Source organism: Ceratotherium simum, chromosome 2, assembly GCF_057802395.1.
Source record: "Ceratotherium simum simum isolate JZ-2026a chromosome 2, ASM5780239v1, whole genome shotgun sequence".
NCBI classification, from domain to species: domain Eukaryota; kingdom Metazoa; phylum Chordata; class Mammalia; order Perissodactyla; family Rhinocerotidae; genus Ceratotherium; species Ceratotherium simum.
The window spans coordinates 13,353,227-13,497,405 of NC_141901.1; positions in this window are offsets into that span (position 1 = coordinate 13,353,227).

Consider the following 144,179-nt stretch of genomic DNA (forward strand, 5'->3'; position numbering starts at 1 on the left):
CTTACAAGCATGTGCTGATCAGCACTCAGCTGGAGAACTCAAGGGGGACTCTCTGTAGATCTCCAAAGCTCTCTATATAGCTCTCTCCTCAGAGCACTCTGCCCTGCAAACTCTAGCCACATTGGCCTCCTCAGACTCCCAGCTCTGTCCCCTCATATCTGGGAGTCCACCAAGATTTTCCTGCTTTTCCCCTCCCTATGCCATGGCCTGGAAGATCTTTCTTGGTAGTATGTTGGGATAATCATAGGACTCACATCATTTGTTTTCTCTCTCTCAGGGACCACTGTCCTTTTTCTTTGCTGTCTAACATCTTACAAATCATTGTTTCACACAAGTTGTCCAACTGTTTAGTTGTTTCATGAGAATGGGTAGATCCAGCCTCTTTTATTCCATCTTGGCCAGAAGCAGAAGTCATCCACCTTAATTTGAACTGCTGTAAAACCTTCACTTGGATGAGCATCCCTCTAAGTATTCAATGACTATTTGTCATAGACCACCCATTTGCCTTCCAATACAACAACTTCAAGTCATTCTCAACAATCTTCCTTATTATATAAATACATATTATATATATTTACACTTACTGTTTCATTAAGTGTTTTGTTTCTTCAGTGAACAGTATCACTGAAATATCATGAATGCTTACTACTTTTTTTTTTCTATCCTGGTTTCCGCTATTTGTAAATCACATTTTTAGAGAAGTCTAAGTAAAGGCAAGCTCATCAGTGTTGGCTTAGTTTCAGTTTCAAGAGCCCAGAAACAAAGCTTCAGTCATTTTGATGGCCTCATTCTGAGTCTGTTTTACATGTTTCATATTTACTCATTTGGTGATGACTTCCAAGGATAGGGAAAGATTTCTTCTTGGGGGAAAAAAAAATCGGCCTTTGTGCATAAGACAGAAATTCCTTCTCCCAATTGTTCACTGTTTCCAAAGTATAAACTGGCCCTGATTTGCCAACAATGCCACAACCAAATTTTAATGATTTGTGCAAAATTGGTTATTTCTTTAGCTCCCTTCCATTTATTACATATTCTCCTACTGCATCTAATATTTAATGGTTGAATTTAACACACACACACACACATCTATCTAGTCCTCTGTTTATGCCAATATAGACTAGTTCTCAATCCATTTTTTCAGGTACTATAAGAAACTAAAAAAAAAAAAAAACCCTAATGCTACAAGATAAATAAATGATACCAGAACTGAGGTCCTAGGAGAACCCATTCAACTGAAAGTCTGTTAATAGACAGTAAAGCACCCTGTGTCCTAGGGAAGAAAGGTGCTATAAAAATCCATAATATTGTTGCCACAGTTAGACCACTTCTACAGTACACAATAGAGCCAGAGACATTTCCTTTAATCTAGTTCCTGTGATTTTACCATGTCCCCTTGATTTTACATCAGGTGACAGAACAAAAAGTTTTCTGTCTCAACTCCTGTCTTCCCAGTGGGCCTGTCCTCCACGCTGACATGCGACTGTTTTCTGTTCTCCCAGCAGCGGGGCAGCATTCAAACACTATGGATGAGGCCCACGCTGGCAGCCTGTCAGGAGACCGAGGGCCCCGCCTCATCATCCAGGAACAGAGGCAACCACGCTTCTGGCTTGTTCTGAGGCTCAACACGCACTCCCTGTGCGTTGTCAGGGCAATTAGGATCTGTCAGACCCTTTCTGAGCTCAGCTGCCCGGAGACACAGAGGGTCACCCTAGTCCACGGAGGGCCCATTTCTCCCAGTCCCTCTCCCTCTCGAGCCTCCCAGATAAGCGAATGAGGAATTATTAGATCTCACATTTTCTCAAGAGCTGTTTTCTGCCTGCCACATTGGATCCCCACAAACTAACACAGCTAATCTCACAAGGCAGGCCTTCCAGACAATGTTTTCAGGGGCAAGTGACCAATGCAGTCTCCTTCCTATCCCTGGAAAAGTGCACAGGGTTGGAGAAACGCCAAGGACCTTCGGGAATGAAACAACTTTATTTGGTTCTTCTTTAAATTAATAACAAGTTTCCTCCACCGAAAAAAACCTACCTTATACTTGAGTAATTCCTTATATTCACTTATTTAACAAATATGTATCAGGCCCCCGTTCTGTGCCAGGCCCAGTGTTAGAAGCTGGACATGTGGAAGTGAGCAAGGCAGACATGGCCCCAGCCTTCACAGGGCTCATGGTTTGTTGAAGAATTCAGATAGTGAAAAGCACTTGCAAGAGTGAAGGAGGAGCACATGACAGGAGAAGCACAGGATGCAAACACACACAGGAGGGGCACTGTGCCCAGGCTTTGAAAGTTCAGGGAAGACATCCCTGTGGAAGTCATGCCTAAGTTGAAACCTGTAAGGGAAGGGAAAATAAAGGCTAAGGGAAGTGGAGAGGGAGAGCCAGGGGGAGAAGAGTGCTCCAGGCAGAGAGACCATCAGGAAATAAGAGAAAGCTCTGTAAGAGGTTTCTCAAGACTGGAGTCCAGAGTGGGCTTTGAGTGAGAGGCAGGATATAAGGAGAGGGGAGGCCTGGAGCGTCAGCAGGAGCCCAATCCAAGGCTTAGGATTTTAAAATCCAAAGAGTTTGGATCTTACCCTGGTGACAGCAGGGTACCACTGACAGGTTTTAAGTAGGACCCATCAGGATGAGAGTCACATTTTAGGATGATCACTCAGGTTGGGAGAGCAGGTGGTACAGGGAGCAAAGTTGGAGATAAGGAAAAGAATTAGGAAACTCTATTGCCTAGGCAAAAAATGACTCTGATCTGAATCAAGTTAGTGGCAGTAGAGTTTCGGAAAAGCAGATAAATTTTAGAAATATATATGAGGTAGACTCAACATGAGTAAATGAGCGACTGAGGGGAGGTGCAGGAGGGAGAGGCGGGAGGTAAGTGAGGTGCTTTCACTAAGGGGATGGTGGTACCCTTTGATAAGACAGGAAACCAGCGGAGACAGAGGTCCATAGCGGGTACTAAGTTTTTCTATCCTCAACTTGGTTAAGGTGCCTGTGGGAAGTGAGAGAGGTGGGGAGGTCAGACGACCTCCCAGCACCCCTGCACCCATCCTCACCCATGAGGGAGTGGGTGCTAAGAAGAGTATTATAAAACAGAAGCTGAAGCATGACATGAAGGGGGATTTTCCTCAAGGACTCACAGGAAGTTCACGGTTGGGTCCCCAATTTCTGGTCCAAAGCTCCAACCCTCTGATCTGGCATCCTTTATAAAAGGATCTCTGATTTTACATTAAATGCCAGGTAGTGGTTTGGAGTAGGTCCAGAGGCCCCAGAGCTAGAGATATATTTCAAATAAGTCAAATAGATCAATAAGTTATGTGGAAGTACAGAGGCTACTGAGGCCAGCTTATTACCTTCAGGCTTGATATGTGCCAACTACTCCCCTTGCTTAGGATGCTGGGGGCAGGTGAAGGCTGATCCCACAGCCCTGGAGGCTGCATTCGGCCCACCTGCCACTTCCCTCTGTCATTTGCTCCTTCTGCTAAGGGTACAGAGCATCCTGGTCCTCTGGATGCCTCATCCTCTTCTGACCCCTCTCCCGTTTCTTTTGCCACCTGTGTGTCACACAAATTAGAAGAGATCCACTTTCTCAACAACCTGAAAATGTGCTACGCCTCCTTCAAGCCCCCAGTCCTGGCTGAGGGCTGCAAACAGGTTCTTTAGGACACTACGACCACCCTCTGTCCTCTAAACCTGCAAATGGATTGGGCTGTGATTCTGCTAGGGAACTCTCGGTCCACACAGGCACATCACACTGTAGAATCAGTGGTTTTTCCCATAGAGCTAGAAATGTAAATAGAAAAATGACTGTGCCAGTGAAATGCTCCACAGGGCCCCTAAGGACCTAATTATGAACAGACATTAAATATTTAATCTCATCTTTAACCCTCGAGGCAGAGGCCCAGAGTGGGCCTGACACTCCACTAGCAAACTCCACAAGGTTTTCCCACCTTCATTTCTCTGCCACAGATAGTTTAGCCTCACTATCAAAATGCACCCCCTTTTCTCCCACTTATGAAAATAGACTTGGTCCTACCCACACCCACAACTTCCTTTGGCTTCTCTTTCTTCCCAGTGAATCTTTCTTTCTCAGTTTAAAAATCAGTGCTTTTATGTTAGCCACTATTTTTATTAAACAATAATAACAAAGATAATGACAACCGCTAACATCTACTGGATACCTACCATGTAGCCGCCCTGGTGAACGCTTCAGGAGCCTTATGCATGTAAGCTCATGTAATCCTCATAAGACCCTGTGAGGTAAGTTTTATTATGCCTACTTCATAGACAGGAAACTGAGGCTCAGAAAGAACAATTGGTATATTGTGTGTAATTGGCAAAGCTGGGATTCAAACCTAGGTCTCTGACTTCAAAGTCCACACTCATTTACTATATAATAAAACAAAAACAACACCAACAAAAAAATTTTAATAAAAATTCACTCTAGGGGCCAGCCCGGTGGCGTAGCAGTTAACTGCGTGTGCCCCGCTTCAGCTGCCCGAGGTTCGCAGGTTCGGATCCCAGGCACGCAGCGATGCACAGCTTGTCAGGCCACGCTGTGGCAGTGTCCCACATAAAATAGAGGAGGATGGGCACGGATGTTAGCCCAGGGCCAATCTTCCTCAACAAAAAGAGGAGCATTGGCATTGGATGTTAGCTCTAGGCTAATCTTCCTCACACACACACATACACACACGAAATTCACTCTAGAACCCAACGAAATCCTGATATCCCTATTAAACATCAGTGATCCTGGTGTAACTTCAGTTCTCCCTAAGATCACATGGGGAGATGTGCATGACAAGGCAAACTAGGCCATTTCCCAAAGTACAGAGAAGAGGAGGAAAATATATTGAGTACCTTATAGGTACTGGACCTTTAAGCATTTTACCCTATTGAGTCTTCACAGCCACCATTCAGGGGAGGTACCATTACATCAATTTTTCCAATGAGGAATTTCAGATAACTTGTACCCATTGTCACAGCTCGAGCTGTAGCACAGAGTTGACCTGTATCATTGACTACCAAGCCCAAGCATTTTCTTTCCTCTAATTCTAAATATCGCCACACACAGAAAACAGAGCTATTTCCCTCTTCATTAATGTTTATAAAACGCTTGACATGAACTTACCAGGCAACGCCTTCTGTCCCTCTGACTTGGTGCCACCAAAACCTCGACTCCTGACTCTGTCCCTCATTTCCATCTATTCCAAGAGACACACGTGTCATGCGGGCCTGGAGCTATGTCCGTCCAAAAGGAAAGGTAATTCTCAGAGTGTCACTTCCAACATGGCCCAGGAAACACTATGCTATCATACCAGCCCTCCTCAGATAACAACTATAAACTCTAGACAAATAATGAGTGTGTTATAAAAGAAACAAATAAGGTGTGTGTGTATAGGGAATAACAAGGCAGACCTTGGTATTCAGTGAAGGCTCTTCTGAGAGGAGCGAGTTTGTATTAGATGTGAGGATGAACAGAAGTTTACTGTAGTGCTCTGGGCACAGGCATAGAGAAAGGCATGTGCAAAGGCTCAGAAGCAGGAAAAACTTGGCACACAAGAATCTGAAAGGATGTCAGTGTAGTGTGAGCATGAGTGAAGGGAGGCTGTGGCTGGAGATGAGATTGCAGAGGTAAACAAGACTGCCATGGTAAATATTTGAGTAAGAAGCCATTAAAGTAGTATAATTCAATTTACATTCGAATGGATTACTCTGGCCATATTTGGAGAATGGATTGGAAGGGGGTAAGATTGAAGCAGATCACTTAATAAGCAATTACCCAAATGAGAAATATCGGTAGTAAGAACAAGGGTAGTTGGGGAAGAATTTGAGAAAAGCAGATGGATTCAAGGAGTTAGAATGAGTATATTCAATGAGAGAAGAGACCATGTGTGTTTTGCTTAGCAGTGTATCTTCAGTTCCTAGCACAGTGTCTGGCATGAAAATATTAATACAGTCAATCCTCTTTATTCACAGAGTCCACATTTGCCAATTCACCTACTCACTAAACTTTATTTGTAACTCCAAAATCAATACTTACGGCACTTCTGCCATCATTCGTGGATATGTACATGTGCAGACAGGTGAAAATTTTGAGTTGCCTAACACACATGTTCCTAGCTGAGGTCCAGTAAAGCATGTTCTGCCTTCTTATTTCAGCTCTCATATCATAAATGTGTCCTTTTCACTGGCTATTCAGTGCCCTTTTTTTTTTTTTTTTGCATTTTTGTGCTTTTTGATGGGTTTTTCCATGTTTAAAATGACCCCCAAGCTTAGTGTTGTCTAGTGTTCTTAAGCACAAGGCTGCGATGTGCCTTACAAAAAAGTTAGTGTGTTAGATAAACTTAGTTCAGGTATGAGTAATACTACTGTTGGCTGTGAGTTCAATGTTAATGAATCAACTATATATTAAAGAAGGTATCTTTAAACAGAAACACACACAAAATGTATTAAGCAGTTGGCAAAAATGTTGTGACCAGAGGCTCACAGGAACCTAACCCTGTATTTTCCCTAAGAGCAATGGTGCAGTATTTGCTAAATCAACGTTCTTGGTAACTTCATAGCACACAAACACTGCATATAAGGAGAATCAATTATAACTACTAATTAAACAAATAAATGTGATAGAGATGACAAAACTTGTTCACAAATTGAGGGCTTTAGGCTTGAACAATTGCATTAACGGCAGCATCATTTATGGAGATAGGATATTCTGGAAAAGGAACAGGTTTGGGAGGAAAACAAAAAATTCCATTTTTACATGTTTCTTTTGAGATACCTATGAGACATCCAAGTAGAGATGTCAAGTAGCCACGTGGATATATGAGTCTGAATCTCAGAGGAGATTTCTGGACTGGAGACATAAATTTGTGAGGCATCAGTATAGAGGTGGCATTTAAAGCTGCAGGGAGAGAGGAGATCGCATAGGAAATAAGTGTAGGGAGAGACAAGAAGAGGGACCAGAACCAAGCCCTGGAGCAGACCCACACTCAGAGAGCCCGGACTGAAGGGAGGAACCAGAGGGGAAAGGACAGCCAGGAAGTGCGTGGCATCACAGAGGCCAGGAGCGGATTACGCTGAGAAGAGCACAGCCAGCCCTGGAGATTGTGGCTGGGAGACCAATGAAGGTGAAAACAGAAAAGTCACCCTTGGACAGTGCAATGAAGAAGTTGTCAGTGACCGTGAGCCACCTTCAGGGCAAAGGAGCGGGCCGAAGAATGAACAGAAAAGGTGAGAAAATAAAAACATAACTTGACAACTTTGAAAAGAAATTTGATTTTGAAGGGTAGCAGAGAATTGAGGTATTGGCTGGAGCAAAGAAGGGGTTATGGGAGGGTTTTTTTTTGTGTGTGTGTGTGAGGAATATCAGCCCTGAGCTAGCATCTGCCAATCCTCCTCTTTTTGCTGAGGAAGACTGGCCCTGGGCTAACATCCATGCCCATCTTCCTCCACTTTACATGGGACGCTGCCACAGCATGGCTTGCCAAGCAGTGCGTCAGTGCACGCCTGGGATCTGAACCGGGGAACCCCGGGCCGCCGCAGCGGAGCTCATGCACTTAACCGCTTGGGCCACTGGGCCGGCCCAGAGAGGGTTTTATTTTGATTTGATTTTAATTTGGAAAATACTACAACATGTGTGCAAACTGTTAGGAATGATGCCGTAAGGAAGAAATTGATGATGCTGATGAGAGGAGAAAACTGAAGCCCTGATGGAGGTAAGAAAGAATGGGACCTAGGGCACATTTGGAGGAACTAGTCTTTGTTAAGAGGAGTGATTACCACCCTTGCTGTGTGTGTGTGTGTGCACGTGAACACACACCCCTCTATCTCTGCAACTGACATCGTAAGTCAGTGTAAGACTCTCCATGTATTCCTATCATCTTACTGATTTTCACCAAAGTGCCAACAGGTACAGATATTTGGCTTCTAGTATTCCTAAGTTTGCATCCTTCCTTTTCCCCATGTTTCAACCTTCAGACCTTTCCACTTGATTTTCTATGAAGTTACCCTTCTGGGGTTCTTATAAGTCTCTTTCTGATTCTCAGTTCTTTCTAGAGACTTTTCTTCTGTTCTCTTCTCCCAGCTTCTAAAGATTTGAGTCATGTCTTCTTTCCACCAGAGGAACTGCCTGAAGGCTGAGAACTATCCTGGGACAGCTCTCTCTCTCCTGCTGCACTGCCACTTAACCAGCAAAATCCCTGATCATCCATCCAGTGCCCACAGGAAGCACAGACTCAGCTTATAGTGGGGCTCTGGTTTCCCTAGAAACTTCATTTCTGGTGGCTCTATGCTCATCTATTTTCATCAGTGTTCAGAATTCATTTGAGGCACGACTGTGCTAATAATTTTTTCGTTTTACATCCCCTAGGACATCCATCTCTCTCTCTCAATCTACTATAGCACATGGACCTACTATGTGTTCTGCTAGCCACTTTAAACACATTATTCTTCTTAACTCCCTGTGAGGTAGGTATCATCATTCCCATTTTATGGGTTAGGAAACTGAGACTCAGGAGTCACACAGCTATAACTCAGGGAGTCAGGATTTGAACTCACGTCAAACTCTAAAGCCTAAAACCTTCCCACCTTTGCCAGGCTGTGAAGTGCATGTGCTCTCCTGGCACATCTTTTCAGCCACCATGTTATTCCATGTATGTTCCAGCTCCGTAAATCTGCAGAGATTACCATGAAGAAAAATACCAATTCAAATCAACTCCTGTCCCAGTAACTGACTGCCTAGAGCCCCTGGAAGGCCATGGTTATGCTTCCTCTTTGTGAGAAACCACTACACTCTGCGATTTTAACCACCCTGTTCACCCTAAGTAATAGAAATAAGATGAGCGTGGAATTATCTTGACTCCCTGGCAAATTCTTTGGCACACCGTGAAAAATGACATTGTAGAAGAGGCCCAGTCTATGTAAAAGTGAGTGATAAATAATGAACTTCAGAACAAGGAAGCAATGACACAACAATGATTGAAAGGGGGCCATCATGGTTCAGAAACACCCTGTTTATGTGTGCATGCTGCTAGTGGGGAGGGATGCCCTCTTGCTTCAGGTGCTGCAGAGAGACCTGTAGTATCCAAGCCACACCAAGAGAAGAAAGACAGCTTTATGCAAAAGAGAAGCAGAGGAGAGCTCTATTGTAAGAAACAGATCCTGAGAGTGAATTGGGGGTGCTCAAGAAGCCTCCCAACTTGCTGGCGGCCAGTGTGAGCCTAGAATTGGGGCCAGGCTGAAGCAGCGGCAGAGGGAAGGATGAGGCCCCAGGCAGAGAAGCTGTGGACAGACTTAGCAAACCTCAGAGAGCCAGGAGAGGACGTTACCGGCTTTCTCTGCAACAAGATAAAGGAAGTACAGAGGCGGACTAAGAAGTGATTGATAACAGTCAAAGATTAGAGCAGGTACCGATCTTATTCCACTGGATATCCTTTTCTCAACCAGGAGTACAGAGTTAGGTTGTTACAGTACAATTTACACTTTATTCTATTTTAATAAGGAGGGCTCTGATTTTTTTTTTTAAAGCAGATATGACATGATTATGTGCTAATCTCTGCCCAATTAATAGTGTTACTCAGACTGTCTCCAAAGTGCATCAAACCTAGTTAAAAAGGAAGAATTAAGTCAAATCCACTTTTGGAATCGGGGGCATATCTGGGGACACCTGATTTCACAACCTCTTTGTGACATTCAAACCACCTTGTGTGCACAGCACAGGCCTAAGACAATGACAGCCAGATTTTCACATCTAGCTCCTCACAGACCCTTCAGCCTCCACAGAGGCAAGAGAGGATTTGGTGGTGAGGTATGTCTAATTAATGGCAAAAATGGAGGAGTAAAAACCCACACCACAACCCAAACGCTTCATCGCCCTTTCACACAAGTTTTCTGCACAAAGAGTTCTGTAATGTGCAGCTGCACAAGACAAGAGGGGGTGAGGACAGTGGAGCACTCACAAAGCCATGGCGCGTGTGTGAACATCGCACACACGTGTGTGACAGACACAGTATACACGCACACGCGTGCACATAGCATTCAGGGCACGCCTATGCTAATGTAAGATTTGGTGAAGAAGAGAACAAATCTAACCTCAGGAAGTGAAAAGTTTAAAATTAAGGTTCTCCATACAATTGTTACCTGAAGTCACCTGCTCCACAGCAAGATCATTAGCATAACTATTGCTGTTAATATTAATAACAAAAAAACTGGTATTTGCGTAACACTTTACATAAATTATCTCATTGGGCTTTGAAAGATATTTTGTTAAGATTTCCAACAAATAGCCAAGCTACAGGGAACAAAAAGAAAAAAACCTTTGTATCCCTGGCTCCCAGGCTGTCACCAAAGACCCTTTTTATTCTTTTCCCTATAAGGTTCCTTACTTTTAATATGTTTTTGTCTAATTGACAACCTTTATTAAAGACTATTCCATTTCTCTATCTTTATTCATTATAGAACAATCAGCATGCAATAATCCACATTACCTCACTGAGCTAATATAATTCCATGAACTGGGTGTCTGAGTTACACTCTGATGCCTTATTGTCACTAAATCAACATTAGTTCAGCTTTTTGAGGTACTGAAGATAACTTTCAGGTCCCCACTACCCCCTTAAAGGACTTCTAGGGGTCTTAAGGCCTGAGGCAGGGAAGCATTGATTGAAATCTCAGACAATATTTTCCTCTTCCCCATTCTTTTTAAACTAAATATGTGCTAATAGAGGGGTTTAAAATTTTTAAAAGAAAACTAGAAAGTCTCTTAAATCGGACATCACAAAGCAATTATTTGGGGATGCACACACACACACACACACACACAAGAAGGAAGGCAAAGAACTAACCACTGCCAATGGTACTGTCTCACCAAAAACATGTTCTGGCCTGGCAAAGCCGTTCCTAGCACTATCCAGCAGTGCTGGGCTCTTATGCCAATTTCCCTAACTTCCTATTCTGGCTGTCACTTCTTGTTAAATGCATGGGAAAGTTTCTAAACTTCTCGGGCTCTCAGTTTCTTCATCTGTAACATGGGTTCATAATAGGCTCACTTTTTAGGGCTATGTGGGGCTTCTATGAGTAAATACATATAAAGAGCTTAAACATGGTGTCTGGCAAGGAGGCAATACCTTCTAGCTATTACTACCATAAGGACACAATTTCAGGACCTATGGCTGGTTCCCAAGCTTTTTCAGGGCCGTGAAAAGGAAATCTAGTCATTCATGAAATCTGTTTTTGTTGAACCTCTTGGTCCCAATGTTGCTAGAATAACTTCACCTCTCTGCTGTGATCAAACCTGAAGCAGCAGGCCTAGAGTTAGGGATGAAGGCTGTGGAGGCAGAATTGCCTGTTTGAAGAACTTCCCTAGCTCTTACCAGCTGGGAACAGCTGGATATAACCTGGAATATATTAGCCAAACTCTCTAAGCCTCAGTTTCCCCATCTGTAAAACAGAGAGCATAACTCTCCTGAGGCATTAGAGATTTAATGAGATAATGTATATGAAGTGCTGAAGCACTTTACATAGTAAATCCCCTCCTCCTCAAAAAAATTAGCTACCATGATTGCTATCTATTAACACATGAAAGTATATTTCTGAATCTAGTCCCTGGTGCAAAACAGAAGACTTTTGAAATCCAAATACATTCTCGTTTACTAAGGTAAAGCACTCAGATAAACTGATAATTAGTCTTGGATATGGAAAGCTAAAAAGAAATATTACTAGTTAATCTGTTCATTTTTCTCTTCCCCTTGCACACATTAACTGTGGCTTGAACTATGTCAATATACATCAATTGGTTCAACAGCTTTAACTGACCTACTTAGTTATTTCGCTGGTTGAATCAGTTAAAGGACTAATTAGTAGTCAATTAGTAGCTAGACAAGTCAAAAGCACCAAACTAGTTTTTCCCTAATGGTTCTGTTGTATCACAGGTCCTGCTGGAGACCTATGGAGAGAAGAAATTCTTTGCAAAGATGACCACCCACTTCCTTGCTTCTAAGACCACTCAGATGACCCCCAAGTCCAGCCCATCTCCAGATCCCCTTCCTCACTGATGGTACCTTTTACCAACTTATCTCTTCAAATCAAATCTGACTCGGAAGGAAGAGACTTTCGTTTCTTCTTGACTCTAACCTAAAGCCTTTACAGACTTGCTCCACATTTCTATGGAGAAAACCAAACCCTACCTAAATAATAAAAAGTGGAAAAGTTTCCCCAGGCAGACTGTCTCTTCCTCACCTTGATTAGCCGAGCAAAATGTAGACATAAAATGCAATTGCTTTTTTTTCCCAGATGCTAAAAACGTCAGCCTTGATTTACCCTAACACTCTGACTGACTCACGGCAGACATAAATCCTTCATGCCCAACGCAATCATTTTTTGACCTGCTCAGCGGTGGAGAGAGGCAGGGCTTCACGTTTATCTTTCTGGTGCCAGCACCTCGATCCCAATAACTTTTCCTTCATCTGCCCTGTGAGGAGCAGGGGCTAGAGGAAAAAGGCAGAGAAACCTGTGTTTATTATATCTTTTCTGAAACATCAGGCAAGAAGGGTTATTCCTTTAATTTATCAAAAAGAGAAAGGAAGAGGAAAATAAGTATTTTTATAGGTCAATTTCCTCTCCCCCGACCCACAACCTCACCTCATCGATGCTTAGGAAGATGCAGGAATGCCTTCCACTTGGAAAGCAACTGTCTTTCTGCTGCAGGAAAAAACCTGATTCCTTTCTGCCAGATAACTTTCCCAGGGCGGCACATGTGATATTCCAGGGAGATAGCAGAGTCATGACAATTGCCATTGTGTGTGGTTTGCCCCAACACGGCCAGGTGGCCTGGTGGTTTGGAAGCACGGCTCCAGAAACTTGGTGTGTGATGCACAATCCATTAAGCAAATGAGCACTGACTGGTTAATGGGGAAGACATGGGGTCTGACCTCACATCTGCCCCTTACTATGAGTGACTTTGGACCAATCATTTCTTTCTTCATAATTAGGTCCCGGAATCCTTAAAATGGACCCATATATGCCTATCCCTCACCTCTTCCTCCACAGGTATCTTGTTGTATTCTGAAATGCTTTCAGCTCTCCGGAAGCAAGAAAAAATGTAAATTGATCCCACTGTTCTCTCTGCTCTCTACGGCTGAGTCAGAATAATGATGCCCACTGCTCCCATAAGAGATGGTCTCTCCTCTTCCAAATTCACAAAGTGTACCATCTTTGCAAGTCACTCTGCCTCCCATGTAGCAGTGTGGCATTCTCTCTCCAGCCTCTCAGACATACCCCTCCCCAAGGCCATGATGGCCAAGAGTCCCTTCCCAATGTTTCCATTTGTCCTTTGATTCCTGTCCCATGCCAATGAGGTTTTCTTTATCATCTTCCCTTTTAGTTGATTTCTAGACTGGGAGTTTCTTAATGGCAGAAACTGTATTCCCATGCCTGGCATATAGTAGGTGTCCGACAATGAGTTAATGAAATGGGCTCTTGTCTTCCTGTAGCCCCAGTCTTCCAGCCCTTGGCCCAAAATCCTCCCATCAGAAAGACCCTCCTAACTCTTTCCAGATCCAAATGCTTGAGGATTCTTCTCCTGCACACATATGCCTGCATATCCCGATTTTTCTTTTTGTCTCTTTCTCTCTCAACCTACAGAGGTGAGTGTGAAATTAATTCCAGGGCCACTGGAGGAGGGCAAAGGCACACCTCTCCCATATTTCCATGACCTCCCTCAGCAGGCCACCTCCTCCAGCTGCCCGAGCCCCCTGCCTACCTCTACCTCCCCACAGGTACTTGAGAAGGACTGTGCCTGTTTACAGTCTCTTGGCTCTCTGGAACTTGGGGTGGTCTCAGAGTTGAGAGGGCAAGACACTCTGAAGTTCCAAGTGCAGAACTGCCTCCAAGCCCACTGTCAAGTGGGCCTCCAACTTGGCCTTCCAGGGAAGGTGAAGCTTCAAGAAAGTTGTACCTCTTCATAGCATCAGGAATAAGGACGATTAAGTACTCAGGCACCACAATAGGCATTTGTATGAGTTCTTATTTATCCCCAAACCAGCGAGACACTAGCGATAAGCTTTTCCTAACACTGTGAAAGGTGAAGTTGAGGGTCAGCAACTTCAACCATAGCTCTCTGGTTGGGATGGTCCTAGAAACCCTTTACTTAACTCCACAGCTTTCTCCTGGCTCCAGCTGGTCACGAGGGAAGCCAAGTCACCAAAGCCCCTTTCACTCATGCCCAAGTGGACCAAGAAAACCCAGGCCTCGTGTAGAGAGGAAGGGAACCCTTTAGAGCAGCTATCTAAGCTCTAGCTCAAAATATACTGCCATCCAAGCTCCGTTCTGCAAATCCAAGAGGAAAGGGAGAAAAGTTAACACCAACACTTAAGATGTTATGGAAACTGTGTGACATGCTCTGCAAGCCAGCCCCTGGCCTTGGAATCCATACATTATTTAATGGGAAAGAAGACATACCCTAAATGAGCCTGAACAATTGTTTAAGGAGGGCAGAGGGTGGAAGGGGAAGGATTGTGTGTGTATTTTTTTTTCTAATTTCTCAGACCATGCCCGTTAGTTTTGTTTCTTATTTAGGATATGGCATTAATCATGCTAATATTTTACAGCCGGGCTTCACTCTTTAGTCATTACTTTAATCAAAGCCATCAGCGAACGAAGGAACACGTTACCAGGTGGGAATAACTGCTACCACTCGCTGTTAATTACTTTGCATTTTACAGCAATCAGCAGCAGGGGCTGAGATCATAATAAATTCATGACTTATGGGCCCATAAAATCATTACCATAGGAAAATATGTTTTATCAGGGATTCGATGGGCCGCTGCTCAGAGAGAGATTTCTTGAAGGAAATGACACCCATGAAATTAAACTGATCCTTGCAGTCAGCAGAAATGCAAATGCACAGAGAACAAAATTTTACTGTGGGAGAAAGGAGCTGGCAGGACCCGGGACTGGGTGCAGGTTGAGTGCAGATGGGCGTGGCCAAGAGGTGCTGCCTGGAAGAGGATGCACGACCAAAAGGCTCCTGGGCAGGAAAAGCCCTCAGAGCAGGGAAGGAAAGACCTTCCGTGAACCCGGGCTGGTCCAGAGGTCTGGGCGAGCAGTCCTTTTACTGTCATAGGCTCCACCCTCTCCCATCCTTCTTTATTTCAGCCAACCTTTTCTCATTGTCTTGGGTACTGAGATGTAGGTGGTCTCAGGGGCCACGAGGATGACGACGTTAAAGGCACAAGGACAAGTCAGCAAATCATCCCGGAGTCAGAGAAGGGAGGGAAACTCACTCCTGTGTCTTCCTTTCCTCCCCATCCCCCACCCCTACCCGATCCTCAGGCAACTCACCTATGCTGTTGGATGGACAGCAGCACTCCTTAGCTAAGGCAACCCTGCCCCCCGGCTCCTAACCCCCACTGCCACCCCACACACCTCCAGCCTAGCTGTGTGGGTGTTTGTGTTCTTAAAGGCCATCTCTGGCTTGTGGGAAATGCTCTCCAAGGAGGATAATTAAACCCCCAGTGTTTGTTTTATTTATTTATTCGGGGTTTTTTTGAGGAAGATCGGCCCTGAGCTAACATCTGCCAATCCTCTTTTTCCTGAGGAAGCCTGGCCCTGGGCTAACATCCATGCCCATCTTTCCTCTACTTTATATGGGACGCCACCACAGCATGGCTTGACAAGTGGTGCGTTGGTGCACGCCCGGGATCCGGGCCAGCGACCCCGGGGCCGCCGCAGCAGAGCGCGCACACTTAACCACTTGCACCACCGGGCCGGCCCAGTGTTTGTTTTATTTGAAGGGTTCTCTATCTTCAAACTTCTCCCAAGATGCATTCATGGCATTTGTTTGGAAGTAACTGTTTCCCTTTTCCTTGGCTTCTTCCAATTATGCTACACAAACACAGGCCTTTATTTATTGTTATTTAAGCATGAAATTATAACAGATCGTTTAAATGCTAAGACACTAAAATTAAGTCCTTTTATCAAGGCACACCAGGTCCAGATCTAGTAGCTCATTAATTTTTGTAACTCTGACAAGATGAAATTCAAACAAAATCCAAGAGCTTCCAATGGAAGGTTTATTCATTCTTCCCAGGATGATCGCCACCCTTGTTCATCATTATCATTACTGTTCACATCTTTAAAGGGCTAGGAGGGGGTTGCCTTCTCAACTGGGGTGAACAGCACAGCTGAATGGGATCAGTGTCACCAGAAAGATGACAAGGAGCCAAACGTGAGTTTGAATCCCACTCTTACCACTTACTAGTTGTGGGGTCTTAGGGAATTTATTTAACTTCCTAGACCTCAGTTATCAATTCTGTAAAACAGGAGAAATTATACCTACTTTTAAGTAAAGAGTAATTATGGAAATGAAATGAGCTTACTGTGTACGTGTAGCACAAAATAAAACAGAAGGCATGTCTTCTGGCAAAGTTGATCCACTTCTTGGAAACTCTCCACCACCCTACCCCAAGGTCAGTCAAGGTAAAACCACCAGCTCCCTGAAGGAAATCAGGATGCTGAGGAGCTGGCTGGGACAAGCTGGCCCAGGGGAACCTTGCACAGCAGCAGCCTGTTACATGGAATGATGAATGAATGGTGTGGGGCATTTGGCCACATTCCCACCTGTTACCGTGACTTTCAGGAATATGCACTGCACTCCTCAGTCCTTGGGAGATTCTTAGCCTCATAAGAGAGAGATCTGCTTCAGGAGCAAGAGGCAGGGACAGAAGGCATCAGCCTCACTGGGACAGATGGAGAAGCCCTGAGAAGCTGGGCCTGGGATCCAGGCTGGGTTGTCTGCTTTTCCTCATTATGGTCTCCTCCTCCTGCATTTACCTTTTGAAACTATTGGTAATAAAGAGAAAGATGGAGGCCTCTTATCATTTGCCCCAGCTTCGCCCCTGCCAACCAAGGGATGGCCTCAGGCATCCCCCCACTCACCTACCCCCTCCCCAGAGGCAGTGCTGGAGCCTGCTCTCCTTAAGTTGTTAACTGCCTTCACTACCAATAAAAGCAAAGCTGGACCTGTGTCCCCTGCTAGTTCCTTCCCCTAGGCCCTAACCCGGTCCACTACCTTAGCACTAGGGAAAGAGAAACAGATGAGGACTTGTGGACAAAATTAATTATTTCTAAGCAAGAAACCAAAACATGCAATCACCCACTAGCATTTCATCTCTCAGGAGATCAGAGTTTCAACATGATTTTGGATCACAAATGAGTCCGATGGATGCTGACCTTTTAGCCATATGTGTGTCCTTGATAAGTTGTATAAGTGAGCCACTTAACAGTGAGCTGAAATAAAATAAGGGAGGATTCAAAAGTGTACGGAGTTCTCCTCTCATTTAAGTTGTCTGAACTTAAACACGGAGCAGTTGTGGTCCAGCAGAAAGAAGAAAAGTACCCGAGACAGCAGAGACAAGATCCAAATCCTAGCTCTGACACATAGTTAGCTCACGTTGGCTGAGTTAACTCTCTGATGCTCAGTGTCCCCATCTGAATTACTGGGATTCTGCATCTACCTTTAAGGGTTGCTGTAAAGGATTAAATGGTTAATGTTTACAAACATCTATAACAGGATAAATATTCACAAATGCTCACGGTTATTACTAAATTAGCACCTTGTTACTGAAAAAGCTCCAAGGAGCTATTATAACGAGTACAAGTGAGGATTCTAACCTGTGTTAGAAACCCCCAAACAGTTTGTGCTATAAAACCCAATATGTGGTACCAGAATGCCTATATCATTCAGGATCCTTTGGCTATAAGCAGAAGAAACTTATTCTAGACAACTTCCATAGAAGACGTATTTATTAAAATAGATAACATACTTGACTTTAAATCTCGACTACCATTAGATGCCATTATGAGGGATTTTAAAAGAGGATTTTACCTTACCATTGTTGAGTGAGCAAAGGAAGACCCAATGGCTAAGGGAAAGAGGAATTAAAGTTCAATGTCTCTCTGTGTCGTCTATGTCTTCACATTTATGCTTTAAACATGTCAAGTCATCTGGACTACCACAAAAATGTTTATCCGTCATACTTAAAGAACAGCATTAAGGTATTGTTCTTCAGATGTCATGCACATGTGCCATTTTCTATTTTTTATGTGCTATAACACCTTATAGGTGTTCAATAAATATACTGATTGATACTGATTGTTTTAACAGAAACACTTTCAGTTATTGACATTAGTTTTGGGATAATAGTAGAGAAACTTTTCCTTGAAAGGGGAAAGGGAAATAATGTTATCAGACACCTATTTTGTATCTTGTATTGTGCTAGGTATTGACACATACTTATCACCACTGATCCTAACAACAACCCAGAAGATAGCGGGGTGAAGATACTCAAGGACATAAGAGCATGCCAATGTTTTTGTGTTATTAGAAGGAAGAGAGAGAGACAGAGATAGATAAAAAGAAAGAGAGTGAAGAAAGGAAAGAAGGGAGGGAGGGAGGAAGGAAAACAGACTTTAAAAATCAATAGGGATAAATAAATATAAGTTTGGGTCTTAAGAGCAACTAACGCAAAATCAAAATTAGAAGCATATCAACAAACCCAAAGAAAAGCGGGAATGAAGAAAAAAGAAACAAAAATAAAGTATAGTAAATGGAAAAAAAATAAGATGATAGAAAAAAGTTCTAAGATAGTAGCAATTAGAATAAACATAAATTAAACCCATTAATTAAAATATAGAACCTCTCTTATTTTTTTAATCCAGCAATATATTGAGTGCAAGATACAGACTTAAAAACACAGAGTTAGGTTAGAAATAAAAGGATGGGTAAGACGTATTAGTAAAATATGAACCAAAAGACAGCTTAGTAGTGATCTTAATATCTGGACAAGATAGAATTTAAAGCTAAAAAATTTGAAAGTAACAAAGAACATCACCTATTCATAAAAGGGGTAAGAAATAAAGAGAAGGTATAGCCAACACAAACATAGATGTATCTAATACAGCTTCAAATACATAAAGCAACAGTTGTCTAAACTACAGGAAGAACATTTATCAACAATTATAGTTGTGGTGGATTTATTAGAAACAATATATAAAACAGAAGAAAATATCAGAGATATCAAAAACCTAAATAACATAAATTCTAGCAAGTATATAAACAATATATATGGGAACTCTGCCCTAATAAATAGAAAATACGTTTCTTATCACACCCCAGTTCCAACAATAGACAACATATTAGACCTTTAAAAGCAATTTCAATAAATTACTAAAGAACAATATCAAACTATGTTCTTCAACAATAATGAAATAGAATTAGGATAACTTAAATAACATATTTGGAAATGAAATCACATTTTATTAAACAGTTCTTGGGTTAAACAGGAAATGATAAAGGAAATTTAGAAACATTCAGGACTGAATGAAATTAAAACACCACCTGTCAAAATCTGTGGGACGTTAGTAAGGCTGTGCTGAGAGAAAAATTTACAGTTTTAAATAAATAATCAGGAAACAAGTTAGAAATAAATTAGCTAAGTGTGCAACTAAATAAGTTGGAAAAAGAGCCTTAGAGCAAACCCAAAGAAATGAAAAGTAAGGAAATAATAGCAGTAAGGACAAAGATCAATGAAATGGAGGACACACACAACAGCAGCAGCAGATTAACAAATTCAAAAGACATTGTGCTTGTTTTCTAATAAAAATAAAATATAAATATCCCTGGCAAGACTGATCAAGAAAAAAAGAGAAAAGCTGCATGTCCTCACCATGAAAGGATGGAAGGACAGAAGGAATTAAGAAAAGAAACAGCTGTAAGTGAATATATTTGAAAACACTGATAAAATGAAGACAATTTTTTTTTCCTGAGGACGATTCCCCCTGAGCTGACATCTGTGCCAATCTTCCTCTATTTTGCATGTGGGTTGCCACCACAGCATGGCCGCCGATGAGTGGTGTAGGTCCACACCTGGGAACCAAACCCAGGCCACCAAAGCAGAGTGCGCCGAACTTAACCACTAGGCCATAGGGCCGGCCCCAAGAGGAACAATTTTTAAATGCCAAAATTATAACAACAAGATTTGGGGAGCTTAAAGAGACTAACAAATATTTAAAAGAGCTAGAAGGGAAATTCAATGACTTTCCTGTCCCAAAACTAGCCAAGTGGTTCATGGGAGAGTTCTACAGAACTCTCAAGGAATGATGAATTCCAACTTTAAACACTGTTTCTAAAAAAGAGAAAAAGAGAGAAACCCACCTAGTTCATCTTATGAGAAAAATATAATCTTGATTCTGAAACCAGATAAACATAAATATAAGAAGGGAAAATTCTAGAGTCATTTCACTTATAAATTTAGACGCAAAGATACTAACAATAGTAGCTAGCAGAATCAACAATGTGTGTGTGTGTGTGTGTGTGCATGTATCAAGCTCAAGCCAAGTTATCCAGAAATGCATCAAAAATCTAACATGATTTACCACATTCAGAATGAAGAAAAATTATATAATTATATATAAATTATTTAAATTTTATCAATAAACTATATAATAATATCAATTGATGCAGAAAGAGCAGCTGATAAAGTCTGACACCTATGATGATGCATTCTATCATCACTACTATTTTACAAGGAAAGTGAAAGAAAATAAAAGGTATAAGGATTGGAAAGCAAGCATTTAAATTGTCTTCTACGTAGATGCGATAACCTACCTAGAAAACCCAACACAATTAACAGCTATCAGGTACAAGATCAACCTACAAAAATCAAAATAATTTCTCTAATTATTTCTCTAATAATAAAACCCAACTAGAAAATTTCATTTCAAAAAGAGGAAAATACCAATCACAACATCAACAAACAACTACAAAAATATCTACAATTTTTTTTTTTAGGAAGATTGGCCCTGCGCTAACATCTGTTGCCAATCTTCCTCTTTTTTCTTTCTTTTTCTCCCCAAAGCCCCAATACATAGTTGTGTATCATAGTTGTAGAGTTGTAGCTCTTCTATATAGGATGCCACCTCAGCATGGCCTGGTGAGCAGTGAGTAGGTCCGCGCCCAGGATCCGAACCAGTAAACCAAGGCCACCAAAGCAGAACACACAAACTTCACCGTTACGCCACCGGGCCAGCCCTAAAATATCTAGAATTTAACCTCAACAAAAGTACCCAAGACCTCTATTAAAAAAAATGTAAAACTCCAATAAAGGACAAAAAAGAAGATAACATGCATGTATAAATACATGAAGAGATTCCATGCTTTTTCTAAAGATGACAATTATCTCTGAATTAATACACAAATTAGAGCAACTGAATTAAAATCTTAAATTTATGCAAAACAATAAACATACTCTAACATCTATGGAAAAATATCTCTACCAATAGATAAGTCATCATTAAAAGAGATGATAAATAGGAGGGACTTGCCCTGCAAAATACTGTTATAAGATGATAGTTTAAAAAAATACCCTATGGGGGCTGGCCCAGTGGCGTAGTGGTTAAGTTCGCGTGCTCTGCTTCAGTGTCCAGGGTTTGCGGGTTCAGATGCTGGCACAGACCTACACACTGCTCATCAAGCCACGCTGTGGCGGCGTCCCACATACAAAATAGAGGAAGACTGGCACAGATGTTAGCTCAGGGATGTCCTCAAGAAAAAAGAGGAAGATTGGCAACAGATGTTAGCTCAGGGCCAATCTTCCTCACCAAAAAAAAAGGGAAAAAAATAACCCTATGTACAATATGGTGTCTCTAGTTAATAATACTGTATTGAATATTTGAAAGTTGCTAAAAGAGAAAATCTTAAAAGTTAAAAGAAAATACCCCGTGGTATTAACAGAAAAACAGGTAAACAGACCAAAGGAACTGAAGAGAAAACTCAGAGATCTATGACATTATAGGAATATAATAGACAGTAAAGAAGTACTATAAATCCATGAAGAAAGAGAATTATTCAGTCATTTGGCAGAAATTGATTCACTAGAGAAAAATATAATTGAATTCCTAATTAATACCACATAGAAGAAATATAGAATATTTTTATGATATAAGAGTGTAGGATTTCTAAATAAAATTTCTAAGTGTAAATGCTAAAACAATAATTCAATGAATTTTATGGCAAAAAAATTATTTCTGTACATTGAATGACACCACAGACAAAGTTAGTTAGAAGACAGATATTTTCAATGTTTAAAACTGTAAGAAATTAATATCTAGAATCTAGAAGAGCTGTAAATTAACATCAAGAAGAAAGCATCTCCATTAGAAAAGTGGGCAACTAATATAAACAGACAATTCATAAAAGAGGAAATTCAAAACCTTAGAAGCATATCAAGAGATGCTCAAACTCATCAGTAGTCAGAAAAATGTAAATTAAAACAACATTGAGATTTCACTCTATACCAATTAGACTAGCAAAAATTAGAAAACTGTTATTACGCCAAGCATTGGGGCAGGGAATATAGGTACACTGGAATTCCCTTGCATTGCTGATGGGAATATAGAGGAAGGCCGTTTTCAGGGGAAACAGTCTTGTCCTATTTACACAAACTAAATGCACATAGCTTATGACCCAGCAAGTCTGTTCCTAGATTATATATCTAAAAGAAAGTTTCACACAGGTTTAAAAGGGGATGTGTTCAATATGTTCACTGTAAGGATTATTTGTAGTTTATGCAAATGGGAGCTCCTGGAGTGGTGCAAGCGACAACCTAGTGGGCTGCACACGGCGGCCTGAACTTGGCCGTTCATCACTGAGAGAGTGAGTAAATAAAATGTGGAGGACGCGCACTAGGTAGTACCATGCAGCACAGATGTAACAGATACACGTAACATACCAACACGAAGAAACCTTAAAGCATCGCTCTTAGTGGGAAAATCAGAAATATGACGAGAGACATAATATACACGTCTTTCAAAAATTAAAACTACACGCACACAAAACAAAAATAAACATTTTATAAGAATACATATAAACAAAATGATATACATTTAAAAAGTAGATGATTGCCTATGGGAAGGAGGGGAATGGAGGCTGGACAACGGGGATAAAATTAAAAAATAAAATAAAATATAAAATAAGAGTGCCCTTCTGAGATGCATGGTAATAATATTCATAAACCAAGGAGTATGATTAGTTCAACACTCTCTTCTTGAAGCGAGAGGGAGGGGGGAGGAAGGGGGGAGGGGGGAGGGAGGGAGGGACGAAGGGAAAGGTTCTAAGAAGTTGATATTGGAAATGGTCTTCCTCACTATTGTGTCAGTCATTTAGACCAGGAGTTGGCAAACTTTTCTGTAAAGGGCTTGATAGTAAATATTTTAGTCTCTGAAACAATAGTTTCTGTTGCAAATACTTAGCTCTGCAATTGTAGCAAGAAAGAAGCCATCAATAGTACGTAAAGAACAAGCATGGCTGTGTTCCAATAGTACTTTATTTACCAAAACAGGTGGTGGAACAGATTTGGCCCACAGTCTGTAGTTTGCTGACCACTGATTTAGACCCCCAAGATTACATCAAGTGAGTACATTAAGAGACTCTTTGTTATGCAGACTGTGTTTACAGAGCCAAAAATCTGGTTACGTGGCTTGAAAAATTCCACTGTACATTGTGAGCAACAGAATGGAATAAAGAACCAAAACTGTCTCAAACAACCCTTGGGTTTACAGTATCTCAGACTGCAGTCAAGAAGAGGAGATAGAGTTGAAAAGATCTCCACATAGGCTCATTCTTATTTAAATTCCACTAGCCTTTTAAATTGCTCCTTCCACGGGAGCTACCAAATCCACAAGAGAGGCAGAAGCCACTCAGGGTCCTTGAGTCCTGTTACTAGAAGTTTTATATAACCAGAAAATGACAGCTACCAGGAGTCCTTATTACAGTGCTACAATCCTATAAATATCTTTTTCTTCTTCTGGGAGTGTGTCTGACCAAAATATATGAAGCAATGTGACAGGCTAGTAAAAGAGAATAGGGGTTTAAATGTCAGCTGAAACAATGTTCATTTCCTTTAAAAAAAAAAAAAAAATCATTTGCACAGCTCTTCAAGCTGCCAAAGTGAACCTCTTGCAGTTTGAAGTTCATCCAGAAAATCCTTTTGCAAAATATTTGCTGAAACACTGTAATGTAGGAATTGTAAGGGATTAAGGCTTGTTCAGTTTCTCCGCCCCCATACCTATCTTCCCTCCTCTAAGCTGACTTCTGCAGCCCAGAAGCTTAAATACACGTGCCTGAGACTCAGATTCCAAAGTCAACACATCTCTCTCCCACTCCTACCAAAAACTAAAATGTCACTGAAATATCTCACTTATAACTGAAATCTGCTTAAGTAGACCAATGGTCTTTCATGCAATTCTCTTAGCCCCCAAACACCTCTAATAGAGCCTTTTGTCCTTCACTTGTTCTAGTATCAGCAAGATCCTTGCACTGTAGTGTTTCAAACACAGTGTGGGCCCCTGCCCTAAATCACCACCCAGCTCAGCCTCTGCAGCTCATAGACGAAACAGCTGAGTGGCAATGACTCCACGTGCAGTGGTTCAAAGAGGAGACAAATGAGTGTGGGCTGCAGTGGTCTAGGGAGATTCATGGAGAGGGCCCACCTCTGGCAGGGCAGAACGTCCCGGAACAAAGACGTCAAAGGATGAGGAGATGCCTGGCAGGGAGAAATGGCACATGGCTTTAACTACAATAAGTTAGAAGGTGCATAAGCACCCTTGTTTAGGTGGCAGAATTTTAAAAGGCTTAAGGATTTTTCACTGGCTGCTTGCTAACTTTTGTTTTTACCCATTTTTCGCAATAGAAATCCCTTGTCACAAGTATAGATGTTGCAATCATATTATTTACTAGTCAGATATTTTTAAGGTAAAAAGGATCTCAGCTTTCTTAAATTGCCATTTCATCAAGTTTTATGGCTTCACCTCAGCCCTTGGATTCACACTGACCCTTATCCTATATGGAACATACCTGGGTCTTAAAATGTACACACCAAATTTTCTCTACATTGAACCTCATCCCTTTGGCCTCTGCCACATTGCTTTTCAAAACCTTTTTTCAAATAACTATGATGTATAATGGAGGCTGTATTCAAATACGCCCAGTGTTGAGTTGGATAGTGAATCTACAAACCCAAGTTTTTCCATCTCTGCAAGTAGTCTTGAACGTTGCCTTGCTATAACAAGTGTCATTCATACGCACACGAACGTGTGTGGCATGAATATATGTGTAACAATATGTGGAATAAGATTCTGCCTTCCTTAACCATTGCCTCCGCCACCTGTATGCCTCTGCCACCTCCCAACTGTCTATGAAAGCAGAAGACTAGAGGAAGTGTGAGAGGAGAGGGAGAGAGAACCACTGGGAGGCATGAGATGGAGACTGACATGGTGGTCATGAGTGCTGTCAGTGGAGTGTTTCTGATTCTTCTCCCTTTTGGGCACAGAGTTGTATGTCCCAACCCTTTTGTTAAGACAGGACCACATGACTAGCTGTAGATCGTGTGTCACTTCTAGGCCAGAGTGGCAAATTGCCCATGTGAGACCTTCCAGAGCTCTTTTTCTTCCCTCTGACACAGTGGCCAGCACCGCTCAAATGGCAGCTTCTAAACCATCAATGATGAACAGAGCCTCCCAACCAACTAGTGATGGACAATTAACTTAAACTAGAATTTTTTCTTTGCTGTGTTATCTTCTGAGACTTAGGGGAGTTTGTTACCCCAACAGAACTTGGCACATCTTGATTAAAAGAGGGAATACATGGTTTTTCCCTTCCCTCCAACTTAGGTTCTTATCATCTTCCAATCCAAACGAGGGAGCTCAAAGAGAAGTATTTTGAGAGACTGAGGACACCAGCAGAAAGGGAGAATGGTCTCTCTTCCCCTAATGAATATCTGCTTAGGTAACAGATTTGATGCCTATTTGAGCAAGTGAAAAATGGATGAGAGGAAGACAGCAAGGCAGAGAGAGGAGTAGAAATTCAGTTGACTAAACATCCACTGTCATAACAACAACAACAATTCATGTGGGCCAAAAGGAAAAACCTTCCGAGTTACCCAGCCTAATTCTACCCAAGTGCAGATGATCAAGACCACTGCACAAGCAAATGTTCACCTGGGCAATGTGATGCCAGACTTCCCTGTGTGCAGGATCTCTCAGTTTCTATAAATGATCCTTCAGGGCCCTCTCCTCCACTGCCACCATACACACCTCATTTGGCTGAGCAGGATGGTAAGTAACAGTTGAATATGAGATACGCGTCCATTTGTTAATCTCAGCCCCTCTTCCCAACATGCTGGAGGGTAAAAGGAATGCCAAAGAGGGCCCTACCTCTTCCTCCTGGTGGATCCATCCACCATGGTCAGTCCAGGATAAAGGACTGGGAAATTAAATAAGACTGTACTGGACTTTTAACAACTGTTGAAAGTGATCAAAACACTGCGGAAAGGCATCCATGATAACCACTCTAAGAAAAGAAAGAAAAAATATGGTCGAAAGCAGTGATCAGAGAAAGGAATATTGTTTCATGCTTGTACTGAACTGAGTTTGAAATGTTCACTAAAATAATTATGTATTAGCTAAAAATAATGATTAATTTTTTCTAAAGCACTCTGGAACTCACATGGCCAAATGACTATTGTATTCAAAGTGACCTCTCCAAGGCTACAACTCTTCATCCAGTAAGGCGGCCATTGCTCAAAACATTTTTGAAACTGCCTTCAGAGGCAGTTTATAAGCCACAGAATAAAATGTCTCTTTATAGCCACAGCTCAGCCTTTCTTGGATTACTTCTTTATTTGCCCTCTTGCCCTCTCTTCTGACTTTATTCAACCTAACTCCACACTCTTCCCTCTGATTCTATCAAATAAGGCAAGTGAATTCCATGCTTGCTCTAGAAGGGTCCTCTCTGTGAGTTGAGGGATATAGAGGGTTGGGAAGACGAAGCAAGGAAGCAAGGGAGTTTTATGAGGAGAGGCCCGCTTGGACACTGCCTACTGAAAAGCAGTAAACTGTTAACAAGGGCATTGCTGGCTGACCATCATAAATGTGATCCCCAAAAGTTTAATCTCTCTGATTTTAAAAAAGCATTCTGGGCTATAAAACAAGTCTCCATAAGTTTAAAAGGCAACAAATCATATAAAGTACGTTCTCCAACAACAATGGAATTAAATTACAAATCAATAACAGAAAGATATATGGAAAATATCCCCCAAATATTTGGATACTAAATAACACGGTTCTAAATAACCCATGGGTCAAATAAGAAGTCAAAAGGGAAATTAGAATTTTGAAGTAAATAAAAAGGAAAACACAACATACCAGAATTGGTGGGACACTGCTAGCATAGTACTTAAGGGGATACTTATAGCACTAAATACCTAAATTAGAAAAGAAAAAAAGTCACCAATATATGACCTCAGTTTCAAATTTAATAAACTAGAAAGAGAAGAGTAAGTTAAGCCCAAAGTAAGCAGAAGAAAGGAAATAATAAAGGTCAAAATGGGAATCAATGAAACAGAAATCAGGAAAACAATGGAAAAAAGCAATGAAACCAAAATCTGGTTCTTTGAAAAAAAAAAATCAATAAAATTAATAAACATCTAGCAACACTGGTCAGGAAACAATAAAGAGACAGAAAACACTAATTACCAATAGTGGGTATGAGAGGCAACATCATTACAGATTATACAGATAGTAAAAAGATAAAAATATTATGAACAACTTTATGCCTATAAATTCAACAACTTAGATGAAATGGACAAATATCTTGAAAGACACAAAACTGTCAATCTCACTCAAGAATAAATATGTAGCCTGAATAGACCTATTTCTACTACAGAAATCAAATTTGTAATTTAAAAACCTTATCACAAAGAAAACTCCAGGCCCAGATGGCTCCACTGGTGACTTCTAACAAACAATGAAGAAAGAAAGAACACCAATTCTAAACCAAATTTCTCCAAAAAATTGCACAGGAGGAAATACTTCTCAGCTCAGGCTATGAGGCCAATGTTATCCTGATATCTAAAACAGACAAAGCATTACTAGAAAAGAATTACAGACCAACATCCCTCATGAACACAGATGCTAAATTTCTAAACAAAATTTTAACAAATCAACAATATATAGAAAGGATAATACATCATAACCAAGTAGAATTTATCCCTGGCATGCAATGTTGATTTAATATTCAAAAATCAATGGATGCAATTCACCATATTAACAAGCTAAAACAGAAAAACCATGTGATCATCATCAACATAAGGGAAACAACAGGGAAAGAAGACTGAAGGATCAATCCTAGGATTTTGGCCTGAAAAATGTGTCAAATGTCACAGAAAATTCCAGTAGGACAATGCCAGCCATTTACGTTGATATTCAGGAGATTATTTGTAGACTTTTTCATAACATTTCAGTAGAAAGATGGTGATAACAGGGTTAATGAGTCAAGGGGCAGGAGGTAAAGATCACCCATGAATAAGATATCACCGTTATTTCTATGCAATCCCCCAGCTCAACCACAGCCCTTGATGGGAAAAGAGGAATATTTCTCCCCACTTCCTATCTAGATATAAACTGCAACAGATAATATTCTGAGTTGTTAGCCAATATAAATTCAGTCTTGGTCCTACATAAACCACAACTATACTTATAAGTGCTCACTGAGAAATATGCTGAAGAAATTCTTAGCCACAAATTATCTTTCAGAACATAGGGATTAGGGGAAAAGAAAATGTGGTGGTAAAACACTGGATGCTTTAGGCCTAACTGACAAATTTAGAAACAAACAAATTACCAGGAATAGATAGCATCCACTCAAGGGTCTGAAGGAACTCAAGGATGAAATTGTGAAGCTGTTGGCCAAACTGTAACGTCGCAGTTACAAATGGCCACATGCCACCAGAATGGCAGATTGCCAGAGTGACTTCTCTCCACGACAAGGGCTACAGAGGAGACCTGAGAACCACAGACACATAGGTCTTACTTCCAACTCCAGCATGGCATGAAAAACTATAATGAAGTGGACACCTACTGCACACTTAAGAAGTCTAACGCCTCCTGTAGGGTGTGTCCCTCACTCTCTGAGGGGAAGCAGGCTGGTCCAGTGGAACAAGCAACAGGTGGAAATTGGCAGAGCCACTCTGATGTCTGTTCTGCCCCTATTGAGATTGTGATCACTCTGCATCTCATTCTTATCTGCAAAATGGGAATAATATCTACTCTATCTACTTCATCAAATTGTTGGGAGGTTGAGAGGAGTAACAGATTACCAGGCTAAGAAAAATAAGCCTAAACAAATCTGTGGTATTCGTGTATTAAGAAGAGTAATAATAATTCTTTTTTTTTTTTTTTTTTTTTTTTTTTAAAGATTTTATTTATTCAGTTCTTCCCCCCAAAGCCCCAGTAGATAGTTGTACGTCATAGGTTCACATCCTTCTAGTTGCTGTACGTGGGACTCAGCCTCGCGTTGGACGGAGAAGTGGTGCCTCGGGGCGCTCCCGGGATCCGAACCCGGGCCGCCAGCATCAGAGCGCGCGCACTTAACCGCTAAGCCACGGGGCCGGCCAGTAATAATAATTCTGTTCTACTAAATGCCTGTAGGAAAGAGGGTGAATCTCCAGTGACTGCTCTTCCTTTACAACCTTGCCAGCCACCTACTTTTGTCTCTCTCTCCTCCCTTGATTTTCATTACTTTGAATTTATCACCTTCCACCCTAGGCTACTATTTTCATTGCCTCTTCGACACCTGTATGTCTTTCCTGAGCCTCAATCCTGAACTCATCAGTTTTGTTCCCAATACTGTGTCTCCATTCATGTTCCCTGTTTCTGCTAACGGCACAGCAATGACCCAGGTTCAAAGCCTCAAGCCAGGCTTCGAGACCTTCTTTTCTCTTCCACTAAACTCACAAAAGTGCACCTACATGTGCATACACATTAAAAGTGTTGCTAATTCTTGTCAATTCTCTATCATGATGCCTCTGGAATCCATGACAGATGCATGGATTTTATTTCACCACAGCACCGACCTAAGGCAGCTCCTCTTATCTCAATCATGCTCTGAATATTTATTGAGAGTCTTCTATGTGCCAGGTGTCGTGAAAGATGCTGAGAATGTGATGGTGAATGACATGAATCTTGCTCAAGAGTTTCTCAGAGTCAAGTGCTGTTGGTGGAAGCTTTCTATAAAGAAGAGGTCACATTATATAGCAAGTTTAACGATAGAGGTAATAAGAGGGTATTGCTAGAAGAGGGTATTGATAATGATAGAGGGTTCTATGAGAGATGAGGCATCTAATCCAACATAAGGTGGTCAGGGGAGGTCTCCTGGGGAAGGAGATTCCTGAGCTAAATCTTCAAAGTGGAGGCCACAGGGCCACTGGCATGTAGAGGACAGAGGAAAGTGTACAGGAAGGAAAGAACTCCAGTCAGAAGCTGCAAAAAATGGTCAAGAAATTATAAGCATCTCAGGATGGTTGGAACATGATTTGTGAAGGAAGTGGCAAGACAGAAATCTCAAGAGGGAGGCGGTAGCCCAATGTTTGGGGTCTTATAAACCATGTTATAGCACTTCCACTATAGGACGAAGGGGCAGTGGAAACATGTGAGCGGTTTTATGTTTGGAGGTAACATAGATTGTTTTTTTAGCGAAATTATCCTGTCAAAGCCCAGCTTCACATCTCAGAGGCTGGTACCCAGCCTCAAATGCTCAGAGCATGTCACCCACCCAGCTTTGTATGTCTCTGCACCCAGAGCATACAAGCCCGCAGAATGCCTCTCCACACTACTACCACCTAGAGACCAGGCCTCCCTTTCAGGCTGCAGATGAGTTCTGCGGGGCCAAGCAGCACCTCACCCCCAGAAGACTGTCAGGAACTCTCGCCTTGGCAAATGTGCAGCCACATGACTCTGCATTCCTAAATTGAGGCCCTTCTAGTGGTTTATCCTCTTCTTTTCCCTTATTCCCAAATAGCTTGGTGTCACTTCTCCCCTGATCCAACTTCTGGCACTCACATTTCTGCTAAATCCTTGCCCTTTGCTCTCTGGAATCTCCATTCCTTATCTAACAAATTCCCTTACACTCTTAACTTCTCCACTCAATGTCCCTTTACTCCCTTATCTTGACATGCTTGTCCCCTGAGAACCCTACTTCCCCTGTAGCCATCTCAAGTGGAAGCTTCTCATTCATCCAACATGCCATGTCATTCAGGACTGGCAGTTAGGTCTTACCCGCAGCTCCCAGACCATTACTCCACCCTCTTACATAAAGAAACCCAGCTCCTTTCCCTGTGGCACACTGAGCCATCCTCAGCTCTGTCACCCACTGCCCTCACAGACATTGTTCTTCACTTACTGAAATCTTCAAGATCTCCACCAAGTCCTGCCACCAGCCTGATTGGTCCCCAACATCCTGACTCCTGAGTTCTTTGACTTTCTAACCTCCAAAGAACTTCTCTACCCAGGTTCTTGTCCTCACCAGAAACTCTTCTACCTCCAAAGAGTGTCCTCTACAATCAAACAACATTCCATCCTTCCATTTCTTCACTCAATTACTCCCATCATCACAGTTCTTCCCTCTCACTGGGACTTCTAGTCCACTGATCTCTCTAATATCTCAACCTCTCTACTCCACATGCATCTTATACTCCATGATCCGTTACTTGAATCACTCTTTTGCTGATATGCTATATTGAGTCTTTATAGAACCAACTCAATTAGCAATTCTATTTTCAGAAACCTATGCCCTGTGCTAAATGGGGTATCCCTGTATCATCAAAAGACTCCTAACCAGTCTCTTCATACTCTAAGCTTCTTTCCACTCGAAAACATCTAGTGCATCACTTCCTAATTCATTTTCCTAAAGCTGAGCTCTGATCACCCTACTACTCTGCTCACAAATCTTCACATGATGCCCACTGTCTATCAAAGTAACTTTACCCATCTGAGATTTACATTCCAGAACCTCCCCAACCCAACCCACCTCTCTGACCTTATCTTACTCTGCTCCTGTCCCTTTTCAGTATCCTCTAGCCACCCTTATCTCACTTCCCACCCATGTCTCCAACACCCCATACTTTTCTCTTCTTCCAAAGGTAGGTAGGTAGATATATATCTTGAATTATGATTGTAAAGCTAGCTCAGTGCCATGCCTCCCCAAAGTCTTCCCACATTTTTCTGGAAGGTACTACTACAAAGTACCTTCACCACATGTTGCAGCCAGCACTTTGTCTCCTCTCCTGCTCCAGTCCTGTCAGCAATGTTGGCCACGATGCACCATGTTCTGACACCTCCCCCCAGTGACAGAGCCATTTCCAGCACGTAGTCCCAACCCCAAGTCTCCCTCAGCTTGTACCACACCGAGCTGCGGTCAAGCCACTGAAGACGGGAGACTTCTCTCACCATACCCCAGGGGACCATGATCCAAATTTGTAGTCCCAAAAGAGAGCTTCTGGGTATCCCCAACGTCTCACAGAGGGTTTGTATGAAATCCATGTTTGAGTTTCTGCTTGCAATCTTTCTCTTCCTAAGAATCAGATATAAGGCCATGGAGACTGGCTGGCAGAGAAATTTCTCTGAGAAAAACCAAGTGTTTTTCTCTGAATTCCTTTCCACTCCCCCACTCCCTATCTCTGCCATCCATATCTCCCCTGGAGCTGCATCACAGACCCAATCAATAAAGGGTTTGTTTTTTTTTCCCCACAGTGAAGCTTTCTGTGCAGATTGGTAGAAAACACTAGTCAGTAATCCAAAGGCCACGCTTCATCACTGGTGACCTTGAGAGAGCCACTTGGCTTTTCTGAGTGGCACACCTCATCTATAGCAGAGCTGCTGTGAGAACCATCCAAGATGATGCAGCTAAAATAATGCTGTAAACGGTCAAATGTTACACACATGCAGCTTCTCGAAGGCAGAGATCTTGGTATGTGACCTACAGCAAATTAATTAACCTTCCAAATTTCAGTTTCTCAATCTATAAAATGGGCTAATAAGGATCCTCTCATAGGGCCACTTTGAGAATGAAGTGTTGTTTGGAAGATGACTAACAGTGTACTTGTAACCAGAAGGCAACCATGAACCTCGATGTTTCTGTGATGGTGATGGTAGTGGTGGAATTCCATGGTAGAAGATAATGATGAGTTCCCTATTTTGACACGTAAAGGTATTAACCTGCTCATATAAAAGTCCAGCTGGATTTTCACTGATTTGTTGATCTTCCCCAAAGAAACAGAATACCAATTAGCACCAGAAATCTTCCAAAGGGAGATTCCTTGTTGCTTATAAAACATTTGAAGATTTTCTAGTAAAGGAATTTTAAAATTCTTCTATATTATCCAACATCCATAAGACATAATTATATGTATTGGCATATATAATTTGAATGTTTCAAAATCTATTTAAGATATTACAAAAATTCAATTGCTATAAAAAATATATTTGCAATCTTGGCATATTATACAGACATATTTTATAACATCAGCTTAATTGTTCAGGGCCAAGTTTAACTCCTTTTTTTGGTATATTTTTGCACAAGATTTAATTTGGGGCTAAACAGTCCAATATAAGCAGAGGAGAAAAGGCATCACGTGGTAATTTCACATTTTCAGCACATTGTGTCTGGCCATACATTTTTAATATCATAAAATTGGCTTGTTCTGTAATATTTTGATTGGAGATTTATGCATGCTGTTCCCACATTCTTTAAACAGATGTGCAGTAAATGTGATGAAAAAAACACATCTCTTCCTCCTGAAACTAGGACACTTGCTCATTTAAATAATATAGAACAACAATAGTCACTGTGGATGTTTTAGACACACAGGATGTTCTACAAAGTAAAAGGCCTCAAAACGTGCGATCACGGTTTTATTCCCAATTCACTACAGATCTTCAAAACTTCCAGTTGATGTACTGTTATATTTCCCCTAGTGGTCACTCCTACCCATATTGTCTCGAGTTCAGTAGCAACACAAAACACTATGAAGCAAGAAGATTGGCCTTTTTAGGCAGAAACTGCAGTCCAAGATGGGGGTTAAATGGACTCTGTGTCAAGGGCCTAATCACAGCCATTTCTGCTGCACAGAAAAGTGGAGCGAGCCCAGGCTTTGGTATTAGACATCCTGGCTTCCAATCCCAGGCCTAGAACTTACTACCTGTGGAACTCCGATCCTCTTCTGTTTCCTTGTCCATAAAATGGGGATAATAAGGCCTACTTTGTATGGAGGTTGTAAGAGCTTAATGAAATTGGCCATAATGCCTGGAACAGTGCGTGGCACACAATATATTCTCTATAATTATATTCAGTATAATTTACATTCTATTATTATAACCATTACCTTGCTAACAGGTATTCTTAGTCTAAATGAGCTCCAGGAGATAGGGTGAAAGGATCTTTATAAAGCCACACCAGCTCCTAGAAAAATAACTACCACCACAACAACCCAATGCCCATTCCTAATGGTAACAGATCTTATATGCAGAATAACAATACATTAAAAGCTTTCCCAAATCCACCTTCTTCAAGCAGGTTTCTTGAAAGTTATGGTTATAAGTGGCCTTTGCACACCATTTTGAGCAACTTTCCCAATTCCAGAAACCATTCACTCTAAAATACCTGAAAGAATTTGCACATTCTGTGTGATGTTTTTATTCAATGCTCCATCTGTATTAATCCACAAGTAATCCCAAACCTCATTTAAATTAGTTGTTTTCAACTCCTCCCCAAATGAAGCTTTTACTAAATTATTTTTACCAGTATCCAAAGGAACTGATTTGAGTTCTTCCTCCTCTGGTGAAGCTGCTAATGAACACAGACAGTCAAATATCAAAACACCAAAGGGAAACCAGGAGCTTTGGATTATCTGCTAAGGATAAATAATTAAACATAAACTATATTTTAATTTCGTACATTACTTGACCTTGGCAAACTTTAGATTTGGAGTCACTCTGTCAGTCAAACCCTCCTTTATCTGACATCCCCCTCCAGCTACCACCCCACTTCTCTGCCCCTCTACAGCCAGAACTTCTCTCAAGAGTTGTCTTGCTTCTTCATTTTCACTTTCTCCTTCCTTTTCTCTCAAACCCACTTCAGTCGAACCCACTTCAGTCAGCTTGCCCTGCAAACACTTCACTGAAACTGCTTTCGTTCAGGTCACAAAGGACTTCCATGATGACAAATTCAGTACTTACTGTTTTTCTTTTCATTTAGAATTTCATAGGCAATATTTAGACCATACAAAAAGTATAAATAATTCAGTGGTTATCTGTATACCCCACCAAGCTTAAAAAGCAAAATGTCACCAATATTTGTTACTGTCTCCCGTGTATCCCTCCTGAATCACTTTCTCTTCCCTCCACTCTTAAAGTAACTAGTATCCTGAATTTAGTATTTTTCATTTCCATGTATTTCTTTATGCTTTTACTCTGTAAGTTCCTCTAAACAATATATTTGTTTTGCATGCTTTAAACTTTAAATGGTATTCAACTACACATACCCTTCTTCAACTTTTTCACTCACTACCATGTTTGCGGGATTCATCCATGTGACTCTAGCTCATTCGCTTTTTCAGCTGAATAGAATCCCACTGCGCAAACACATCACGATGTATTACCCATTCTCCTGTTGACAGATATTTGAGAATGCTTCCAATATTTTGCTAAAAATAAACAGTGCTTCTATACACATTCTTGTATGTGTCTTGTATTGCTTCAAATAGTCAATTCTCAATGCTCACCTTACTTGGCCTCCTGCAGACATCTGACACAGGCAATCACGCCCTCCTTAAAATGGACTTTTAACTTGACTTCAAGGATACCACATTCTTCTTATCTTCTTCCAACATCACTGCCACTTCTCAGTCTCCTTTACTGGCTCCTCCTCTTCCCAACCTCTAAATATTGAGGTGCCCCTGGACTGAGGCTTTTCTGCTCCTCTTTTCCCTACCTATTTTCACTCCCTAGATTATCTCATCCACTCCTGTGGGCTTTAAATCACATTTTTTGTTGATGATTCCAAACTATATGTCTCTGGCTCTGTCCTCGAACTTCAGGCTTCTCTATCCAACTTCCTATTCAATGTTTGCACCGGGAAATCTAAATTTAACATAACCAAAATTGACTGAGTTCCACAGTTGATCTCCTCAAAGCTTTTTCCTCTCTATATCCTCTCCATTTCATTCAGTCAAATCATTCAATCCAGGAAAAAAACAAAAACCTTCCTCTTTTTATCCTGTAAACACTTCAAACACTTCAAATCCATCCAAAAATCTTATGGGATCTACCTTCAAAATATATCTCAAAATAAACCACATCTCATCACCTCTACCTCTACCAAGCCACCATGCCCTCTCACCCAAACTAGGTAACAGCTTCCTAACTGGTCTTCCTACTTTCACTTTTGTCCCCCGGCAAGCTACAAAGCAGCCAGAGAGATCTTCCAGAAAAGTCAGTCATGTAAATCCCATCATGTCTTTCCTCTGCTCAGAACTCCCCAGTGGCTGCCCATCTTACTCACAACACAATCTCAAGTCCCTGTCACGGCCTGCGAAGCTCCAGATGATCTAGCGCCCAATTCCTCAGCTTCCTAATCTCCAACTACTTCCTCTGCTCACCGTGCCCCTGTCACACTGGCCTCTTTGCTGTTCCTCCAGCACACTTAATACTCGATGCCTCAGGTCCTTTGCACTTGTTATTCCTTCTGCCTGGTTGCTCTTCCTCCCCTCAGATTTGCATGGCTTGGTTTCTCACGTCATTCAGATCTTTGCCCAAAGGTCTCCTTCCCTAACCATCTTATCAAATATTTCTCCCCCATTACTCCCTAATTCCCTTACCCTCATCTCTCTGTTTGGGTTATGGTCTAGATTCCTTTGGAATTCTAGGTGCTCTGACTTGCATTTCAAGTGTTTGGGAATCAAGGTCAAAGCAGAATTTTTCAGTACTTTTGTTAGACATTCGCATTACTCTGATTCTTCTCATGGGTAAAAAGAAATGGCTGACAGGAGCTTGAAGGAATGTTGTAAGGGATACATTTTTATTCTGTTTTCAGGTCAGAAAACTGTCACCCTACCCAAGATTCCCTACAATATTGATGTAGACAAAAATTCCCAAGTCCTTCAGCTGAAACCTGCCTCACACTTTCATGGAATCACCATGGAGATCTGGTGACACAGACTTCTCTTATGGGAGCTGCAGAAATAAATTAATTCATTTAAGTACTGAACAACCATAGGGCACAGAGCACCTCTCGCACCTCCGCGAGAACGCAAAAGTGTAAGGCAGGGTCTCTACGCATCCTGTGTCCCAGAGGCTCACCATGAGGTAATGATGTACTGTGACATCTGAGAAGTGATATACCAAGTGCAAATAACAAGAGATGTGCTGCAGAAGTTCAGAGACAGGAGATCAGCAAATAACAGCAAGCATTTGTTGAGCAATTAGAGTGTACCATGCTCAGAGCTAAATAATTCACAGACATTATTTTAGTTAACCTTAGAAATAATTCTTGAAAGTAGACATTACTATTATTCTCACTGTGCAGATAGAAAAATCGAGGTCCAAGGTCACACCACTAGAAGCAAAGGACGTGGGTTTGTTTCACGGCAAAGTCTGAGTTATTTTCCCCTATTCCTGCTCTGAGAGGCTAAGTGCAACGTCACCTACTAGCAGTTCAACCTATGAGCCCTCAGGGTCTACCTCAGTCACAGCAGACCTCGCAAGATAAAAGAATTAGGATGCATTTTATTCATAAACATTTACTTAGTGCCAGCTTTGTGCAAGAAACTGGGGAAATAAACGAGTCACAACAGAATTGAGAGCCCAGAAATAAACCCACAAACCCACACATATATGGACAACTAATCTTCGACAAAGGAGCCAAGAACATACAATGGAGAAAGGAAAGTCTCTTCAATAAATGGCTTTGGGAAAACTGGATAGCCACGTGCAAAAGAATGAAAGTAGACCATTATCTTCCACCATACACAAAAATTAACTCAAAATGGATTAATCACTTGAATGTAAGGCCTGAAACCATAAAACTCCTAGAAGAAAATACAGACAGTACACTCTTTGACATCGGTCTTAGTAGTATCTTTTCAAGTATGTCTACTCAGGCATGGGAAACAAAAGAAAAAATAAACAAATGAGACTACATCAGACTAAAAATCTTCTGCAAGGCAAAGGAAACCATGAACACAACAAAAAGACAACCCACCAACTGGGAGAAAATATTTGTAAATCATATATCCAACAAGGGGTTAATTTCCAAAATATATAAAGAACTCATACAACTCAACAAAAAAACAAACAACCTGATCAAAAAATGGGCAGAGGATATGAATAGACATTTTTCCAAAGAAGATACACATATGGCCAACAGGCACATGAAAAGATGTTCAACATCACTAATCATCAGGGAAATGCAAATCAAAACTACAATGAGATATCACTTTACACCATCAAAACGGCTATAATTAACAAGACAAAAAATAAGAAAAGTTAGAGAGGATGTGGTAGGAAGGCAAACTGGTACAGCCATTACGGAAAACAGTGTGGAAATTTCCCAAAAAATTAAAAATAGAAATACCATACAATCCAGCTATCCCCCTCTGGGTATTCATCTGAAGAACACGAAATCAATAATTCAAAGAGATTTATGCATCCCTATGTTCAGTACAGCATTATTCACAATAGCCAAGATGTGGAAGCAACTCAAGTGCCCATCAATGGATGAATGGATAAAGAAGATGTGGCATATATATACACAAAGGAATACTACTCAGCCATAAAAAAGTGCCATTTGCAACAACATGGATGGACCTTAAGGGTATGATGCTAAGCAAAATAAGCCAGATGGAGAAACATAAACATCGTATGATTTTACTCATATGTGGAAGATAAACAAACACATGGATAAGGAGAATAGATTAGTGGTTACCAGAGGAGAAGGGGGTGTGGGGGAAGGGCAAAAGGGGTAAAGGGGCACATATGTATGGTGACAGATAAAAACTAGACTATTGGGGGTGAGCACAATGCAGTCTATACAGAAAGTGATATATAATAATGTACACTGAAATTACACAATGTTATAAGCCAATATGACCTCAATAATTATATATTTAAAAATTATATATAAAAATATATATATATATATATTAAAAAAAATGACCAAGTCACAGTCACCATCCTTACAGAGATCATAGTTGAGTCAGGAAACAGACATCATTAAAGGTTGGGTTGTGGGGTTAGATCACCCAGGTTGAAATCCTGGCTCTTGCACTTACTTACAGAGTGGCTCAGGCAAGTCTCCTCACCTCTGCATGATTCAGTTTCCTGGTCTGTAAACTGTTACCTTGCTTGTGCATTCATTTAGCAAATCATTTTTGAGTACATGTTACTTGTTCTAGGTGCTAGGGATACAGAACTGAACGAGACCAACACAGTCCCAGCCTTCGTGGATCTTGAAGTCTAGTATAAGATCAGAGTCTACCTACAGGGTTTTATTGTTTTGTTCTGTTTTGTTTTTTGGTGAGGGAGACTAGCCCTGAGCTAACACCTGCTGCCAATCCTCTTCTTTTTGCTGAGAAGATTGGCCCTGGGCTAACATCCGTGCCCATCTTCCTCTACTTTTTTTTTTTTTTTTAATACATGGGATGCCTGCCACAGCACGGCTCGACAAGCGGTGACTAAGTCTGTGCCCGGGACCCAAACCTGCGATCTGGGGTGCTGAAGCAGAGCACAGGAACTTAACCACTACACCACCAGGGTGGCCCCCGTAGGTTTTTATAAACATAAAAGGGGATAGTAAGCTCTTAATATATGTTAGCTATTAACACATTTTCAACGTATTCATTTATTCAACAAATGTTTATAGAGTGCCTCTAATGTGCCAGGCACTGGTTTAGGTGCTGACGATATAACAGTGACCAAAACAGATGATGTCCCTGCCCCATGGAGCTTGCATTCTAGACGGAGGAGACAGAACATCAATAGATAAATGCATGATGCAATGTCAGGTAAGAACCATGAAGAAATATAAAGCAGGGTAAGGGACTAGAGGGTGACGAGGCCAGGGGAATAATTTGAGAGAAGAAATAGGTCAGGGAAGGCCTCTCTGAGGAGGTGTCATTTGAACACAGACATCTGGGAAACGGAGACAGACATGCAAACATCTGGGAAGAGAGCGTTCCTCTAAGAGCTCTCTGAGAGCAGAGAGAAGAGCCCTGATGCACGAGTGTGCCATCCATGTTCAAAGAACAGCAAGGAGGTCAGAGTGGCTGGAGCACAGGGACAGAGGAGAAGAGAGATAGCCAGAGGCTGTTCATTCATGTAGGGCCAGGTGGGAACACGATTAGGATTCAGTGACATGACTTCACGGTTAATGTTGTGTGTCAACTTGGAGGGTGTTCTTGGATGAAATTAACATCTAAATCGGTAAACTCTGAGTAAGCAGACTACCCTTCATAATGTGGGTGGGCCTCATCCAATCTGTTACAGGCCTGAATAGAACAAAAGGACCAGCCTCTCTGAGCAAGAAGGAATTCTCTAGCAGACTGCCGTCAGACTTCATCTGCACTGTTGGCTCTCCTGGGGCTCCAGGCTGCAGACCTTTGGCCTGGAACTGCACCATCAGCTCTCCTGGGTCTCCAGGCTGCAGATTTTGGACTTGCCGGCCTCTATAATCACATGAACCAGCCCCTTATAATAAATCTCCTTCTATATACAGACACATCCTATTGGTTCTGTTTCTCTAGAGAACACTAACACACATGGGAAGCACTGAAGGTTCTGAACAGAGGAGTGACGCAATTTAATTCATGTTTTATAAAGATCAGTCTAGCCCCTATGTGGAAAGGACACTTTAGGGAGGCAAACATAGAGGCAAGGAGACCGGGTCAAAGGTCTCAGTAATCATGATGAGAAATGACAGCAGTCTGCACTGGGGTCGCAGAGGTGGAAGTAGTGGGAAGCAGTCGAATTTGAGATATATTTTGAAGGCAGTGCTGACAAGATTTGATGATGGATTAATTATTACAATTATTGTAGAAATTATGACAGAATGTGGTAAGAGTCATAATTAAGGGACACATAGGTCATGCAGGATCAGAGATTAAGGAGAAATCAGTTCCTCCAGGAAGCTGAGGGTTCCCAGTCAGAAGAGCCCTGAGACACGTTATAGCGACTTTGGGGTTGAGCTTTGAGGAACAAGTCCCATGTATGAGGTAGGGCAAAGAGACATTCCAGTAGGTGGACAAGAACACACAGGGTGCACCCAGGGAGGGTCCAAGTAGCCTAGTGAGGCCTGAGCAGAAGATCTGATAGAGAAACACCTGGAAAAGAGTTTGAAAAGGAGATTGGAAAGGTAGGCGGGGGTGTCAGCAGGTACTTTATCCTACTCTAGTCGGATGACAGTACATGAGATGACACATTGAAGGGGCTCGTAATGGACTTCTGGGGCCTCCCAGGCCAATGGAGGAGCCTGAACAGGCATCTCCAACCCCAGCTGAAAGTAGCCAGTGACCCTGAACGGCTCACATTGTCTAGGTCCTGGAAGCAAGACCAGCACTTTCAGAATCAAATCCCATGGATGCAGACTTCGATTCATCATCTAATGCCAAAGAAAAAGTTGTTTCATTCTAAGATGAGAAAAGCAGTTGGGCTATTCATTCCTGAAGCTTAAATTTGCCCTCACCGCCCGCTAAACACATTTTTTAGAATCTGGCAGTGATCTCTGTCAATTACGCATCTCTGGCCACAGAGAAGTGATATTGATTTATTTCACTTTTACGGCTAGAGGTATTTATTCCTATTTGCACCCTCCCTTCTTTACCCCAGTTTTTAAAATATCTATGGTGGTGGTAGATTCTGGAGCTGGTGATTCATGGTTTGGGGACATCTGAAGGAAAAAATGCTGCAGGTTAGATGGCTTTCATCACGACTTCTTTTTGGAGATGGACCAAGCTGCATTCTTTCCTGGCATGGCTAGACAAAGTTGAAAAGTCCTCGATATCAATGCATAAAGAAGGGTCCACGGTTTCTAGCCAGTTATCTCATTCCTTTAGACCCCACTATGTGCCAAGTGCTGTGCTCAGAGCTGAAGATACGGAGACGGAGGCAGGCAGGGCCTCTGCCCACAAAGAGTTTACAGTGGGAGTCAGATGTGCCAATAAAACAAACCATTACAACAGAAGATGGGTATTGCTTTAACGGACATGGGAACGCTGTTAAGGTCAGTGGGATCACTGAGCAAGCACACAGGTCATTCCAGGGAGATCAAGGAAGGGCTCACCAGGAGGTGACTTGCAGCTGAGAAGTGAGAGATGCAGCCACGAGGCAGACAGGGGAAGGGCTTTCTGCCCAGAGGCAACAGCAGCAGAGCAAAGCACACTTCTCATGCAGTCTAATAAGAAAATTCCAGCGGTCTGTCTGCTTAGTACAACTTTACCAAGGACAAAAGTTCAGCAGCTCATTTCACATTAAAAAGACATTAGCACATCGGTTTTGTAAAGAAATACACGGCGAGCACTTTATATTTCCAGTTTTAATCAAAGTGTCTCCATAATTGTCTTTATTTCTGCAAGTGCTGAATTTGTGGTCAACCCTCCTTCCATGATGCTTTCACTGGGATCAGAAATGACTTTAAGGGCCCCAGCAGAGTGGGGCAGGTCTAGGGGAGCCATTGGCTTCTCCATTGATAGACAAGGCCATAGGCAGGATAGAAGGTAAAAGAGAGGATGAAAAGCAGCAGAACAGGAGAAAGATGAATAGAAAGGAAGATAGGCCAAGAAAAGAGAGAATCAAACTTCATTGGCCGGCAGGGGAAAGGTCCCATTAACAATTGCCTCAGAGGTTACTGCCCAGACACAGGACCTAAATCTACTCTGATGTGGCTCACCCACAGCAGCCTCAGGGGGTCCACCTCATCAAGCCAGCCTCAGGAGTCCTCCAGGTTGAGGCAAGGGGAGGGTACTGGCCTGAGGGAGATGCCTACTGCGGCCTCAGGGCTCTTCTATCCAGAGGCATTGGGCCTCCAGCCTAAGAGCTTCTCAAAGGCCTATAGAAATGTCTTAGACCTAAAAAACAAAACAAAAGGAAGTGACTCCAAATACAAAAAGAAAGTATAAAACAAATTATTAAGTGTTTAATTGAATGTCTACAAGATGTAATATTATGTCAACTTCATTAATTGTTCAATTTAGTATTCATCAAAAAAAGTCATTATATTAGAAAATCAGTTAAGATTTTCTCATCTCATGAGAATTTTTGAATATGGATGTAATTTCCAAAAATCACCCATCATAAATCATCTTAAAACCAAAATTAGAAAATAACTTTAGGTCCGGCTCCATGGCTTAGCAGTTAAGTGCGCGCGCTCCACTACCGGTGGCCCGGGTTCGAATCCCGGGTGCGCACCGATGCACCGCTTCTCCGGCCATGCTGAGGCCGCGTCCCACATACCGCAACTAGAAGGATGTGCAACTATGACATACAACTATCTACTGGGGCTTTGGGGAAAAAAAAAGAGGGGGATTGGCAATGGATGTTAGCTCAGAGCCGGTCTTCCTCAGCAAAAAAAAAAAAAGAGGAGGATTAGCATGGATGTTAGCTCAGAGCCGGTCTTCCTCAGCAAAAAAAAAAAAAAAGAGGAGGATTAGCATGGATGTTAGCTCAGGGCTGATCCTCCCCACAAAAAGAAAATAACTTTAAATTTTACAGCAAAAAAAAATGGATAAATTTACTGGGGAGTATGATGGCATTTCACATCATATTATATCCTTAGGATGTTTGATAAGATCTAGGATAAGGCCTCAAACATAAGAGGGCCTAGGGCCTACAAATTCTTAGACGAGCCCTGGCTATCTTCCAGGGTCTTTCTTGATTATTTTCTGGGGCTTCTTGACCAGCCTCTTTCACCAAGACAACAAAAGCTATCTTGAAGCACTTCTGAGTGATTCAGAATATTCTCTGGTAATAAATAATACTCATTTGGAGCTATGTTTGATTACATTGTCAGTGTAAGCTCAGGTTCTTGGCATGTTTTCTGGGATTCCCAATAAGCACAGAATGCCTTTGCAAGACATCAATTTTCCTGAGGGTGGAATACACTTGACAAGTAAATAACTTGATGGATGCCTATCACAGTGCTTAGCACATAGTGAGTGCTTAATACATACATAATGGACAAAAGCTCCTTTTATAATTGTACAATACTTTACAGGTCCCCACCTCTAACACAGCTTGTGTCATATAGCACTGCAGTTTTTTTCTTTTTGCATGATTGTCTCCTCCACTTAATTGTGAAATCCAGGAGGATAGGAACCATATTTCATTCACCATTGGATATCTAGTTCCCAAACCTGTACATCCTGGGTATCAAAAAGTATCTGTTGAGTGAAGGAGAGGACAAAAGGATAGAGAGAGAGAGAGAGAGAAATGGATAGAGAGCTGTAAAAGATTAATGCAAGGTTTTCTCCTAATGAGTCAGCCCATGCTAATTCCAGTTCTAATAATAATTTTAGCTGCCAGTTTTTGAATAGTTACCATGTGTCACTGCACACTACATGCTTTTCAATATGGCCTCATTTAACCCTCACACAGCTAAGAAGCTAGTAGTAAGATCATGAAACTGAGATTCAGAGAGATTAAGAAAGGTGCCCAAGGTCCTACACCTAAGAAGTGAAGATGGCATTTGAACTGGTTATAGTGACCTCCTCCCAAAAAGCAAGCTTTCTTCTACTCTATTCTGTACGATTGCCTTGCTCTTTGCAGGACGCTTGAGATCCCATGGATATGCCCACCCAGAACTAACGTACACTGAACAGCTCCCCCAACCAACCTGTCCTGATGACTTCCTGGGCCTGGATTCCGACCACACCCTTCAGTAGGAGACAACTAACTGCCCACTCACCATGTGGTGAGCACAGAAGCGGGTAAAGAGCAAGGCAGAAACAAGAGTCAGCACAGAGATGCTCTGAATCCCTGCCGGGGCCACATGCTGTAATGGAGAGCACACAGGCTGAGGAGCCGGGAAGCTGAGATTCTGAGCTCTGCCACTAAGTGGCTGTGCGACTGCAGTCAAGTCTCTTAGTTTCCCTGGATCGTTCCCACGGCCTCTTGCAGGACTAATCTCCTCTCCGTCTAAATGCCCAATCTCACCTCCCCTTCTTTGCATCGCAGGGGATGCGCCTTTTCTCAACCTGGCGATCATCTTATTTCTTGCAGCAGAGGATGAATTACCTCAGGAATTGCAGCCTTAACCAGTGTAACTGCCAAAATGGCTGTTATTCTTCCAACCGCCTGCAAGCCCAGCTACCCGCCCGCCTCAGCTAATAGCAAGCAGGTTAGGTTCCTTCATAGGTTAATTATACATTGTGTGGACAGCATTTCCTTTCATCCATTCTAAATTTGCTCCCTTTTAATTTTGTCAAGTGCTGCCTCTTTCTCCGATTAGGGGAAAGGGCAAGAGGGAGCCTGCAATTGGCTTGCTGCTCCCCATTCATTACATTCACCACCTCAGAGAGTGCACACCCCTTTCCTCTGCTCCTTTCAGAACCAAATATTTCATCTTTCCTGGTGTGAAAGTCACCCCTTCCCCCATATCCATCTGCTCTGCCCTTCCAGGGACCTTGTCTATTTCTGCTGTGTCCTGTCGGGGATTAGGTGAGCCGCAAAGTGAATGAGGTAGTCAAGGGGAGCACAGAGCGCGGATTTACCAGATGGAATAACAGTTCTCCCCCAATGGTGCTCCAGGTCTTTCTTAATACCCACTACTGTCGTGCTCACCTTTTGAGCTGCCCCTTCCCTTTAGAAAGGAAATCCAGTAGCATATCCAAGATAACTAGTGGATCCTCCTTACCCAAAGAGATGCTAGTAATTTAAGACTCAAACACAGCAGTTTAAATTTTTCTCTCCAGTGACACCCAGGACTTTGGTCACTTTGCCCTGTTAATACATAACGTCATCTTTCAAGAAAGAGGAAGAAGTTTCTTCCTTCAGATGAAACAGCATACTTCTCTCAGGCCCAGAGAACCAGGCACAGAGTTCTGTATTTTGACCTGGAAGTGGCATTCAAGGCCATCTAATTGGACCCCCTCCTTTAGGGCTAGCAAGCCCGAAAAGGTTAGTGGATCATCCCAAGTCTCACATTCTCCATTTTATCATTTAACAAAAATTTCTTGAGCACTTATAATAAGCAGACACTGTGATAGGCATTGAAAATACAGGGATGAATAAAACAGATCTACTCATAAGAGCTAACAGTTTCTGAGCACTTGCCAGGCATTCTACTAATCACTTCCTATGTTATCTCATGCCATCCTCTCAGTAACTCTCTGAGGAGAACACTGTTATCATGCTCATTTTTCACTTTAGGAAACTGAGGCTTAGAAAGGTTACAAGCCTTGTCCTAGGTTCCACAGCCAGTAAGCTGTGCAGCCAGGAGCCAAACCCAGAAGGTGTGACATCACATTGGAGCTCCAATCACTCCCTCTCCTGGTTCTGCCTCCACAGGACTCAGCCTGGCGACCTGGGAGCGCACTGAAGCCTTCCTCGAAGGCCGAGCTGAGGAGCTCTCCTCTTGCTGCAGGATGTCGGTTACTTCTCCCAACTCTTATCACTCTACCACGTGTCAATCCATCAACGGCTTGTGGCTGTGCCTAAGTCCCACGTTAACATCTGAGCCCTGGGTTACACCCATGCAGAGGTTCTCAGGCTTCATAAGTGATGCCAATACGTTTGATATTCAAGACTGTAGGTTCAAAGACCCCACGTGAACCCGATTCTCATGTCATTCCCAAATCAGAAGCCAGAACCCAGAGCGAGGGAGTGTCTGGGACATTCTGAAAGAAGGTGCTCACCAGCCCCGCTCCTGGAAGGAGCTTCTGCTGGGCTACTTGAGACACCTGAGCAAAGAGCAATGTTGGTATGGGCATGTGTGGGTTCCAGATGAGGATGAGAGTAGCTAACATCCAGTGAGAACTCACTGCGAACCAGGTACTGTGCCAGGCACTTCACACACATTACCTAATTTAAGACCCACTTCTACCCTCTGAAGTAGGTATTATTACCTTCTTTAACAGAGAAAACTGGAACACAGAAAAGTTAATTAACTTGCCCAAGGTTGCACAGCCAGGTAGGATTCAAACCTGGGCTGCCTGATTGCAAGTGAAAGAGAGCAAGTCTCAATGATACCTCAAGAAAAAAAACTCATAGATACCGTGGAGGTCAGCGGCCCATCAACACAGGCTCCCGGCCTGCCTACAAAGAACCAGCATACGGATTCTCTCTCCCTGAGCCCAGACGAGCCATGTGCCTGGAATCCAGGAGCAGGAAGAGGAGCCTCTGCCCTCCCCGGCAGCGCTGCCTGCCTAATGCTGCGGCTGTTTATTACTGACTCCTCCTGATCTAATGGGAGTTGAAATTTCCATTAATTAAGAATATAAATAAATAAATGGGTAGGAAAGAAAGCGAGATGGTGGCATGGTGCCCAGAAGGCTCTGCTGAAAGCAGCCAGTTCATGCTTCATTAGCATCCCTGCTCCCTCTCCAAACCTGCCAGCACAGCCTTTCTTCTGAGACACACTCAGGGAACTCCAGTCTGGAGGGGATGCTTTGGTTTCAGCCTACTGATGCTTCTGTGCATTTCTGATTGGCCTTTCATGGTCTTTAAAGGGCCAGCTTGCCCCAAATCCAGGGAACCTCCTCAGCCCCTCACTCACCTTCCCACAGTGCCTTCAAAAAGAAAGAAATCCTTTCTGCAGGTCCCCCAACAGGAGCCTTTATGAGGTCACACTGCAATGATGTATGACAGTGACTTAGCCGGTTGTGAGCTTTTTATCGGTTAAATTTTCCCCTCAGCTAGGTCTTTATGTCCCTCAGGTCAAATCTCACCTCTACAACTTGGGCTGAGATGCTGTTGCCAGAAGCGAGCATTTTATACGCAGGCTGCTGTTGTAGACCAGAAGCAAGTGGTGGAAGGAGAAATGAAGAAGGCGGGGCACTGGCGGGAAGTCCACTCCACCAGCCAGTACACGTGGCTTACCTACCGCACTGGGCTTTCGGTCAGATACAAACGTGGTGAGAGCAAGTCCTCTGCTCCCCATGTGCAACCATTTCGAGGAGAAGATACAATACAATAGCAGGCAGCATTTAATAAGGACAGAACTGCATGCTGTAGACTTCGTACAATGGAGTTCATGAGAAAGAGACGATGGGGGTGGGACAGGTAGGTAGGAGTTCCAGAATTCTATATGGTAGGGGCACGGAGGGAGGAACTAGGCTGTTTCAAAGCTGCACTGCCAGCACAAGCACACTGCTTTACTTTGCTGCAGCTTAGATGGAGTCAACGGAGATGAGGGTGCTGCTGACATCTCCCAACCAGCTGTCCTTTGGTGCTATTACTCACATTGAGGGTTATACGATCCCGGAAGTTGAGGCTTGCGCTTGGCCAAGGGTGGTAGACATTCCTTTCTGCTTCCTCATGAAGAAACAGGATTAGCAGCTAAAATGAGGGAGTAGAGCTGAATCAATGGAGAACTGTTTTAGAAGCAGAGGCAGAGAACTCAGCCACGTGCAAAAGAATGAAGCTGGACCATTATCTTACACCATACACAAAAATTAACTAAAATGAACAGGCAACCTACCAAATGGGAAAAAATATTCGCAAATCATATATCTGATAAGAGGTTAATATCCAAAATATACAAAGAACTCATAGAACTCAATAGCAAAAAAACAATCCAATTAAAAAAGGGGCAGAGGATCTGAATAGACATTTTTCCAAAGAAGACATACAGATTGGCCAAGAGGTACACGAAAAGATGCTCAACAGCACTAATCATTAAGGAAATCCAAATCAAAACCACAATGAGATATCACCTCACACCTTTCAGAGTGGCTCTTATCAAAAAGACAAGTAATAACAAATGCTGGTAAGGACGTGGAGAAAAGAGAACCCTTGTGCACTGCTGGTGGGAATGTAAACTGGTGCAGCCACTATGGTAAACAGTATGGAGGTTCCTCAAAAAATTAAAAATAGAACCACCATATGATCAAGCAATTCCACTTCTAGGTATTTATCTGAAGAAAATGAAAACACTGACTCAAAAAGATATCTGCACCCCCGTGTTCACTGCAGCATTATCTACAGTAGCCAAGACATGGAAACAGCCCAAATGTCCATCAACCAACGAATGGATAAATAAATGTGGTATAATAGGATACAGCTATCCCACTATTGGGTACTTATCCAAAGAACATGAAATCAACAATTCAAAGAGATTTATGCATCCCTATGTTCATTGCAGCATTATTCACAACAGCCACGATGGAGGAACAACCCAAGTGCCCAACAACAGATGAATGGATAAAGAAGATGTAGTATATATATACACAATGGAATACTACTCAGCCATAAAAAAGACAAAATCATGCCAATTGCAACAACACGGATGGACCTTGAGGGTATTATGCTAAGTGAATTAAGTCAGACAGAGAAGGACAAATACCATATGATTTCAATCATATGTGTAAAATAAACACATAGATAAGGAGAACAGATTAGTGGTTACCAGAGAGGAAGGGGATGAGGGGAGGGCAAAAGGGGTCAAGAGGCACACATGTATGCTGACGAATAAAAACTAGGTAGACTATTTGTGGTGAACAGGATGCAGTCTACAAAAAAACTGAAATAATGTACACCTGAAATTTACACAATGTTATAAGCCAATATGACCTCAATAAAATAAAAAAGAAATGTGGTACATATACACAACAGAATATTATTCAGCCACAAAAAAGAATGAAATCTTGCCATTTGCTACAACATGGATGGAACCTTGAAGGCATTAAGCTAAGTGAAATAAAGTCAGACAGAGAAAGACAAATACTTTTAATCTCACTTATATGTGGAATCTAACAAAAACAAGCTCATAGATACAGACAACAGATTGGTGGTTGCCAGAGGTGGGGGCTGGGGGGTGAAAATGGGTTAAGGGGTTCAAAGGGCATAAACATCCAGTTATAAAATAAATAAGTCATATGGATGTAATGCACAGCATGGTAAATATAGTTAATAATATACTGTACTGCATATTTTAAAGTTGCTAAGAGAATAAATCTTCAAAGTTCTCATCACAAGAAAAACAACTTGTTACTATGTATGGTGACAGATGTTAACCAGACTAATTGGGATGATCATTTCACAATATATACAAATGTTGAATCATTATGTCGTACACCTGAAACAAATATAATGTTATATGTCAATTATACCTCAGTAAAAAAAAAAGAATTTGATTTAGGGAAGTTGTCAAAACATCAAAACGTTTGAACGTTTGACTAAATAGGATCACAGATCATTATAAAATAATAATTATTTATTTAACCAAAGTGACAATAGAAGATTTCAAAGGTAAATACAGAAGGTTACATAGTTGTGAACAAAACTTAGCTCTTTTAATATTGAGAAGGCTGGGTTTTCTTAAGTAATCAAAGACCTGATAAAGAACCTTTCTGGGACCCCAGAACCTTTCTAAGAACTATACCTTTTTTTTTTTTTTAAATAATAAAATCTGTCTGGATCGGAGAGCTGCTCACAATGGAGTGGAGCTCAGATCAGAGAGTGACTTACCAGGGTCCCTCAGGTAGTGGAGCACTGAATTCAGAGGGCACAGGGAACGCCTCGCCTGTGCATCTTGTCCTGCAGACCATTAGCAGGCAACTTCAGATCCCATTCCTCATCAACGAAAACTGTTAGAAAATGATTAAAGAAAACAATTTAGGTGATACAAACAAACTTTAACACTTCATGAAGTGGGCAGTCTCCTTTAAGAGACATGCAAAATGGGGGGGAAAGCAAGAAGCTTTAGTAGGATAAATAACGAGGAACAGGAAGAAACAAACAGAAAATACCCGCTTGGCTGGAGCCACATAGTCAACCTCGGGTGGGGTGAGAGGCGCAGAGCTGGCTTGGTGTTTGGGGGGTGGCTGACTGCGTATACTGCGTTTCTGGTCAAGCGGAGCGTTTACAGGGACACGAAAGTTATCTAAATTTCAGTTTGCTGAGGGGGCACCCTGGCAGGAGTGGCTCCATCTTGGACCTAGAAATTTATTTCAACAGACCCTATTCCTAGCCCTGCCTCCCACACTTTGCTTAACTTCCCTATTTCTTTTCTAAAAAGCAAGAATGAGGCAGCGGCCCCGCGGTCCAGCAGATCTGTCTCTTGCTTCAACTGTTGGACAGACCAGACCCCGGGACTCCCCCTCTTCCCGCCTCTGACCACCCTCTAACCTCCTTTCCAGTCCACTGCAACCTCTGGGACCATCTTCTAGGCCATCCTCTGCCTCTGGGACCAGCCAACACCAGTTTTTGTGGCCAGCTCCTTATTGCCGACCAACCAGGAGCTCCCAGGTTCCTCTGAATTATTCCACCCAGGTGGAGGCCGCCGTCAACCGCCTCCTACACTTACCTCTCTGGGCTTCTATTTCGCCTCGACGACGTGGCTCCGGAGGGCGAGAGCCACTTCTTCCGGGAGTTGGCCGAGGAGAAGTGTGGCTGCGCCCAGCGGCTCTTGAAGATGCAAAACCAGCGCCGCGGACGCGCGCTCTTCCGGGCCGTGCAGAAGCCCTGGACGCCACGGAAGCCCCGGGGCTCTGCAGAAGCACCTGAACCAGGCCCTTTGGGAGCTGCGTGCCCTGGCTTCTGCCCGCGCAGACGCCCATCTCTGTGACTTCCTGGAGAGCCACTTCCTAGAGGCGGGGGTGAAATTCATCAAAAAGATGGCGACCACCTGACTAACCAACGCAGGCTGCGCCAGTATCTCTTCGAAGGCTCGCCCTCAAGCACGACTAGGAGCCTCCGGAGCCCAGCGGCCTTTGAGGGGCATCCCCCCGGCCTCAGGGCTTCTGCCTGAGCCTCTCCCTGCAGCCACGAGGCAGCTTTTTAACCCCCTGGAGCCCTCGCCCAAGCTGTGGACCAAATGGAAACAATAAAGCTTTTTGCAGCCAAAAAAAGATAAGGATAACATTCCCCGCAACCCGCCTGCTTCACGGGTTAGCCTCATCCAAAGAGCTCCACGGTATGGCTATTATAAATATTGTTGTCCTATTTTAGGTTCTTTGAGGTTAGGGTTAAACTTCAGTCGTTAATTTAGTAGTTTCGGGGTGTTGGGTGGGAATAAGGACAGGGTCACATTTTAAGACATTAGAAAGAGCTCATCCAGCATTTCTAGTTTTCTTCCAAATTAAAGTGCAAATCATGTCCTCTTTCATTCCTTCTCCCTCTCAGTCCCTGCCTGGTCTCAAAGTTTGAGAGAATAAGCCCACCCAGCTTGATTGTTTAAATGAGAAAGGAGCTGCTGTTCTTAGCCCAGGAGATTCACTTGTGTTGCTCTAACAACCTGCCTTTCTATCCTTCCCCGAGAGCCGGTCTCTCTCTAATGCAGTGGTTCTCCGCAGTTACATATTAGAATCACCTGGGGGTGCTCTTTAAAAAAAATACCAACACCTGGGCCCTACCGCTAGCGATTCTAGCTCAATTGCTCTGGAGAGTGGTTCTAATAATCAGCCAGGTTGAGGACAGCTGCTCTAATGTATGAAGTAAATTCATCACCCATTTCCCTCCCCTCAACAAACAGTGGGCTTCTCGCCCACTCTGCTGGGGTGAGAGTCCAGTTCTGCTCATGATTTGCTGGCTTTAGACTGGTTGGTTTTGTTGGTTAGGTTTAGGGGTGGTTTTTAATAAATTAGAGAATTAAGATCTTTCAGAGAGATGTCAGGATATTACATGAACCAACTCAGCCCTCCTTTGACAAAAATGAAAGAGGGCAAAAATATTTTTAAAATATTAACTGAAATCTAAGATTCTGCGAGAGCCAAAATTAGTGTAACACTATGACAGATGTTAGGGTCATTTAGTCCAGTATTTCCCAACTACAATACAGGCTGCATCAGAATCACCTGTGCCCTGCTCGATGCACCCCCCCCCCCCCACACCATGTTAAAAATCCAGATTGCCGGGTCCCATCCCCAGAAATTCTGATTCAGTAAGTCTGAACTAGGAAGCAGGAATCTGAAGGTAAAACAAGTTCCGCAGGATATTCTGATTCACAGCCAATTTGGGGAACCACTTATTTTGACAATTTCTCTCTCACGAGAATAGATTTGAATGCCTTAGTTTCTATTGTAGTGTTCTTCAACCATCCTCTTTTATGATGGTGCCCAAACTTTGAACTGTGTTGATGCCCCTTCCCCAGCATGCCTCCTAAAAGTGTTTATAGCATGTCCTTTTTACAGTTAGAATTTATGTTGAAGATTCTGAGAAAAAGTTTTGGGCTAAGGTTAGACCTGATTTAGGATCACAGAACTCCCATTGGAAATAACACCAGACAGGTGTACTGAGAACGCACTTGAAGCAGGAATCAAGTGGAAGTGGGAAAAAAGACTTGAATAAGAACTTGGCACTCTCCCTACTCAATGGCCATGAAAGTGTCCCCTTACTAGGTGCTGGTGGGATTCTATCCCTTCTCCCCAACCCCTGTGTGAACTCTTCAATGCAAAGAGAATGAAAGAGGAGCCTTGAAAGAGAAAACTAGGGAAAGGCTAAGTGGAAGAGAGTATAGGAAGGAATGGAAAATAATACTGTAAGGAACAGTATTAAGAAGCTCCCAAGGAGAGTTTGACACTGGAAGAGAAAAAAATCAAAGAGAAAGTAGAATAGGCCACATGCCCCAACCCCTAGCACTCTAACTGCAAATCTTCAGAGTGTCCATGGATCACTCCCATCTCTGAAGAAGCAAAAACCTGATGCAGCTGGGAAAGTCATTTTTCCTCAGAGCAGTGTCTATCAGACAGATGTGAAATGGGGCTCCCGCACCTTTGCCACAGGACTTCTTTGCCCACTCATAATGTCCCTCTATTGCTTCTTGCCTGCAGAAATCTTGAAGGTAGGGAAGAGTGGAGGGGAGCCAGCCCACGAGTTACACAAACGTGGGTTGAGGTTGGGATCCAGGGAGACAGTGTTTTTGGCGTTGGTCATCAAATCCCTTTGATTTTCTCTTTCTGCAACATCACTGAGCACTTGTGAGATGTTGTGCATTTACACACTCATTATCTCATTTCATCCGTGACACAGCCCTAAGAAGCAGGATTAACATTTACATTTTACAGATAAGGAAACCGAAGCTTAAAGAAGAGGCATGACTAATCCAAGGAGGTAGAGCCAAGATCGAACCCAGGTCCTCCTTCACACAGAATAGTCCTCTTTCCACTGTACCCCAGCTGCCTTTGGACCTAAGCTTCAGGTTTTGGTCCATTAGAACGAGGTCATTTTTTTCCTATTAACGTCTGCATTTGGAATATGAAAAAGCCACTCACATTAGGCAAGTTACTAGAAGCTGTAATAGATTTAGGAGAGAAATGCATCAGAGGACATCCCTGTGTTACTTTCTGGTCTCTTTCTTAAATTTTCCTCACTCTGGTGGTGTCCACACAATAGCCCCTTACTGTCTCCTTTCATTCAGAATAATTCTCCAGCAATCTTCCTGTCCTGATGGATTATGTCCAGGGTTATCTGTAAATGTAAGAATAATTATTATAGCCATCATTTATTTTTAGTGCTTATCATGTCAAGAAACTGAACTAAGCACTTCATAGGCATTATCTCATTTAATCCTTATGATAAACTCTTGAGACCAGTTCAGTTAGTATCTCTATTTTACACATAAGGAAACCAAGGCATAGAATTCATGTAACTTACCCAAGATCTCACAGACATTTAATGATTACTCCAGAGATTCAGACATGTATCAAACTTTAGAACACAGATGTCTAAATCAACCTAAGTGAGTCAAGAGAATCTTGAAGCTCTTGGGCCAGACCATTCAGAAGTGGCATATAGCCCACAGCAGAGTTCCACAAAGAAGAATGAACATGAGATTAAAGTGTTAACTAATTTGAATCCTGGAATTTGTATGGAACCACAAAAGACCCCCAAATAGCCAAAGCAATCTTGAGAAGAACAAAGCTGAAGGCATCATGCTCCCTGATTTCAAACTATGTTGCAAAGCATAGTAATCAAAACAATATGGTATTGGCACAAAAACAGATGTATAGATCAATGGAATAGAATAGGGAGCCTAGAAATAAACCCATGCATAAATGGTCAATTAATTTACAACAAAGGAGCCAAAAATACACAATGAGGAAAGGACAATCTCTTCAATAAATGTTGGGAAAAGTGGACAGCTACAAGCAAAAGAATGAAACTGGATCACTATGTTACACCATACACAAAAAGTAACTCAAAATGGATTAAAGACTTGAATGTAAGACCAGAAACTATAAAACTGCTAGAAGAAAACATAGGCAGTAAGCTCCTTGACATCAGTCTTGGTGATGATTTTTTTGGATTTGACAACAAAAGCAAAAATAAGCAAGTGGGACTACATCAAACTAAAAAGCTTCTGCACAGGAAAGGAAACCATCAACAAAATGAGAAGGCAACCTCCTGAATGGGAGAAAGTATTTGCAAATCATATATCTGATAAGAGGTTAATATCCAAAATATATAAAGAACTCATACAACTCAATAGCAAAAAAAAAAAATAAAATAATAAAATCCAATTGAAAAAGGGGCAGAGGATCTGAATAGACATTTTTCCAAAGAAAACATACAGTTGGGCAAAAGGTACATGAAAAAGTGCTCAACGTCACTAATCATCAGGGAAATGCAAATCAAAACCACAATGAGATATTATCTCATACCTGTTAGAATGGCTATTATCAAAAAGACAGGAAATAACAAGTGCTGGTGAGGATGTGGAAAAATGGGAACACTTGTGCACTTTTGGTGGGAATATAAATTGGTGCAGCCACTATGGAAAACAGTATGAAGGGTCTTCAAAAAACTAAAAAGAGAACCACCATATGATCCAGCAATCCCACTTCTGGGTATTTATCCAGAGAAAACAAAAACACTAACTTGAAAAGCTGTGTGCACCCCCATGTTCATTGCAGCATTATTTACAATAGCCAAGATATGAAAACAACCTATGTGTCCATCAATGGATGAATGGATAAAGCAAATTTATATATATATATATATACACACACACACACAATGGAATATTATTCAGCCACACAAAAAAGGAAATCCTGCCATTTGTGTCAAACGGATGTACCTTGAGGGCATTATGTTAAATGAAATAAGTCAGATGTAGAAAGACAAATACCATATGATGTCACTTATAAGTGGAACCAAAAAAAAAAAACTGTGGGGCTGGCCTGGTGGCGTAGCAGTTAAGTATGTGCACTCCACTTTGGTGGCCAAGGGTTCACAGGTTTGTATCTCAGGCACACACCAATGCACTGCTTGTCAAGCCATGCTGTGGTGGCATCCCATATAAAGTAGAGGAAGATGAGCATGGATGTTAGCCCAGGGCCAATCTTTCTCAGCAAAAAAGAGGAGGATTGGCATCAGATGTTAGCTCAGGACTGATTTTCCTCACACACCAAAAAAAGAGCTCATAAATACAGAGAACAGATTGGTGGTTGCCAGAGGAGGGGGGTAGGGGCTGGGCAAAATGGGTGAAGGGAGTCAAAAGGTACAAGCTTCCAGTTATAAAATAAGTCCTGGGGATGTAATGTACAGCATGGTGACCATAGTTAATAATACTGTATATTGGAAAGTTGCTAAGAGAGTAAAAGTTCTCATCACAAGAAAAAAATGTAACTGTGTGGTGTTGATGTTAACTAGGCTTATTGTGGTGACAAAAAAAAACTAATTTGAAAATAGATCTGGTTCTTAGATTTGATGTGAGAAGGAGAGGATATTGGAAGCTCTTCTGAAAAATTAACTTGGGAGAAGAGGAAACAATGACAGACTATTAGGGGAAAACCAGTCACTCCTGGGCAAGAATGCACAAGGAATTTACACTTAGTAGCATACTCTCTGCTCTGCATACTTACGAATGAAAGATAAAATATGACAATAGAAAGTAAAAAAAGGTAGAGGCAAGCTCAATAACAAGATAAAGGTTTGTGTGAACCAGAAACAGAAAAGAAATGCAAAATGGTGAGGGGAGCTGAAGCTGAAGGGTGCTGGATTCTGAGTCTGAATACGAAGAATTGTGGTCAGGAAGTTGGCCATCTAGAGAGAGGAATAGAAAAGTGCTTATTGCTTCAGGCCAGGAGATGGGTGGGGAGACTCCCTGTCCCACAGCTTCCCATGGCCAGAGCTTTTAGCAAGCTGTAGGCCTAGAGTGGCTAGAAGACACAGACACATCCTCTCCCCCAGAAATTGAACTCAGTAGCTCATGACGTGGTGAATGGATCTGTGCCATCACCAATGTCCCTTTAGAACAAATGGTTCTAACCTGGGATGCCAGAAGCAAGGTAGAATAAATGACAGAACCATTGGACAGGTAAGATGAGTAAAGGGGGGGAGGAGGAGAAAGAGAGAGAGAGAAAAACATGAAACTGCCAATTTTTAGCCAGAAAACTAAAATTTCAAAACACATGAAGAAATATAATGCTAAGAAAACAGTTAACCGATTCACCCATTGGAACATAAATTCATGCCAAATTAATTTTATGAAACAGTCTGACAAAGACTTTAAAGGAGCTATGTTTAGAAAACTCAGAGTAATAAAGTCACAACTTCCACTTAAAAAGAACAAGTAATTGTGAGACTACAGAAACCAAATGGAAATGAAATGGTCCCAACTAGCTTGACTAGCTGTACATTTCACAATGTATATATATATATATATCAAATCACCACATACACCTTAAATATATGCAATTTTTATTTGTCAATTATACCTCAATAAAGCTGAAAAAAATCTTATTAATCAGAGATGTCATTGAATTTAAATCTCAAATAATGGGATTAACTCTAGAATGGATATTCAAAGAGGTAATTTGTATATTGAAATATTTTTGTACAGAGAAATTCACTCAAAGTATCACAGAGAAAACAAAAATATAAATGAAAAAGCAGTTAAGAAACATAAAGACTGGAAGGAGAGATTTTCAATGGTATTCCAGAAGAGCTAAGAACTAAGAATTTTCCAAAATTAATAATGTCATCAAATCAAACTGCCATCTGACTACCATGCAAGAAAAATAAAGATAAATTCACATCTGACACTACTAAACCTGCAGATCAGGGAGAAAATAGAAAAATACTTCAGAGCTACCAGAAAGAAAAGCCAGATTGCCAACAAAGGAATGACATTTAGAATGACAGCAGACTTCTCACCAGCAACAAAGCCTATAGATGACAATGGAGTTACATCTTTGAAATGCTGAGGAAAAATAAATGTCAGCCTAGAATTATAGACCCAGTTAAAATACTGTTCAAGAGTAGGGACAAAATAAAGTTAGTTTTCCATTACAAAAAGACAAAGAATGTATTATCCATATATCCTCACTAAAAGATGCACAAAAGGATGTACTTCAGCAAAAAGAAAATACAGAGGGAAAATGTGGAACACAAGAAATAAATGAGAACAGAAAATAATTTAAGTCAATAAATTTAACTATTGGCTGTAAAAATTGATACCATTGTTATATGTTTTTAAAAAACAGGTTAAACTTTAGACAACAATAACAAGGTAGGATGCAAGAGTTATATTCAATAGAGAAGTGTGCTAGGTCCATATTCTGTTCACAAGAAGGATAAACGTACTTAAATTGCAATTATTTATAAATATTTATAGTGAAGTGTGTATTTTTTAAAGAGTAGACAACCTACTAGTAAGAGAATAGTACTACAGTGTTTATCTTCCAAACCAATAGAGGAAATATAAGAGGTTGATGGTGGGAATATAGAAAATTTTTCGATCCATAGAAGGCAAGAAGGGAAAAAGCAAAAGAAGCAAGGGAAAAAGATAACACAAAATAAAAACATCAAAATAAGTCCAAATATATCACTGTGTGTATATACCAGATTAAATTTTCAATAAGACATCAGAGAATATCATGTTGGAATTTTTTTAAATACAACTATTATTGCTTAAAACAGACATACCTAAAGCAAAACATCCAAAAAATTAAAAATAAAGGCTACACCACTTAGGAGAGCAATTCATCAATATCTAGTAAAATTCAAGATGGCCAAAATTTTCATTTCCTGGTAATATATCACAGAACAATGTTTTTCAAACTGAATTCTGTGACCCATTCCTGGGTCATGGAATCAATTAGGGAGTCACAACCAGCATTTTTTAAATTAAAAAAAAAAATAGAATAAGAAAAGGAATAAATAGAATAGGATAGGATAGGACATGACAGAATAGATATCAAAGTATGAATCAGAGTGCTTCATGGATATAAGGAGTATTGTCTCATGGAACTTTTATTTGTGGTGTGTGTGTGCTTGCGTATGCAAACATGCAGGTACCAAGTTGCCATGTAAAATGCATCTCTTCCTTTCTTTAAGTTTGAGAAACCCTAACCTAGAGAAATACTTTCAAGTGTGCACAAGAATACATCTACAGGGATGTTCACTTCAGTATTATTTGTAACCAGAAAAAAATGGCAATATCTTGAAAGGTCATCAGCAAGAGATTGAATAAATTAATTCAGGTAAATATGCATACAACAAAGAAAATAAACTAAACCTCCGTATTTCAACATGGATAAGGCTCAAAAACAAAATATTCTGTGAATAAAAGCAAGCTGCAGAAAGATATACTACATGCTAAAACTTACACAAAGTTTGAAAGCAAGCAAAACTTTGTATTGTTAGAAATATAGTCATGCATTGCTTAACGACGGGGATTTGTTTTGAGAAATGCGTCGTTAGGCAATTTCATCATTGTGGGAACATATACCTAGGGTGTACTTACACAAACCTAGATGGTGTAGCCTAAGACACACCTAGGCTATATGGTACTAATCTTATGGGACCACTGTCATCTATGCAGTGCCTCATTGACCAAAACATCGTTATGTGGCACATAACTGTACACACATACATTATGTAGAGTAATGGTATAAAAACCTGTAAGGGATGATAAATGCTGAATTCAGGAGGGTAGTTAACTCTTGGGAATGGGGTGGGGGCAGGTGATGGGGTCAGGGAGGGCTACATAAAAGGCTTCAATTAATCCATAATGTCTTAACAAAAAATATGGAAGTAAATATAAGGGAAATGTTAAGATTTGATTAGTGTGGGAGGATATGCGAGTGTTAATAATTTACTCCTTATACTTTTCTATATATTTGAAAAATATTATGACCAAAAGTTATAAAACTTACAAAATCTGTGATTTTTAGTCCCTTGATTAATCACAGGGTCTGGCATGAGCTTCCACTTTCCCCAGACTTCACATTTGGCTTGTCAACATTCCAAATACAGACCTACTATCTTACTCTTAAACAAGCAGACATAGCGAACCTTTCCATGGTCACATGAGGCAAAAGAAAGTTCCCTAACTTGAGTCGTGAACCTCACAAATTTATTTTTACTTGGGACAGAGCAGAGTTAGAACTCAGCTCTGTGTATAACAAAAGGCCACCACATTAACCCTGAGTGCAATAGGGGCTCCATTGTGCTTCTGATGAGCAGAAGATGAATGTATCACTTTACTCTACATAATGAACATTTCAATCTTCTAATAAACACCCTAATAAAGAAAAATAGAGACTTGACTCACTTTTAGTGTCACAACTGACATGTCGCAAGGTCTTAATTGGGCTGAAAACAGCTTCCAATAATAATACCCTCCTTAATTGATTCATTAAAGGGGCCCCTACTGAGACAAAAGTGCTAGTTCCAGGAAAAGGAATGAAATAGAGCCCCGATTTCCCAATGAGTGGCTATGATCCCTCTACCATCAACTCCCTGGGCCACTGAAGAGGATGTTAAGAGTGTCCAATACCTAGAATTGTTCTTCTAGTCCTAAAGTGGGCGCAGAACTGAAGCACGATCTCCACACACTCACTGCTCCCCTAATGCAGTAACAAGAGAGAGAGACAGAATCTCAAGGAATTGTTTCTTAATACGAGATGAATCTGCAAAGAAACAACGAGGCGAGTGGATGCATTGACAGCAAGAGATTAAAGCTTTTTACAAGATTGAACAAAAATTACCACATCCAGCATGGTTGGGAAGGGAGAGGAGGGGCAGGTGCAGCAGAGGGAAGACTTATGAGGAGCAAAGGAAAATCATCTGCAGGAAAGGGTGGTTTTGAGCACATTATGTAGATAATACAGTGTAGCAGTTAGAAGGTTGGGATTTGAAGTCAGGTAGACCTGGAAGTCTGTCCTGCTCTTCCCCTTAACAGCTCTGTCACCTTAAGCAGGTGAACCCATCCAAATCTCAATTTCCTCAGCTCCTAAATAGGAATGATAGACTAATAATCTACCACAGCAGCCAGAGTAAGTCAGGTCGTATCATTCTTTTGCTCAAAACCCTCCGATGGCTCCTCATTACACTCCCGTACTATCTGTCCCCTTCATTGCCTCTCTGATGTCATCTCCTACTCCGTTCCCCCAATCACTCCACACTGCACCACCCCCTGCTGTTCCTCGAAAGTACCCAACATGCTCTCACTTCCAGCCTTTGCTGGTGCCCCCTCCTCCAGCTCTCTGTACCGCTCACTCGTTCGCCTCTGTCAAGTCTTTGATCCAATGTCACCTCCTCCATGACCAAGCTATTTAAAATAGCAAAATGTCCCTCTGCTTACTCCGAATACCTCTCTCCCTGCTCTACTTTTTCTTTTTCCATAGCACTATCACCTTCTAGCATCCCATATAACTCATGTATTATGTCTATTGTTTATTATCCCTGCTGTTTTATTCACTGATCTATCCCAAATGTATAGAACAATGAAGAGCATATAGCAAGTGCTTAATTTTTGTTACATGAAAACCTCATAAGCTTGTTCTGATAACTAAATTAGATAGTGAATGCAAAGCACCTAGCTCAAGGCAGGCATACAGAAGCATTCCATAAATATTATCTGTTGTTATCATAGTGGGTACCATTATTGTGATTATTATTATTTTCCATCCAACATAAGGATATTATTAACTAATCAGGTCATGGTTCTTCCAGCCATTGGCTCTTGGAGATGGAAGACCTAGATTTAATTAACTAGAGTTTTCTGATACTATAGGACATCTCATTATGTATAGATACCACTGGCCAATGCTTAAAGGTGCCGAGTCACCTGCAGATCCCACCCTCGCACCATCTACTCTGCCAGCACAGGGCTGGGGCAGCTGCTAGGTGAAGAACATATATCTAGGTATATCTAGGAACTGTTGCTCTCTCTTGTCTCTTTAGGACTGTACTGCATGAAAATACCAACTCCACAGCACCTTCATTACAGCAAGAGTCTAGAAAGGATTTTATTTTACATTTAACAAAGGGTAAGGAAGGGAACAGGGAAAGGGGTTGTCTGAATTGATTGCTGGAGTTCCCAGAATTTAAGCTTCCACCACACTCTCTGAGACATTTGTGTTTCTGTCCAGGAAAAGAAGAAAACAGCAACCATCTGCCCACCTCATAACCTCCCAGGCACTCATGAGATGCTTTCTTTTTTGTCAGACACTTAGGAGCTCCTGTGATAAAGCACTGTCCTGGGTAAATAATGAATGGAACAGACCCATTAGCTCCAAGTTCAACTGCATTTTGTTTCCTGAACACGAAGGAAGACAAGAGCAGCCAAGGCAATGAGCCGTTCGGCACTCAGAGCCAGAGCTCGCTCTCCACTTCTCAGCTGATAAACCACGTGAAGAGCACATGGCAGCCAAGACACCGAATGCAGGTTTCTGTGTGTTTTCTTTCCCACAGTGCCCAGCTCCCTGTGCAAGGGCACATGAGTTGGTGTGTGTAAGAGCACTGATAGAGCCATCAACCTGGCCGTGTACAGGGACTTCAGGAGGCAGGAGAGGGCAGTGGTTCAAAATCACAAGCACCTGAGCAAGAAAGCACTGTGTTCAAATCCTGAATCTACCAGTTAGCCTCTGTGTGATCTCAGGCCAGTTACTTTATCTCTCTGAGCCTCAATTTCCACATCTGTAAAATGTGATGATGATAACACCCAGCTTACAAAGGTTATGGAGGATTAAATGAAATCAATTAGCACCGAGTCTGAGTCTTATTACAAATGGGTTTTAGGTACCATTTACAAAGTATTCTTAAGATAAAAGAAATTATAAAATGTCCAAAAATAAATACAGAATGCTTCAGGAGGTTAGAGGCTTGTCATGATGGGCTGTAGTCTAATCATAGACGCTAAGTACAGGCAAGGATATGCAAATCACTAAAGGGAAGTTTTCAGGGTCAAATGTCTTTATGGTACTTCAATATAAAGCAACACACTGGAATGCCCAAGCCTTGAGCTGTCCGTGAAAAATAGCCCGTATAGCTTCCAGGATGCTGAGTTTAATTCAGAAACCATTTGATAAATGTTTACTCTCTTTTGTAGAGGAGATCTAAGAAAGGAGAGAAGTCACCTATAGTGTAGTTGAAAAAAAATTCAGCATTGAAGCTGGTTCACAGTAAGTGCTCAATAAATATTACTCTTTTTTTGGAGAGTGGAGGGTCTAAAGAGAACAAAAAGCTTGAATGCCATTGTATTCAATCATCCATTCATTCAACAAATATTTATTGAATAGCTACTAATTCATTCCACAAATATTTATTAAATGCTTACTGGTTCCAGGCCCTGATCTAGCCGCTGCTGATACAGCAGTGAGAAAGCAGACAAGATCCTTGTCCGCACAGAGCATATGGTCTAATGGATAATAAGGGCCAACATGTAACAGGCACTTATTATGTGCCAGGCAACGTTCTAAGTACTTTACCTGTATTAACTTACTTAATGCTTACAACCACCCTATGAAGTACATTTAGTACATGTGACAGAAGAAGCAACTGAGGCACAAATTAGTTAAGTAAATTGCCCAAGGTCATAAGGCCACTAAGCATCAAAGCCAGGGTTTGAACCCAATTAGACTGACTCCAGAGTCCATTTTCTTAAGCATTACATGTAATGCCTTCTTGCAGCTACCAGATAGTGAGATCTTTGTAGGTAGAAGACACATCTCATTCCTTTTTGTATCCCCAGCTCAGCACCTGGCTTGCGAGAATGCTCGTGAGTGCTTATTGCAGGAACGAAGGAGGGATTTTCTTTGAGGCACTAGAGCCACTCTTTTTGCCAGTCTCAAGACACCTCTCTATAAACCCTGAACATACAATGAAAATATACTATTCCTCCCATGCATGGAGAATATTATTGATCTTCTGTCCATAGGCTATTAAATATAAGACTATTTTCCCAGAAATGGTGATGAATTTTCCTTGAACCACCTACATGCATTTGAGAGGGATCTGGCAGGGATTGAACTACATTTTGAAAGTCCAGAATATGTGCTACTGAGGGGACAAAATACACAACACTTCCGCTATTTTATTTTGGAAACCAATGAAACACCCCAACCACACTCAACATATCTCATTCAAGGCCTGAGTTCTCCCACTTAAACACCTCTAACTCTTCACTATTCTCAGAACTATTTATGGACAAACTAGTTGAAGTCTAAATGGGCCACAAGTGAAGAAGATGACAGAGGCAACCACTACATTGAGGGAGATGGAGGCAGAAGAAAGAGGAGCTCCCCTGGGGACTAGTACTGACAGTTTGGTAGAGCTAGCTAATCTACACTGGATATGGCCAGTACTTGATCAGTAGTAATTATAATAATTATTATTATATTAATTGTATTTTATACATTATATTAAATATGTTTACATTTTATATCAATTATATTACGAATATTATTGTTACAAGTGCCATTTATTCAGAAAGTCTACTAGGTTCTGATTTTTTTTCCACATTATCTCATTTAATCCCTTCAACAACCGTGAATAGTAGTACTGCAATCTCTATTTGTTAAGGAACAAACAGAATTCCTTTAACAAAGACAACTGAAAATGCACTGGCTTAAACAAGCTAGTTTTTCCCCTATTGTGTAACAATCTAGAAGAAGTATTATGTCCGGTCTAAGCTGCTGCAACAAAGACACAAAAAATATGACTTAAACAAGATCAAAGTTTCTCTTCCAGATAATAGTATGATTGGGAAGGCATTCTGCCATCACCAACATGTGGCTTCCATTTTGGGGATCAAAGCGACTCTTCAACTCCTAACAACACGTCCCAGCCAGCAGGAGATAGACAGGAGCAATGGGAGAGCATTCCCATTTCTTTGAAGGATACAATCCAGAAGTGGCACACATCACCTGCACTCCATTGGTCAGAACTTGGTCCTAGAGTTGTTGTGGGGAATAAATTGAAAAAGCAGGTGCCTTGAGTAAAGCATTTGATAAATGTCCATTTCTTTTCTTCTCTATTTGACATCAATATCTTGAAGGTGAATCCTAGTGTGATCATTTGAATTATTACTCAGCAAAAAATTCATTCCTTCCCCTTCCCAGTGTGCAGAGTATACTTCCCTATTCCACTGATGTTAGGCTCAGTCATGTATTTGCTTTGTCCAATGGAAGGTTAATGGAAATGATGCAAGCAGAAGCTTTAAATGTGTTGTGTGGTTCAACTGGGCTAGTGCTCCAGGGATACACTATAAGAAGAGCAGTTACAAGTAGCTGCTGCCCCTTTTCAGCCTGGGCTGAAAGGAAACACATATGGAGAAGACCTGAGCCCAAAACATCACCTGGAGCCACCCCAGTCAACGTGCAACCTAAAACAAGTCCACTTGCTGACCTTGGCCTAGACCAGTTGAATAACAATCAACCCACAGATCTGTGAATGTGCGCATAAGCACTTATTATTGTAAGTCATGAGTTTTGGGGTTAGTTTATTATGCAGCATTATTGCAGCAATAGCTGGCCAACACAGAAGTTGGTATCAGAAGTGGAGTACTGCCATAATAAAAATCTAAAATATATGACTGTGGTTTGGTGATTAGGCAGCAGACGATGAGGAAACTGTTATGGAAAGCTGGAAACATGCCATCCCATATAATTTAGTGATGAAGCACTTGGCAAAACTCATCTGTGATAACTTGGAACAGGAATGTGCCTAATGAACTTGAAGCATTGGGCAAGAAAGTGTCAAGGCAGAATGTTGATAGTGTAATTTGGTTGTTACTAGCTGGATAAAGTATTACAAGACAAAGTTGAGTTTATAAAGGAATTGATCAGTTTGCCAGCAGAACTAAGAGAGAATATATAGAAAGCCCAGAAATTCCAGGGATCACAGGTTTGAAAAGTGAAACTGTTTTTCACCTTACCATCTTATCATCCTCAGGACAAAGACTAAATGTGGTTGTCACCTCCTTTGTTACAACTTTTGAAAGGACTGAAGTGGTACCTATCAGTTCTTTTCAGCTGAACAAAGTGCTCTTAGAAAGATAGAAGACATGAGCTGACAGAGGCCTAATAAACCCAAGGTAGCCAAAATTAAGTCTCAAGAGAGAGACATGTCTCAAAAGGAATCACGGAAGTAACTAATATGGAGTTGACTGAAATCAAACATACAAAATTCACCAAACTTTTGAGACATCTGTATTGGCAAAATGCCATCAACCTGAGACTGTTTGAGATGTAAAAAGATCTCTGGTCCCCAAATATCTATAAGTAGACTGAAAAAATTGCTGATCCGGAAAAAAAAGGCTTATTCTCTAAAGTTCTTCAGAAGTGACCATGCATGGTGACTGATGGATAAGGAGGGACCTCATGAAAGTTGGAGCCAAAAGACATGGAGAACGATGGGCCGGTGAGTCACTTCCAGGGAGCAGAACTAGGGCCTAATCTGGGAGTCAGTGAGCTATGGCCCACAGGCCAAACCCTGCCTGCCGCCTAATTTAGTAAATAACGTTTTATTGGAACTCAACCACACCCATATTTTACATATTTTCTATGCTACTTTTGCTACAACACAAAGTTGAGAAGCTGCAGCAGATGCCATATGGCCTGCAAAGCCTAAAATATTTACTATCTGGCCCTTTAGAATCGCCAACCTCCAGCCTAGTAAAAGAACACTCTATACCTACACAACAAGGAAATCTGGCTACACTTGTGCAGCAGGATTTCAGAATTGCTGTGGATCAGTGACTGCAGTGTGCCTACCATTCCTCCCTTTTTCAAATGGGAATATTCATTGCAGTTATTGTGCCTGTGTTAACATGGCATGTTGGGTGGTTGGAAAGCAAATAACCTGTCTCTTTATTTTATAAGTGTCTCAGTCAATAGGAGCCATATCAAGATTTGGTATAATTTCAAGATCTTAGACATCAAGCCCGATATAGATTGGATGAGACATTTAAGGGCATTGGGATGGGAGTAAGTATATTTTGCATGCAGAAGAACGATGACTAAGAGGCCAGATTGCAATGGCTTGTATTATTATTCACTCCCCTTCCCCACCCACCGTGGGTAGTATATCCTTCCTCTCTGCATGGGCTTGGCCATGTGACTTGCTTTGGCCAATGGAATGTCACCAGGCATGGTGGGAACAGGGACTTTAAATATGCTTATGTGGTTCATCATCGACCTTGTATTCCAGTGATCTGCCATGAGAAGAGCATCTACTTCTATCTGATCCTCAGAATAAACAAAGGGAACAGGTGTAAACCCAAGACACAGGCTTAAGCCAAATTCAGCCAATCTGAAGCCTGAAGCAGAGCGGCCCAGGCGAGGCCAGGCTAGATCAGCTAACTGCAATCGATCTGCAAACCTGTAAGTGATAGCATAAATACTTGTGAGCTGCTGAATTTTGAGGTGGTTTATTACACAGCATTATTGTAGCAATTGCTGATGGATAGACAGGGCTCCCACCAAATGATGAGGTGGCTGAAATCTAGTAAATTGTACTTTAGTTCTGAAATCAAAAGACCTCAGTTCAAATCCCAGCTCTGCCACTTATCTGCTATTTAATTGGAGGAAGTCACTATACCTTTCTGAGTCTCAGGGGTTTTTTTAATTATAAAATGAGGATAATAACCTAAATCATAGGGTTGTTATAAGATTAAATAAGATGGTATACTTAAATGTGTTTTTTAAATACAATAAAGTGTACAAATACAAGATATTTTCATTTTAACTTCAGTTCATATAGACAGCCCTGATTTTTTTAATCAGTAGTGGAGAAGGAGTTATGCCATTTCTACCCTCTGACCTCAAAAGGTGGCCGTGCTAAGTCTGGAAAGATAAATGTCTGTAAGCTGTTAGCTTGTGGTGTTTTAATAATTCTTTCTTGATTTTCTTTATCTGATTTTCTGCTGTGTCTCTAATGAACATATATGATTTTATAATTAAAAACCAAAACAATATAAAGATTATTCTTTTAAAAATTGATTAAGCTACCCATGCCTACACTTCTGAACACTTTCCCTTTCCCCACCCTTCCCACATGAGGAACATTCAGCTCCACTTAAAGCAGCAACGTAAGGACTAAACTAAAAAGAAAGTTCTCTGAGCCCACATTCTTCCCTTACTGCAAAATGAGAAATTAGAATATTCCCCTTCCTGAAAAATCACTGAAAAGCCCAACCAATCATCTGGATTCCCAGAGGAGAAGGAGCCGCCATCAGAAATGAAAGCCCAGGGGCCAACCCCGTGGCTTAGCGGTTAAGTGCGCGTGCTCCACTACTGGCGGCCCGGGTTCGGATCCCGGGCACACACTGGCGCACCACTTGTCCAGCCATGCTGAGGCGGCGTCCCACATACAGCAACTAGAAGGATGTGCAACTATGACATATAACTATCTACTGGGGCTTTGGGGAGGAAAAGGAGGAGGATTGGCAATAGATGTTAGCTCAGGGCCGGTCTTCCTCAGCAAAAAAAAGAGAAGGATTGGCATGGATGTTAGCTCAGGGCTGATCTTCCTCACCAAAAAAAAAAAAAAAGAAAAACAGAAATGAAAGCCCATGTTAGAACTGTGTCCACCAAGTTGTAATCTGTGGGCTCCACTGCACCACACAACCAGAGTTGTGTCTGGGGCGCTGCAGCCCCCTTATTTTGTGCTCATATCAAAAATGTTTTTCTTTCTCCAAAATGCCAAGGAGAAGAGCGTGGGTTTCCTAGAAATGGCTCTAAATTGTCTCACTGCACTCAAGAGAACGGAGCAGTGAGGGCACAGACACTGTCCACCGGGAGAGGGGGAAAAGGTCAGATCAATAACCCTGGCGATATCCATTTGTTCCACAAATACAACCAACACAGGTTTCTGGGGAGGATTATTTGAGAAATAAATCTACCCACACAGTTTCTCTGAATTCTGCAGCCAAAGTAACAGAACCCACTAGAAATCAGATCACACCTCCCAGCTTGCTTTCTAACAGAGCAGCCAAGCTGGGCAATAACACCACAAAGTGGAATCATTGATCAGATTAGCATAGAACAGCCGTGGGCGTTGGGTGCAGGACACAAGAGCTTTGATGGAAAGCAGTGAATGGCCCCCGGGGGGGAAGTCAGACACCTGCGAGCAAAGTCCTCCCTACAGCAGAGCAATTAAGGCGACCACCGCAGGACTAACTTCTGAGGGATGCCATCCCGCTGTGGGCACCTATGGGCACAGAACTGGAGAAAGCAGCAGAGGAAGGAGAAGCAGAGATGGTAGTGCTGCTAGCTAGTTCTCATGATGACCGCTAGACTAATGATTGAAGATAGAGACCTCAGATTACTCACTCCCCCTACAAATATTTGTTGCCCACCTACTACATGCTCGCATCATGCTAGATGCTGGGAATTCAAAGATAAACAAGACACATTCCATATTCCTGCTCTTAAAGTTTGTATGCCCCGTTGTGCCTCACACAAAACAGAGGCTCAATAAGTGGTCATTGAATGTTACCTGGTCATTCAGCTTTATGTGGCCTCTTTTCTCTGCCCTCCATTACACTTTTTTTTAATCCTTGTTTAATAAGCACTTATAGTGCTCTGACTTTTAGTTACTGGTGCACATTTTATTTCCCCTGTGATATAACGGGATTGCTGAATATAGGATCTGTGTATTCTTGTTATTGCATCTGCTCAATAAATATTTATTGAACGAATGACTGTAATCATAACTAGTGTGTCACCACTCACTACCATCATCAGAATAGGATGGAAGGCCTAGGGCTCGCAACTGTGGGAGAAAGCACACCAGGTTAGGAGTCAGGAGAAGCTACTGTCATCAACTGGCTGAGTGACTGTGGACAGCTGCCTGAGTATCTTGTGCTCAGCTGTGAGAGGAAGGAATGGGTAGATGACCTCTAAGGTACCCCCCCATTCATCATCTTAATCACAGATTGCAGGTGACATTCCCTGAGCACTTGGCATGTTTCAGGCTCTGTCTTAAGAACTTTGCCTGTATCACATGTATTATCTCAGGTGACTCGCAGAATAACCCTTTGAGGTCCTGTGATTATCCCTATCTTATATAAAGAAAGGAGTCCTACAGAGGCTAAGTAGCTCTCCCAATGCCACACAATGGTGGACCGGGGATTGGAAACCAAGTCTGACCTAGTTGGACACCCACACTCTCAACCACTAAGCCATGCCGATCCCTCTTCCACAACCACACCTCATGCTGTTGGGTGCCTTTCAGGGCTGTCACTTCTCCTCCTGAACACCTTCTTTTTCCGTCATACCCAAATTTTTAGAAAATTGCTAGAACTGACTTTGGCAGAGACAGCCACCACAGGCAGGCTTGACACACCTCACACTGGTGGGCAGTGAGTTTCCTCATGGTTCCTGAGGCTCTGGAGCACTGGTCAAATTGCAAGGAATCCTAAAACAGGCAGAGAAACTCAGCAAGGAGTTACAGGGGGTGCCAGCCACGGCCAAGGGCAAGGCAGTTCGAGCTATGTTTGAGAAACCCTCTGAGAAGGCAAGAAAAGGAAAACATAAATATTATTTTGTTCAAGGAGCTTTGGGAAACTATAAAGACTTTGACCATATTCCAAATCCATCTGACAGATGATGCTTCTATTCCTTCTCCCCATATTTAAAGCACAGAGAAGGAGGAAGTTTACTCTCCAACAGACAACACTGCCATGGGGCTCTAACCATTTTCAGGAGAATGTGGTCCCTCACATACGGGCCTCCACATACCCAAAGCATGAGAGAGATCAGTGGCACTGATCAAAGACTTTGGTACAGAATAAAAAAAAGATTTTTGAAAAGGAACATACGTTTTAGAAGGAGACAGAAAAAATCAAATAAAGCTCTAAACCTCTTTTAAAGTTGTACCCAAATTTTTAAAAAATGATAAATAACAACAATGAAATCAAGTACTGAATGATAAATGCATGGCCCCCAAAAGTTATAGATCGTATACATGTGCTACCTGAAGGAGAAAGGAGAGGAAATACAGCTCATGTTTAGAAAGCAAAAGATGGTGAGGAATTTGGCAGGAGGAGAGTCGGATTAATTAACTGCATGCAAGTAGAGGGCCTCTCTTCTCAACCAAACAGCCTTAAACCTAATGCAGGAAAAGAATATAAAAACGGGATTTGGAAGAAAGTGAATGGGTTTTTAATTGTTTCAAAGAAAAATTTATAAGTGGAAATCCATGGGTTCTTTGTTGTGAAAGAGAGAGAGAGAGATTCTCTTGGTGACAGAAAAATAGAAACCCGTGGCACTAGGTGGCTGCTATTCTCACAGCTAGAGGAAGTCCCGTTACATTTCATAACAAATGAGCACAGTGAGCCTTCCTGTTAGTGTGGGGCAGACGATCTTCCAGATATGCCTAAATCCAGACCACACAAAAGGAGCCAGGGCATAGAAAGGCAGTTTGCTCTGAGGCAAAATGACATTTTTCATGCTTAAATTACCAATTCCCTCCTCCACCATCCCCCTTTGAAATGCTGAATTGTTAGAGCAGTGGGCACTATAGAAACATAGGCAGGTAGAGATTTAGATTTGTTGCCAGAGAGCAAAGCGAGGCTGCATTCCCCTGCCTTTCTGGAGCTCTGCTGCCGGCTCCCACCCCGCTTAGCTCTGCTGCCACCTCTCTCCTGCTCTCCGCCACCTCCTCCTCTGAGTTGGGCTCCCAGCACACTCGGCCAGTCCACCTCCATCCTGAGTTGAATTGAAACATCATCTGTTGACACAGCCTCATGCCCTCCCTAAACCTCGTCAACAAGTCCATTTCAGCTCTGCCCAGCGAAGCTAAGTGCTCCCCTCAGGCCCCGACACCTATGACACGTCCAGGAGTGGATGAAGATAGCCAGACATATTGCGAGGCCATTTTGAATTATTTCCTTGGCTGCTTCTAAAAACAACTACTTCCTATGTCCCCATCTCTGAAGATCATAATCCACCCACACCTCCAAAATTTGAATGAAATTTATTAGAAATATTAAAATTTAAAATTCTACACACAGTGTGTGAGGGAGGAGGCAGGGTCCCCGGGGGGCCTTCTACGTTTCCCTCAGTCCTCACAATTACACCTCGTTGTTTTTAAAAATCTGTGATGAGATTTAATAGATAAACAGAAACCAAGGTGGGAGGTGAGGAGAGCAGAAGAGAGAACGGGAAGAAGAAAGGGACGGAGGGAAGGAGAGTGGGAGGAAGAGGGGACAGGAAGGCAGGTACCCTAAGGGCTAGATATAATTTCCCAACTTGACGCTCAACAGCCTCACTTTGAGCACAGTAACATTGCCACCTAGAGGCTTAAAAGTGCCTCCCTGTACTTGTACACCAGTGTGCAAGGTTTATTTATTTGTATAAGTAAACTTGTTAAGGAGCTTTGAAAAGGGGGAGGTAGATGATAGCAAGGTGGGGTGGGGTGGGGGGGTACTGTCAAAACTTCAACATCTAACCATTTCAAAGTAGCTAATATTTATTAGGCACCTACTATGTGCCAGGGACTAAGCAGAGTACTGAGAATACAAACACAGATAAAACATTCCTCTGCTCAAGGATCTCAGTCTAAGGAGGAGACAGACACACATGTAAATAATGTGATAATGATGATAATGTACAAAAGCATTGTGCTCACAGTTTAGGTGAGATTAATTCTGACTAGAGTTGTTGAGGGAGAAGCATCATCTGGAAAGAATTCAGGGGAGAGATGCAGTTGAGCTGCGTCACAGAAAATCTGGACAGGTGAGCAGAACTCCAGGTCAAGGTAACCACCCAACTAGGCACAGAGAAAGGACACCAAGAATGCTCAGTATGAGTGGATGACGAGGAATGTGGACGTTACCTGAAGATGTGTGGAGAGACGATAAAGGCCAGGAAGATGAGTTGAGCCAAATTGTAAATGGCTTTGAATGCTAGGCTGAAGAATGTGCACTTTTTAAGTTGAACAAGGACACGGTTTGTAACTGCTTTGTTCACGGTGGAATGCCTAGCACCTAGAAGAGTGTTTGGCACTTAGCACTTGCTCACTTAGCATCTGAGGAATGAAGGACCACAACAGAAAGCCAATGAAGATTTCAGAGAAAGAGAATAATTGAGTAAGATCCATATTTCTGGAAAATGTAACAAGACAATCTGTAGGAATGGAAGAGGAGTAGAGAGGCTCCGTGAGACATCTGCTGCCAGAGTTCAGCTCGGGTGAGTATGTGCGTGTCTGTGTGTGTACGGGGTACGTGTGTGCCAGGAGCCCTCCCGGAGCTCTGGGTCTGACCTAAGCCACAGCAGTGGGAATGGAAAGGCTGGAACGGCCAGGAGCAATTTTGTCAAAGTAGAATCTAAAGGTCTTCAACACCAACACCTGGTGTCTGTGCTGAGCCTGAGTCATGGCACTGTCCGAGATAGGGAATGCAAAAGGAGAAGGGGGAGAAGAGAATGAGTTTAGTTAGAGAGATGGAGCATTTCAGCTTCTGGGAGTGTAAGCAAGCAGAGAAGCCCAGCAGGCAGTGACAGGTACAGTGTGGAGCTGCGAGCGGGCTCTTGGCACACACATACCCCGTACACACACAAGCACGCACATGCTCACCTGAGCTGAATGCTTCTGCCATTGTTTTTCATCCTGGTGTTAGAGATTTGGTGAACCTGTAACAACCTTGAGACTAAACTACAGTCTGTGCTTTGGTAGAACCAGAGGCTAGAGGGAGCATCCTCAGTTTCCACAACTGGAAAATGGGTTTGTTTCAAGGATTGAATGAGCTAACCCATGTAAAGTGCTTAGCCCAGTGTCTGCATGAGATAAATACACTATAAGTGTTAGTTTACAATCTAATCTCTCATTATGATGTGGGAGGAAGACTATAGGATTAAAGTGCAAAGGCCAGCTTATCCACTTATCATCGGCATGACCTTGAACAGGAAACCTGACCTTTCTGAATCTCGGTTTGCTTATCTAGTAAATGGGAAGAGTATTATTTGCTGCACCTGCCTCACAAGATAAAATGAGATAAGGCACATCAAACAGTTTGTAAAATGAAGTCAGTTTATAAATATTATGTATGATTTATCAAATGGAAGATTGAGGTAGAAAAATCTCTGAATTCCTTCAAGATACTATGGTTCCAGGTAAGCATATATCTTTTTAACACCCTTTGCCTCTAAGAAAGAGATTCTTCTCTGCCCTCATTTAGCAAGAAATTCCTCACTTGCCACCTTTCTTACGTCCCAGACATGCTTTCATCACCGCACATTTCCTTGATCCCATCTTCAATTGAGATTTATAAAGAAATCTTTGAAACTCCCCAGCTGGTAGAACCACTAGGGAATCAAAGCCCATTTGTTCTCTCTTCTACATATTCCCCACACGGTGGACCAATCGAACTCACGCTGGTAATCTGAATTGATAGGAAATGGGGTATTATTTAAAGGAGACAAAGATAATCATAGTGGAAGAATAGGAACAAATAAGATTATTCAACTTCTGACCCAGAAAAGGTCTTCTGTTGGCTCTTTGCCCTGTTGATTCCCTCTAGAACGTACCTGTAACGAGAGAACAGGAATCTGGACAGCTGCTGGTTTTAGCCTGTGGCCATCAACCCACCTCTGCATCTGTGTTTGAGCGATCGGAGAATCATAGAATCATTGGGCTGGAACTTAGGGAAATGAAATATATGACATTCTTCGACGCAATTTATAGCACAACACAGGAAGTGACCAGCAATCATTTAGCTTCAACTTAATCGCGTTCAGGGCCAGGAACTCACTACCCTGTAAAAGGCTCATCCCACCAATGGGTGGAATGAATCAATCTTTAGAAAGCCCTTCTCTATTGTAAGTTGAAGCCAACCTCCCTGGCACCGCCGCTCATCGCTCTCAGAGCTGCCCTCTGGTGTTCACACAGAATGAACCTCCTTTTCCCCTCAGCCTTCTCTTCTGTCAGCTGAGTAACCCTCATTCCCTCAAGATGTCCTCATATGATGTATTTTCCTGCCTCAACTCATTTCTAAATAAAAAACACATCTACAAAAAAGATTTGAGATCTCATTGTCATCCAGCAAACCCCAGGTGGCCATTGTGGATTAACTCCCTAAAGTATCAAAACTGTACTTGATGATTACCAAGCAGCTGCCTCCATGGAAAGGCAGCATCTCTCTGGGTTATCATCTGAGTTAGAACAGGCTTGGGGCTGTTTGGTGAACTATTTCATACACAGACCCTCCAAAGCAGACAACCATGACCACAATTTATAGAGGAAGATATGAGATATTTTCAACCTACCTCAAACCAAATGTAACAGCAACTCCCCCTCCCTTTCCCAATTCTGCTTGTGGCACTGCTATGCTCTCACTCAGCCTGGTGCTGGAGATGTGGACCCAACTTTGAAGGCTCCTTCTCCATTTCTTACCTGTCTAGTAAGTTGCCCACCTCCATCACTTCTCCACCGTTACACCATCTCCTGCCTTCACTGCTCTTTATTCTGACTGCTGCCATGTACCTCTGCTCAAGTCTTTCCTGTGTTCAGAAACATATAATGGTTTCCAAGTTGCCTGATTAAAAAAATATAAAATCTTGAACATAGCACTCAGTGTTCTCCAAAATCTAGCCATATCCAATCTTTCGAGCCTAGTCTCCCAGGACTCTTGGTATTGGTCAGGGTTCCACCAGGAAACAGATGGCACACACATAGGGGTCAGCTGCAAAGAATTCACTATTTATAGGGTTGTGAGTAGGGTTTAGGGAACCAGCAAGGGAAGGTGAATCCCACAGGAACCAGCAAGCAATGAGAAGCCATAACCGCCCGTTGGCCTGAAGGAGCAACAGTGAGGAAGAATGTTACCAGATCCCTGTAAGAGCTACAGCTGAAGGAAGATGAGCCTGTGACAGAAATGCAGCTGGAGGACTGGAGCTCTGCCAGAACCCCAGCCAACCTGGGAGGAGGCAAGGGAATAACTAACTCAGCCTCTCCTTCCTCCCATCCTCTGATGACTTTGCCATGCCTTCTGTTGGTCAATTTCAACAGGAAAACTCAGGGCAAGGGAGCCCATGTTATTGAACCATAGAAGCCAGCCTCCTGGGCACAGAGCAGGGAAAGAAAAGCAAAGAATAGATATCAGGAAAATAACCCCTATACTCCCTCACTAGCATCCTATCTTCAGGCAAATGCATGAGCTCACCATTTCCTAATTCATACACAATTTCTTGATCTTATGCCTTTGTTCACACCACCTCCTCTCTTTACGACACCCTTCCCCTGCAGGGGAGAGGCCCTCAGGGTCGTTTGAGAGTCACTGAAGGTTATACGTTAATGTAAGAGATTCTTGCTGCATGCCTGGTACACAGAGACATATCTGGTGGAATGAAAGATAGAGGAGGAGAGCAGCTTCTGCAGGCAAAGCCCCAAGGGTGGGGCTCATCAACTAGGAGGGATGCTCCAAGGAATCCCTACAGGCTCTCAATATACTCTGTTCATTAAAAAGGAGAAGACTCTGGAAATGAAAATGTGGACCCGGGTGTAATGACATCTGTCATCGGCAGCCGGGAGGCAAAGCCTGTCTCTCGCAGCACCTCTCACACCTCGGGTCAGGGGCTCATGGCAAGACCACTAGGGAAAGGAGCTTCAGATCCTGGGTCCTCTTGGGCTAAGCCCGCTGCCCAGCTGCTGGGCTCCTGGGTCCTCCGAATTGATAGGTGGAACAGTAAAGCTGGCTCCACACTTAACAATTCTGTTCAGAGTAAAGGTTTTCCTCCCTGCACATTTTTTGCCTTTGTCAAGGAAAAGAAAAGAAGAATCAACCTAAAGTGAAGTCTTTGTAGCTGGATGTTTGTAGGCAGCTGATGCAGCCGGGAGCACACACAGCGTGTTTGTCTGAAACCTGCTCCTGCGGCACAAAGGCAGGAGGCCTCTGCCTCCACCACATCAGGGCCACCCTGGGGTCTGGGGCTTGGCCTCCAGCCTTCAGGGGGCCAGAGAAGCCACATTTCCTTCCAAGGAGGATAAGTGGGGCAAGGTAGGGGGCATCCAGGCATTCTAGATGGATCTAGAAAGCTGGCAAGTGCTCCTGCTATCATGCAGAACACTTTCAGAGAAAAATTGGAACGGCTCAGGAGGAAGCTTCTCATTTATGTGTTCAGTGAACATTTGCTCTTAGCCTGGCAAAGCAGTAAAGAGCATGGACTCTGAAACCAGACTGAATGGGTTCAAATCCTGTCTACACCATTAACTAGATATGTGACCTTAGGGAATTTGGGTACTCTCTCTGTGCCCCTCTGCTGAGAAGCCTAAATCAATCCATGTTAAGTGATTAACACACCCTCTGGTGTATAGTAATAGCTTTTAAAAAAAAGATCTCTATTTTCAGATGAGGATACTGGGGTGAAAGTTGGTTACATAACTGGCCCAAGAACGTTCAGCCGGTAGCTGAATTGAAGAGTAGCAATAAACAAGTAAGCCAAAAGGTAAATTCATAAAGACAGCTGGTAAGAAATACTATGAAGAAAATGGAAAGCATACAGTGACAGAGCACAGCGGAGGGCCCACTAGAAAGGGTGGCCATCCCAAGCTGAGACTTGAAGCAAGAGAAGCAATCAGTGATGCCACGAGCAAAGGCAGAGAATTCCAGGAGATACTGAAGTGGAAAAGAGATCGGAAACTGAAAGAAGGCTAGAGTGGCTGGAATGAAGTGACTAAGAAAAAAAGGGAAGGAGGATGAGTCTGGAATGGAAGCCAGGATCCAGATCGTGGCAAGACCTCAAAGGTCATTACAAAAACCTCAGATCCAAATGCAACAGGAAGCTGCCAAAAGGTCTTAAAAGGAAAGGTAACCTGATTGGAATGTTTCCATGGTGTGAGCCTTGAATGAAAGCATGGGGACTCTCAGAAGGCAACTGTAATAGTGTTTTGTGATTTGGACCAGGAACATGTCAAGCTTATTATGGACAAGGGATGTGCCTTGTGACCTTTATAAAATAAAGGCATCATTCACATCTCCAGCCCGGACTTTATACAGATAAAACTTTTTTGTGTTTTTCCATCATTACCATCACCATCACTGCCCTTGCCATCACTATCAAATCATAGGCAAAGGTCAAAGTGGCCCTGGGCTAGTCACCACTCCATTCAGACTCCCAGGCAGGGGGTCTGCCTTCTGGGATCACAGCCGACAGCACAGGGCCCCAGCCACAATGCACACACAAACACCTAATGAGCCCAGAAACAGAGCATGTATCAACAGCCCCAAGCACAGACAGAAGGACGAAGACTTAGAACAATCATGGGAATTGCCTGTTAGATACAACTAACTATTTATCAAACTCCTTTGGCCTGTATTGGCAGCAAGGGCCATGAGCACCCACTACCCCATTTGCTCCAGTCTGAATGCTTGATACATTACTATATACTATTAGGACATTTATCCATTCATTCATACACCAAAAATGATTGAATACACCAGCTATATCCCCTGTACTGGGTGTTGGGGAAATAGTAAGACAAACAAAATACCATCTTTGCCCTCAAGGAGCTCAAGGCTTCTTACTTTATAGACAAGTAAAAGGACAATTATAATGCAATATGGTCGGAGCCAGGACAAAGGGGAGAACAAGGAGCCATGAAAGCACTTAAGATGGGCATTTATCCCAGGGGCAGGGGCAGACTCTAGGGAGGGAAGGCAGGGAAGACAAAAGAGGGGTGGGGCAGCATGTACAAGATTGACAGCACTTCTGGGACACTCGGGGAACTGGAGCACTTAGTGTGGTTCAAGCTCAATGTCAAGGAGGTGACAAGGGGACACGAGGCAGGGCCCACATCAGGAAGAGCCTTTAGGTTATGCTAAGAAATTAGGACTTTTTCCAAATGCTGTGTGAAGCCGTTAAAGATTTTGAGGGTATATAAGACGGTCAGATTTCACTTTAGAAGAGCATTCTGCATGCAGCGTGAAGAGCAACGTAGAGGGGGAAGAACTGCAACAGGAAAACCAGGGGCAAGTCTCTTGTAGTCATTCTATAGTTAGGAGGGTGTGAGCTAGGCAGGAGCAAAGGGAGTGGAGAAAAGAGGGGCCGATCAATAAGATAACAGCAGGGTAGGATGAACAGGAGATTGTGACTAATTGGATTTGGTCGGAAGACAGAAAAAGAAGGGTTAAAGTTTTCTCCCTTGATGGGAAGTGAGGCCATGCATGAAAGGCCCTGTATGCCAGCCCAGGGTGTCTGGGCTTGAGCTGGTTGGGGGGGAGGGAGAGGGTGGACTAAATGTTTCTGAGCAGAGGAGTGATATATCATGGCTACTACTTAATATAATTAATATGCCAAGAATGTGTAAAACAGGTTGGAGGAGAGACATCGGAGGGGAGAAGATAAGTAAGAGCTCTCCCATGATGGTCTACTAAGTGGGGAGAATTAAGGGCCTGAACATGGACATGAAAAGCTGCGCATGGAAGCCAAGTGCAAGCAAATTTCTTGAAGGGAATGAGATCAAGAGCAAGGGACGAGGCAGGAGACTTGACAAGGAGATAGGGCCCTTCAATGTCTGAGATGGGGCAAAGCAGGGAGAGGTAGAGACCAGGGCAGAGCAAAGCTGGTGAATCCATACCTGCCCCAAGCTTCTCAGTGGCATCAACAGCCATGAAGAACCAGCTAAGTGTGAGCGGCATACAGTAAAAATTATGTTGAAGGCAAATATTTAAAGACATATAAAAATGTTCAGAATTTCTTAAGTAAAAAAGCAAGTTACAAAATGACGTAGGTATTACAATCCTGTTCGTGAGAAACATATGTGTGTGGACTGCAAAGCCCCAAGCCAGAATGTTAACAGCAGCCATCTCTCAGAAGGGGAGTTCTAGGTGATTTTTATTATATTCTAGATGCTTTTTTGTATTTTCTACATTGAACAAGCATGACTTTTGTAATCAAAAACCCAGCAGAGTTTAAAATATATTTGTTAAGCTTATATAGCATGGCTGTCTCCCAGAACTGAAGAGACGGACCTGTTTGTTAACTTCTTTTTTCCAGTACATCTATGGTTCTTGAGACTCAGAGTAACTTAAATGCTTCTGATGGGAAAAGCTGTGGGTCCATTTATACTATACATGGTCCCCCCATCACCTCACTGCTCACCAGAGGGTCTTCTCCAACCCTTTTGCCAATTTACAGGGCACTGGCTTCAGGTCCCCCTCCCAGGAACTCCAGGCTGGAGCAGCCACACCCAGCAGGCTCTTTCCCCCCCAGCTCAGCCACATCTCCCTTCGTTCCTCCCAAAAGGCAGGACCATTCTTCTTTTCCTCTCCCCCAAGGCTCAAACCCAAAAGCTCCAGTTCCAATGACCAACTTGCCCCTCTCATCTTCCTGCTCCCAAATTTTCTCTTTCTCAAATTATTAAAAATGTTATTCAATCCCAAACCCTTGTGGGAGCCAAAATAAAAGGCCTCAAATTTCTTTAAAGGGGAGGGGAGGGCTGAGAGAAAATGAGCATGCCAATCAGAACCTTGCAGGTTCTATATCCCCACCAAGGCCAACTGTGTTCACAGAAGCTTCTGAAATATTCCCTATAACTATAGCGCCTTGGACCCCAGTCACAAGTAGTTGTTTGCAGAGGATTTCCAAAGAAATGAAGGCTCTGGCCTTTTCAGCAGGATAAATTCTACCTGTTGGTGGTGGAGGATAGTGACGTAGAAACAAACAGGCGTGAAAAGAGGGAATCCCCAGAAGTTCCCCTGCTCTGCAAAGGATTTCCCCAGGAGTGGGGGTACCTGGAACTTCTCCACATCCCTATGAAAGGCAGACAGTGGCAATAATGCTGCTGGTCCCTTTTCTCCTCCAGACAACCTGAGGTCATTTCAGAGGGGATGTTATGTCTTCTTACACTACCCACTCCTCAAGAGCAGGGACACTTTGTGTCCTGTGTCTCACCCACAGCCCAGCCCTGAATTTTCTGAGTTAATGAAATAAGACACAGAGAAGTTAAACAAGGTGCCCGAGTTATTTGTTTATTTTTCTTATTTTACATATTCTTTATTTTACTTATTATTAGATATTTATAATATTTGTGAAGTACCTCAGGCCCCGGGGATTCAGTCCAGGAGCTGTTCTGGGTGCTGGGGAAACAGAGCCTTCAAGGGGCTTATCATCCAGTTATGACAGAGCTGGGACTTGAACCCAGGACCTCTGACGCTGGACTAGTACGCTTTCTCCTCTAGCACATCACATTTCCTGATCTCCTTACTTATGAAAAAAATCATTTCAATTTTTCCAAAAATTTTCAAACATCTTATAAAAAATCTTTAATTATAAAAACAATTATTTCTAACTCCAAGCATACAGCATGAAAAGAGTATCCCTAAATTCTGGGGGAGCATTACCTGGAGCTCTAAAAACAAATAAGCTACTCTTTTGTTACATCAGAGAAATCTTAAAATACTAGTAATAATGCCTTAGGTTTATAATAATAGCTTTCTTATTATATCATGAAATGCTCAAAGGTTTCTACCAAAGGTATCCCATTTCTTCTCACAGTATTGCTAAGACTTTTAACAAAGATTCTATGAGAAAAAAAGAGATATAGAATTTGAAATCATATGATTAATGAAACTATCAGACTACATACCAATTGTCTGAATCCTACCTATGCATAGTTATTTGGTTCCATGCATCTGAAGAGGAACCTCCTAAAAGTATTTACAGAATCATAGAAAGTTAGTGCCAAAAGGGACCGTAGATATCACGTAGAACAGCCCCATGCTTTTACAGATGGGAAAACTGAGGACATTCAGCCAAGTCGCCATCCCCAGTTCCCAAGGGGCTTCTCAATATCACATCCACCATTAAAATGCAGCCCATGCTTGGCTGCTGGAAGTCAGGTCGCAGGAGAAAGACTTTGGGTCATAAAAGACAAGGATGTGTTGAAGGTCTATGATAAACTGGGCAGAAGGAATTAAGATGTGGAGTAGGCCCAAAGGGCACAGTGATTTGGGGACTGTCTTCTGCTGACACTTCCAACATCAAAAACCAGCAGAAGGAGATCCACGTGACAGGGTCAACAGGCTGCTGGGCTCCCCTCCCGGGCCGTGGCTGAATGCAGGCCAGATAACAAGCAGCAGGGAAGTCCCAAGGACCTTGGACAGAGGAAAGCTTGCCCTCGCTGAGGAGGAGAGTGTGGTGTAGCTAGAAAGGGAACAAGATTTTAAAACATAACAAGAAGGAAGGGAAATGTCTGACATGTTTGGTTTCCAGCTTTGTGTTTTTCCAGTTCAAGTCAGCCCAGGGCCACCACTTTGCACAAGTGGTGTGCATCCGAGACTCCTTTCACATATGCAACATGGTGGCCCTAACCGTGTCCAAGGGCACGGTGACCTTAGAGAGGATCCTCTCTGTCTCCAATGTGAAATGGGGGGCCCCTAGTGGAGGGTCTGTAAAGGGGGCACAAGCAGGGAGGGCAGAGAGCCAGAAGGGCCAGATCCACTGGCTAGGGGAACAGCAGGTCTCTGTGGCCACAGGCCCACTGGGGCTCAGAAAATTGACTCTCATTTATCCATAGAAACAGCAAGAAAGGTAGCCCAGCTAATTTAAATCTGTGGCTATAATCAAAAAACCCCATTTTAGCTAAAAGTCAGCCTCCCCATCCACCAAATCTTTTAAAAAGAGCTACTAATAAGGAGCAAAACTGAGTGGCTTAACTTTTATTTCCCTTTACATTTCCTTTCTGGTCGAGGTGTTAATGAGGACGGAAAGGCCCAAAGTGCACAGAGAGAGGAGATGAAAATGGTCTGGAAAATAGGAACTGTGGAGTCAACCTTCAAATAAGGGAGGGCTGATTCTAACATTAGTAGGCGACAGGCATTTGCAGACAGTTCAAAGAGCTTCCTTCTAGATGAACATGAAGATTGTAATGCAAATGAGGGGAAACGTTAGGTAATGAACGAGACCTAGTCTGGGAGTCAGGGGACCCCGGTTGTGGTCCTGATTCCATGACTTCTCTGCCCCTCAGTTGCTTCAATTATAAAACAGTAAGCGTGGACATAGTGATTTAAAGTTCTAAAATCTGGGATAGAAATTCTCCAAAATATATAATATTGAGTTCTCTATATAGAATGGTGGGATAATCATACCTACTTTTCAGGGTCTTGTGAAGATTAAATGAGAAAATGAGAACAGATCACGTAAATTTATGATGTGTTAGGTAATACAATCACTTAATATGCATTAAGTCATTTATTTCTATCAATAACCCTGGCAGATAGGAATTAATATGATCCCCATTTCACAGATAAGTGTGTTTAGGCTTGGAGAAGTTAGTGGACACATCTAAAGTCACACATGCACCAACTGACAGAACTGGGACTTCAAACAGTTCCGTTTGAGTTCAAAGCCCATATTAGTAACCTCTATGTAACACAGCCACTCCAATAATGTGTGCACAAGCTCCTGGAAGGTAATAGATTATCAATAAATATCAATAATGCCCAGACTATCACCCAGTATGATGAAGTATTTTAATATATGTTTATTAAATGGATGAATAAATGAGCAAATAAACTATATGTCATAGAAGGCTGTTACACTGAGATCCCAGACGTCTAGTGGTCACCGAATCCCTGGTACAGTAAATCCAATTCGTGGGAGACTCTAGGGCAGTTGCTTTTTCAAAGATTTGGGAGCCAGAGTCGAGGAAGCTATGTATATCCAAGGACTGAAGAGTCTCAATAAGGCACAGCACCCACATTATAGCACAAAAGTACCTAAAATATACTTGGGGACAAAGATTCTAGCTTTAGTCGAATAATAAGAATAAACAGATCAGGAAAGAAAGTGTTGTATTTAATGACATTTTCCTGCTCAGCTAATTCAAGAGAGAGAGAGGAAGGAAGGAGGGAGGGAAGAAAGGAAGGAAGGGAGGGAGGGAAGGAGGAAGGAATTGGAATTCTGATGAATGTTCATGTAATCATGCGCCACCTAACGACATTTCAATCAACGACGGACCACATATATGACAGTGGTCCCATAAGATTAGTACCATGTAGCCTAGGTGTGTAGTAGGCTATACCATCTAGGTTTGCATAAGTATACTCTATGATGTTCACACAACAGTGAAATCACCTAACAATGCATTTCTCAGGCCGAATCCCCGTCGTTAAGTGATGCATGTAGTGCCTTCCTAAAGTTTTTTTTTTTTTTTTGAGGAAGATTAGCTCTGCGCTAACATCCAACGGCAATCCTCCTCTTTTTTGCTGAGGAAGACTGGCCCTGGGCTAACATCCGTGCCCATCTTCCTCTGCTTTATATGGGACTCCGCCACAGCATGGCTTAACAAGTGGTGGGTAGGTCTGCACCCAAGATCCGAACCTGCGAACCCTGGGCCGCCGAAGCGGAGTGCGTGAACTTAACTGCTGTGCCACCCAGCCAGCCCCCTTCCTAAAGTTCTTTTGAATTTACATGACCCTACACAAGAAAGCCTCTTCAGTACAGGGGTGACATTTAATGATGAGCTGTTTGTTACTCATCCTCCAGAGCAGACAGAAACTAGGCCCCTTCCAGAGCTATGGTTATAAACTTCACCCCTCACTCCCACCCCCTAGCAATCCCAGGCTCCATGGTTAATGAGCAGGATAAGGGGTTGTCTAAAAGAAAAGGTGGGGAGGGCTGGCCCGGTGACGCAAACGGTTAAGTGCACATGCATGTGGCGGCCCAGGGTTCGCAGGTTTGGATCCTGGACGCGCACCGATGGACCACTTGGTAAGCCGTGCTGTGGCTGCATCCCATATAAAGTAGAGGAAGATGGGCACGGATGTTAGCTCAGGGCCACTCTTCCTCGGGCCACTCTTCCTCAAGAATAAAAGGGGAGGATTGGCATCGGATGTTAGCTCAGGACTAGTCCTCCTCACAAAAAAAAACGAAAGAAAAGAAAAGTGGGCTTCTCGGAAGCAGGCATCTGTGCAAGTAGCAAGCCCTACCTTTCCCTCCTTCCTATTCAAACCAGCCTCATCTCTCCCTGTCCTCTCCAACAGCTGTTGCTGAAGACCTGGGTTACTGGGTGCTAAATGGCCCTGTCTCAGCTCTCAGAACTCCCACAACTACTCACCGTGTCCAATTCCAAGAAGCGAATTCCCTCTACTTCACCAACACAACCAGCAAATGGTTTGAAAAACAAGGAAGAGGAGAAAATAACATTAGAAGTAAATCAATCACTGGAGCATGAAAGGAACCTTCTCAAAACACACAGACACAAGGGCACAGGGAGGCAAGGGAATGAAGAAGAACAACGTGTGCTGTCCTCCAAGGCACAGAAGAAGAAACAAAACGTGTGTCGGAGCCCAAGGAATGCGTTGTTCCAAATTGTTAATCAATGTTAGATATCAACACCAGCAACTGCTAATAATGAAGGAAGGATCACCTCTCCTCAGCTGTAATTATTTCTGACACAGGTCTCCAGGAGGAGTGTCAAGACTCAGGTTAGCAGCTCAGTGTGATAATAACCCAAGATTACCAGAAATTCACAACGTCTGAAGAAAAGGAGGGCTTGGAGGAAGGGAAGTGGCAATTAGAAATACTTGTCATGGTAATTGCATTGTGAATAGCAGGTATCCACTTTTCAGCAGCCAGTGTAGGTTTTCTTCTGCCTGACTTTAGAAAAACATCTTCCACGCAAGTAGAGCAGTGGAGGAATACGTCAAATTTTCAGAAATAACACAGTGTGAAAAAAGTATTATTTCTGTCCAAATAATGGTGTGCTGGATAATAAAAATTCTTGAAATCCATAAGGCTGAGAACAGTGTTACTTTGCCAGCCAGTGAAGCTGCCTTAAGCCAACCAGGAGCCTGGACCAGGAGAACGTGAGAGGACCATTCTCATCTTGGTCCGATGAGACACCTCCTGGGACTGCCCAGGAATACCTGGATGGGGGATGGGGGTGGGCAAGACTTAAAAGAGACTGAGATCTTGCAAATGTAGGTGAAGCTAAAGTCTTACACATGCTAATTAACATTCTTAGACCAGAAAAAAATTAAAATTATTGTTGAAACAATTTTAGTCATACCCTTCATGTGCAAAATTATCAAAAGCACATAGAACCTTTTCTGGCATAAAGTAGATACTCAATAAATGTTATTATGTTTGAGGTTGAAGAGGGATCATGGACTATGAGACCAGGTCTGACACGCAGCCAGTACACAGAACAGCAGTACCAAGAGCTATGGCTGACATCTGCTCTGAATGGCGCCTGTGCTATTCTGTTTATTGTTTTGAGTATTGCCCCTGGATGAGACACTAAAAAGTCGAAGATGACACCATTCTCTCCTCTGGTGATTGTCACAGCAGTTCCCGGCTGGTTCAAAAGCCCGCAAGTTCAGCTCCCTTCCCAGAAAGAGGACTGGAAGCTGTTTCCTCGCTGTTCTTCCTGTCCCCGCCCTCCACCTTACCTCCCCATGTACACCACACAGGAACCAGGTAAGTTCTTGACAGTCCTCTCTCATGGAAGGACCCAACATCTGCGACCTGGGAATAGCGCAGCTCATCTTCTGTAGCGTTTTCTAAGTTTTGCCCTTAACATGGGTGCTGGCCCGTCTGACAGTTGTTTTGTGAAGAGCAGGGAAGGATGTTTTACGGCTCAGCTTCTGGGAAGCACAGATGTTGCAGGCTGTGTCGTGGTGAGGTGGTAAAGGCTGCGAGGAAGGTGGGAGAGCATTAATTATCTTCCCGCAGCTGTTCATTAGCCTGCAGACATCTCGCCTTGCCATCTTCAGGACTGACAGCCGCATGGTTCCAAAGCAAAGCAAACTAGGAAATTAGAGGAGGAAGGGAAGAACTATCTGAAGGTTAGCAACTGCAAAGCAACTGGAAAAACTGGAAAGCAACATGCAGAACAGCTTGAGATGCCCTATGTCGGCTTCCTGGAGCCCCAGGTGATCACAGGGTACTCTGGGAGGTGGCCTAGGGCTCAGCCCCAGTCAGCACAGCAGCGAACCCCAACACAGGCTGCAGTGAAGCTCCTTCTCCAGATGCTGGAAGACCTACCATACAGGTAGATGGGAACAGGATGCAAGGGCAAAGCCTTCTCTTTTTTAAATTTTAGCTTTCAAGTGTCAAAGAAAGATGCTGATTCAACAGCCCTAAAAACTCAAACACTGAACCAATTCAGTCAGATTCGAAGCACAATTCCCATGAAAGATCTGAAGAGAAGCATTTCAGACCTCAGTATATTTAACCTCTGAGATCTCCCTTAAGCTCCATTTCATTTTACTCCACACAGGGAAGATGCCAACGATAGCCTCAAACATTGTTAGAGCAATATTCAAACCAGCACCCATGCACTGTAGCCTGCCCATCCTGTCACCAAGCGCCTGGTTCTAAGATAGCACAATTATGTCAATACCTTCCTTCTGCACAGATGGTGTTCCCTTTGGTACAAGGCCTCTTCCCAGAGCAAGTGCCTCTCTTGCTTCAAAAATGACTTCAAACACCCATCCCTTCACAAAAACTTGAAGACAGGGTGGAAAGACAAATACCTCTTCTTGCCTAACTCTGTGCCATATACCCTTGTTCCTCATGTGACCCACTTGAAAAGGAACCAAAAGAATAATCTGGCATGTGGTGCAGATTAAGAGTCTCCATTGATCAAGCCAGGTGACCCCAAAGTGGAGCATGTAAAATGCTCCCTGCCCAAGGTTTGCAGGCAACTACAGCGAGAAGGGGTCTCAGTCAAAAGATGTGGGTGAATGAAGCCCTTCCCTAGCATTTCTGCAGGTGGGATGTGGTTCCCAGCACTGGAGATTGTCCGCCCTGGTCACATGTGTTGGAGCTCCCCTGTGAGTAAACAGGCAGGGCTCTGTCCTGCCCCTGCCTCCTCCCCTTCCTGCAAGCCCATCATGCTACCGTCCTCTCACTGAGACTGTCACATCACGGACAGCCACGTGGGTTTTACTTGCCACATCCTGCCCTCTGAATCTGAGTCAAGGACAGTATTTCACAGGTCTTTCTTTAATGACCTTGTTTGTGGTCTTGGTCTAAGTGTCACCACATGCCCTGAGATGACACAAAACATAACAGAACCCAGGACGAGGGGAAGTCCCAGATGCCATCTTGTCGGTCCCACCACCCCAGACCAGGCCTAAGTCATTTAAGTGAACTGATTTTCATTTTTACACACTTCTAGGCAAACAGACTCACTCTTTTCTCTGTCATCAAGTCATCATTTGGCCTTCTCTAAAAAAGTTCTCCCTCGTGTCTAGCCTGAACTCCGTTGACGTTCTGAGCCATTTCTCCCAGCTGTGCACATTCCCTGTCTCTACTAAGATCCAATGACCAAAGGCACATGTAGGCAATATGAGTTAAAGGCTGCTCTCCAACAAATAAATATCATAAAGGACAAGGGATTAAAAGGCTACCTACATCCCAGGGCCAGTCATTCGGCCACTTTTCTGGTCCAAAGTCCCTAATCAAACAGAGAAGATCTGGGCTCTTTCAAAAGAGAGCATTGATTCCTCTTTTTCCTCTCCTTCGCCCTCTACGTGGTAACACAGAGCTATCCATTTTTAAGTGGTTTTCTTCTTTCTCACTAGTACCACTTTGGGCATTTTGCTATTTTTATGTTATTTCTATGGGTGTGATCCTTTTGTGATGATTATCTGTGATTAATCCTCTCAGCTAGGAGAAAATCAGTGTAACGGCTTGTACCACCTCTAACCAGAGTTGATGTCTGCATAGCTTTTTTGTGTTAAGCAGCTTTGCAAGTTCACTGTAACTGACAAGAGAAAAAGAGGATATGCAATTAAAAAGGTGTTTATTATTTATTTTTTAATTTATAATTTATAGAAATTATGTATATAGTAGACAGATAATAAGGCAAGCTTTCGGCGGGATTTAATGAAGGCAGGTGGCACATTGGCAGGGCCCTAGTGCCCTCCAGCGAAGGGCTGTGCAAGCTCACCGCCCTGGGTTTAAGCTGCCATCAGACTGAAGTCACCCTCCACCTACTCGGAGGCAAGAGAAATGGGGACGTTGTGATAGTCCTAGGAATACGATCACAGAATGGATCTCAAACTCCTGTTTAAAACAGGAGCTGCGTCTAAACCATTGCACCCTGTTTCTGACAATATGGGACAGGGAGAAGCCAATTCTCCCTCCTAAGAGTGGCCAGCTCCCCAGGCACTGGCAGTCAGGCAAGCATGACCCAGCCCTCGAGTTTAAAGGGTTAAAGGGGAGATTTACAGGACCATATTTCTTCCCTGAAGCATCAGGCAGTTCATATGTACACATTTCTCTTCACTAAGACCTAATTTTCCACCATTTCCCTTGATTTGCAGCTCCCTTTTCCCCATTTCCTTGATTTAATGCCCAATTATTTTTTGTCTCATTGCCAGTAAAACAAAATATTTCATAACTGCTTCTTGTGAGGTTTTTGGATACTGTTTTAAACACATGACTTACATACCTTACATAGCAAAATTTAGAGAAATCTAGTGAACACCTAGATATGAATTCTGCATTTTTCTCAACTAGCTGACCTAAGCTTGACATTTAAAAGCATCATGCCAAACTTTAACAAATTTCCTGCACTTTCCTGTCTCTCGGCTTCCACTCAGCATCCTTGTGTCAACCTGAGAGCAGGGACATTGAGAGCCCATTTCTCCCACTTCTCTGGCTTCCTTTCCCTCCTCTGGCCATGAAGGGACATAAATGGACGGAGAAATAGCTGGGTGGTTGGGAGATTGGCGTCAAGTTCCACGCCTGCCATCAAGTGACTGTGCAGCCTTGGCTGGCTCACCTCACTAATTTGGTCCTTAGTAACCTCATGTATAAAACAAGGGTTTTAAATCAAATCACTTCTAATTTTCTTACAGCTCTAAAAACTCTGGATTCCCTTCTGTGTCCTAGAAACAGAAATTAAACACCCAGACTTATGGGTCTGGTTTGGTATTTAAGGAGAGAGAAAATAAAACATTAAGAGGCAAGCCTTCTCTACTATTAAAATCCTTTTTCCCTACCTAAGCCTCTTTTGGCCTAATTTTCACATGCATAGATACAAGGACAGCAGGACAGAAAGGAATCTTACTGAAGTCGTCTCCAATTTGCTTGACAATCCCACTTCTTTTCCTGCTCATCCTGTTTTATGGCTTATTGTTCTGTTCTCAATAAAATAAAAGGAAAAGCAACTTTGTTTTGAGAAGCATATGTGAACTTCATGAAAGCTGTAAAAACATGGGAGACACCCTGGGGTATCCAAAAACCATTATTGCCAAACCTACTCTGGAAATGTCACAGAACGTTGTCACTCAATTCCAGGCCTGCTAATAAGAAGAGACTACTTATTATTCAAAGCAAAACTCCCTTGAGACAGCCCGCAGGGTCTGTCATATTTGACATCAGGCACCTGTCTGACTTCCACCACCCAGAGAGGGCACGACTGGCTCCAGCCAGCTCCCCAGCAAAGGGTCCAGAGCTGGGATGGGGTTCTATAGAGGGCACTTCCTACTAGAGACAATATCTAGAGGGACAACCAAGACAAAGCTCCAGAAAAGATGAGATTCAAACTCAAGTCCAGAGACCAGAGGGACCAGAGGCAAGGAAACCAGTAGTGCAGAGCTGGGTAGAGAAAGCCCAAAGGGAAATTAGATTGGACTAGGTAAGAAGGGATTGCCACGACCACCAAGACAAGAGGGAAGCCTGGACAAATTACCAGGCCCAAGTTAGGAAGGAGTCCGGTTATACTGCATGTCAATCAAATCAGCCCTTGGTGGAGGGCCTGATTTTTTTTTTTCCACTGGGGCCAAACATGCTCTCAAGAGCCTAGGGACTCCAAGATGATTCTTATAAATCATGGTGATATTTGCTTCTTGGGGACAGACAAGGGCCTGATACCTGGTTGGGATAGGCAAGAGTCAAGAGGATTCTGGAAAGATGGTAGTTTGACCACACAATGTTCCCCTTGCACTTTCATCTTCAACTTACCTCTATTTCCTGAGCAAAGAAGCTGTTGGAGCCTGTTGGCTCCAGGATGAATATGGGGGGAAGACTCAGGAACTCTGTGGGAGAAGCTGGTGAGATTTTCTCCACTGTGGGCTTGCCACAAGCCTGGACCCAGCTTCAGAGTGCCTAGGTCAGAACCTGCCGATCCTAGTGAAAGTTGATGTGCACGGATGCCCTACGTGCACGTGCACGCACACACACGCACACCCCCAGCAGGGAAAGGTCTGCATCTGTCCTGGGTGATGGTCCTGTTCTCCTTGCTCCCAAGGACAGATGAGCTAAGTCCTCCCTGCTCTTGGGGTTGGAAGGGACCAAGGAGACCAGGAAGAAAAGAAGGCCTTCCTAGAGTTCACCGCAACACTGGTCCTCAGGGGTGGAGAGCCTTTGGTCTCTCTCCAGAAGACTTCCACTTGCGGTTCTCCAACAACCACACCTGCGCCTCAGTGAGGAGGCAAAGAGAAATAGCAATACCTCCAGCAGCAAAAAAGTCCTGCCCTGTAGGAACTTATACTCTAGGAGGAAACAAGAATCGCAGCAAAGTTGTTCATGTCCATCAATTCTAAAAATAACCCGTCATGAGAAAATCACCCTCTTTTACAAGGGGCAAGTAGAGTTGTTCACAACCCCCTTCCACAAGTAGGAAGCGGGCATTTTCCTCTTCTTCCATATTTTCTGGAGGAATTTTTAAAGTTAATAAAGTAAAGGGATAGATCCAAGGAAGACTTTCTCTCTGGGGCTCCTGACTTTTTACTATGTCAGGCACAGCTGCGACACAAGGAAGCTGGTCTCATAATAAAGGCAACAGAAATTTATACCTCCAAATGAACGTTGCTCATGGTGTTTTAAAGGGCTAATAAATAACACCTTTTTCTTCATCACCTGGAGATTAAAACCAAATGAGAGAGATGCACAGGAGCCTTGTAGATAGAATTCAAAATATTGCCAACATTATTGACCATGAGGTTTTAGATCTGTGGCCAAGAAGTCTTGCTAATACTTTATCTCCGAGTTAATCAGACCTGCCCATGCAGACCTCTCCAGGGCAGCCCTCTTACTTCAGGGCCAAGAGATCTGCAGGCTGGCAGATCTGAAAGTAGAGCGGAGAAGGGGCTGAGCCACCCATGCCCAGTCCTTCTCCCTAACTCACTGTCTGACTCAGTTACTCTTCACCCCTGAGAGGACTTGGGGGGCAGGGGGTAATGGCCAGCAGCACCGTTTTAGAGGACAGCCCTCCACACAGGTACCTGAAGTCAGGGGAAGACGCCTCCTCTGCCCCCAACCTAGTAACTGTCTCCTTCAAAGTGAATTCCTTGGGACATAGTCTCTTTTCGATGCTACAATTGTTCAGAACATTTTTGATCTCCTCTCTGGCAAACATATTCAGAGCCTGTAGCTCTTCTTTGAATACCTTCAGTTATAGCAAAGTTTCATCTCCAATCATGAGATAGTCAGAAGTCACTGGAGTAAAGCAGATAGAAAGTTTTTGGGTTAACATGAGGGTGACAGTGGGGAGATGAATGTTGTTTTCTTGTATGACGTATAAACTGATCCTGAAGTTTGATCAGTGTCTTTATATAATGACAGCATCCCAGGCATGAGGGTGTGGTTACTGTGCTGATACTTTCTGAAGCTAAAAATTGGGACACATGATCTGACAAAGACTTTTTCAGCCACTTCCAGGTGTAAGAAGCTATCTTGCAAACATAACTTAGTTGCTAAAATATTGGACTTTCTGACCTATTTCAAGTGTTGGTGAACAGAACCGGATGAAATTTGATCTGGTTTGCATCATCAATTCTAAACACACAAGTGGCCAGTGTAAAATACTTATCAGTTGACAACTTTGAAGAAGATAGTTTTCATTTCACAAAATTCTGGTATAGTTATGTAAAACAATCATACCCACTGCTTTATAGTAACACCTCAAATGTGAACATTGGTGAGAGAGTTTGGTGGCTCGTACTGCCCCTTACCTGGAAGCCGGAGCACCTACACCCGCTCAGCTGCTAATAGGAGAAAGGATTGAGCTGCAAATTGATACACCATTTTTAACCATACTTTAGTTTTAGAAGAGGGATTCAGCATATTTTCTCCAACATTTACATTGTCCATTGCTTTGCAAGTAATTTTATGCAATGGCCTCTTCTATAAGGCTGGAAACGAGTAATGGGATTCAAAAGGTGGATAGGAGAAAAAGGTGAGGCATTAAAAGGTAATTAGGAGTTAGAAACCTAAGAGCCAAAAGCAGGTTCAGGAGCCACATCTGAAAAACCCTGGCAGGTAGAGGGGCTGGCCCTGCCAGGTGGAGAGAAAAGCCGAGCCCAGGGGATGGGAGGAAGAGAGAGAAAGGACGGAGCACTGGGGAAAGCAGGCGAGGCAGTTTGGGATGGTCAGAAAGAATGAGGGTTTTTTCCTTCTGCCTCCTCCTAAGGAGGGTAAGAAGGGGAGATGGGGTCAGGGGAGTAAGGCAGGGGGAAGCCCAAATAAATGACACCTCTGTGACGGAGGCCTTAAGGAAATCTTAGGAAATACGGAACTCACTCCTATCAGGCAATACTGACATTTAGGAAATGGCTCCCAGCACAGCCGGCCTAGTGGTTCCCATCTGCATTGTGCGGCACGGGAACACAGAGGCCCCAGGGCCGCATTACCGTAACAGACTGCTCTCCTACGGCATCCTGGAGGACTCCCATTAGAACTTCAGACTGTTCGCCCCTCTGCTCAGGAGATATTTTGACTGCTGTCCGGAAGACAGGAACAGCTGGGCTGTTAGAGTCAACAGGCTCCCACTTCCACGCCGACCAGATTGTGTCATAATTGGAAATGTGAAATACGCCTTCGCTGCTTAGACTTTCAAGGCAGGGCAAGGCCTGTTTGTGTTTCCTCCAAACCCCAGACAGGCCCAGCCCCAGTCTTGAGTAAACGCTCCAACCTTGTTGGTGAGGAGAGGGGGCCGTGGCCGCTGACACGTCCCTGTGAAATGTATGGGCTCAGCAACCCTGTCTGGGGGAGGGGAGTGTATAGGAGACAGGGGGATGCAGGAGAGGCCAGCATGGAACGCATATTAACCACATCAGTCTAGCTCCTGAAATGTCCTCACCGTCCCCTTCACCTGTCTATGAAAATCTTCTGGTCCTTCAGGGTTCAGCTCAAATCCTCTCTGTTCCATGAGGCATCCCAGGCCACCTCAAGATACCGTCACTTCTCTGAGGCTGAACTCCCATAATGCCTGTAGTTTGCACACGGACAAATCCTGGAACCCGGAAAGATCTTCCATAGGACTGAGGCCTCTTTCCCTGAGCTGCTTTTTCTTTCTTTTCCTTCAGTCGCCATCTCTTTCAAGCCCTTCCTGAAGTTCCCACTCCTTCCTCACTCTCCCCCACCCATGGCAGAACCCACTCCCTCCCTCCACGCACCGTGTAGCCCCAGTCCTCTTGAGTTGCTCAAGCTCTGCTCTCCATGGTGAGGCACAGATGGGTCTACTCTGCCCCCAGTTGCTGCTGCTGGGCATGTGTTTGGGGGGCTCTGGGTCCACATGGGGGAGAAAGGACTTTAGAGTCTACCATTCCAGTTTGCAACTTACTCTTTCCCCAAATATCTAACCATACCAGACACATCTCAAACTGCAAGGATTCATTTCCTGCCCAAACCCCTCGCCAAGTCTACTGAAGAGACAAATATTTCTCCTTTTAATGTAATGTTGGCTTAATTACTCTACCAAAAGCCTTTGTCCTCTCCCAACCTTCCTGCATGGTGAAAGACACTGTGCCCAGTTTCTCCTCCTCAATTTCTGGGTTTCTCTCCGGCTTATTCTACCTCTAGAGAGTAAGGAGAGTAAGTAGAACTATCTTGCTACCCAAACAAGTCAGGAATTTTTTTCTCCCGAGTGAAAATGCAAATTCCTTTTTATTCCTCACAGACCCTAACATAGGACCGGGTACATTTAGTTGCTGAGCTAGCTAAGCAACAGAGCTGGGACCCAAAGCCAGGTCTGTCAGACTCCAGACTTCCACACCGCCTCTGCTCTGCACCACATGCCTTCCTCTGTTCCATAGTTTTCCACAGCTGGGCTGACCAGAAGGGCCTCTGGGAAAAAATTAAGATGCTATTGGGTCTGAGGGTAGGAGGGCAGGGGTGCTCAGAGCCAGCAGAGCCCCCCTGCCCCCTGTCCTGCTCTGCACGGTCTCCTAGCAAATGCCCAGGCCCTCAGAAGCGAGTTCCACAGCCGCTTAACATCTGTGGCAATGTTATCAACCACTCTGTCCTAGCCTTTGCCAAGGAGTTTGACCCTCAGCCAAAACCCAGCCTGTGGCCAGGGAAAAACGGTGAGGCAGCCATCCCAGGAACCCTACTCCTCCATAATAATTTGGCTGGGAGTAGGAACAGGAAGCATTATTAATTTGTATTCTTTTTTATTGGCAAGAGCCATGTCACAGAATCAGTACAACCAGCCAGGGCCCCACGCTCAGACTGAGATCTAACCCCGGGTCAGTAGACAGACGCTTTCATGCATATTTTAGCATTACAATCTTTTTTCCAGTGAAATCTTACATAGAACCCCAAAATAGAAAAGCAGTAAAAGTGGTGGAAGCAGGAGAGGGGTCCCAGAGCCCCATCTAAACTGGTCCTCCTCCTTGGTCTTCTTCCTGGTTCATTCTGCCCCCACCCCCAGCCCCTGGGGCACCAGAACAAGGAATAATCTGAGAACGTGGCAGCAGAGCCGTAGGGTGGCTGTGGGGGGTGGGATGGGACAGGCAGGAAAGTTGAAAAGCAAATTTGTTCTGCACAAGGCCCCTTGAAGTGAGCTACTTTTGTTTTTAGAGAGTAAATAATGGGCCTAGGGATCAGAATGAAGCCTGACACAGGACCTGTCAACATTTCTAGCACTCAGAGTGTTTAAATATTCAAACACCAAGATTTTGAAGGATCTTTGACTTTTCTCCTCGTTTTTTTTTTCTCCAAATGTCAATAAATCTTGCTTTTGCTGAGTGAAGAGCCTGGCCTTGCTTTTCCTGGTGAAAAACAAAAGAGGTGAAGAGAGAGGGAAGGTGAGAAAAAATGAGGATGAAGGATGAGGATTGTTAAGTGTCCTGAAGGAGAGACCCAGAACTTAGAGAAGGAAATGGAGGTCGGGGGGGCTGTGAGAGCTACAGCCCAGAAACCCCTGGTATGTTGGACTGTTCAGTCATATCCTTCATTTTACAGACAAGGAAACTGAGGCCCCAAGAGGTAAGTGGAGTTAAGTTAGATCATAAAGCCAAGTTTATAAAACAATTAATTAAAACTGGAACTCACAGTTTCTGGTGATTGCTTTTCACATGGGGAGTGTTTTTAAAAAGGAGAGGCAGTTCTCACAGACTAAGAGAAAAGGACCCATCGACATGAATGAATTCTATCAGCAAGTATTGATCGAGCACCCACTATGTGTCCTCTACTCCCCTGGGTGCTGGGAAACAGAGACGACGAGACAGTCCCTGCCTTAAAGGAGTCCACAGGCCAGCGGTGAGGCTGACAGATAATAACAACAGCAACACAACCTAATAAGTGTCATGACTCTGCTGTGTGTATGCTGCTGAGGGGGTGTCAGCGGGACCAGATACATAATTTATGGGCCTCAGTGCAAAACAAAAGTGCAGGGCCCCTTGTTAAAAAAATTATTAAGAATTTTAAGATGGTGACTGCACAGCGTTAAACCAAATGCAGGGCCCTTCTGAGCGTGGGGCCCTGCGTGACTGCACAGGTTGCTCGTCCATGAAGCCAGACCTGGTGTCAGGTTCCACTTCACAGAGGATGGGCTTCTACAGCCACATCTGAAGAAGACAGAGAAGTCACCAGCAGATAGAAGAAGAGCCTTCCAGAAAAAGATAACAGCACGCCTAAAGACACCACGTACAGAGGTAGAAGCGCACATGGTATTTGAGAAATCGAGACAAGTTCAGTAGACCAGAATATGAGATACGGGCGGGAGAGTAACAAGAAATGAGACCGGCAAGGAAGCAGAAGCCAAGCATCAAGATTCTTTTAAATCATTCTAGGCAGTTATCTTGCAGGTATTGATGAGTGGTTGAAGCTGACCCGGGGATATGATCTAACAGGTAGTTTAGAAAAAAACACTTGGGCAGCGAGCCTGGAGCCTGACCCAAGTTAGGAGGTCAGTGCAATAATCCAGGCAGGAACCGAAGAGGAAATATCTAGAGGGTGTCCAAATATTAAAGAAAGAGTTCCTGGCTGGAGAGAGATTCGGGGCTCATCCAGGCACGGGGGCAATTAAGGTCTTGAGTGTGGATGTGGTTACCCGGAGTGAGAATGTGTGGGCACCAAACGTACAGATGCAGGTGGAGGAAAGAGACTTGAAGGAAGAGTGTTAAGAGGTGAGAGGATAATTCAAAGAGCAATTACGTTATTTAAGGGACAAAAGAGTTTCAGAGAGGAAGTGGCATGTTTAGTTTGCACTGAAGCCCATAAATTATGTATCTGGTCCCGCTGATGCCCCCACAGCAACATATACATAGTGCAGTCGTGACACTTATTAGGTTGTGTTGCTGTTATTCTCTGTCTGCCTCACCCACTGGCCTGTGGACTCCTTGAGGGCAGGGACTGCGTCTTGTTCATCTCTGTTCCCCAGCAACCAGGGCACTTGTAAAATAACCCGAGAGTAAGATAAGCCTATAGTGTCTGAGACAACTGAGGGAAGCAACAGAGGGTGTAAGTCCCAAGAGGTAGATGTGTCGGTGGTTGTTTCCCAGGCAAGGGCAGTCGAGAAGAGCACACGGACAATGGAAGGCTCTGGCTCTGCGTCTCCACCTGCCCTGTAGCTGGACCCCTGCCCCACCCCAGGTTCTCCATGGGGCTGCAGCAGCCTGAATCACTGGTTGTTCCTAAAGCTGGAGCGAAGAAGATCCTTCTCCCGCTTGCTCCCTCCTGGCCGCCACGTGGCCCTGCAAGAAGCGTGGGAGGCCACGTCTGACCCTGGGGAGGACACTGGGGTGCGCATGTGCCCCATGGTCACCCTCCCTCGTCCTCACAGACACTGACTCGGTCACTCACCCCATTGCCAGCCATGCCCTGGCCTCTGCAGCTGTCCCAGCTGTTTGCACTGAAGTTATACTACTGCCACCGACTTTGAAACTCTCTCGTGAGGCCCCAAACAGGAAGACCTCTTCCACTCTGCTTGTTAGAACTCCACAGTACTTTTACTTACTCTCCCAGCATAATAAATAGCTCGTCTGTCTTAGAACTTGGTACAAGTTCCCCGTAAGGACCTGCTCAGATATCAATGAGCAAGGCCCATACAGCATCACAGGTAAAACCCTGTTGCTCCACTGGCCCTCAGGCAGTAGACTGAACCCTCTCGAGCCTCAAAGAGCTCCTGCTGCATTAGACACACGGCCTAGGAGATCAATGGTCCAACACAGAGCTTCCTTTCGTCAAGTTCCTACTGTGTGCCAGGTGCTTCACACCTATTATCTCATTTCCTTCTCAGTTCAAGCCAACGAGGTAGATACTAGTATTGTCCTACTTCCAAGAAAAGGTAAACCAGAGCAGCAATTGTTGTGTGGTGGTACAAGCAGTGTTCATGTCCTCCCCACCGTGTCTGGGTAGAAAGGACGTTTACACAATCTTTTGTATTTTTCATCATCTTAGGCAATAATAGGTTTCTGGCCTTGCCTCTCCCCAAAGATAGCAGAATAAGAAAAATCAACCGATAGGACCCTTTCTCATTCTTGGCTTCACGTCCACTGGCTACTAGGCTGTGGGAAGGGGGTGGGACAGGCCAAACGGGCCATGATCCAAGGCCTCCAAAAGAGGTATCCCTCCTGACCCTGAAATAGCCTGAGAGTGTGTGTGGCCTGACTCCCATGAAAGCTTCCTGCTGTTCTCTAAGTGCACACACACACACACACACACACACACACCAACCTCCTCCTTACTTAGTAAAACCCACTTCCCCTGCACAGAAATAAACCACAGATGGGACCCACATCATATTTGAAAATGCAAGCCAATTGTCCACATGGGTTCTGGCTTGTTTACAGCTGGCATTGCTTCTGATTTGGACTCCATCCGTTCTGACTGGCTGATGCCCATGCCATATCTGTTGGCTAAATATTTTTTCTACCAGTCTTGATTCTGGAGACAATGAGGCCCAGATAGGGTAAGTGATATGTCCGTGGACCTCAGCTGTCAAATGGCAGTGCTAGCATTCATAACCAGCTCTATCTAACTCCACAGCCCAATGCTCTTAGTCCCAATGCTCCATACATCACGACTGTCTCTGCCGGAATGCCTATCAGGTTTCTATGTAGATAGACCCTAGTGGTCCACCCAAACATGCTTGATGTCCCACGATGGAAGTTCAAACTTGACCCTTTTTGGAACCTTGGCTATGCACAATAAGGAAAGAGCTCTAGGGAAAGGTAAATGGTGAATCCCATCTTCTCAAATCTCATAAATTTCAGATGAGCCATCTAGTCGGGTGGATGAGCCAGAGCTTTTTTATTCTCTGAACTGGATTACCAGTTCCTGGGAAATGCCCCTAAATCAACATGCTTTCAGTTTCCAGGCCTATACTTACATTATTGTATGCTTTTAAAATCCTCACTTGTTAGCAGGTGACCCTCATGAGTTTAGGGCAGTGGACCAGCCTAAACACTACCCAGATAACAGGAGACACTGAACTGAAACACACGCAAATAACCAACCTTCTGCTCTCCCGTGAAATAATGTCCAGGAAGCAATGAGCAAGCCACAGCGCTACAGCAGCATTGCCCTGCCAGTCGCCATGGGGCAGAGGGGGTGGGAACAACGGTTTTGCTTCTTCAATCCGCTAGGGCATTCTCAAAGTGTGGCTTGTACCAGCAGCAGCAGCAGCACCTGGAAACTTGTGGGAAATGCAAAGCCCCACCCCGTAACCGCTCAATCAGTGTTTTAACAAGGCTACCCGCTGATTCTGATGTGCACTAAAATTCAAGAGCCGCTGCACTAGAGGCCTGCAAAGCTTCAAAATTGTGAGAATCTGTCCCTTTGACTAAGAGAAATTAGAAATCCTAAGCCTTTAAAGAGAAGCATGTCTAAAAAGGAGATGATGTAGGAAAAGTATCAACTTCAGAGTCAGGCGAACTGTATGGAATTGTATCCCAGCTCAGCCACTTACTAACCATGTGACCTTGATCACATCACTTAACATTTCTAAGAATTAGTTTCATCACCTGTAAAATGGAAATCATAAAACCTAGTACAGTGCCTGGCATACATAAAGTGCTAAATAAAAAGCAATGATGGGGCCAGCCCCGTGGCCTAGTGGTTTAGTTTGGCTCACTCTGCTTTGGTAGCCCAAGTTCAGTTCCCCGGGCACAGACCCACACCACTTCGACGACCCACATACAAAATACAGGAAGATTGGCACAGATGTTAGCTCAAGGCTAACCTTCCTCAGAAAAAAAGAAAGAAACTGTGATAATGATGCTTCATGTCAACCAGCAACTGAGCACAACAGCCAACAGCTATTGAGCCCCTTTCTCTCCTGTAGGTAGACTGCAGGGATCATCCACATAGGGGAGCGATAACCTCCCTGGAGGGGTGGGCAGACTCCTCCCCGTCACCTGGAGAGTCGGGTGGGGGGAGGTTCAAACTGCAATGGGGCTCTGTGTGTGCTCAGTGAGAAGACAGGATCACAGCGATCTGATCAGCACAGTTGGGGAGCAACAGATACGAAGCCCAGAGCCAGATCTTCAGGGACAGAATGTCACCAAGGAAAAGCTGCCTCCCTCCTTCATGCCGACACTCCCCTAAGAAACCATTCCTTTGAGAAACTCCAAGTGCTTCACTAAAGCGCAATGCCAAACTAATGAAGACCGTTAGGTGCAAGCCTCTTGTCACCACAGAGCAGAGCACGTCCTTACAGGGTAAACCAAACAATGCCCAGCTCACATTTTCCTGGGAGAGAAGGGATGGAGGAGAGGACAGGAGGCAAAGAATCAGGGACGGAGTGGATGCCTGACCCAAGGTCAGAAGACAGGGGGTGAGCAAGTGTAATTTACAGCAGCGCTTCTCAACTTTACTGCGTGTATTATTCACTCACTCAAATGCAGATTCTGATTCAGCAAATCTGGGTTGGAGCCTGAAACTCTGTGTATCTATACGCTCCCAGGAGATGCCGATGCTGCACTTCCAGTAGCCCTTTTGGACAATAATAACACTGTTTAATAGAGGGTTTAAAAGCCTAGATTCCAATCCTGGTTCTGACCCAGCTTGTATGACACAGGGACCTTGAGAAAGTCACTTAACTTCCCCGAACCTTTTTCCTCATCTGTAAAATAAGAAAACACGCCTACCTCACAGAATTCTAAGAATTCCACAAGATAATGTACACTAGAGCTTAGCATAGTGCCTGCCACCTGGTAATCCCTTAAAAGATGGTAGCTGTGATGAGCATCATCTACAATGCCTGCAACACAAAGGAAGTGAAGGCTGCGTACTCTCCCCCTGGACACTGGGAGGATCCAGGGCTTGGTGCTTTGGTCTGGTTGCTAAGATATACCACCCAGCTCTCTATCTTCTCTAGTTCCTCTGCCTTTTTCTGTCCCAAAACTTGAGTATTCCCAGGTTTGATCTTTGGCCCTCTGCCCTCCTCTCTCCTTCCCCTCCCTGGCCTCACTCCCATTCCCAGCTCCAGTTCTCACCCCCAAGGAGATAGAAGATGCCCACATCTCTGCCTATTCCTGATTCTCCTTCCTGATTCTGGGCCCTAGTTTCCTCTGTTTATACTTGAAAACTCACTGTCTGTTCTATTCAACTTGCCTAAAGCAACATCCTCATCAGATTACTATACAAACCAACACAGATGCTCACTCCCTGACTCTGTCAGTGCTCTCATCTTCTCAGCTTAGACTTCACTTCTCCAGGCAGCCTTCCCAGGGCAGGCGGGAGGACGACATGCCCTTGATGGGCTCCAACAGCACTGGCGTGTGTCCCTGGTACAGCACTCACCCTACAACACCATCATTTCCTGTGCATTTGGCCCTCCCCACCGCTGCACAGGGACCTCCTTGAGGGTTGACTCCATTGTCCTGATCACCTTTGATCCCCAGAGTCTGACACATGGTGGTCTAAATTCCAACCTGACAATCCCTCTTTATCCAGGATGCTACTGAGGCAGTGTGCATGTGAGGAGTAATCGCCCAATGGGACAGGAGGAGCCTCTTGATTATTAGCCGGGCCAGCGCTCGATCCCCACACAGTAGAGCTCAGGTGGAGCTAAGTGAGCACGGAACTCAGGCCTGGAATCCAAGTAGAGGCTCTTGGTTCTCCCAAACCTGAATTCCAGACCTCGAGTGTCTTGTCGCCTCTGGCTAGTCACAGGAAAGAAACCCAAAACCCAGATGAGAATGCCTGGGAAGCGGAGAGAATGGAAAGGAAGGGGAGGGGAGAGGAGCAGAAGAAACGGAAGAGAGAGGAGGGGGGAGGAATGCAAGAGGAGAGGAGAGGAGAGGAGAGGAGAGGAGGGAAGAGGAGGGGAGGGGAAGATTTTCTTTCCTCCAAATCTTGCCCTCTTTCTCAGCACTTTGTGATATAGATTAACTTAAGCTCTCTCTCAACAAATAAGAATCCTTTCTCTTTGGAAGGAAAAGGGGAGAAAATTGGGCTAGATAACAAGATTATTTTTGATGGGCTAGAGAAAGAGGGAAATTCATAAACACTGCCAATTTAATAAATTTTGTCTCCTCACATGGGAACATGTCCTAGCACTGTGTCTCACACGATGTATTGCTTAATAAAGGATAAATTATAAAATAGTCTGCAGGAAAAATACTTGTAACTGAAATGTTATTGTCATAATAATCACCGTGTTACTCTGGGCCCTCCCTAGAGTGTGGTATCTTGAGCCTCCAGTTGGTCCTAATTTACTCAACGTTCCAAGGATCTCAAAATGGACCTAAAATGAGCCCTAACTTTAGCACAGAACTTACTCTAAGTCCACACTACCATTGTTTATCCCATAAATACTTTATCTACAGTCAAAAAGAATAATATTTTGAAATATTATTCTATTTTTTTCATTCCTGGTAATTTGGTAGCTGTGTTGCCCACCAGCCCTCTACCCTTAGAGTCTGAGTAATCCACGGCTTTGGAGTAGGGTGGAATGGGAGACAGGAGTTCAACTTTCTAAGAAGAAGGCTTTGACATTCAAGTTCAACTCTTTAAATGTACAGAAAAGACAATAATCTTGAGAGCCCTGGTTTTCCAGCGCAAGAACCAGGCACTTGAGAAAATGAAAGAAAGAGTCTTTCTGAACTCCATAGAGGAGGCCAGATGAAAGATGTGAAGTGGGAACAGTTTACCTCTTCTGGAGGAGGAGAAGCTCAAGGAAAATCGCAGAGAAGAGAGTTATGTGTAGGTGAGTGTCCTTAGAGGACCCAGCCTGTCCCTTCCAGGGCACCTGTCCAGGTGGTTGCTTCAAGAATTCCAAGTGGGAAGAAAGGACCCCTAACAGAGGGAATGTATCACCCCTCACCACACACACACACTTCAACCCTGGAAATTTCAGAGGAACTTTGTGGCAAGAACTGGGTCAAGACACGAGTTGGTTGGACAGTGGGCAGGGTCACATGGACTGAACCAGGAGGACAGACCACACATTACACCAGCTGCAGATACTGAAGCACCCAATGCAGTGAGGACAGAGGGTAGTGCTCCCAATGAGAGAGGACCAACTACTCCACCCCGGAGGCCAGCCAGGACCAGCAGCCAGGACACAAAGCAGACAGGAACCTTCCCACCTCTTGGTGCTGTGGTTCCATAGCTTCTTCCCGCAGGCAGGTGCCATCCCGGGTGGGAAAGGAGAGAAGAGCACTTGATAAGGGACAATGGTCCTGATCTAGAGTTTGAATTTTAAAATAACTGAGTTTTAACTGTCTGAGTAATTAGTGAAAAGAGACTGAATCGAGCCAGAATTTAACTAAGCTACCTTTAATTGTCAAGAATAAGTCTTTCCACAATAGCAAAAAATGGTGGCTGGTGACAGTTAAAGGAAAACAACATCACATTTTGCACGTCTGAGTTGTGACTAAGCTTCAAACCCACTTCATGTCTTGGTTTTGGGCAACGTGAGAGCAAAACAGATGAAATCTCTCTTCTCTGTAGAGCTGACAGTCCCTTGGGAAGGCATCGTTACATAGGCAACCCCACAGTGACTATAGGACAACACTTGTGCTCAGTGCTACGAAGGGAAAGAAGAGGGAAGACCCCTGTCCCAAATCACCAGTCCTGCCTGTTCATCATGATGCCAGAAATTCAGCATCTAGAAATGAATTCTACTGGTTAATCATTGCTTTCTCTCTTAATCTTCTTTTTTTTTTGGGGGGGGGGGAGGAAGATCAGCTCTGAGCTAACATCCATGCCAATCCTCCTCTTTTTGCTGAGGAAGACTGGCCCTGGGCTAACATCTGTGCCCATCTTCCTTCTTTATATGGGAGGTCTGACAAGCAGTGCGTTGGTGCGCGCCCGGGATCTGAACCAGGCCACCAGCAGTGGAGTGTGAGCACTTAACCGCTACACCACGGGGCTGGCCCCTCCCTTAATCTTCTTTTAAATGCAAAGACCTGTGGGAGGAGTTACCCATGAAATTGCTAACCTTTTCATTTTGAGATTCTAATAATTCTCATTCTGTTCAAAAGATCAAAAAGCAGGAAAGCTCTCAAGGCTACTGGGGAAGGCAGGGAGGAGCATGCTGGGAGGAGCATGCAGGGATGGAGCACGCAGCAAGGAGCACACGGAGAAGCATGAGGGATGGAGCACGCAAGGAGGAGCACACAGGGATGGAGCATGCAGGGATGGAGCATGCAGGGAGAAGCACATGGAGAGGAGCACACAGGGATGGAGCACTCAGGGAGGAGCATGCAGGGATGGAGCACTCAGGGAGGAGCATGCAGGGATGGAGCACACAGAGGAGCACACAGGGATGGAGGACGCAGGGAGGAGCACACAGGGATGCAGCACACAGAGAGGAGCATGCAGGGAGGAGTACATAGGGAGGAGCACACAGGGAGGAGCACACAGGGATGGAGCACAAAGGGAGGAGTGTGCAGGGATGGAGCATGCAGGGAAGAGCACACAGGGATGGAGCACTCAGGGATGGAGCACTCATGGAGGAGCATGCAGGGATGGAGCACAAAGGGAGGAGCGTGCAGGGATGGAGCATGCAGGGAAGAGCACACAGGGATGGAGCACTCAGGGATGGAGCACTCAGGGAGGAGCACACAGGGGTGGAGCACGCAGGGATGGAGCACACAGGGATGGAGCACTCAGGGATGGAGCACTCAGGGAAGAGCACACAGGGATGGAGCACGCAGGGATGGAGCACGCAGGGAGGAGCACACAGGCATGGAACACGCAGGGATGGAGCACACAAAGAGGAGCACACAGGGATGGAGCACGCAGGGAGGAGCATGCAGGGATAGAGCACAGGGAGGAGCACACAGAGGAGCACACAGGGATGGAGGACGCAGGGAGGAGCACACAGGGATGCAGCACACGGAGAGGAGCATGCAGGGAGGAGTACATAGGGAGGAGCACACAGGGAGGAGCACACAGGGATGGAGCACAAAGGGAGGAGCGTGCAGGGATGGAGCACGCAGGGAAGAGCACACAGGGATGGAGCATGCAGGGATGGAGCACACAGGGAGGAGAACACAGGGATGGAGCACGCAGGGAAGAGCACACAGGGATGGAGCACGGAGGGATGGAGCACCCAGGGAAGAGCACACAGGGATGGAGCACGGAGGGATGGAGCACCCAGGGAAGAGCACACAGGGATGGAGCACGCAGGGATGGAGCACGCAGGGAAGAGCACACAGGGATGGAGCACGCAGGGATGGAGCACGCAGGGATGGAGCACACAAGGAGGAGCACACAGGGATGGAGCACGCAGGGATGGAGCACGCAGGGATGGAGCACACAAGGAGGAGCACATAGGGATGGAGCACGCAGGGAAGAGCACACAGGGATGGAGCACACAGGGAGGAGCATGCAGGGATACAGCACACAGGGATGGACGTTCCCACAGAAAAACCTGTTTGGCGATCTTGCCCAGGGTTGCTCCACCCTGTACAATGGCATTTGGATCTTACCAGAAGTTTAAAATGATTCTGGGGGTGTGATCTGATGCCTACGAACTAAGGTGGTTTGGAGAGCACCGGGCTGTCAGGATAGCTCTTTCCTAAACTCAAGGGACCTCAGCTTTCACCTTAGTGCCCAGTGGGAAGCAGTGAGGACAGGAGACCCAGGCAGCCAGAAATCCCTCTCACTTCCAGGAAGGGGAGTGCCATTGTGGTTAAACCCCTTGCTCTTAAGTCCAGCAAAACTCAGACTCAGCCACTTACCAAATGAGGGACTTTGGGTGAGTGACTCGCCCTCTCCAAACCTTCAGTTTCTCGTCTATAAAATGGGAATAATAAACGTAGTTATCTCATGGGGTCGTTGTGAGATCATTTGAGACCATATGCAACATGATTTCCACAGTTACCGGCTACTTACCGGAGTTTAGAGAGAGGCAGTGCTGGGGCAGCCACCTGGGCAGGGCTGGGGTTATCTGTACGGGTGCTGCTCAGCATCGGCATCAGCATCAGCTGGGTGCTTGTTGGACCTGGGCCCCACCCCCCACCTACGGAACCAGAATCTCTGAGAATCTGTGTTTTAGTGAACCTTCCAGGTGACTTGTATGCACACTCAGGTTTGAGAAGCACAACTCTATGTAATCACAGATATGCCTGGAGTCACAGGCCGAGTGTCTTAGGCAAGGCCTTTCTTCTCCAGGGGCAGTGGCACCTGTCTCAGATATCTTATAAGTTTGATGAGAGCATCACATCACATGCCTGAAAGGGCTTTGCAACATATCATACAACAGTGGAGTGTAAGAGAGCCTAATTCTGACCCTTGCGTCTGTCATAGGGCCCTTTAAAGGGCAAAATACCAAGTCCTTGGCTTTCCTTCCCCGCCCCTGGCAAAACCTCCTCCTGCTCTGGGAGGATTGCAAGAACAATGACCCAGAATTCCCTGCATGTTTCCTTGGAAAAGCAAGGAACTCTGACAGCGGAAACTGTTACACGGTGTATCATAGGATCCTGCAGCCCAGACGCAACAACTGCTCCTTCTGGTTCCTGGCCTGCAGAGTCGGCCCAGATGGTGGGGTTCTCCGTGCCTCAGGAGCTTTCTGCTAGTGGAGCACGGCTTCCACAGGGCCCCAGGATTTGAATCAAGACCAATGATTAGGTAGAGGCTGCAGAGAGTCAGGTTTCCTGCCCAAATAAGGAAGAACTTTGCAGCTGCCCGAGCTGCCCAAATGTGGCGTGAACTTCCCTAGCAGGTGGGAGTGAGATCCCCGACCCAGGAGATGGTTACTTGCAGGCCACTGGCCCTCTGGCAGGGCTATTTTATAATTTCCCTTCCTACTCAACTCGCCTAGTTGCGGTGTGCTCTGCCTGATACCTGAGGGGCCTACAAAACATCCCGTAAATCCTACTCAGTCAATGTTTGCTCCTCACCTACCACATGTCAGGCACTGTCCTAGACACTCAGGTGAAGGGCCTTGCTCTCAAGGAGCTTACATCCTAATGGGCAGTTTAGACTGAGGGAGCAGAGAAGGGCTCTGAACAGGTGATATTTTCAACTGAGATCTAAATCACAAGAAGGAGCCAACTATGGGACAACCATACGGATGAGCATTTCGGCACAAGGGGACAATTGGTGGCGAGGCAGGTCCTGATGCAGGAATCCTGGAGCACAGTGGGTGGGGCAAGGGCAGGAGGAAGGGGAGGAGAAAAAAGCAGGGAGGGCCCAGATCCAGTGGGGAAGGCTTGGTGAGCCAGGGTATGGGCTTACAATTTTTTTTTCTTTCTCCACTGCAGCACATAAACAGGCCTGCTGATTGTCAGCATCACCAAAATTTCTTTGTTGAGCACCTACTTCCTGCTACAAGGCCTTGGGAGACCAGAGCCCTGTCCTCCCATCCAGCTGCCGCTTCCTTCAAACACCCTCAAGTCTGGCCCATGTTTTTAGTATCTTTCTTTATCCAGCATCACTGAAAGCCTTGGATTGGAGAGCCAATTTCTTACTTTCTGGTCAACTGGCCAGTTACAGAAGCAAAGTCCTTTTTTTCTTTTTTCTCTTTTCATGTGATGAAACACAAATGCATATTGGATATGGGTCTAAATAAAACTGGGGAACAGCAAACCCAATCTGTGTGGGGAGCCAACGTGGCTCAGTGGTTAAAGCACAGGGTCTGGACCCGGGTGCCTGGGTTTCAGTGAGGTTCCCTCTCACTCACCAGCTCGGTGGCCTTGGGCAGCCCTTGTCTCCCAGAGCCTCAGTGCTGCCCTGTGTAAAATGAGGATGATGATAGTCCCTGCTTCAGGGGATGGTGCGTATGGACTGATATTTTACAAGTAGAGAACTTAGAACACAGGCTGGCGCTTAGGAAGTGCTTAATAAGCATAAAGCTTTATTTGACCCGGACTTTGGCTTTTTGCAAGTTTTCACATTTGTTCAACCCTGAATAAGTATTTGTTGAGTATCTCCCATCTGCCACTCTGCTAGGTATGGTTTCACGGAAGGAGCTTTGGGCTAGAAGTCAGAAGACCTAGGTTCTGGTCTCAGATTTGCCATGAGTTGGGCAACCAAGGACCAATTGCATCACCTCTCTACCTGCAGGTTTCTTCCCATTTAAAGACATACACTGGGACCACCTGACTGGCGAGGGCCCTTCTGGTTCTGGCCTACGCTAAATGCTGCCCTCAGGAGAACACAGCCTGCAGTCCTCCCCAGATGGGGCCGACCCCTTCGACCACTCACGTCCACCAGGTCCCAGTGTGTGAGCACATGCCCTGGAGAGAAGTAGGCCTGATCCCTGTCTTGTGCTCACTATAAAATATTGATTAGGGAATTTAAAATTTCCAAATGATTTAGGAGCCCCGAGACCGGGACCTAATGTGCTGTGCCCAACTGCATTATGAGCCATCTATCTCCTGTCAGCAAGCAGCAAGAAACTGACAGAATCAATACAAACGTGTCTGAAGACAGGCTTAACTTATTTCCTTCCCCCAGGGCTATAGTTGGAGTGGGTTAGCCCTGGGAGATGAGCGCTGAAGCTGGGGCCTGGATGCCCGTCTGCTGGGCACTGGGGAGCAGGAGTCTTAAGGGGCTGCCTATTTCCACTCCTTCCATTAGCTGATGCAGCATCTCTGCTAATGCATCAGGAAAATGAATGAATCTAAAACTTCCGTTCTCTTCTTTCCCTTTCTAAGGGTCTAAATAGGATCTTCTGGCCTATGGCCTGAAAAGAAAATAATATTAATAGCAGCTTCATATTCAGCACCCGATATGTACCAAGAATCTTGTAAGAAACATCATCACTTAACTTCTCAGAGCTTCAGTTTCCTTATCTGTGCAAGGCAGAGGATAATAACACCTTCCTCGTAGGGCTGATGTAAGATTAAAGCAGATGCATTTGAAGGTCCTTAAGGCCACTGACTTGTACACTTAAAAATGGTTAAAATGGCAAATTTCATGTTAATGTATATTTTACCACAATAAAAAATAATAATAATCAATAAGCTTAAAGCAGACAAACTACATTGCAGGACATAAAAGGTTCTCCATGAATGGCAGCTGCTGAGAAGACTGGGATCAAAGAGCAACAAGTAACCTGTCCAGGTAACAGGTTTCAAAGCAGCAGAGCTAGCATTTGAACCCAGGTCAGCCTAATGCTGAAATGGGGGCACTCTCCTCCAAACTACGCTGTGTTGCGGAAGCACGGGTGCCGCAGGAAGGTCTTCTTCGTCCTTGTTTGCCAGGTTCGCCTAGTTCCTGACCAGTGTCCCAGATGCAAGGCTTGCATTACTTAGCCATGGTAAGAAATATGTCACCCCCAGGGCATGACTTTGCTCCTTCCTGCCTCACACACTGTTCTATGCACCTGAAGCATTTATTAAACACGCTGAGAGGCTTGAATAGGAATTTAATTTTTCTAGTTAAACAATGGTGTGTGCAGCAGGCAAATAGATTTGCTTGTTTAATCTCACCCTTGCACGCCTACTCAGCTTAAGGCGGCTGGCTAACCCCAGGAGCGGCATGACATCTCAAGATTTAGGACACTAAGGAACACATCTATAAAGGCCCTACTTCCTATATCAAGAAAAGGTGCATCTGGAGGTCTTTTTAACTCGGGATGTTTTTCATGACAAATTTATCTTCCTAAAGACTTATACACTAAAGCCACTTTTACCCAAGTCTGTGTTGACCCCCTCACAACACAGGATATAGACCTTCTTTCTGTTTCTCACGTCAAGCTTCAAATCCTAGAATCTTAGTGTGGCCTTTACTTGATCATAATCTATGTTTTATTCAATTCCTTCCTGCAGTCTGTCATTTCTTTGGGCACCTAGTACATGTCAGGCAATGTGGTCCACATGGAGAGATAATTAAGGCAGAGTCTTCGTCCTCAGAGGAGTCATAGTCTAGCAGAAAAGACAAAGGTGAAAACAAAAGAGGACGATGCAGTGTGAGAAGCGGTGCCCTTCAGGGGAGCCAGTGGAGGGAACAGTCAGTTCTCCTGGAGGGTCAGAAGCAACATCAGACTGTGAATGGCTTTTGAAATGCGTCTTCATTCTGAGCAGTGGGACCCAAGCGGACTGAGTGAGGAAAAACAGTCCAGAGATGGCACCCGGGCAGTAGCATGGAGCTGAAGCACAGGGTGGCTGAGTGTAGCCTGGCAAAGCTACAGCACAGGATGCAGGTAGGGATGGGGGGGGATGGGGGGGCCAATACAACTGCTTTGGCTGTTAGCAGTGGATCTGGAAGGCCTAGGAGGTCTTGCTAAAGGATTCTGAATTTTACCATAATCATCATCATTAGCTGCCATTTATTGAGACACTGTGTTAGGCATTTTACATACGTTATCTACTTTTACTCTCACACCCATCCCTACAAAGTAGATATTATCCCATTTTTCAGGTAATTAAATTGTGGCGCAAGGAGGTAGGCATAGGGGAATACTTTTTACAGGGTGGTAACAGTGTTTCGTTTATACATTAGGAAGATCACTCAAGTGGAGAAGAGAGGATCAGTGTATAAATGTGAAGGCAGAGAAACCAATGAGGAGACTATTATAATAGTCCAGGTGCAAAACGTTAATGGCCTAAATCAAAGCAGAAGAAGAGAGATTAGAGAATTTAGGGCAAAGGGAGCAAGGAGCACATTTTGTACATCTAGGCAGTTTCCTTGAAGAGCTGTAGAGTTCAATGACAGGGCACTGCCTCTGCTCATACTTCAGCTCGGAGATTCGACAAGTGGGGTTTCCACAGGGGAGGTATAGAGATGAAGGAGAAAATGCGTACTAGCCAGATCTCTTATTTACGGCCTCTCTCCTTTACGGGATGCCAGTGACAAGGAGGATGCTGATCTCAGTGAGCATGTGTTTACTTTGTTTCTGTTTGGTGAAGGGCTGTGTTCTGTCATTTTCCTGTATTTTTTTCTAAGTTCATGGTAGAAAGACCAAGACCCATCTCTGATGCTGAGAAACACCCCCAAAACTGTGCTCTAACAGGCCATTAAGCATAGATTTTAAGTTCATGAACTCCAGGAAGATCCACTTTCCTTCTTAGATATCATAAAATAAAATGAACTGGATAGAGAAAGCAATTCATTTATATAATACCTTGCAAAGAAAGAACGGTGTTCTAGATTATATTATTGCTCTCAATTGTTCACTCTCCCTTTCTGTAAGAGAAATATACATGCCTGCCCATTGCCAGACAATTTACAGCAACTCCCAGTGAGAGGAGTACATTCCTTTCCCCCGCTGACTGCAGGCTGCACAGACTTGCTTCAGCCAACTCAGTGTGAACCAAAGTGACATATGCCACAGTCTACATCAGAACCATTGTGTGATTCTGCCGTGTCTCTTTTTCATTTTTCATAAGAACAGTTATCCCAAATGGCAGCTGTTTCTTCAACCTAGATTTTTAAAGGAAGAAGGTGTTTGGAGGAGGACCAGTGCCATTCCAACCCACAGCCAATACGAAATGCAATCAAGAAATAAACTTTTGTTGTAAGCTACTGAGATGTAGGGGCTGCTTGTTACTGCAACATAACCTAATGAAAACTGACAAACACAAGTTAGAATCTATCCATTCAAGGCTCCAAGAAGCAGGCATATGGAGCTTTAACATTTAAGACTTTGCCAACCAGAATGGAAGTTGTGGACAAATGACTAAAGGAAAAGGAGCTTTCATTCTCTCCAAAGTCATGGCCCATTTAGAGCAATGACACAGTTTCCTGGCTTGCATTCACTGCACAAAATCACTCAGATTTATCACAAAATACCTTTGATCATCATCTTTCTGCTAGGGGAGAGACACTGGTAGGGTTTTCAAATTCCCTAAATTGAAATTATTCAGTTGGAGTCTAATACTGAATAAACCTAGGAAATAAGATTGAGCTAACTGATTTCATGCTTTACATTTTTTTCTTTTCCAAACTTGACCATTTCTATCTGTAAAACACCAAGTCAGTCAACCACCTGCCACTTAAGTTCTGCAGCAGCACTTAAAGCAGACAATGCTTTTTGCCTGAGGAGAGTTATCTTCCTTCTTGTGTTAGCTTATCCACGAGAGACAAAGAGAGAGTTCTTGTATTATCCAGAGGAAGGCATTGCTAGAAGAGTTTTCACAGATTGTTCGAGCTTCCTCTTTAGACATGAGAAAATTGAAGATGTAATGTCTTATACATAGTAGCTGGAACATAATAAGTACTCAATAAAAAACTATTGAATAAATGGATTAAAAATTGAATGAATGAAAGCTCACCTCGATTGCTGATGGCAGGACTGGCCCTAATTAGACCCTGTATACCACGTCAAATGCACTTTTCACTAAGATGAACTGTGTTTTACCATTCATTTATCAGTTCATTCAATATCCAAATTGTATTGAGTCAATCCTGTGTGCTGGATATAATGCTGGACACTGGGGAGACAAGGATGCCTTGGGCAGGTCACAGCCTCTCCCTACAAGAGCCCTAGTCTAATGTGAGCCCCTCACCACTCTGACTTCCTTACCAATGCCACCTGTCTATTCTATTTCTTTAATTCTTAGGTTATCCTCCCCTTCACAAAGGAAAAATTACTACTGGTATGCTAGTAGTTTTGAAGTGATGATTGCCAAACTTTTGGGCCTCTGGATTCCTTAACATTCTTAAAAAATTATTAAAGACCCCAAAGGCTTTTATTTAATGCAGTCTCTTTTTCATTTTCTATAAGAACTGTTAATACTAACAATATTTACCATATGTGAAATTAAAAATAAGAAATGTTTAAAACATTTATTTATTTATTCATTTAAATATAACTGCAATAAACCCACTACACGTTAACATAAATAACATTTTTATTTTTTTAAAAATTATGTTTTTCAAATAAAAATAACTTTAGTGAAAAGAATGGCATTGTTTTACATTTTTCCAAATATCTTTAATGCCTGGCTTAAAGAAAATAACTAGGTCAAATACTGTATGATCTCACTCATGAGTAGAAGATAAAAACAACAACAAACAAACACACAGAGACTGAGATTAGATGGGTGGTTACCAGAGGGGAAGGGGGGAGAGGGGAGGGTGGAAGGGCTAAGTAGGCACATGTGTGGGGTAATGGATTGTAATTAGTATTTGGGTAGTGAACACGATGTAGTCTATGCAGAAATAGAAGTATAATGATGTACACATTTATACAATGTTATAAACCAATGTGACTACAATAAAATAAAAAACTAAAAAAGAAAATAACTAGATTGTCACATCTGCTTCCACGTTCAGTCTCTTGCGATATCACTTCATGTAGCTCTGGAAAACTCTGCTGTACGCGGTGAGACTATGTAAGTGGACAGAGTAAATAATGTCTTGATATTATTTTGAACATAGTTTTGATCTCATAGACCCACTGAAATATCTTACGGACCTCCCAATGATCCCTGGACCACACTTAGAGAACCGCTGTTCTGAACATAACTTAATCTTCCCTTGAAATGGATGAAAGCAGGGAAATTGGAAAGTTACAAGGGAAAGGAAAATGCTAATCCCTGGGTGTGTCCAGCCTCTGAACCGGTGTCCATTCAGGATGTAGAGTCAAGCTGGGACCTGGCCTCCTTCCATACCCACTTTATTTTTTTAAGGTTGGACAGCAACTCCCGGGGAACTTTCAATACTCTTTACATCAGGTTCCATGAAATTTAAGGCAGGGTCATTGCCATACCAGTGTTTCCCCTCCGTTAATCCTGTTGCATCCTCTTGAGGACCAAATGACTTACAAGGATAAAGGAAGTTGGTTTAAAGGAAAAGGTACCATCAATTACCCATATACCAATTCCATGTCAAATAAATACTGTCACCTTCGCACTAGTGAAGATAAGAATGATACATCCAAAAAACATTTATAAGACTGTGGAACCTTTTTTTTGTGTATGTATTAGTCAAAGGGTAACCCTCTTGTACCAAAAAAGATTTGTGGGACATTATAAAAATATGCAAAATACAGAATAATAAAAACAAAAATATCATTAAAATAAAGAAATAATCAACATCTAACAGTAATATGAAACCAGGGAGTAATAGTAGACTGAAATGCAAGATGAAAAGACTTGCACAATTATTTAAATCATTTAAATTTGATGGCCAGATTCCTTTTAGCCCTAGCAAAGGTAGAAACACAGTTAGTTACAAGATAATCATATACTAACTTTATCTAACATAGCTTTACTAGCACTGAAACTGTTGGTCTTCATAGAGGGGACAGTGGGTGGCATAGAGAAAATACATTTCTTGTAACTTCCCTCAGTGCAAACTGGGGGCATAACAGCAAGGCTTTTAGACCACCAATTTAGTATCTGTAATATATTGAGAGTTTCATGATTCTCGGTAATTCTGAAAGTACTTGTACAAATATTTTTGCTGGCTTTTCACCTTCCGTGATTCACACCCACACTCCCTAGGCCATACCCCGATCTCCTGAAGTTGTCTTTCACTGCACTCACACTCAAACCCTCTACCCTAGGAGTGCTATAGTCACTCCTTTGAAGCCTGATTCCTGCCCCCACACTTTTGTCTATGCCATTTCTCCAGCTGAGTGTGTGCCCAATAGGTCTTTGTCACTTTGGGGTTTAGGCTATGATCAGAGAAATATATATGAGTAATCCGTCTTCTCTCTAAACTCTTTCTCACTCATTTTTGTTTGTTTAGTTTTGCTTTGTTGTTGTTTCAGGAAGAATAGAATAGAAAGGAACAAGTCATGTGGCCCAGGATACCACGTCCATGATTCATTTAGTGTCTCCACACAACATACTCTCTTACTTCTTTCCTTCCCTCTCCTTAGGTCATTGACTAAGTTCCGTGGAAGGTGGTCACTCATTCCCTCATTCATTCATTCAACAAAGATTAAAGAGTCAGGTGCTGTCCTGAGCCATGGGGATATAGCAGTGAGTGAGAAAGAGCTAAACCCAGACCATACAGACAAAAACACAATTAAACAAAGAAATTGCTAATTATAATTAGTACTATAAAAGTCAAAACAGGGGACTGAGAATGAAATTAGCACTTTAGATAGGGGAGTCAAAGAAAACATCCTTGAAGAGTGATATTTTAGCTAAGACCTAAAAAACAAGAGAGATCTGTCACATGAAAAGGGAGAGAGAGCATTCAGATGAGTAAATGTGAGTCAATTTCCTCATCTGTTAAATAGAAGAATAACAGTTTCTATCTCGTCAGGGTGATACAAGAATTTAATGTGTTAATCCATGGAAAGCACTTAGAACTGGCCTGGCCCATAATTAATGCCATTAAGTTAGGGATGTAAATTACCATTCCAGGCAAAGGGGACAGCATGTGCAAAACTCTTGATGTGCAAAGGAGTACTGGATATTCAAGGGACTGAAAGAAGACCGGCATGACTGGAGCATGGTGAATAAGGAGGAAGGTATGGTGAGAAAAGATTGGAGAGGTAGGGCCAGAGCAGGCAAGTCCTGGTACACATGATAGGAACTTGGATTTTATTCTAGAGGCCATGTGAAAATTTGGAGGGTTTTGAGCAGGGCAGTTGCTGCTGTGTGTAGAATAGATTGTAATATAAAGTAAGACTGGAGAAGAAAGACCAATTAGGAGGCAGCTGTAGTGGTCTAGCTGGAAGATGATGTAGGCCATGACTAAGAATAGCAATGGACATAGCAAAGTATCTTGTCGAATTTGGACTGACAGGACTTGTTGATGGATAAGATGTTGAGGAGTTGGGAGAGGAGTTGCAAAATGGGCACCAAGAGTACCTTTCTGGACTTAGTTTGAAATGTCTGAAAGTGGCAATGTCAAGTAGAAAACTGTATTTATAAGTCTAGAACTCAGAGGAGAGGTTGAGACAGAAGATATAAAAATTGGAGACATCAGTGAAAAAGTTGCATTTAAATACATGAGACTTGAGTAGATCAGCTAGGAAAAGACTTTGGAGAGACAAAGAAGAAGAGCCAAGTCCAAGCTCTGAAGAATCTCAACATTTACAGTTGGGTGGAAGAGAAAGAGCCAGCCAAGGAGATGGGGGAGGCATGGTCAATGAGGTCAGAGAAAAGTCAGGAAAAAAGAATTTTCATGGAAACCAAGAAAGGAGAGTGTTTCAAGAAGGAGAAAATAGTCAGCATTGCCCCAAGATGTTGAGGATTCAAAGTAGGTGAGCACAGAGAGCGACCACTGGATTTGGTGACATGGAGGTCATTGGTAATCTTGGCAAAATTGAGTTCAATCAATTGTTAGGGTCAGAGGCTTGACTTGAGTAGGTTGAAGAGAACTTGGGAAGCAAAGACGTGGAAACTATGTGTGTAGACAGCTCTTTTGAAAAGTTTGTATAAGAATATCAGAGAAATGGGACAGTGGCTGATGGGCATGTGGAGTCAAGGAAGGAGTTCTGCCATGACTGATCGCTGGTATTTACAGGCAGTGAACTTTGGTTTCCATGATTTTACCTGAGAAATTCTAAGCTCAGTTACCAAAGCCCAAATAGGTTATGTTCTTTGTCCTCTAAGACGGAGCATGAAGTGGTAGGAAAACACTGACTGGGCATATGTCAGTAGTCTCTGGGCACTCCTTCTGATGTTTTTCTCCCTTTCTAGCTATTGTTTTACTTTTCCAGCCTCAGTAGAACATTCCTAAAGTTCTCCCATCCCAATATCAAAACAACCTTCTATGACATATTCGAGAAATTATTTCAATTTGCAACTATTCTTGGCTGGAAGACATAAGTTTCATGTCCCCCACCTGAATGCCACAACATTCCCCTCTCTCACCTGGATGGATGCAGAGTAAATCATTAAGTTTCAATGTACCAAAGCAGTATTCATTTAGATAGACGCTACAGTGAGCCAAATATACTCATTTAAATGTCAATAAACCCGACCTCCAACTGAGTTCATTTGTGCAGAGGGAGGTAGGATGGATTTGAGGAACATCAGTGAACCCCGTCAGCTCTCAAGATGTTATTAACGAGGAAGAAGCACCAACCTCCCACCAACAGTTCCTAAATCTGATCACTTTCAATTTGTTCAATTCAGTGGATAAGTGATATACAGATTTGAGGCTTGGAATAAATCGTAACAAGAATTCCAATGCTGTGATGTTCTAGCAGGAACTGAGAGTACATATCCCCATCCCACCTAGCCGAATTAATTTGAGCCTGTTGTGGCTGGGTAGTCTGCCAGTATCCAAAACCAGCAAATTCGTGAAAAGCAAGGTCTGCTTCTATTACCAACTGAAGAAGCACTAGTTGCCCTCCTCCCTTCCAATGCTGTTTGGTTATTGAATTTTTTTCATTTCTGTCCTTTATCTAAGGGCTGCAGAATGTTCGCTGTATATAACGCCATAACAGAAGAGAATGCAAGGCCAATTCCCTCATAAAGACTGTTTAAACTTTATATACTAAGGTAATCATTGGTTGGTTTGAAGACAGAGGTATTGCCTTGAATCAGGTCATTATTGGCCATAAAGTAAAATGCTACTATAGATTTCCATAGAAATATTTGGGTTTCAAACACCTTACATTTGACCCAAAAGCAAGCTCAGTAAACATTTTCATTAAAGCACTTTATCAAGGCAGAGTATCTTTCGCACCTAACAAATGAGGGAAAGCATAATTAATTAATGTGGTGGCTATTCATCATTTGTATAAACATTAATCATTTTGAAATAATATGGTGGGAGGGAGACTAAAAGGAATCTAATGTTCTTTCTGGGTTTCCAGCATGGGCTAGGAGCTGTGTTAGGTGTTTTCCTTTCAGTAACAGACTTAATTCATACGCATCTCACATAAGGTAAGTGTTATCACCACCCCTTTACTGATTAGGAAGCGGGGTCTGGCATGTTAAGTGATTTGCCCAAGGTCACACACCTAGTAAAAATTTAATCAAGATTTGTCTGATCCCAAAGTCCGTATGTCCTCGCCACTCCACTGGGCAGCCTCCCTCACAAAATAACCCAAAACATATTATAAATGAGAAAGGGGAAGGAGTCAAAAGAATTATTTGTAGGGTCAAGACTCTAGAGCATTCACCTTTACAAGGATTAAATCATGTTCCCACACTGATCCATGCCAGTGAGTTAACTTCTCATTTATTCATTCCACAAAATAATCTAATTATTTCAAGCCACTAGAGAACACAAAATTACTGCTCCAGTGCACTAAATTGCTCACTAGTAACCTTAAAAAGCTAACCAAAGGTTTAAGTTATTCCTGGAAACCCATCAGCTTATTAATCAGGGAGAATGCATCCACAGCCCGCTATAAATTGAGGCATCACTTCTCATTCAGCTCCTAAAATTTCACACACTCTAAATAACTAAATCTGCACAGCCATAATACCATGTAGTTTTCTCCTTCACCTTTTCTCAGAAGAGTCATTTGATCAATCCTCCTCACCTAAATGTGAAAATGGGGAAGGAGAGGGAGGTAGGGAGAGAAAGAGAGACACAAAGAGGAAGAGTACTAGTGGGCTGCATGTGTATAATCCACTATTTATTTTTCTCTGTGTTGGTATGTTTAACCGTCTCTAATAGACTCCATAAATGCTTTCCAAATTCAGTTTCAATGGTTTATTTGCTGCCTAGTATAGCATATAATCTTTTCCAAAAGTGGTATTGATCTTGTTAAGTCTCCTCATCATCTAGACTTTGAGCATCCCTCAGCAGCATCATTCCTGTGGACAAACCACGTGTTCCTTTCATACAGCTGCCCATTAACAGTGTCTGAGAGCTCTTGCCTGCTAACATGGATCAGGAGGCAGGGGGATAATCATAATGGTAGCCACCAGGGATTGAGAAGTACTGTGCTAAACACTTTACATGCATTTTCTCTCATGAGCCTCACAACAGCCCTATGGGGGAAATACTATTATCCCCATGTTAGGCCAGGTGCTATATGGTATCCTGTTGACGACAGGGAAACTGGGGTGGAAAGAGGGTAAGTAGTTGGCTAAAGCTTATTCATTCTTCTCAAAGGCACTCTGCACTGGCTCCTCCCCTCCACCCTTTCCTTTCCCTACTGCCCATCACCCCCAGTTTTTTGCAGTGTCCAAGAGAACTGTGTGATGATTATTTCCTTACTCGGCACTAAGGGCAGCAGCCAATCCCATTGAGAATTCTACAATGAGAGAGAAAATGAAAAGTGAAGAAGCATTCTGCCCCTCACCCAAAGCTGAATACAGAATGAAATTCACTCCTGCACAACATTTTCTCTCTCTCGCTCTCCCTCTCTTACCCTCTCTCTCTCTCCCTCTCTCCCTCTCCCACTCTATCTCCTTCTTTCTCTCCTTCTCTCTCCCTCTCTCCCTCTCTCTCGCTCTCTCTCTCTCACACACACACACCCCTCATGTGCCCTAGTCATATCTGACCAAGTCCAGACCCCAGAACACTCTGCATCTACCATCTGTCTGAGTTCATACTCTTCCCTCTACCTAGAGTCTTTCTCCCACCATTTCAACCTGTCCAGATTATCTGCATCCTTCAAGGCCCTACAAAATCTCACCTCTTCCTCAAGGATGTCCTTGTTCCTCTCAAGCCAAGATTAATCTTCCTCCTCCTGTTCTCACCCTGTTGCTTTAACTCTTTACATAGCTGGCCTTGTATTAAAGTTACTCATACTTGTGGTTCTCTTCTCAACTACGTTGTGAGTCCCCAGATGTGACACACCATGGCTTATTTATCTTTGCAGCCACTCCTCTGCCTCCTCCGCTCATAGCAGTCAGCACATCGCTTTACAGAAAGTAGATCCTCACTACATGTTTCATAAGTTGAATTGACTGGGTCTCAGGCAGCCCATCAGCAATGGTTATTGAAGGCAGAGACCTAGAGAAGATCCCAGCTCAGAACAGCACCTATGAGTAAGGGAAAGTTTCTCTTTAGGCAGAATGAAAAAAGAAATTGAAAGTGAACAATTACCCCCCAGAGTTTATGTCTCCAAATGCTATCAAGCATTCGGATCCCTTTGGAGTGGAGTTTCCAATCTTGATGGCCGTCCTCCATCAGGGGCTCTGAAATGCTCTGCCCCGTCCCTCCTGGAGAATGTGCTGATGTGTGCCCTGTTCAGCAAGGGGGGCGGTTTAGGAGCCAACTGTAGGACATCCTACCAATTCCTGATGAAATGGGACATAGAGGGTGCAGTTTTGATATGAGGAAGGAATGGAAAGATCCACTGCATGCACTGATTGACAAGGCCTGGGAGAGGTTTCTGGGCGAGAGTCAGAGATGAGGTGAGCCTCCTGGGTATATGGAAGGACTGATAAGCAAGTGTAAACAAGCAGGGCAGGCCTGGAATAGATGAGATAGAGGGTTAACAACAAACTTTGCCCTGGGTCTTTGCCCAGGACCGGCTTTCTTTGCAAGGTGACACAGTTGTCACACCTGAGATAGCAGGGTGCTCTGCAGACAGCCAGATTCCCTGCCCTGTGCCACTGACAGGAAGATTCACAAGGCCTGGTGAGGAGCAGCGACCTGCCTGCTACCTTTTTATGATCTCCAGCAACATCATATGTACGAGGTAGAGAGGGAGGGGCGCCAACAGAGGCGCAGACACCAGCCTTACCCCCTCAATGTTCCCGTGACCCGATTGTGTCAGCGCCACTTGTCCCCCCATCTGTCACTGTGTCAGTTCCTGCTGGGGCCCCAGGATCCACAGAGGTTGCTCCACGTGTCGCCCCATTTATCTTTGCAGGCGGCAGCGCTGATGTGTTTGACAGTTCTATTTGTTATCCTACAAAGCAGGGTCCCCATTCTTCAAAGCAAAGGGAAGAAAAGTCAGGCATGGGACAGAAATAGGCTCTAGGAGAAATTTGGAGAAGGAGGTCTGCAGCGTCTGCACATCTAACGGAGATGAGAAGAGAAATCAGGCAATTTGGGAAAAGCAAGCCGTACAACTTGCCTTCTGGAGGTTGGCTGAACCAGCAGAAAGTGTGTGCGTGTGTAAAAAGAGACTGTGTCATCACAATGTGGCTATCAGATGGCAAGAACGCCTGGTGTGCCTTTGGGGGACTGACCCCAGTGTTTGGTGGCCACCACATTAGATCTCCCCTTCCCTTCTTCTCCCACACACACACACACTTTCTTCCAAGAGGGGAAGCAGTGGAGACGTGGGTCCTCTGCTGGCTGACACTTCAAGCTGCCCTTTCTTAGGCTATGACATTTGTCATAGTCTGCACTCAGAACACAGACTCTACCTTTGGAACAATGCTAGTCCTGGAGCATCCCTGGCTCCCACCACCCCCTTCAGAGCTCTCAGTCTGGCAAAAAGGCCCCCCGCCCCGGCTCACAAGCACCCCACAGGAAGTTACCATGCAGCCCCACAGATGGGACAGACTCTGTACCAGATGCTGCCCCAAGGGTTCGAGGGGGGTCTTAGACTCAAGAAAGAGTGTCCATGGGACCAAGCTGAGCCCCCAGGTGAGGTAACAGTACAGCGGCCGTCAGCTGCTTCTACCTGCCAAGGGCTTTACATTTAGTGTGTCATTTAATCTCCACAACAACATTATGAAGTAGGTACAATTACTATCCCCATTTTACAGATGAGGAAACTGAGGCACGGGGTCTATCTTGCCCAAGATCTTACAGTATATGGTGAAGCTAGGCTTTGAACCCAGGCAGTCTGACTCCAACCCTAAACCATTAAGCACAACAATGCATTGCCTCCCAGAATAATGACTGAATAAGTGTGACCCCCTTCTACAGCTAAGGTGGCCAACCATCCTGGTTGGCCTGGGACTGTCCTGGTTTTAGCAGCAACAGTCTTGTGGCCTAAGAAACCCCTCAGGAAACCCCTCAGTCCCAGGCAAACTGGGATGATCAGTCACTCCCTGCTGCACAATTCTCCATTCTCCTCCCCCAACACATACCCTCATCAACACACCTTGATGTTTTCACCTCTCTCATGAGTCCTCCTACAGGAGCACAACCAAGTCAGAAGTTCCCTGCTTGGGCTTTAAGGAAGGAGGCAGCACTCCTGGAGACCAGGCCCAGGCAAGGCCTTGGATTTTCACACCCAAGGGAACCTCTCTTTCTCTTCTCAGACCCTCCCTGCAGGCCCCTGCAGTCTTAAGCCCAGCTGTGCTGCTGAAGGTCACAGAGAAACTCAGCGGGCTGAGAACCACTGGTGAACCTTCAGGGGTTCTCTCAGAATAAGCTACATTTTGTTTTTTATAGAATACTCCTAAATCGTCCAATAGTCTGTGGAGTGTTGATTGGTGTAGAAAGGAAACCAGTTGTGACTATCAGGTAACGAGACTAATTGCCTTTTGTGGCTCCTTAGCTGACTCCTAATGAATAAATGATCTGAAACACCAGGCCTTGGGAATCCTTAAGAAAGAATAGTGGATAAGAGGGGCAGGATGGTGGGCCCTCCACATTTGGTCAAGGTTTAGTGGAACAAACACGGTCTTGGAGTCCAAAAGGATTGCAATAAGGAGCAAATGAAATGGTAAGGGAAAGCACCTAAACACATAGCAGATATTCTGTAATTGGTATCTATTATTACATTTTTATCGTTATTTTTATTAAAACCATCTGCAGCCTGGCCAAAACAGCTTCTATTGGGGTGCTGTCCCATTCTCTTTATTGCTTTACATGGAGCCTGGGGCAGGAGTGGAAGGGAATGAGTGACAGCATCTACATTTGGGAGCATCTGGGATGGGCCAGCAATGCATGCTGCAGTCCACTCACAGAGCCCGGTGATTGTCTTTAGCAAGGTGACAAGAATCAGCAGCACCCTCAAGGAACTGTCAAGGGGAGTCCAGCAGCGACAGTGCACCGTGGAGATAGGGGCAGGGCAGGGGGGAGCAATAGGGAAAGTCAGCAAGTGAGCTCCACTATCACCTTTGTCCAGCCACATCGACAGCAAGAGCAATAGTAAGTATAATAATCATTTTTTGAGTTCTGATTGCAGACAAACATTAAGGTGGGAATTGTCCACATATAATCATTACATTCCTGTCTTAGAGGTGTAGAAACTATTTCTGGACAGCTAACCTGGCTTGTTGAGTGTGTCTCTGAACCTAGGGACTTCTGATGCCAGTTTGGGCTCTTCTCACACAGCCACACTGCCTCCCAACAAATGAAGGACTTCCCAGCTGATTCAGACCAAGCTAAAATATAGCATGCGATGTAGGAATACCAACTGTCCTCTTGGTATGGTTTGGAATTTCAGAAGGCCGAAGCAGAGGGCTCCTGAGCTCGGACCATGGGCTGTGAGAACCACAGACTTGTCTGTCTCCTGCTGCTGCCCAGCTCCATGTCAACCCAAAAGGGCTTCAGGGAGAGGTGACCAGGAAGCCAGTTGGCTTCTTTGTGCTTCATCCATCCCTGGGGCTCTTCTTGGACAGCGTTTGCTAGGGCTTCAAAACTGCAGTGCCACCAGTTCATGTCCCTCCTACAGGTTGTTCTCAGGTGTCCTGATGATATCTCTGCTTGGAAGAGTGGACTGAAAAATTGAGATGTGATCACAAAGCAGGCCCATGGCTGAAGGAAGACTGAGATGTTGGTTCTTTGAATCCTGGCTCAGCAGCCCCCCTGCCTGCTAAGTGACCCCCAACCTCCAGTGTTCCAAGGGAGCCACTGGGCAGGGAAATATAGCCAGGAAGCCACTACCACTTGGCAATTTCCTAAAAAGTAGAGGATCTCCCCAGAATGAATAACAAGAATGGCATTTATCCTCATGAGAATATACCCATTGGTCCATGCTGGAACTTGGTGGGGTATCTTTCAAATGACTTTAATATGACCCATCAGTTATTCAAACAATGCCTCTTGGAAAACATTTTTCTAGACTCTTTACTTATATATGTTTTTTTGTTTTTTTACCCTGAGCATCCTTTATCTTACACTCACTAAAGTCCTTTATAATTATATTTTCATTATCCCCCCCCCCTTGCTGCCATAAGAGATTGGTCATTGGGTAACACCACTCCCATCGTATCACTGGGAACGCAGAAGTTTCCAGCAAATGTTTGTAACATAGCTTTTTAAAATATACCTTACCCAAACACTCTGTGTGAGTGCCCGCTATCAGCCAAGCACACCAAGGCTCATCAAACAAGTAACCAAAAAAATGCGATAGTTTTACCCTATCCCTCCCTCTGCAGATCCCCGGCCCTCTTAACCAAGGCTTTAAGCGAAGGGCTGCCAAGCTGCACAGCCACTTTATCAGTTTCAGATGATTAAGTGTGGCCCTTGGTTTAGCGGCAGTACTTGAGTTTCACTAGCTACTGAGCTGGAAAGAAATATGATGTGGCGAGGAAAAATAACACCTATGCAGAAAAGCAGAAAGCTATCATTTGTATAGATATAGACATAGATATAAATATATAGATAGATATAGATATAGGTATAATTAGTGCTCCCGAAAGAACTGTAGTGATTCCACTCTAACCAGACAACCTCAGTAAAGGACGCAGCAGACAAACGCAACAGCCTCTGACCAGTGAAACAACCCGGGACACAATGGAGAAGGCTCACCTCTGTGAGTAAAGCTGATGTCGCCTAAGCCAGATCATAATATGCTTGCTTAGAGGATCTAATGCCAGGCCCTTTGGAGCTCACCCGTTTCTTGGCTGTTCTTGCCCAAAGAGGGACGAGATGCTGGGACAGAGAGACCACTGAACTTGGAGAAGGAGGCCTGGGTTCATGTTCCAGATCTGGTAAGTCACAAGCTTTCTGAGCCTCAATTTCTTCATCAATAACATAGAATCCATAATATCTTTCCCACAGACTTGAGAGGATTATTGTGAGAGATAAATTAGAGTTGTCGTTTGTAAACTGTAAAATTTTATAAAGCCGAAGGAGATAACTTTCCTTCGCAGCAACTGGAAAACTATAAAATTGATTTTAGGTTTGGGGGCAGATATAGAGTCTTTACAGACCAACCCATGCCTCCACTCTCCAAGATGTGCATTAAAGTGAGCTTGGAGTGGCCTCATCCTAATGTTTGACAACATTTGTTTACGGAATGTATAAGGCAATGCACTGTATACATCCATGTCTTTGAAGGGAGGATACAGCATGCTCTAGGAGATGGTAGAGACATGTATGATACTCCATATCAACATAGAGACTGTTCCAAATGCATTTTTCACTATTTTGGTCTGGAGGTTTGGTTTTTTTAGGGTGTAGGGAAAGAAAGGATGGAGGTTAGCAAAGAGAGGGAGAAAATAGGAATTGGATCAACCCAGAACACAGTCCTGAAGTCTTCAGGGTACATTTTGTCAGGCTAGATGTCTCATGGATCCTCCAACACGGCCTGTCCTAAGCCAAAATAACCGTTGTCCCAACCCCAACATTCTCATCCTCCTACATACCCTCTGTCAGACAATGGCTGCACCAGCCACCTCTTGTTCAAAATCTGGGTATCACCACTGCTCCATTCAAATCCAAGTCCAGTGACAGTCCTTCCTTAAAATGTCTTCTTCTCCAGTCCCATGACTACTGGCTGAGTGAGGGCCCTCATCACAGCTGGCCTGGATTACAACTGCCTCTCAAAGTTCCCGTTTTCTCCCTTGAATCCATTCTCCATATTCCTGAATCCTAAAACAAAATCTGATCATGTGACTTCCCTCAGGCCCCTACCTTTCTCTATGAGTTCGTTTCTCGCCTTTTTCCTACATACATCCAGACTCTTTGCTCTGCTCTCCTCCTGCTTCTGGGTCTGTGCACATGATGTTCCCCCTGCTTATAATCACCCACTTCTCCTAGGTAATTCCTTCTCATCCCGGAGGCTTTCAGGAAACCCTCCCAGACCCACAGGCTGAATTCAATGTCCCTCCCCGGTGCTTCCTGTTCGCACCGTCATTGACATGATCAGAGTATTCAGCGCATTGAATGGTAAGAATTGGTTTACTGACTTATTTTAAGACCATGCACACCTGTGAAGCAAGGCCTGGATCTTATTTTAGCTCTGTGTGTTCAGCACCCACATGGTGACTGGTGCATAGGAGGTGCTCGATAACTATTTGCTGATTTGAGTAGCACTGAACTGAAGTGAATCTGGTTCAGTTAGTCTGAAGAAGTCAAAAGAGGCCTAGATGTCTGGACACCCCATCCCAGAGGAGATTTCATGTGTTCCCTAGCCCAGCAAGTTGGTGACTGATTGGAGTTTTTCCACAGTCAGAAGCCACTGAACTTACTGCAAATCTGATCCAAATATGTTGTTTGCCCAGAGTGAATGTGGCTTCCTGTACTCCCCAATATAACCCATCTTCAGAGGTGGGTGTTCATGATCTTAGACTCAGCAAGGGCCTTGACAATAGTCCTAAGACCATCACTTCAACCTCTTGACAGGTACACTGAATACATGTTTCTCAAATCAATCAATAAATGAATATAAATCAGGTTTTGACACATGCCCTGTGTATTCTGCAACATAAAGGAATAAAATGGCTCCTATTCCTTCCAAGCTTTATTCCCCACTACTCTACTGGGGCCTCTGGGGAGATTGCATGCCTCTGCTATCGGTAAAGCATATGGGCTTTGTAATAGCTATTTTCTTGACTTTTTTTTCATGCAAGTGACATTCTATATGGCCAAGCTTGCCAGAAGTCAGGCCTTATTCTCCACATATTGTTATATGAAACACAGTCATTAAGGTTTCTTGGGTTTTTAAAGTATCACTTCACCTTTCCTCCTGACCTGAATTGTCCACAATGCTCGGGAGGTTGCACAATGCAGTGGATTGCAAAAATGACCGCAGGCTTCATTCCTCCCTTTATCCCAAGCATTTTTCAATGTGACTTTTCAGCTCCTCCCATTAGGAGTCTATTTCCTCTTCCCTTGAATCCAGGCTGGCCTCGTGACTTGCTTTGCACAACAGAATGCATTGGAGGTGACAGCGTGCCAGTTTTGAGCCTAGGCCTCAAGAGACCTCTGTGCTTCTATTCTCTGTCTGGAACCCTGCTAGCTACCGTGCAAACAAGCCCAGCCCAGCCTGCTGAGAGATATGAGACACGTGACCCCATAACTCTCTATGTGTTGTCTGTTGCTGCATAACAAACCACCTCAAACTCGGTGGCTTAAAAAAGCAATTATCATTTATTTTCCTTACAAATCAGCGCTTTGGGCAGGGCCTGGCAGAAACAATTTGTCTCTGCTCCACGTGGCATCAGCCAGGGCAGCTCAAAGGGTGGGGGTGACTCGACATTTGGGAGCTGGAGTCTTCTAAGGCTCACTAACTCACACATCTGCTGGGTGACACTGGCTGTCAATTGGGACCTCAGCTGGGTCTGTCTGCTGGACATCTACATACGGCCTCTCCACATGGCGGCTTGGCTTCCTCACGGCACTATAGGTGGGCTCCAAGAGCAAAGTCACGAAGGGAAGAAAACGGAAGCTACCAGTTTCTCAAAGACTAAGCCTGGGAATTGGCCTGGCGCTACTCCTGACATATTCTCTTGGTCAAAGCAGTCACAAATGTCTGCCCAGATTCAAGGGAAAGGGACATAGATGAGGAAATTGCAACATCCCATTGTTAAAAGAACATGTGAGATAGGATATACTGTGGTGGCCATCTTTGGAAAGTACAACTTCCCACACCCCCATACCCTAGCCAGCGGTCAACCAGCTGCCAGACACAAGAGTGAGGCCATCCTAAACCAGTCAGACACACACACACACACACACACACACACTGGTGAGCTGACTGCAAATGTGTGAGCAAGCTCAACCAGGATGAGCTGAACCTAACTCAGATAAGCAGAGCTGCCCAGCTGACTTGTCAACTGATACAGGCTGTAGACTTGTGAGCAATAATAGATAATTATCATTTTAAGTCATTAAGTTTTAGGGTGGTTTGTTACACAGAAATAATCCTGGCTCCACCACCTATTAGCAAGCTAACCACTTTGAGCCTTAGTTTTCTTGCCTATAAATATAGTGATAATAATACCTATGTCACAAGATTATCAATTATTAGGATTCAATGACATAACATGTCTTATGGGCCTAGCAAAGTTCATATTTCTTCAGTGCCTAGCACTGAGTTCATAAATGACTGTTCCCTCCCTTTCCTCACACATTCCAAGCTGTAATGAAGGTCATGTTCTCAATCATTCCCTGTGCCGCATAAATCAAGGTCATGGAATCTAGACTGTATGTCAACCTCAGTTCTGCTTTGCAGAGGTGACTTTCAAAAATAACTCTCCGTACTAATCAATTAAACTAGTCAGAATTTTCAGAATCACTCAACTATTCCAGGAGAAAGGATAAAGGGCAGGACAAGAGGTGAACTGTACGATCCTCCTAATGAAAATTTCAAGGAGTCTTGGTTTATCAACATTGCAAAAATTCATTCTAAACAAAAACATCAGCTTTTCACTGTGACTTGGATATTAGCCAGCAATGAAGGAGAGATTGACCTGATTTAGGGTTGGTTGCACAATATGAAAAGTGATTTTTTTTCCTTTCCCTAGACCTAGAGTTAATAGCTTTGTTTGTGTCCCTGATCAACAGAAGAGAACACTGTGCTTGTCCTCTTTAAAATCTGTAAGTGCACAAATGGAACTTTGCTTATAGTTAACTCCACATGACTCTGGAGCTGCTGCACTTGGCATAAACTCAGCAAAGGCAGGGATCCACAAGAAATGCATCACACTCGAATACTCTGTGCCCATGCTCATGAGAGGAGGGGACCTGAGACAGTCTCAAGAAAATGCAAAAGCAAAAGATGGCTGTTTGCCTATGATTTTGCCCCTGACAATAACAACACAAGCTTATATTCGCAGTGAAATTTTCATCTGGCAAAGGGCTAGGGGCCCATGATTTCCTTTTAACCTGTACAACAGCTCTGAGTGACAAACGGAACAAGTGTTAATATTCTCCTTCTACAGATGAGGACAGTTCTGTGACTTGATTACTTGCTTAATGGCGCCAAACTTTTAATGAACTCTCAAAGTGGGGGGTTGGTCAGAAATTCAGATTATTGGGTTCTACCGTAGAAATTTGAACTTAATAAGTGTGGTGGGGCCCAGAAATCTGTAATTTTAAGAACATCCTAGATGGCCCTTTGATAACATTATCCCAGTCTGATACTCTTCCTACCATGGAAAATCAAAGGATGATTTTTAGAACTCATGCATGCAAATAAATCCTGTTTTTTCATGGCTTGTTACTCTTGAGAATTTGGAAATACCTTGGGTCACATCATGCCCCCTTGAAACATAACTGTTCCTTTCAGTGAAAGCCTCATAGAGCACTGTTAATGCTTTAGGTTGGTTTTTGATCTAACTGCCAATGCCACAGTATTTGGCTTTGGGATGCAGATTTTTTTTTCCAGCAGATTTGTCTTCCTAATTATGTCTGACTTCAGATAATATTAAAATTAAATTGCTTGTCCTTTTTCTTGGCCTCACACCAGGGCAGGGAAGAAGTAGGGAGAGAAATTCCTTAAGTGTGCTAGATGGCAGAAAGAACAAATGATCAACTCGAAGGGCTGAAGTGAGCTATAGTGACGATCTGGTCCAGCTTATCATTGACTGAGATGGAGAAACAAAGGAATAGAGATGTTAAAGGTCCCAGACAATCCAGCCTTGACCAAAATAGTACCAAATCATACATCATACAGCCCACTTGGCATCCGAAAACTTTGTGAGGGCAGCCTTGAGTTCTTCCTCTCACAGTTGATCAACACTCTACCATATTTGCCCACCCTCCTATGGAGCTAATTACTCAGATGAGAAGCTGGCAGCCAGATACTGTGATTATTACTTTAGGACGTTGCATTGTGCTTCTATAAATTACTATTACTGAATAGATTATTTCAGGAACTGGAAGTTTCTACCCCTTTGGAAAGCTACCTCACTATCTGAAGATGTACCCAAATCTATTCTTATTGTGTTTTCTTAATAGATGTGTAATAACTGTTTGATGTATGAATCCATAAGTAAGGACAGGGCAAGAGCCATTTTGATGTAACAATTTACATCTGGATGTAGATGTAAAAACTGAAGCATGTTAAGTGAAATTCTAGAGAGGAGATAAAGGAGACAGGTAATATCAAGTTAAACTAGATCAGCCAGCGGAAAGGGTTTCAACGTTCTCTGGAGTTTACCAGGAAGGGTATTGATGTTACGAGAACATCTAGCAAGCGTGAGGTTACTGCCACTTCCTCAGCACCTTGACCTAAAGAAGCAAAAATGAGTTCTGCCTATGCGATGGGTCAGTGGCCATTCTACTCAAGGAGGTCCTCTCCGCTATGTGGATTAACGCACATATTCACATTCTGAAGTACCAAAAGCTTTTGCCTTGATCTAGTAGCCAAGGTCTCTCAACAGCCCTTGTTGCAATCCATCCTATAAAGCCTCACCCAATACAAAAACTCTTCCTTAATTTCACATCAACAAAAGTCGTGCGGCAAAGGCTAACAAATGCTCTCCAGTCGCTTTTTCCCATCGTGGGAATACAGGAAACCTGTATCTCCTAGTTTCCCTTGAAGTTACATTGGGGCCATGTGAGCAGGTTCTGGCCAAAGGAATATGGGAATAAATGACAATTGCCACTTCCAAGCTGGATATAAAACATCCCAGACAATCATCCTCATTCTGCATCTTTGCTCATCAGCTGGGGAAAGCTGAAGATCCAGAGGAAGACACCGAAAAGGAAACAGGGGAGGCACAGGATAAAATGGGTTTAGGTTCCCACGTCAACACTGGAGGAGAGCCCTCCTGGAGACTGCCTGATCTCCAGCAGGCTGTGGCATGAGTGAGAAGTAAACCTCTGTTAATATGACCCCCAATGAGACTTGGGGCTTGCTGGTTACAGCACATAGTTGGTTCTGACTCTATGGGTCACATCTTCATGACTAAAGAATTAAGTCTATAATAGGCATATATAAACCAATAAAAAACAATATAATCAGAAGATGAAATAACTTTTGTGGAATTTTTTCTCTCGTTGGAGAAAGTGATTCAGTAAACTAAACACTAAAAAACCAGAGCAAACTGAAAGTCACTCCCTCTATTTGTGGAATTAAACACTTTCTTTGGCTCATTTTTGCTCTTTTATATCTGAAACCGAGTTAGTTATTTATTTTTGTGACTATATAATCAAATCAAATCAATACAAAATCTGAACTACTCTCTTTCTGTTAATAGCTGGAATCCACTGGTTTTGTCTTACAACCTCTCTTTATTGGAAATCTTCATCTTTGTATCAGACTCCTGGTGCTTCTAGGAGAAAAAAATATAGCCTAGATATAATAATAATATATTTATTGAGCACTTACTGCATACCAAGGACACTGCTAGCATTCTCACAGCCACGCGATGAGACAGGTACCAAGGTACAGGCGAGAAAATTAAGGCAGAGAAAAGTTCTACATGTATCTAAGGCCACCCAGATGATAAATTATTTAGGCAGAATTAGGGTCTGTTTCTGTTCTCTTAACCACCTCAGCTTATTTTTTTCTCCACTGCAGTTTTGTATCCTCATTTTCTCTGGGTTGTCTGTGAATATCTCACAGTAACCATTTTCCTAGAGACACAATTCCAAATTGGCTATGAAGCCAGTTACTTTAATTATGTTCTGGTCACCTTCCTAAATGGACCTCTGAATTGGCCCTTATTTTATTACTCTAAGCTCTACATATTTATGAAAGTAACCCAGGTTCTTTTGAGTTATGAATTCTTCAAAGTTTTCCAACTTTTTCAAAGGTTTAGGGCTCCTCACACTCCTTAATGACTTAAAGGGATATTTTCCTTCCATTACAAATTTCCAGCCTGCTTACCTTTTAAATATTCGATATTTAGGTATTGTAAGAGCAATAGGATTATTTGATGTCCTAATTGCCTCAAGTCTTGTTTTAAATGCCTTTGTAGCAAAGGGGGATGCCAGCAGTGCATTCATCCTACTGCTTGGTTTAAAGAGCATCCTGGCAGCCTGTCTGATGTGAGAACGGAAGGCCTATGAGGGCCTAGACTAACCACCGTCCGGAGCATCATACCCTGCCTGCCTCTCCCTACTGCCTACACACACACACACACACACACACACACACACACACACACACCTGCTGGTACAATGAGGTCACAATAAACATCTAGGACAGCATTAAACAAAACAAAGAAAGGCCGTGTGAGGCACAATCCCCCAACCCACATTTTCTTTGTTCCTGGGAGTTCTGTGGACTGACGATGTTTATAGACAAATGTACACCAGTATGTATATTTGTGTGTGTCTACAGAACATTAAAATGGGCCTTTAGGCTAAAGTCTTGAAACACAGATACCACTTTGTCATGGTGCAGGATTTCAAAGAGCGTAAACAAAAATGATTCAACCCTTAATCCCCTCACTCACATCAAGGATGTAAGATTGAGAGATAATTAAGATGATGTGTGTGTATAATAGAAATATATATTTATAATAAATATATAAGTATAAATAATTTTTTTGGAAAGGGCCTTTGGTAAGAGTTGTCTATACGCTGGGCTCCCCCTGACTAAGGCGTGTACAAGGGATGGGGGGGTCCTGCCTTCCCCTCACGACTAAGGGAAGAGACTTCAAAAGAATGCCTTAGAGGGGCCGGCCCAGTGGCATAGTGGTTGGATTCGTGTGCTCCACTTCGGCGGCCCAGGGTTCGCGGGTTCAGATCCCAGGCGCGGAACTACACACCGCTCATCAAGCCATGATGTGGTCCATCCCATATGCAAGGTAGAGGAAGACTGGCACAGATGTTAGCTCGGGGACAATCTTCCTCACCCACACACACAAAAAAAGGACTCCTTACAGGGCCTAATATGTGCTTCTTGTGCACATACCTGACTTCCACCTGCAAAATCTAAACGGTGAGTCAGGAGCTTATTAGCTGGCTTGACGGCAGGGTGAAAGAGAATCCATCACACTGGGGCCAAGTCTTGGGGCTACCAGAAGAGAGGTGCCTGTGCTTTGTAGGAAACCAAGAGTAGAGATCCCTAGTGTTGGAGGAGGAGAAGTAACATCCCCAAAGAACCTAAAACATGCCCCCAAGAGCAAGAGTCACGTTTAAACGTCTGCCAAGCCCAAGGGTGCCAACGCTGGGTATCTTGAGGTAGCCATTAATTGAGAAGTTTCCTGCTGTCCTTATCTCCTCTCCCTCCCTGCATGTACTTGAGAGGGATTGGAGCTGGGGTGGCCATGTAATTTATTTTACATACGGAGAGACTTCTGAGAGGGAAAAGATGTGATGGTTCACTTTATGTATCAACCTGTCTAGGCTCTGGTACCCGGATGTTTGGTCAAACGCTAGCCTGGATGTTGCTGTGAGGTTGTGTTGTGGTTAACATTTACAATCAGTTTACTCTAAGTGATGGAGAGTACCTTCAGTCACGTGGGCAGGCCTCATCCCAATAGTTGAAAGCCGTAGGAGCAAAAAGCAAGGTCTCCCAGAAAGAAGTTCTGCCTCAAGACTATAGACATAGAAATCCCGCCAGAGTTTGCAGCCTGCCACCCTGCCCTACAAATTTCAGACTTGCCAGCCCTCACAATTGTGCAAGCCAATTATATATATCATATAATTATATATACATATATATCCTATTGGTTTTATTTCTCTCGAGAACCCTGATACAAAGGGGAACTATTAATAAGTAGGCCCAGGCAACAACCAACTGGGACCAGCCTGAGTAAACCAGGATGTATGATCTCCCTGGTCAGAACCCAAGAGCTAGTGGAACGTGGAAGGAGGATTAGAAGCACCGGGTGAGGAGAGAGGAGAGGGAAGGGTCTGAGAATACTCCCTTTCCCTGATCAGGGCCTCCTGCCTAGAATAAGCCTGAACCGGGAGAAAGGAGAATTTTTTATTTTAAAACAAAATTAGTGTTTTAACTATAACATGGGACCAGATATATGAATTACCATCCTAAGATGATGTTGCATGACTGGAAGTGATGGGAGAACTCTTTGTGTTACTCTGGCTTATACGGAAGTCATGGCGCATGTCTGTATTTCATTGGGGGACAGAGGAAAAATTAGTCCCACAGAGTGGCCCTAGAAAGGCAGTGGGAGACAAGCGAAAGTGACTCACTAACTTCCCTCCATGGTTACATGTGCATATATGTCCTCCTCCTTGAGCAGAGGCCTGCCTGAGTTGTACCAGCTACCAGCCCCTGCAGCACAAAGGGGCCAGGGGCAGGTGCCTCTGCTCTCCATGCCTCAGGGGCAGCTCTGGAGGGCTCCATGGACCAGGAGGAGCCCAATCACAGCTCAGTAACTTGGCACAGGCAGCTACTTCCACTTCTGCTTACACCTCAGCTAGCAGGACTAGCGCACCAGGGCATGTGGTAACTGCAAAAGCTGTTTAACACATTCAATAAATATTTTCCACATTCAGTACATATTTGTTGAGCACCCACCCTGTGCCTAGTATTGTCGGATAGAAGTGTAAATACAGAGCCTCTGGCTTCAAGAAGCTTACAATCAATGTAAACTTTGGTATATATCTTCTTGTATTCAATTTTAATCCTCTTATGTATCTGTTCATAGTCCACAGACATTTTAAATTCTTAGAGCTCTGAATTTGAGTTACTTGTTTTTCCAAACTTACCCCTGTGAGTCTTGCTCCTGGCTATAAAAATCAGTGAAAAGATTAGTTTTGTGGTTTGAATGAGAAGCCTAACATAAAAGACCACAAACTTTACATCGGGAAGAGTTTCTTTTCCTGGAGACTTAGAATGTGTACAAAATTCTTTTATTGTGTATAGTATTCCAGAGACACATACACAAATACAATTATTATTTTTAGACTTTTCAGGTTTCATTTATGTGATCTATCTGTTCTTTTAAGGCTAAAAGAGGGCCTAAGGACCAAATTAAATTGCTCTTCCTAAGATATGGGAGTAGCACTGAAATTAACCTTTTGAAAAGCAGAGGGCCAGATGGCCAATCTATATGATTCTTTATTTTTTTTTTAATTTTTTGTTTATTGCAGTAACATTGGTTTATAACATTGTATAAATTTCAGGTGACCATCATTATACTTCTATTTCTGCATAGATTACATCACGTTCACCACCCAAATACTAATTACAACCCATCACCACACACATGTGCCGACTTATCCCTTTCGCCCTCCTCCCTACCCACTTCCCCTCTGGTAACCACCAATCCAATCTCTGTCTCCATGTGTTTGTTTATTGTTGTTATTATCTACTACTTAATGAAGGAAATCATACAGTATTTGACCTTCTCTCTCTGACTTATTTCACTTTGCATAATACCCTCAATGTCCATCCATGTTGTGGCAAATGGCTGGATTTCATCGTTTCTTATGGCTGAGTAGTATTCCATTGTGTATATATACCACAGCTTCTTTATCCATTCATCCCTTGATGGGCACTGAGGTTGCTTCCAAGTCTTGGATATTGTGAATAACGCTGCAATGAACACAGGGGTGCATGTTTCTTTACGCATTGCTGTTTTCAAGTTCTTTGGATAAATACCCAGCAGTGGAATAGCTGGGTCATATGGTAGTTCTATCCTTGATTTTTTGAGGAATCTCCATACTGTTTTCCATAGTGGCTGCACCAGTTTGCACTCCCACCAGCAGTGTATGAGAGTTCCCTTCTCTCCACATCCTCTCCAACACATGTTGTTTCCTGTCTTGTTAATTATAGCCATTCTGACGGGCGTGAGGTGATATCTCATTGTAGTTTTGATTTGCATTTCCCTGATAGTTAGTGATTTTGAACATCTTTTCATGTGTCTGTTGGCCATCTGTATATCTTCTTTGGAGAAATGTCTGTTCAGGTCTTTTGCCCATTTTTTAATTGGGTTGGTAGTTTTTTTGTTGTTGAGATGCATGAGTTCTTTATATATTTTGGAGATTAAGCCCTTATCAGATGTATGGTTTGCAAATATCTTCTCCCAATGTTAGGTTGTCTTTTCGTTTTGTTGACGGTTTCCTTTGCTGTGCAGAAGCTTTTTAGTTTGATGTAGTCCCATTTGTTTATTTTTTCTATTGTTTCTCTTGCCTGGTCAGACATGGTGCTTGAAAATATGTTGCTAAGACTGATGTCGAAGAGCGTACTGCCTATGTTTTCTTCTAGAAGTTTCATAGTTTCAGGTCTTACATTCAGGTCTTTAATCCATTTGGAGTTAATTTTTGTGTATGGTGTAAGGTAAGGGTCTACTTTCATTTTTTTGCATGTGGCTATCCAGTTTTCCCAACACCATTTGTGGAAGAGACTTTCTTTTCTCCATTTTATGTTCTTGATTCCTTCATCAAGGATTAGCTGTCCATAGATGTGTGGGTTTATTTCTGGGCTATCGATTCTATTCCATTGATCTGTGTGTCTGTTTTTGTGCCAGTACCATGCTGTTTTGGTTACTATAGCTTTGTAGTATATTTTGAAATCAGGGAGTGTGATACCTCCAGCTTTGTTCTTTTTTCTCAGGATTCCTTTACCTATTCGGGGTCTTTCGTTGTTCCCTATAAATTTTAGGATTCTTTGTTCTATTTCTGTGAAAAATGTTGTTGGAACTTTGATAGGGATTGCGTTGAATCTATAGATGGCTTTAGGAAGTATGGACATCTTAACTATGTTAATTCTTCCAATCCAAGAGCATGGAATCTCTTTCCATTTCTTTGTGTCGTCTTCAATTTCTTTCAGCAATGTTTTCTAGTTTTCAGTGTACAGATCTTTCACCTCTTTGGTTAAGTTTATTCCTAGGTATTTTATTCTTTTTGTTGCAATTGTAAGTGGGATTGTATTCTTAATTTCTGTTTCTGCTACTTCGTTGTTAGTGTATAGAAATGCAACTAATTTTTGTATGTCTATTTTGTATCCTGCAACTTTACCATATTCGTTTATTACTTCTAAAAGTTTTCTGGTGGATTCTTTAGGGTTTTCTATATATAAAATCATGTCATCTGCAAATAGTGACAGTTTCACTTCTTCCTTTCCAATTTGGATGTCTTTTCTTTCTTTCTCTTGCCTGATTGTTCTAGCTAGGACTGCCAGTACTATGTTAAATAGGAGTGGTGACAGTGGGCATCCTTGTCTGGTTCCTGTTCTTAGAGGGATAGCTTTCATTTTTTCACCATTGAGGACGAGATTAGCTGTGGGTTTGTCATATATGGTCTTTATTATGTTGAGGTACTTTCCTTCTAAACCCATTTTATTCAGAGTTTTATGGGGTTTCCTTTGTATGTAACTTGTCTTTCTCTTGCGGCTTTTAGGATTCTCCCTTATCTTAAATTCTGTACATTTTGCTTATGATGTGTCTAGGTGTGGGCCTTTTGGGTTTATCTTGTTTGGGGCTCTCTGTGCTTCCTGTACCTGGATGTCTGTTTCCTTCCTTAGGTTAGGGAAGTTTTCATCTATTATTTCTTGAAATAGATTCTCTGCCCCTTTGTCTCGCTATTCTCTGTCTGGGATGCCTATAACACGATGTTAGTGTGCTTGATGTTGTCCCAGAGGTCCCTTAGACTGTCCTCACTCTTTTTAATTCTTTTCTCTTTTACCTGTTCAGCTTGGGTAATTTCTTCTAGTCTTTCCTCCAGCTCGCAGATCCATTCTTCTGTATCCTCTACTCTGCTTTTGAGTCCTGCTAGTGAATTTTTCATTTCCAGTATTGTATTCTTCATTTCTGATTGGTTCTTTTTTATATCTTCCATTTCTTTGTTGACATTCTCACTGAGTTCATCTATTCTTTTCCCCAGATCAGTAAGCATCCTTAACACTCTTAGTTTGAACTCTCTGTCAGGTAGGTTGCTCATTTCTGTTTTACTTAGTTCCTTTTCTGGAGTTTTGTCCTGTTCCCTTACTTGGAATGTATTCCTTTGCCTCCTCATTTTGCCTCTTTCCCTGTGCTTCTGTCTACGTGTTTGGTAGGTCAGCTATGTCTCCTGCTCTTGGATAGGTGACCTTATACAAGTGATGCCTTAGGAGGTCTGCAGTGTGCTTCCCTCAGTTCTCAATGTTCCTGGGGTGACCCCTATGTGGGCTTCGTGTGTCCTTCTGTTGTGGCCTGTTTGCTCTCCCTGTAGGCACCCAGGGAGGCCGAGTTATGCTCCTGGCCAGCTGTTGTAATGCTCAGCTGCTTGTAGTTGTTGTGGGCCCTTCAGTCTCTTTATCAGGTGTGGGGAGCCCCAACACAGTTGGCTGCAAGTTCTAATACCACATTTGTGTTGCAGTATTTCTTGTAAGTGAGTAGGCCCCCCGCGTGGCAGGTTGTTAGGCTCAGGGACTTACAATTGCTATAAGCCTCCAGGCTTTAGGTCTCTTTTCAGCTTTCTGAGGATTGCAGCTGGGTGGGGCTGGCCTCAGGCACAGGAGCACCCAATTGTTTCAGGCTTTGGAAGGTGGGGCAAACCCCCTATGTGGGTCTTTGAGAAGCACAAGTCTTCTGCAGCTGACAAGCCCTGCCACCCACAGGTCCACATACACAGTCAACACAGTCCTGCCCTGTGTGCGCGCCCCAACCTCCTGAAGTGGACCCACTCTCCACGGCGGGAACCCCACACACTCCACCACCGCCCCACACTCTCCACCCGCTCCTTGTGCACGCCCTGCCCCTCTGAAGTGGGCTCAGTTGCCAGGCTGCAGAGAATCCAGTCACCAATCTATGCAGGCCCACAAGTTGCCTGAGGGCTTGTTGTTGGGTGGGGCCAGTCGCTAGGGTGGGCTGCCTGCCCTGGCTGAGCTGGATTAAATCGGTGCTCTAGTGGGTGGGGCAGACCTGGGCTAGCAGGCCCCACTGAGAACTCCAATGGTGTCTGTGTCAGCACGCTCACGCCAGGCCACAAAAATGGCTGCCACCAATGTCCCAGTCCCTGGAGAGGTCTCACCTCTCACCGAGATGCACTCAGGGCCTATCAGGTGAGTCTCTTTTCACCCAAGCACTGTGCACCTTTCTTTCTGGTGATTTTAGGTTGCTTTCTGAAACGGGTGAGTTTGCGCGTGGGACCTTTAAGAGCCGGTTTTAATTTCTTTGTGAACCAGCTTTTCTGGGGGTACTCCCCAATGCTTTAGTAGCAGGCAAAGTCAGATATTATGCCACTCGTCTGGATTGTGCTGGGTCCACAGAATGCCCCCAGCGGGGGCGCTCCCCTGCTCAGAGCCCCACTCCTCCAGGGAGGGCTGCGTGCCTTTGGGCTGCTCCCGGGTGGCCGTGAGGCGCTGTGCTCCTGAAGGCGGTGTTTTTTCTCTCCAGAAGGGAGTTTCTGCCTCTTCCACCTCAATTAGGATTGTCCGTTGTTGCAGGAGTTCCTCTTATCCAGTTTTCATTTCTGTCTCAGGCATAATTTTTCCACGAGTAGTTGTAAATTGGCTGTGTCCGCGGGAGGAGGTGAGTTCAGAGTCTGCTTACGCTGCCATCTTGACTTCTCTCCTTGTGTCTTTTTTTTTTATATATATGATTCTTTAAAAACACTTAATTCCACAAGAGATAGCTCATGAAATGGTTTCAGATTTTCTTTCAGGAAGTGAGAGTTGAGATGAAGCTGAATGGTTAACATTCTTAAGCATGAGACCCTTGTGCCAATGAAGGGAAGTGGAACAGGGGCCAAAGCTTTCTGTGAGGTACAAAGCTCAGATGTCGGTCAATAACTAAAGGACCAAAAGCAGAAAGAGAGGTCCCCAAGGATTGATAAAAGATCAGAAGAAGACCCTGTGGGCTAAGCTAGGCAGAAGGGCCATTGTCATAAGTGCCATGAAGGCTCTTAGCACTTATTGACTTCTTTCATGCAACTATGAGCTGCTGATACACTCAGCTCCCACGCCACCTGCCCCTTGCAATTTCTGTTAAGCTATACATTAGTTCTCATTGCATCCAAAGCCAGCTTGTCACTTAAGCCTTGCTCTGCACCAGTATTTCCAGAACTAAATCAGAGACCATCCAAAAAGACCTATCTCATAAAAGAAATAGGAATGGGAGTGCCATTGCTTTATCTAAAACCAATGTATTTCTTTGCTCCCTGACTGGCAGTAGGTTGTTGTCCAAAGAAACAAGCAAATTTCCTTGAACGACTTGGCTTGCTCCCTGGGAAGGCCCACTATACCTGCCCCACAGAAACTAAATTACCCTTAACCAGCTCAATGTCACTAGCAGCTTCCCTTCCCCCTCATCCCCTTCACAATATCTCACGAGAGTTGCCCAGCCTTGATAAACCCTTACTTTCCTTGGAATTCAGTTAATTCACCTTTCCCCTCAAGGATACACATGGTTTCTGCTTCACGGAGTATCCTTGGCACATCACTGGCCCACGCCTGTTTTGCACCACCAGAATCTCCTGAACTTTATCAGAGATGATACAGCTGTAATTAAACCTGAATTCTAGTCTCTCCTTGTGACAACTCAGCAGACAATTAATGATGATAAAAGAGGCTGCCAGCTGCTGCCTGACATACCAATGTGAGCTTCCAACTCTGATGAAGATGGAGGGTGAAGGGCAGGTCCCTCTGGCTCCATTTCAATCTGTCTTTTATCTCACTCTAGCTAAAAAGTAATACTCACTTTGGGGAAATTTAGATTCTTTCTTCTCCGTTCTTAAAAGCACCAAATAGACAACTGAGTGTAATGCAATGTCTATGAAACAAATAAGAATGCTTCCGGGAAGAGTAATGTCAGGCTTCTCTCCAGGGACAGTAGATTCAAGCCTAAAGCCAGAGAAGCAGGCTGTGCTCTTAATCACTGACCCTCGAGGAGAGGATGTGCCCACTGCCTCTTTGCCATGGGGACATATCAGTTGGTAGGGAGGGATCTTCATAAGGGGGACACATCATGGATTTTTCCACAATCATGCTGTTCCACTCAAAACTAACTTTAATCACATTTGTCCCTTACTCTCCGAAATTTCAGATTTAGCCATGACTGGAGCCTGGTGCAATAAAATGCTTGGAGGGAGACCAGGGCTTGAGGGAGACATGGACTGTAGAGGGAGATGACTGGAGAGAAAATAATCAGAACAAGGAGATGAGAGGGAATAAGAGAAGCCTACTCAACACTCACACTTCAAAACACGTGCTGGGCTCCGTGGCAACAGAACGGTGCTGCTGGCGTCCTGTGTTGCTTTCTGTTTAACAGTTCAGTGTCTGGGGGGCTTGAGAATCCACTTAGACAATTCCCAGAAGAAAAAATGCAAATGACTCATAAACATATGAAATAAATGTTCGACATCACTTGTAATCAAAGAAATGCAAATATAAAACAACAAGATAGCATTTTCACCTATCAAATTACCAGAGATTAAAAGGAATTCTAATACTCAACAGGGGTGGTGAGATGCCCATCTCTCACTGCTGGAGTGTTAATTGGTACAACCCTTCTCCTGGGCAATTTTGCAAAATGTAGCAAAAGTCTTGAAAATATGCATACTCCTTGGCCCGGTAATTCCCCTTCTAGGATCTACCCTAAGGATATAAGCAGAAATCCAGGCAAAGTTGGGTACAAATGTTTCATTGGGATGTTATTCACAACAAGAAAAAGCACAAAAAAGCACAAGTACCAAAAAAATTACTGTTGTATATTTTATATTTATATAATTTATAAGTATAAAAAAATAGGTTACAGCATTCCTTCACTAATTAATATAATGCAGCAAATTTATATATTTTAAAGACTATTGATATAATATGAAGCCAAAAAAGCAATATTGTATGTATAATGTGATCCCAATTTTTAAAATTTAACATATATATGAGATAAAGAAATAAAATACATCAAAATATTAACAGAAATTATTTCTATGTAAGCTATTTCAGTGGATGTTTGTTTCTTTTTCGTACTTTTTTGTATTTTCAAAATTCTCCACAATGAACATATGGTAATCAGAAAATATAAGCAGTATTTTAAAATGTGTAAATAAAGGATTAAAAGTATATTAGTTAGGATGGGCTTTATAACAAACGAACCCCAAATCTCAGTCACTTAAAACAATAAAGGTTGCAAATCTGCTAGGGACTCATCCTCCTGTTGCCCCACTCAGGAAGAGACACTGATAGAGCCTCCATCGTGTGGGTCACCACGACAAGGGAAAGGAAACGGCAAATCACACGCTGGCTCTTACTGACTTCCACCCAGACATGATGCCTGTCATGTCCACTTATATTTCATTGGCCAAAGTCAGTCATACGACCAGTCTTGTATAACACAGATTGGGAAGTTTAATCCTACAATATGCCTGGAGGGAAGAAAACTAGAAATATTTGTGAACAGAACCAATATTTACTACCAAAAAAAAGGTTCATTTTTTCCTTAAGAATTAATTAGATGTCAAACTGAAGGTCTTTCCTCTGTGCTTTGTGAGCAGTCAAGATGTGACATTATGTCTCATTCACATGACCCCAAACAACTAGTTTCTGCTTCTCAACTCAGTGTTTGGAACCTAAGCTATTCGGGAGATGCCACTATTGCAGGCAAGTGGCTATTTAAAAAGGTAAAAGGCATCAAACACACCAGAGCTACACTAAAGAAACATGCTTTCTTTCCCGCCTCCATGGAGTAGACAGAGGAATGCCAGCATCTCTTAGTCTGCATTTTGAACATAGAAAAATCAAAATAAGCAATGTTGGAAATGTCTCCCACCTTTTCCCAACATTGGAGAACAGTGCCCAAGCGTGTATCCAAGGTCCTTAACCCAACCACTAGGAATGTTTTTTGAGTCAGTATAATCTGTTTTCTTTTTAAATCTGTATTCCGCATATAAAAGATTAGAACACACCAATTCCAAAATATAACTATTAACGTCAAAGAAAATACCATCATAATCCCCTGCATATTCAAGCAGTTCATCATCTTTACTCTATTACGTACATTTTAAAAATGTTTTTGTATTAATAAAAAGCTAATATGACCTTATGAATAACAAAAATGGAAGGCAACATTGTCTGGACATTAAATCAATTCACATTTTTCTTCATTAAAATATAACTTGAACTATGTTAAAAATAAAAGTTAATTATAGGGAATGTTATTTTGTAGCTTGCATTGGTTGACCTCTCTAAGGGATGCAGGTAATTATAGAAAATCCGATTTAAGCCAGAACCCTCACGGTTATCATACAATCTTTTTCATCACCCACTATATCAAATGGGTCATCAAATCTTCTAGATTCTAGGCTTCTTAAATACGCATTTCATCTGATTCTTTCTCTCCATGCCCAGTTGCCACATTCAGGGCTCCACCACATTTCATCTAGGCTATTGCAACTACCTATTTACTTGTCTTTTTCCTTCAGACCCTCCTCCCCCAAACCACCTTCCACACTGCCACCAAAAGATACAGTCCTGTTACTTCTTCTCTTAAAGTCCCTCGATGGCATCCCACCACCTGGAAGATAAAGTCTAAACTCCTTAGCAGAGCATGAAAAGTTCTTCCCCTGATGGCCCCCCAGGCTACCTCCCAAGCTTACAGAGGCCTTCTCCAAAATGTGTTCAATGGAACATCATTTCCATAGTTGTATAGGAGGAAAGTGGT